This window comes from Urocitellus parryii, chromosome 15 (assembly GCF_045843805.1).
Source record: "Urocitellus parryii isolate mUroPar1 chromosome 15, mUroPar1.hap1, whole genome shotgun sequence".
Classification (NCBI taxonomy): domain Eukaryota; kingdom Metazoa; phylum Chordata; class Mammalia; order Rodentia; family Sciuridae; genus Urocitellus; species Urocitellus parryii.
In genome coordinates, this window is record NC_135545.1 from 16,743,675 (window position 1) to 16,858,627 (window position 114,953).

Here is a 114,953-nt window from a genome sequence, read left to right on the forward strand (position 1 = left end):
AGAAACTTCTTTCTGCTGAATCTAGGGTTTCTGTGTCTAAATTTGGGCTTACCCATGAAGCCAGGGCACCAAAAGCAGCCCCTGGGCATCTCTTGTCCTTGGTGTCGGTCTAGATCCCTGATTGCATTTGCTGGGGATGGCTCCTCTGCTATCCCCAGTTCCTCTTTGGTAATCATCTCCTGCCCTGCCACTTGAAATTCCTATGAATCCACCTTCTCTTTATCAGGTTGGGGTTCAGGATACCTGACTTGTCTGAGTCCATTTCTTCCTAGACCTCCATATTGCATATATCTTCCTTGAGATCTTGCAGCCTCTCTAGGCCTTATCTGAGATGAGGGAATATAGGTAGCATGTGAGGTCTCTGACATCCTTCTTCATGCAACACAGTCTGCAGAGAACTTTTTATGGGTATGCTGACTTTAATATCTCTCTACTTCTCCTCTTCTATGAATGAGGAACCAGTTACCTTTCCAGATTGGGAGAGAGGTCATCTTCATCAGCTAATCTGTAAAATCTATTTTGATTCCTTGAGGGCCTTCTGTTTTTTTTCTAAGCGTTTGACTTTTGGATCTCAAAGGCCAGAATAAGATTGTTTTCTTTTCCCTGCTTTGAGACACTAAAAACCTACCATCCCAGGTTGAATGGAAAAAGACTTAATGAGAATAAATATTTATTCACATTTCTAAATATCATCTTACTTTGGCAATATTATGACTGTTTTACAGACAAAAGAGCCAGGCCCAAGAAAAGTATTTTTTCCAAGTATATACAGTCTTTAAATGTCAGGGGGGTTATGAACTTCCATCTGCCCTATTTTCATGTCCCTGGACTTCACCATTAGGGCTTTCTGATTTTCACAGGGTCTAGGAAATACATACCCCAGCAAAACATAGATCTGGGACCCCGCAAACCCACACAAATACACATGAAGGTAGATCATTCCCTTTAATTTTATTGGTTTAAATAAAAATTTTTCTGTAAGCATATCCCAGAGTCAAGGAAGAAGATCTAGGACATGAAGTGTGGAGCCCTAAGGTGGATGAAGACAGCTCTGGAAGCCGGGTCTGCTTAAGTAGTACAGACAGGTGACCTAGATGTTGCCGGGCTGCTGGGATGCTTGGATGTTGAGTTCCTTGGCTGGTGGGTTTCTTGGCTAGGGGATGTCTCGGCTATTGATTTTCTTGCCTGATAGCTGTTCAGTCTCTTTGTGGGTTGGTCTGTTGGGGAGTAGACGTCGGGGGATGCTGCTCCTGGTCCTCATATATATAGAAAAAGTATATAAATGATGGCCAAACCACCGAGTATGGAGAACACAGATAGCCAACCAGTTTTGCGTGAGCTTTTGTAAGCCTGTTCCCATTCGCTGTTGCGGTTAGCCTGTATGATCTGTAAGGGCGACAGCATAGTGGTCAGTTTCTGAACCAAGAAACTCTGAGCTCAGAAACCTTTGGTAGAAGGGTTGAAACCCTCCCACCATCGAGGGAAAACCACCTCCCAGGTCTCAGGACTGGAGCAGATGTAGGGGTCAGGCAGAGGATAGGATGGCCATGTCTTTATTTTACCTTTTTTCTCTCCTTGAAAGCTAGAAGTCCCAAGGGAAGGCAAAGCAATATACCCAAAACGACCAAACATAGGTGGTTCGGAGCATAAAATGCCAGTTCTTCCGGCGACTGTGGTTTAGCTGGTGGTGGTGGGGGCTTAGGTTTGGGGACCATGATCTTTCCGCTCAGGTAAAGGCAGACGCTGAATTTCTTGGGAACAGACCTTGACCCACGCCAACTCCTCTGGCTTTACTGGGACTCCCAGGACCCAGACCGGTCACAGGCTAGTTCTTCACAATGGAGAAAGCAGCGCCTCAGATCCTGATTGGCTGTCCTCATGAGGAGGCGTGGTCTCACTGGGACTCCCAAGGCCTCCGCAGGAAGCTCTTCCCCTTTCAGGCATTGACCCCGCCCACTCGGGTAGGGATTGGTTGGAAGTTTGCCTCATGGCTCTTCCTCCCTCCTGCATCCCCTTTGTCTGCAGATGGAGCAAGTAGGCAGGAGCAGGAAGGCCTCCTGAGAGAAGCAGGAGAGAGCAGAGTAAATGAGCCCAGGCAGAAACAGGAGGGAAAGTGAATGATGTCAGTAATGGATGATGAAGTATTGAATTAAAATAAAATACTTTGTACTGTTTTGTCCAAACTGACAGGAAGAAAGAACAGAGAAAGAAGATGAAAAATGAGAAGGCCTTTCTTAAGAGGACCACCTAATAAATATACATGGGATGATAGAATAGGAAATCCGCACTGTGGTAGGTAGACTTCAGAGATGGCCTCGGAATTCCCTCCCTGATATAAACATGCCTTTCCCCCTATTATTTAATCCAGTACTGATCTGTTTGCTGTAGTGAAGGAATTTTGCAGATATGATTAAGGTCCCGATTCCGTTAACCTTAAATTAGAATATCCTCTGCTGCGCCCCTCCCCTGACTCAGGCAAAGGCAAGGCCCTGCTGAGATGAATGGCGCAAGGCGTCCATCCTCTGGAGGATCGCAGTATGTTTCTGAAAAAGGGCTGCTTTGTTTTTGTATTCCTTTAATAAGTATAGTTTCGACTTCTCATATGACCATTGAGTATGAAGGAAAAAACATGACTTTCCCAATTAATGCAACTACTTCTAAAGAATAAATCTGTTTGCTCTAAATGCAATGATTCAGCTGTGGAACGTAAATCGTTAACGTTTAATGAAAAACCCCCTGTAGGAAAAACAGTCAAGGAAGTTTTTGAGAAATTAAATTAAAATATAGAGAAGAAGAATTAATGTTAAGAAGACAGATTAGTGCTTAGTACTGGGTAACTTGTTCTTGTTCCTGTGCACAATGGTTTGTGCTCTTGCTCTTGTTTTGCTTTGATTAAAATTAGTAGCCTCTCTTTTCAAGTTAACCCCTTGCCATAACCATGGCGCCAATTCTAGTCAGTAAGTCAAGAAAGAATAGTCAAGGTATAGGCCAATAGTCTGGGACATTTCTAATTATTATTAAAAGCTAACTAAGCAGAAACAGCTCAAAGCAAAATGCGAACTGAAAGTAAAAATGCTTGCTTTTGCATAAGCCAAGATACATTCTTCTTATCTAATTGTAGCTACGTAATATTTTGTTTCTTTGAATAATGATTCCTGTTTTGTAACCACAAAGTACTGTGAGCCTGCCAAAATGCAAAGGATATATGATTAACTTCACAAGTAAAGATTGGGATTCAGCACCTTCACTTTTGTGTCTATATTGTTTCTCCGCCTTTCCCTGACTCCTCACCATCCGTTAGTCTCCTGAGACCCCCTGTTGTACCTGGACTCCGACAATCCTCAGTGGGTCTAACCTAATCAGGTGAGTTCTTAAAAGGGACTTAGTCTTACTGGAAAAAGAGGTTGAAGGTATGAGAGTATTGGAGTCTCTGTTTTTGACTTAAAAATGTTAAGGGATGGGCTGGGGATATGGCTCAGTTGGTAGAGTGCTTGCCTTCAGGCACAAGACCCTGGGTTCAATTCCCAGCAGGGTGGGGGGGAATCCCCAGGGGGTGGGGGGTGGGAGTAATCATCCCTGTGGAAAGGAATGCAGGCAGCCTTTAGCTGAGGGCAGTTTTCCAGCCAGCTAGGGAACAGGTCCAACAACAGTAAGGATCTGAATTCTGCGATACCCATCTGCATTTGAAACAGAACTCTGAGCTTTAGGTGAGAACCAGCCTAGCTGACACCTTAATTTTAGCCTTGTGAGGTCCTGAGCAGAGAAAAGGCCATTCAAAATTGTGAGTTAATACCTGTATCATTAGAAAATTAACTGCAATTTTCAAACACCACAGTAATTAATTATTCAGGTCAACCATCGATGGATGCTCATTTAGTACCACTGGGTTTTAGCTGGTGGAGTTAGGGAGTGGAGGGTGTGAGGTGCCAGTTTGCAGGGAGTTGCAAGTGGGTGGGAAGTGCCATGGTGAAGTTCACAAATGTAGACCCCAATATGGTTTATAAAGTGTTGTCACGGTTTGTATTTAAGCCCAGTCAAGGACCTAGAAACAGTAATAACAAGTGGCAATACACATATCCAGAAGTCAGGACATGCTTCGTGGAATGAATTGATTCAGAATATTTCAAGGGGCTAAGTGCGTATTCCAGAATAAAAAAATATGAGGCCTGTGGTGGGAGAGGACAGAAGTCAAGATTGAATGTGGATAGGTTTCTGGCAGTTCCCTTGGGTGGTGACAACCTTATAATAAAAGATTGTGTGTGGTAACTCTTGACTAGAGTCCCTTATTTGAGGTGGCTTTTGGATGGTAAATTATCTGGGCTCTGTGTTCCTGGGGTCATGTATCACTTTTCAGGTGAATTTCATGACTGGTGTGTTCCTTGGCTCAAGGGCTGCCTTGTTTATGAGAAACAATGTAGAAATTACATATACGTGCAGTGTCACAGCAGGCAAACTCAGGCGTAGCATTTGTCAAGAGTGACTCCTTGCTATGTCAGTACTTCTCAGTTGTCTTTCCTTAACTATTGGGAATAGAGTTAGAAGAAATGGCTTCATAGAGTGAATTGAAGGAATTAATTTCAGTTTTTACGAAGATTACAGAGCCAAGATATCTTCCACCTCAAATGCTCAATTCTGGGTAGAAGTAGATGCAGGGGTGGGTATGGATATGCTGGATGTCAGGAACTGAGCAGTAGAGACAGTGCCCAATCTTCATCATAGACAAGATTATCAAGGGGAAATTATGATGGCTATAGCTATAGGATGGATCGGATGAATGCCTTCAACTCTGCATTTCTTGCTTCCTGAACTTTGGCTTCTCCTACTTTCTGTTTTACTCCCTACCCCCACCTTTTGTCCTTCTTTCTCTGCGTAGTAGCTTTCTTGGCTTGGATAGTTGGGTTTTGATTTCCAGGAAGTAAAGGATTTGGCCAGTGTCTTTAAGCATAAAAGAACAAGGATGCCTCCTTCTGACTGATGGTCTGTGTATAAGTCTAATAGCATCACCAATTTTTTCATAATTGAGATAGTCAAACCCTGCAAAGACAGTTTCTCATCAAACATTGAACCTGCTGGTGCCTTGACCTTGACCTTCCCACCCTCCAGAACCATGAGAAATAAATTTCTATTATTTATAAGTTACTCAGTCTTAGGTATTTTGTTATAGTAGTGCTAAAGAAAAACTGGATAAACCAGCAAAACCCAAGCCAGAGAGAACTTGGTAGGGCAGGACTCCCAGGGTCTGGTGGGGGTCTAAGTGGGGGATATTAGCTTCTTAAGCTCTAGAGTCTGTCTCATCCAGGTGAGGATAACTGACTGGCCTGAGAGTGTTAGAGGCAACTCAGGGGTAAAAGCCTTCTTCCACAGCACTCCCAGAAATGATGTTAGCCTCTGAGTAAATCCAGAACTTTCCAGTCCAAACTAAAAAAGGGTTATGTTCTATGTGCTACTGAAAAATCAAAATTTAGTAAAAGAACAGTCTTAATAATCAAGTTCCAGAATGAGGGGGACACAGCTTTTTTTTCTTTTTATTAGTTGTTCAAAACATTACAAAGCTCTTGACATATAAGGGACACAGCTTTGAAAAGCACCATTTCAGCAGAAGATGCATGGGCTTGTGCAATAGAATGTTGTCAGAAAATATCAAAGGGATCCAACACACTGCAGCTGACCCTTCTGCTTCATCTTGATGCTGCTCTAAAGCCACAGTCAGGAAGCTTCTTGATCCAGCTCCTTTGGGACTGTCATAGTGCTCTGTGAGCATATCCAGGTGCCTGTCAAAGTCCTCCACTCTCTGCTTGTGGGTTTTGAAAGCTCTCTTTAGGATCCTTTTATTTGCTGCTTCTCTCTCTCTTTTTTTGTAAGGTGTTGGGGAAACTCAATATCCCATTTCTTCTTCTTTTTTTACCCCCCAGATTTGGAGTTGCTTTATTCCTTTTTTGTTTGTTTGATCTTAGATTCACATGACAGTAGGATGTATTTTGACATATTATACATACATGGGGTGCAAGCTGTTGCAATTTTGATCCCATTCTAATGGTTAAGCATGATGTGGCGTTACCCTGGTCATGTATTCATGACGAGTGTAGGAGCCTCGTGTCTGATTCATTCTGCTGATTTCCTATTCCACCCCCTTCCTTTGTTCCCTTTGTCGAATCCAGTGAACTTCTGTTCTCCCTGTCCCTCCCTTGTTCTGGGTCAGCATCCACACGTCAGGGAGAACCTCCTGCTTCCCTCCTGGCTGGGGTGGGCCAACCCAGGCAGTGCTGCTTCTCGTCCTTGTTTTGCGGGTTCCCATTGCTTTCAGGAGTTTCATCTTTTCTTTGTCTTTTCCTCCTTCTGCTTGGTCATGGCAAGCTCTGAGACACCTTTCAGCTGCAGCTTCCAGGGTCCCTCATGGACATGTTCACAGGCCTCCATGGTGCCCTCCTTCAGTTAGGTGGGTGGAGGGCCCTTCCCTTCCTTCCTGAGTGTTTTTGCTGGGCATGTAACTTTAGATTGGCAGTTAATTTAATTTTTTTTCAGACTTTGAATATATCATGTTGCCCTCTTCTGAGCTGCATTTTGTTGCTGTTTAGAAGTCAGCCATCAGTCTGCCACTCTATTGAAGGGGCTTCTTATAAGTATTTTTCTCTTTTTTTGTTTGTTTTTTGAAATTTCCTGTGTATTTATTGGCAGTGCCAAAGATCAAACCTTTGTCTTGCACAGGTGGGCCAGCCTTCTACCCCTGAGCTACATCCGGCCTCTAAAATATATTTAGAGTAAATTGTATGGATCCTATTTGAGCTTCACTGGGCTTCTTAAATTAGTTGGTGGATTAATCTCAGTCATCTGTTCTGGAAAATTCTTTGGCACTATTTTTCCAAATGCTTCCTCTACACCATTATTTTCTCTTTTGTTAGGAGTCTAGTCACACATGTGACAGAACTTCTTCCGTATTCTTTTTTTCCCCTTCTAGTCTGAAGTCTGTTTTATTTTTTTCTGACCCATCTTTCATTTACTATTTCTCTTTATCTCTAATTTCCTATGAATCCCATCTATTAGATTCTTATTATCATTTACTGGATTTCTCAGTTCTAGAATTTGTTTGGTTTCCTTTCAGCTGTTCTCATGCCAAATATCTAAGTTTACAGTGACACCAGGAATGATAGAATTAGAATATCTTCTAATTATTTATTTTATCCAAATTTATTCCAGCAGTCTCAGAATAACAATACCAATGCTACATTGGTCTTGTTACCACGTAATTTCAGGAAATTACATTTCCTGAAAACTTTAAAGATTTTTCTTGCTGTTCCTTTTCCTTTTACAACATACCTATTAGGGGGATGTATGGTTAAATTATAGTGTTTAATGTCTCTTGAAATAATCCTTTTCTGTCTGGTTATGCTAACAATAGATACCCAGTTAGGACCACTAATTTATTTTCAGTTTTAGGAATTCTCTTTTAATTTCCAGCTTAAAAAATAACTACTAAAATACTTAAATGGTTTCAAAGTAAAATCAACAGAAATTGAAGATACATTGTAGCTCTGGGTTTTCATTTTCCTACTATATTCCCATATTTTGGAGAAGTCTCCTTTTATTTTTGTTAACGATCTCATCTTCATCTGTTCTAAAATCCTGGAGTGCTGGCAAATCAACAGGCATTGGAAAAACACCACACAGTAGTTCAAACCTTTCTTTCTCTTCTGGATGCAGTGCTTAGTCTGGGAACTCTGCCAGAACTAGGACAATGTTTTCTCCCTGAAAACAAGTTATCATCTTCAAAGCACTAGAAAGTCAGAATCAATATGAACATGTTTCAACAAAAATGCTCATTTTTTGAATTGTTAAATTTGGTCCTTACAAATGTTAAAAAAGAAAAAAAAAGCCCTTGCAAACTCTTTGGAGGTCAGATTTTCTCATGCTACAAAAATTTCACATGCCATTCAGTCAATTGGGTGTTAATTATAGAAAAAACATTCAAATTCAAAGTTATTAAACATTTCAAATTCTTTTTTGGTTTTCTTTTTTTAATTTGTTCTAATCAATTATACATGATAGCAGAATACTCTTTGATACATTGTACACAAATGGAGCACGATTTTTCACTTCTCTGGTTGTATACGAAGTACACTATTTGTGCAATAAATAGTACATGTACCTAGGGTAATGATGTCCATCTCATTTCACCATCTTTCCTATCCTTATCCCCCTCCCCTCCATTCCCTCCCCTTTATCCATTCCAAAGTTCCTCTACTTATCCCCTCCCCCATTATGGATTAGCATCCACTTATCAGAGAAAACATTCAGCCTTTGGTTTATTTGGGATTGGCTTACTTCACTGAGCATGATATTCTCCAACTTCATCCATTTACCTGCAAATGCCATAATTTTATTCTGTTTTATTGCTGAGTAATATTTAATTGTGTGTATATACCATAATTTCTTTATCTATTCATCTATTGAAGGGCATCTAGGTTGGTTCCACAGTTTAGCTATTGTGAATTGTGCTGCTATAACATTGATGTGACTGCGTCACTGTTGTTTCTAAGTCCTTTGGGTATAAACTGAGGAGTGGGATAGCTGGGTCGACTGGTGGTTCCATTCCACATTTTCTAAGCAATCTCCACACTGCTTTCCAGATTGGTTGCACCAGTTTGCAATCCCACCAGCAGTGTTCGAGTGTGCCTTTCCCCCCACATCCTCACCAACACTTATTGTTGTTTGTATTCTTGTTGGCTGCCATTCTGACTGCAGTGAGATGAAATCTTAGAGTAGTTTTGATTTGCATTTCTCTAATTGCTAGAGATGTTGAACATTTCAAAAATTCTTTCAAATTCTTTGCAGCAAAACAAAACAAACTTGTGTATAAAATGGAATGTGAGTGCATTCCATACAGTTGCAATTCTGTGAAGGTAACAGAGGTTCCCAGTTCCTGATTTGTCTTGGGTCTGTGACCCATCTTCTCTAGGGGAGGTGACTTAGTCCTTTTTATGATGCTATAACAAAATACCTAAGGCTGGATATTTTATAAAGGAAAGAGTCTTATTTATCTCAAAGTTTTAGAGGTTGAAATCCAGAATAAACTTCCATTTCACTCTGGAAACTCACTACTGATGAGGGTCTCATGGCAGATGATATCATGGAGGCGATCATATGGAAAGACTGGGAAGCAAGAGAAATTTTAGGGTTCAGGTCTTCTCTTTTCATTACAATTTTCTCTAACCAGGTTCCTGTGAGAACTATATTAATCCTTTCCAAAAGTGATACCCCCACTTCCTTCCTAGATTGTCTCCACACTGCCACACTGGGAACCAAGCTTCTAGCACATAACCACGTTGGGGACATTCTCAACATCCAAACCACAGCTTCTTTTGTCCCTTCTACAGCTAGCCTGTTGAAAGAGGTATCTATCCCCTAAGCCCCTGGAATATGGTGTCATCACACTGCTGTCCTGTGACTGTCCAGAACAAGGCCATGAAAGTCCTCCTAATGTCACCATGAAAAAAAAAATCCAATCCAACAGGCACTGCTGATCAGGCCTTCTTACTTGAAGATATTCTCTTCTGAACTCTCCAGGTGTGTTGGTCCCACTGCTGGTGACTCACTTTTTCATTGTTCTTCCACCTGAACTGCCCCCTCCCCTACTTCTAGAGCATCACCCAATCTTGAGTCTACCCTGAAAGAATCAGCTGGGGTTCTGATATACTTTAAGGAAGGACACACTGAAGTCCTACCTCTTAGGGAACAACCAGTCACCCATGGGAAATGTGGATAGAGAGCTCCAGGAGACCATAAATTAGAAGATGGCATTCAAGGAAAGGGATGGGAGCCAGTCAGAATAATCATACTGGGAGGGCTGCTGGCACTGGAGCCAACCAGGAATCCATGAGGGAGGAGCTTGGTAGTCCTAGTCAGACCCACAATAAAAGTTGGAACCTAGGACTCTCCACTCTCCCTTGGTCATGCCTCAGCTCAGAGCACACCTGATGCCTACGTCGTATCACAGACCTCCTGGATTAAATCCTTCAAAATGCTCCCATAAGAGTCAGTCCAAGTCTTCACTCAGGGATGTGGACAGGCCGTCTCCTCTTCCCCTCTCCTACCTCCTGTTCCTCCTTTACCACATGCTGGCCCCATTTGCCCCTGTTCCTGTCTGTTTCATCCACACCAACCTCCTTCTCATTGTAGGACAGCGGAACTTGCTCTTTCCCTGCATAGAACCATTTCCACTCAATCTTTTCATGGTTGGATCCTTCTCAGCCTTCAGGGCTCAGCTTGGATGCCCTCTCATCCCTCCTCTCTGCCAATGTCCAGTTGGCTTCCTACATTTCTCTCTTCCACATCACATGATTTCTTTCTTTTTTTTTTTTTTAGAGAATTTTTAATATTTATTTTTTAGTTCTCGGCAGACACAACATCTTTGTTGGTATGTGGTGCTGAGGATCGAACCCGGGTCGCACGCATGCCAGGCGAGCGAGCTACCGCTTGAGCCACATCCCCAGCCCTCACATCACATGATTTCTTTCCTTCCAGAGAACTTGATATCATCTGAAAAATTATGCCATGTATTTTATTCATATGGATGTTTTATTTTCTGTCTGCTCCATGAATTGTGGACTCCACAAAATCCATGACTTTGTTCTTGGTCACCTCTTGGTTCCCAGAGGGCAGCACAAAACCAGGCACAAAATAGGTGCAAAATAAGGATAAATTGGATGAATAAGTAAATTCCACTGTTGACAAGTATGGGACCCATCTGGAGGTCACATTGGGAACTAACTAGCAGCCAGTTTCAGATGCCCACCCAGTTTGTATTCATGAGGATAATCTTGAGTTCAATTTGAGAAAGGAAAAGCAAATATCTGAATATTTACCTCCTTTACTCCCCAAGTCAATCAGAAGGTGGGGAGAGCCCAGGAAATACCCTCTACATTCTTTGAACCAATCAGAAGCACAGACCGAAAGAAAAACCTTGGAACTCCTCCCCCATATTATGAGGAACCATTTATAATGCTGATGGGAATGCCCCATCAACAGCAGAGTGGAAAGCCGGTGGGTGGCTCTCCAGGCCTGTAATCCCAGCAGCTCAGGAGGCTGAGACAGGAGGATCACAAGTTCAAGGCCAGCAAAGGTGAGACCCCCCTTGGCCCTCCATCCATCACCCTACAGTTTCTCAGAGGGGCACTCTCCATTTGTTTCCCCTTCCCTCCAGGGACCTCCCCAGCACCTCCCACAACTCACCATCATTTATCTTCCTTGGAACTCCATTTTTACGTCACTGTGCCCTTTGTCTCCATCTCCCAGAGGCACTCCTCCCTCCTTGCTCTCCTTTTCCTGGGTCCTGCTCCAATCCTTATCCCTACCCTGACCTTAGGTTTCTCCCCAGGGAGGCTCCTTATGCCTTCCCTTCAGCTCTACCCCAACCAAGGACCCCTCTCTGACCCCTCTCTATCCTCTTCCTTCCTGTGGATACTCCTACGAACTTGCCTCCCCATCCTGCAGACCTGGGATGCCGACAGCCATGGAGAAAGGAATTCCAACCTGACTTTGGCCATGGGCATCGTAAGTGTCGTCCTGGGATTGCTGATTATGTTCTTCATTTCCTCTATCCATGTTACCTGGTGACACATGCTTCCACACTTCTGAAGACCCTAACAACCACCTGGATTCCTCTCCCTCCGAGTGTTAGGGGTGGTGGGTCCTCCTTGTTCCCCTCAGGCCCTTGGGACTCCAGATGCTCGTGCTCTGACTCTGCCCCTGAGACAGACTCCTCTCCACTGGATTTCAGAGAGCAATAATCATAGAAGGAGATTTCTGCTTTCTGAGGGATCTTTTGTTTTCCACGTGTGAATTCCCCCAGGGCTCATTGATTCATTCAGTGAACATCTACGAACACCAAGACCAAGCCCAGTGGTCAGCGTGAAGCTCTTAGAGGGGCCTTGGTCCTTCCATCCTCTCTCGTTCATCCCTCTAGTCCAGTTGTTTTCAAATTTCATTTTGCACCAGGATATGTGAAGGGTTTATAAAATGTGATGGATGGGCATCACCACCAGAATTTCATATTCAGTAGGTCTGGGGTAGGGCCCTAGAATTTGTATTTCTAACAGATTCCTGGTCCAAAGACCATACTTAGAAAACCACTGTTGATGAGGATTCTTCCCCTGGGGGTCCTAGCTCATGGCTTTCTCTATCAAGTCTGGTCATTCCTCAGTGCCTTGCTAATGTCCTACCTCTGCATCTCTTCCATCCACAGATTGTTACGGATCAGAGCTGGAAGGTTGTAGGTCTTAGCCATGGCTCTTTCTCACGCAGTAGTCTCCCAGAGCCAATGTCATATGGACACAGACACCAGTGCTATCAAGAAGAACAAATGGGGGGCTGCGGTTGTGGGCTGTGGCAGAACGCTAGCCTAGCATATGTGAGGCACTGGGTTTGATTCTCAGCACCACATAAAAATAAATGGATCAAACAAAGGTCCTTCAACATCTAAAAAAATAATAAACAAACAAGTGGGCACAGTTGGGAGATTTTCAGTATGGGCCACTGGGCTGACTGTGTTTCAAATTGTGGTTGCTTCCCTCATCATTTTATGTATTTCCACCTTTTTTTTTTTTGCTTGTTGATCTGGCAAAACCAAGGAAACACTCTACCACGAAACTTCTTTTAGCCCGGAACCACCAGCAGAGAGAATCTTCAGCCATTTAATCTAATTCTTCAAGGAGATGAACGTGGACTCTTTGCTCACTTGTGCTGGGTCTCCTTCAGTCCCACACATGGGGTTAATGAAAAGGAGATATTGACATCATTCCAAATGAAAAAAATCTAAGGAAGACCTGATGGTTCGTAGGTCGTGTGTGTCTTTGTGTGCGGGGTGTGCTGGCGCAGTACCACTGCGACATCCAGCTACGACGCCTCGGTTTCTGTTCTGTTCTCACCAACCTCCTCTATCCCACCTCGACCTTTGCCCTCGCTATTCCCCATGCCTAGAACCCTCTCCCAGGATCTCCTGTTGGCGGGCTCCTCTTGTACTTCCAGTCTCAACTCAAATGTTCCTCTCTCCGAGGCCTTTCTTGCACATCCCACCCCACTCCCAGCCACTTGAGGTACTCTGGAGTCCTCCACAGCCCTCCTCATGTCCCCGCATTGCCCTTAGTTCATAATCAAATAATTGCATTTTTTTATATGTGAGTGTTTTTTCTCGTTCTTTCTGGGTTATGAATTCAGCAGAATCATGGTCCTGCTTGCCAGACCACGGGGCCTTCCGAGTACATCCCACCCCTAAAATACAATAAACTCCAAAGAAGAGAGCAATACATCTGCCCATTACCCTTAGTAGTCTGGAAGCGAGACCCACACACTACATATCGAACCAATCATCTGTTTAAACTGGGGACAATGACAACAAGAAGGGCAATTCACTGTCACCCAGTTCCCGGATTCACTGAATCAATCGCTGGGGCATCGAGAAAGACGTTAGACTGGGAAATGCCCCTTCTGTACACTGAACCAATCAGAAGCCATATTTAAGCACTGGAGGCACGCCCATCACACAGTAGCCAATCACAATGAAGTAGAGGTCAGTAGTGAGGCCACACCCTGGGACTCGACCCTCCGAGGCGCCTCCTGGACTGAGGAGCCAGGGAAGTCCCAGGGTCATTGGATAGGTTAGTGATGGGTTATCAGCGGAGCAGGAGAATTTGAGTGTGCGTCCGTCTCGGGTGGCAAAGTGCAGCAGTTAGAGGGTGGGCAGGGGGTCATGGGGTGAGGCAGGCACTCGTTAGGAGAGGCTAGAGGAAGGCTGTGGGGCTCACAAGGCTGTTTTATGGGAACTCAGAGGTGTGGTTGGCTGTGGCTTGGGACCCTGCCTTCTTGGCTTGGGGCAGTGTTTGTTTTTAGTACCTTACTAGCCTCAGGGGCTGATTGGGCAAGTCTTCATTTCTTGGGAAACTCCTCTCCTGACTTCATTACCCCTGTCTGCAGATTCCACTCATCCAACATCTCCTCAGACCGGGTCCATGGCCACTGTAACTAGACCCGGGGACCCCGAAGCCCAGATTATCTCGAAGAAGACCAGGCAGATAGAGCCACCCCAGCCATCCGTCATGTCATCTGTGCCTCCCCCACAAAATGATTATTTGTGTCTCTCTATCATATCCTTCTTTTTCTTCATCTTGCTGGCAGTCCCAGCCCTGTTTTTCTCCATTAAGGTGGGCACTACCCAGCGTCCATCAAATTTCTTTGTCCCCACACCGACATCCTCGTTCACCTCTTTCTTCACCCACCATGTTCCTAGGGACTTGTCCTTCCCTCTTCACCATGTGGGTGCCCTTACTGATCCCCAGGATGCTCCCAAGCTGCTCCAACTCCTGCCCAAATCCACTCTCTCCTCCTGCCCCCTTGACTACCTGCTTTTTTCTCCCCTGGGAGACTAAACCCCGCCCTTATCTCCCTCACATCACCATTCCTGATCTTGAACTTGCGCCCTATACCCAGGAATGCCATTCCCTCATCTCTTTTCCTCTTGGAAACACTCCCACCAGCTTGCCTTAACCCCTACAGACCCGGAATGCCAACCACCTTGGGAATCACAGAAAAGCAAAGAGAAATTCCAGACTGGCCTTGGGCTTCGGCATCTCAAGCATTGTGATGGGCACCACTTTGTTGATTTGCACTACTACAATTGAAGTTATGAAACGTAAAGTATGAGATCATCCTGAAAGTCTGCTGTCCATCAGTGAGGTGTAGGGACTGCTCCTCCTGGAGCCTTTGACCTTGGATGCTACCTGTGCTGAAGGAAATCTGTTCAGCAGCATTTTTAAGAGCAATAAAGTTTATGAGGAGGTTTCTGCTTTCCCACTCATTTGCTCTAGGTTTGCGCACACAAGTTCACGCAGCCCTGTAGATCCACTTTGCCAAGAACCACGGGGTTCACCCACGTATTCAATTCACACTTATTGGATAACTGTGCCAGGCACTGTTTTAAGTCTCAGTGGTTCAGTGCTGAGTCAGACAGGTGAGGTATTTGTCTCCTTGAAACTTATAGTCAGATCCATGAATAGAATTCCCATGGAATAGAATAGAAGACACTGAGCAAATCCACATAAATAGTTATCTGATACTGCCGTAGTCTGGCTGGGCTAAATAACCGAGAGGTGACAAGCAACTTGAAGGTTGAAGCGGGAACTACTTTATTGCGAGTGAACTCAGCAGGAACTGAGCGAGAACTCAAAAGTAGTGGGCACCTGAGATAGCAGGAGCCACTTTATTGTGGGACAGCAGAGGTATTATACCCAACTGATTACTCACAGCTTGACTCAGTTAACATCATCTAGATACAGCAGTCAGCCAATAAGGAACCCTCAGCATCTTAATGGCTCACTGGTGTTGCTTCACAAACCACTCCTCCTGGCAAGCTGCCAGGCGCCATCTTGACTTGTTTTGCATCCCCAACATGATACCACACAAAGGTGCCAAAAACATACATTGGAGAAAGGATAGTCTTTTAAACAAGTGACGCTGTGAAAACTGGATATCCAAATGGAGAAGAATGAAGGTGAACCCTTACCTCTCACCCTGCACCAAAGTCAAAGTGCATTAAAGACCTAGGAAATAGACTAGAGACTCTGTAACTATTTGAAGAAAATGTAGGCCTAACATTCCATCATTCTGACACAGGACCCCTTAACAAAACCCCTAAATCTCAAAAAATGAAACTAAAAACAACAGGGGGATGCCATCAAGCTAAAAAGCTTCTCCACAGCCAAGGAAATGAGTGTGAAGAGAAAGCCTACCGAACGGGAGAACGTCTTTGCCATCTGCTCCTGGGGCATTAACATCCAGAACATATAAAGAACTCAAAAAACTTAGCACCATAAAAGCAAATAACCCAATTCAAAAATAGGCAAAAGAACTAAACAGACACTTCTCAAAAGGAATACCATGGCCAACAGCTACATGAAAAAATGTTCTCAACACTTCTGGCAATTAGGGAAATGAAAATCAAAACCACATTGAGGTTTCATCTCATTCCAAACAGAATTCAGTAGATGAATGGATAAATTATTTTATGAATAAGTAGATATGCCCAATTATGTCACTTGCTGGGAAATGGATAGAACTGGGGACTATGATGCTAAGTGTAATAAGCCAGACTCAGAAGGTCACAGGCCGAATGTTTTCTGTGATATGTGGAAGCTAGTTTAAAGTTGGTGGGGGGGAGAGAGAAAGAGAAAATAAGTGGAGGTGGGGAGTCCATAAAAATAAAAGAAAGATCAGGGAAGTAGAAGAAGGGGGTTGAGGGGGAAGAAGGAGAGACGGGATGAGATGAAAACAGTGGAAGGAATCTGACCTAACTCTCCGATGCACATGTATGAATGTAATACAATGAATCTCACCATTACGTATATCCACAGAACACTTTTTTAAAAAAATAAGTAAATAAATAGATCAGTAGAATAGAGGAAAGGGAACAGGGAGAGGGAGGGTGAGGATAAGGGTAAGTACTGGGTACTTAATTGGAGCAAATTATACTTCACGTATTTATAACTGTCAAAATAAATCCTAGTGTTATGTATAGCTATTATAAATCAATAGAAAGAAACTTATGATATAAGGGCCAACAGCGACATGAAAAAATGTTCAACATTTTTTATGCTTAATGGTAGAATGCTTGCCTAGCATGCATACAGTCCTGGGTTCAATCCTCAGAAATGCAAAAAAAAAAAAAAAAAAAAAAAAAAAAAAAAAAAAAGCTCTCACATTATATTGAGAAGACACAGAAAAAAAGGAGTAAAATGGAAAGTCTTCGGAAGATAGTTCTAGATCCAACACTTACAGAATTTTCTTCAGCAATAAGACTGTTATTTCATCTGCTTTGTCTCACATGGTAGCTACTAGCCAAATGTGACTCTTGATGCTTGTAATGTGGCAACTGAAGAGCATAATATTTTATTTTATTTTATTGTAATTCAATTGAATTTGCCACAAGTGGTTAGTAGCTACCATACTGGGCAGCCCTGTTCTAGGTAGTGGTCAATGTCACGAAAGGAAAGAATGAACTTGGGAGAGTTGGAAGAAAGACTTAGGACCGAGTCACTGGGGACCTAATAGCTGGACTGTGACCTGAAGTGAAAAAAAAAACAGCCATAGAAAAATCTGAGAAGAGGAGAAAAGAGGAGGGGAGGGAAATTGGGGTGTGGTGAATGGGGACTGAAATCGAATTCCATGCATGTGTTATTTTGTCAAAATGAACCCAACTACTATGTGTAACTATAATGGTCTAATAAAAATCATCTGGGAGAAGAGAGAGTTCCAAACAGAAGAACAAGTTCAAAGAGGAACAGTGAGACTCCAAGGAAGGAATGAATCTGGGAAGAGAAAGAAAATTAGTGGACTGAAGCCGAACCAAGAATATTAACAAACAGCAGGCAGAAGAGGGATCACGAGAGCCCTGAAGGGCAAAGGAAAAAAGTTGAATTTTGAGCATGAAGGGATATTATCTGGGGCATCAAACAGAGAAAACACAAGTTCTGATTTTTCTTGAAAAAAAAAAAAAGAGAATTCCATGTTCTTTTTTCGGTGAGGGTTACTAGGAATTGAACCTAGTGATGCTTAACCATTGAGCCACATCCCCTGCCCTTTTTAACATTTTATTTTGAGACAGCATCTGGTTAAGTCGCTGAGGCTGGCTTTGAACTCAAAATCCTCCTGCCTTAGCCTCCAGAACTGCTGATATTGTAGGTGTGCACCTCTGTGCTCAGTGAATTCAAGATTCAAATTAGATGTAGTCTTTTTCTAAATAATGCTAGGGGGGAAAGATAAACTAAGGAATTCGTGTTGTTTAAAGACAAGAAAAAACTGTGGATGCAAGGAAATCCAAAGGAGTTAAATTCTAGGGAATAAATATCCAGGCCTAAGTGGAGAGGGGTGAGGCGAGAGCATATCTGCGGCTTCTGAGGAACAGCAGGGAGAAGAGTGTGGCTGGAATGAGAGGAACCAGGGGCAGTGGGCGGGGCTGAGCTCAGGGAGGTGATGCCCAGGGCCAGCTCACTGGGGCTTTGCGTGCCAGGTGAGGACTTCACTAGTAGCTGGAGTGAGGTGCAGGTGGCTGAGCCCAGAGGGCTCTGATCTGGGTTGGGGGTTCCCAGGCTCCTTCTGACTGTGGAGATAGGTGGAGGCTGCTGGGATGTGCAGGCGGTTGGGCAGAGGGAGAGGCTGCCAGGGTGGGCGCAGGGAACAAGGGAGAGAGAGAGAATTGGATTCTGGATATGACCTTAAGGTCCCAGAACAAAGAACCTGGCAATTTCCTGAGTGAGTAAAGGACTTGGCACCCAGGCTGGGGACAGTTGACTTTCCAATCTGGACAAAGGAGGGAGAAGGGAGAGGTGCAGAGGACCTGGCTGCCCCCACAGTCAGACGGGGACCCACAGCTTTCCCCAGGGCCTGGCCTGAAGATGGGGGAGAAGCAAGGTCCCTTCCTTCCCAGTCCCTAGCTCCACCTTCCTGGGGTCTGGAGGTAGAGGGAGGGTGACCTGCCCAGGAGGTGAAGGACATTGCAGAGTCCGCTATCTTATCAGGGAGACGCAAACATGTACCAAAAGTCACGGTCACAGTGAGGTCCTTTACTTGGCAAACAGTCCCTGGGGCCAGGCTGGGAAATGCATACAGTGGTGACTGGGGTATTCTGGATCCTAGCCTCATGGGGCCCAGAGCGGAGAAGAAAGAGCAGCAGATTGTGACAGCACAGGGCGGTCAGGGCTAGGATGGAGGAAAGTCAGACAGAGACGACAAGGCTGTGACAGGAAGCCAGGGAAGTGCTGGACCCATTCTGGTGCTTGGACCAAGATGGTTTCTTGGAGGAAGGAGCGTCTGGGCCTGACCCAAAAGATGAGCAGTTGAACATGGGAAAGAGGTGCAGGGTGGCTTCTAGCAGAGGAAACTGCCTGTGATCCTGAAATGATCGGTTTGAAAACAGAAGGTCTGAGCAGGCTGAGTCCTCAAGCCTGAAAAGAAAAATGGCTCCTGGGAAGAAGGAGGGACAGCAGGAGGGGGGTGTCTGAGCCCATCAGGCCCTGGGGGACACCGAGTCCTGGTCAGAGTGTACGGATGGGGTTCCAGGAAAGTCTTATTCAAATTCCCCTTAAAAAAACCACTTAATGATCCCCATCTGATTAATAATCCATCCTCTGACCCTTCTTTCTAAAGAAAAGAAAAAAAAATTTTTTTAAATTCCTACCATTACTTAATTCTCAAAAAAGTCTCCAATTGATCTCTGTACCCCAGGCTCAGAGAAATCTTGCACTGTTGAGCTACTTGGCTCATGTCTCCCTTGCCACATTCTTGTGACAAGTCTTTGCCCTGGGAGTTGCCCACCAGCCTGAAATGGCAGTGCTCAGTCCACCTGGGCTATGGTAAAGTCCATCAGGGTGCGAGGTTACCGGGACCATTCCCACATTCCACCTGGGGTGGAGCCTCTGTGCTGCCTCCCTGAGATGGGGATCAGTAATACCCGGACACAGGTTAGAAGAATAAAATGCACGAGCAAAATACCCCACCCCAAAGACGGAACTTAAGTCCCATCTGAAGGCAATCAGGGAAGCACTGGGAAGATTTAACCATTCTCATGGCTGGGAACTGCAGACAGAATGGACAAGGCCATGGCGCTAGTACAGGGTCAGACTGAGCCAGGCCTTGCCATTAGGTGGTTGGGTATGGGAAGGCCGGGTGCTGGGGGAGGTTGTGAGGGCTGGGGCAGTGGCTTGTGGAATCAGGCTCAGACAGTGGCTGTGTGGATTCAGACCCGGGAATCCAGATGTCTTCCTTGCTCTAGACGGTTTAAAGACTCAAAGATGAGGCACGTCCTGACACGATGCTCTCAGAAGGGTACAGATCATTTGTGTGTTCCTGCCCAAAGTGAACGACCTGAATGTCATCAGGAAAATCCATCAGCAAACTCAAACCGAAGGAAAAATCTACAAAATAACTAATAGGGTTCCAAAATGCCAAGGTCACGAAAGCAAGGAGCCTGAGGAAATGTCACAGAGCAGAGGAGACCAAGGGAACATGATCATTAAATACAAGCAGTGATCCTGGCTTGTATCCTGGGCTAGGAAAAGAACATTAATGGGAAAACTCAAATTCTCTCATCTAGTTAATAGTGTCTTATCAATGTTAGTTTCCTGAATTTGTTCATTAGAGTGTGATTATGTAAGAAGAATGTCCTTATTCACAGGAGACACATACACATGTATGGAGAAAACATCCTGTCTCTGTCTCACAAATTATTCAGCCCTCCCCCCAAAAAAACACCTTTAAATCTATCCATCTATCCATCTATCCATTCATCCATCTATCTGGCACAAATATAGCAATTCTTTAAATTTGGGTGAAGGGTCAGAATGTGTTTATTTACTATCTTTGTAACTTGTGGATTTAAATAAAGTAAAGAATTGAAATTTATAGTAACAAAAATTTTGTGAGAAAAAAACTTCTGTGAGAAAGGAGAGAAAACAGATGAAGCAAAGATCCCGAGGGACAGCCTGGGTTTGGCAGAAGCTGTCTGTGCCTAGTGATGGCTCCTCAGTCTCTCCAATTAGAACTTTGTGAGATTCCCCGATTTATGCAGATAGGATCTGTGCAGCTGCCCCAGGTCCTGGGAATTTTGGGGACAGCGGCTGGTAGGCCAACCATAGAGGGACCAGAGACAGTATGGAGCACCTGAGGAGTTCCCAAAGACTGAGAATTCCTGAGGACCTTCCCAGCACTGCAGATTGACTAGCGGATATTCCTAGGTATCATTGTTCAGCTCTGAACAATGTTTATTGAGCACCTACTGTATATCTGAGGGGGAAATGTTCTGGGACTGGGTATACAGCAATACAACCAAGTCATCGTCTTCTTTCTGGTGGGCCAGGCGAATGCCAAGCAAGTAAAAGTAAAATACAATAGAACAGGAGGTGTGGATAAGGTCAGGGTAAGGGATGGAAGGTGAAGGGGTGAAGGTGTTACAGGTGGACCCTTGGCCCAGGTGACACTTGCACGGAGGCCTGAAGGAGGTGGGAAAGAGCCTAGCAGATATCTCAGGAAGAAGGTACCCAGCAGGTGGAGCTGCGAGTGCCAAGGTCCCGAAGCAGGAACGTCCTTGGTCTGTCTGTACAAGGCACAGCAAAGAGGCTCCTGCCTGTGTGACTGTCGTGGAGACTGAGGCCGAGAACTGATGTGGAGTCAGATCTTGCGGGAATTGGGCTGGGGGTGGGGCTCAGTGGTAGAGCGCCTGCTTAGCATGTGTGAGGCCCTGGGTTTGATCCTGGCACCATACAACAACAAACAAACAAACAAGGAAATAATATAAAGTTATATAAAAGTTAAATCTTACAGGAATGATTGTGGATTTGACTCTGAGCAAGAAGGGACGCCGTTGAGGGTTGTAAGCAGAGGAGCGACACCAGCTGTTTGACACACATGGCTCAGAGATGAAGCTCAGGGCACCCATGGTCTCACCGCAGTGGCAGTTGGGGACTGCACCCCATGCTACTCCTCTCTTGGGGTTTTCTATAGCAGGCTGGGCATGAGCAGTGGGGTGGGTGTGGGGAGGAGCTCAGGCTGCCCAACAGCTTCGACTTTCCCAGGTGACCTGCTCCAGATGAGAAGGACATCGCCAAGGCAATTATCTAATCAGCTCCACTCTCACCTGCCCCAGGGACATGCCCACTCCCTGGGCCAAACATGACCATACAGAGACCCCAGCATTCTACCAGCCCAGCCCCTCACTGCTGCCCCCAGAGGTCCCTACCTGAGGGATTTGGACTTTTTGGTACCTGGAACTGGGCACCAAACCCTGAGTTTAAGCCAGGATGCTTGGACACATCCTCTCCCCATTTTTCACCTTGGTTCCTCCTTCTGGCAGAGTGGCGTGGAGACAGGGGAATGGTTAAGATCCCCGATTGCTATAGCTGGTGCTGTAGAGTGCCTCGGAGACCCTCTTTGAACCTCCTCAAGACTCAGTTTCCCCCTCTGCACAATGGGAATGATAGAGTCCCTTCGCAGGGGTTTGTTGTAAGAACCTGTGAGGTCACACGTGTGCAGAACCTAGCACATTCTTGGGGCTACCTGTGTGATGTTTGGTGTCTTGTTGGTGGTACCACGTAAGAGGCTCTGGGGTCAGAAGTGGGCTGGAATCCTTAGGCACGTCAACCTTATACAAAATCCTACCTGTCTAGGCCTCGGTTTCCTCATCTGTACAACAAGCTCATGAGAGAACAGAACTTTGCAGGGCTGTTGTGAGAAGCTAAGGAGACCATTTGAGTAAACCACACAGGGCAGGGCTAGCCCATAATAAGTCCTCAGTAAATAACAGCCTTTACAGAGACTATTATGGGCATCCTTCCTGCAGGTGACCAGGCCTACAAGAGGACACTCTGCACCTGACCTATCTGGTTCTGAGTCTTGACTTTATTATGCCTTCTCTTGGGGACTGTGGGCAAGTGGCTTGACCCCTCTGTGCTTCAGGGTGTCCCCCCTTAGAGTTGTTGGAAGGTTAAATGAGTCCTCACACAGTGCCTGTCACACGTCACTGCATGTTTGTTCTCTTTATTGTCATTGCTGTGGTTTTCCCGGTGATTCCTGATGGGTGTGAGGCTGCATTGGGATTTGGGCAGGTTGGGGCAGTCCACTGGGAAATGCCTGTACTGTCCAGGCCTGGAGGTCACCCCAAGGAGCCCTGTAATCAGCTGTAATCAGCCAGTTCTGCCCCACCCCCACCCTCCCTGGGTATATCAGAGCTGGTCTGGCCCCAGGCTCTGTGGAGGCCAAGGGAGGCCCAGCTCTAGGCACCATGGGGAAGGCAGTGAGTGGGGTCCTGGGCTGGGGGCTTGGGGTGGGGGCAGGGTCCCAATGACATCTAATGCCTCCCTTGTCCCACCTCATCTCCCAGGAGAATTATGAGCTCTACTCAGTGGAGCTGGGGCCTGGCCCTGGTGGGGACATGGCCGCCAAGATGAGCAAGAAGAAGGCCGGCGGTGGGGGAGGCAAGAGGAAAGAGAAACTGGAGAATATGAAGAAGGAGATGGAGATTGTGAGCATCGGGCCAGGCGGCTGCGGGGCTGGGGACGGGGCTGGGAACTAGGCAGTGGGCAGGGGTGGGCGCTGGCAGGAGCCAGACAGCAGTGCCCTGTCGCCCACCTCCCAGAACGATCATCAGCTGTCAGTGGCAGAGCTGGAACAGAAGTACAAGACCAGTGCCACCAAGGTGAGCCGGCGCTGCTGAGGGGAAGGCACCGCAAGGGCAAGAGGGGGACGGGGACAGGAGAGCGTTAGGGGTTAATCTCAGCGAGAGACAGACAGGGAGGGGCAGAGACAGGGAGAGAGGAGCAGAGAGAGACAACAGGAGGAGAGACAGAAAGATGAGAGACAGGAGGGAGGGAGGAAGGAGGGGGGTGGGGAGAGGAAGAGGAAGAGGGACAAGACAGAGAGATGGGGGAGAGGGGAAGGGGGAGGAGACGGAGGCAGAGGGTGCATGGTGACAGGAAGGCCCTGTGACCTCCACCACAGCCCACCCCTCTGTCCCCAGGGCCTGTCTGCCAGCCTGGCAGCTGAGCTGCTGCTGCGGGATGGGCCCAACGCACTGAGGCCACCGCGGGGCACACCAGAGTATGTCAAGTTTGCCCGGCAGCTGGCAGGAGGCCTGCAATGCCTCATGTGGGTGGCTGCTGCCATCTGCCTCATCGCCTTTGCCATCCAGGCCAGCGAGGGTGACCTCACCACTGACGACAATGTGAGTGGTGGGCCCTGCAGGCCAGACACAGGATACAGGGATCTTCGGGACAGAGGACATTGAGCCTGGGACTCAGGACAAGGGGAACGTAGGATGGGGATTCAGAGCATAGAGATGCCGTTCTGAGTCGTGGACCCTGAGGGGACACTGGGATGTGAGACCCACCCAGGAACACAGGTCACAGGGGCGTGGGGATGAGTCTTGGGTGAACCCATCTTGGTGGAACGTGAAGACATAGGAATGCAATATGTAAGAATATGGGACTTGGGAAACAGAAGATATAAGACAAACTAAGGCCACAGGACACAGGGACATTAGGACTTCATATGAGACACCAGGGACATAAGGGACATGAGCCATAGGACACAGCACATGGAGAGATATAAGACACCAGACATAGAAGCAGACAGAGGAAATGGAGATGCAGGACAAAGGGATGTTTGATACACAACAGGGTCAGAAAAAAGGTCATGGGGACTCGGGGACATTTATGACATTGGGCAGAGGTTTGAAAAGTCATAGGACAGGTGACGTGGGATGGGGACTAAGAGGTACATAGACATGGGGACTGAGAATTTAGCATAAGGTCTGTGATACACAAGCACACGGATATGGGGACATGGGGACACAGGGACTATTGGGTGTAGGAGATGCAGAAGGTGGCACACAGATTGTAGAAGAGACAGAAACATGAGGAGTTATAGGACATGAACATGGCCATAACAGACTTGGAAGACACAGGAAAAGGGAACACATATGACCAAGGAACACAGACACGGGGACAAGCCACAGGAGATAGGACCATGGGAAGACCCAGAATTCAGGAGCCCAAGGAGCCAGGGCAGGAGGGACTGGAATGCAGCATAGGTGAGCGTGACGTGCAGAATCTGCTGGTGGGTCTCAGACCAAGGGAACAGTACCGAGGTTTCCTATAGTGGGAGACCACAGAGGTGACCCAAGGATTCCAGGGGCCAGGGAATGGGGCGTGGTCTTGGGCAAGGAGCGACTAAGGCCTAACATGTAACCCCAGCCCCTTGACTCCCCCTGCAGCTCTACCTGGCCATCGCCCTCATTGCTGTGGTCGTGGTCACTGGTTGCTTCGGCTACTATCAGGAGTTCAAGAGCACCAACATCATCGCCAGCTTTAAGAACCTTGTGCCCCAGGTGGGTCCCCAGGCCCTGCCTCTTCAGATTCCAGAAGCTCCAGACCCACTCAGGCAGGATCCTCTTCCATCAGGCCCACCCTGCCCTTAACTCTGACCTCCATATCTCCCCTAGGGCCTCAACTGTCCCCATGGTCACCTCCCCACATCCCTTTACACTCAGCAACCTTCACCCCGACCCCTGCCTGTTCTATTCTGGTGCCCCTGCTCCACAGCAAGCCACTGTGATCCGAGATGGGGACAAGTTCCAGATCAACGCAGATCAGCTGGTGGTGGGTGACCTGGTGGAGATGAAAGGTGGGGACCGTGTGCCAGCTGACATTCGCATCCTGGCAGCCCAAGGTTGCAAGGTGGACAACTCCTCACTCACCGGAGAGTCTGAGCCACAGACCCGCTCACCAGAGTGTACCCACGAGAGCCCACTGGAGACCCGCAACATCGCCTTCTTCTCTACCATGTGTCTTGAGGGTCTGTGGAGCCCCTTCCCACCCGTTCAGTAGCCACACGGCCTCCATGCTTCCCTTACGGTCCCGCTGGCTCTTCTGCTGTGTTCTGTGGCATGTTCCTCCCACCCCACATGACTGCCACCTCTCCAGGGCACGCTGACTCTATCACCTGCTATAACTACCCCATTCCTGCTGCCTCTGTTGTCTCCACACTGCCCCACCCTCAGTGCCCGCTGTGAAGCCCACCCCCACTGCTGCCTACCCCACCCTGAGCCCCTCTTGGCCCACTGCAGGCACAGCGCAGGGCCTGGTGGTGAACACGGGTGACCGCACCATCATTGGGCGCATCGCATCCCTGGCCTCAGGAGTGGAAAACGAGAAGACGCCCATTGCTATCGAGATAGAACATTTTGTGGACATCATCGCAGGCCTCGCCATCCTCTTTGGCGCCACGTTTTTTGTGGTGGCCATGTGCATAGGCTACACCTTCCTGCGGGCCATGGTCTTCTTCATGGCCATTGTGGTGGCCTATGTGCCTGAGGGACTGCTGGCTACTGTCACAGTGAGTGAGGAGGCCAAGGGGGTACAGGGAGCTGAGAGTCTGTCCATCTGTTTATTTATTCATCCAGGCTTCCACCTCCCGCCTTCCTATCTGTCCATCCATCCATACACCTCCCCATCCACCCTCCACTTTCCCATCATCCATTCACTCAGCATTCGCCTGCTTCAGGCCATGTCCTGGGCCCCATATGAGGGCTCGGAGATGGACGGGATCCTAGACGGAGGAAGCTGAGGTCCCCTGTCGGCAGCTGCCCGGTAACCAGGCCTTACATAGTCACATGTAGTCCAAGAGTCACCCAGAGGAGGCTCAGGGGTTCATTTACTCATTTGATTGTGCTCATAATAGAACATGCAGAAGCTCAGCTGGGACAGCTTGGAGTGTATCTGGGTGATTGGGAAAGGCAACCCAAGTAGGAAGCCCAGATTGGACAAAAGCTTGGTTTTTGTTTTGTTTTGTGTTTGGCAGAAGAATCTCCCACTTGAAACTCTGTGGCTGGTGTGAAGAACTCCCCAGCGCTCTGAGTGGAGGAAAATGGGACTGCAAGCAGGAATTTGTCCCCGTGTCTGAGTTTTTCACCTCTCCCCAGGTCTGTCTGTCCCTGACAGCCAAACGGCTGGCCAGTAAGAACTGTGTAGTCAAAAACCTGGAAGCAGTGGAGACCCTGGGCTCTACATCGGTGATCTGCTCTGACAAGACCGGGACCCTCACTCAGAACCGCATGACTGTGTCGCACCTGTGGTTTGACAACCACATTCACACAGCTGACACCACGGAAGACCAGTCAGGTCTGAAGATGGGAGGGGACGAGTACTGGGACAGGATCCAGTGGATGGTGGAGACCTGAAGGGATCCCGGGAAGGCTTTGCCTTAATGGGAAGGGGGTGGGACTCAGCTCCAGGTTTGTGAAGGAGCGCTATGTCCCGTTCACAGAAGGCTGAATATTGGGTCTAGAGACAGGGCTCTGATCTAGGGTCCCACTAGGCCTGGGGAGGCACTCCAACCTGAACGCAGGGGGAGGGGCTCGGTTCTGGTCTGGGAGATTCTCTCCCTGGCGCTGCCAGCCCGGGTGTCTGGTCTTCAGGACAGACTTTTGACCAGTCCTCGGAGACGTGGCGGGCGTTGTGCCGCGTGCTCACCCTGTGCAACCGCGCTGCCTTCAAGTCCGGCCAGGACGCCGTGCCGGTGCCCAAGGTGAGATACTGGGGGACCCGGGGTCATGCTGGGAACTTGGTGAAGCCAGGTTCGATCCTGACGATCGGTCCCCGATCCCAGCGCATCGTGATTGGAGACGCGTCGGAGACTGCGCTGCTCAAGTTCTCCGAGCTGACGCTGGGCAACGCCATGGGCTACCGCGATCGCTTCCCCAAAGTCTGTGAGATCCCCTTCAACTCCACCAACAAGTTCCAGGTGTGCAGCCTGAGCGCCCCGCCCCGCCCCCGTCCTGGCCCGCCCACTTCAGGCCCCACCCACAGTTAGGGCGGGCCTACGCCGCTGTCAGTAGGGCTTTTCCGCAGGGTCCTAACCATCCCTCGCCCTGCCCACAGCCCCGACCCCCCTATGGTTAGGTCCCGCCTACATCTAAGCCTCCTCTCTGGTCCCTCGCAGCAGGGACATCCCCTCTCCGAGAGAATCTTGGTATCAGGTCACCCGCGAGTAGTAAGCCATCAAATCCTGTTTCCAGCCCAACTCCACATCCTAATTCGGCTCATTCCTTGTGCTCTGAGCCTGGCCCCGCCTAGCCCTCAGCCTCTACCTAAGACCGGCCCAGCATTCAAGGCCTTCACCTTCTCTCTCCCCAAGACCCTTCAGGCCGCGCCCCGCGCCCCCAGCTCCGCCCCCATCCTCCGTGGCCGCCCACAGCCCCGCCCCTTCCCTGCCCACAGCTGTCCATCCACACGCTGGAGGACCCGCGCGACCCGCGGCACTTGCTGGTGATGAAGGGCGCCCCCGAGCGCGTGCTGGAGCGCTGCAGTTCTATCCTTATCAAGGGCCAGGAGCTGCCGCTGGACGAGCAATGGCGGGAGGCTTTCCAGACTGCCTACCTCAGCCTGGGGGGCCTGGGCGAACGCGTGCTCGGTGAGACTCGCCCTGGGTGGGTTACCCGGTGTGCGAGGAGGAGCTAGCACAGACCCTGTCCAGCCTTCCCGGCCCAGCGCTGAGCCTGCCCTTTCTCATCTGATCTGCCCCAGTCCACCATTCACCTTTGACTTTCTCTGTCTCAGTCCTGACCTCTGTCTAGCTTCAATTTCTGACCCAGTCTCTCCACTCTGGTCCTCACCCTGACCATCCTCCTCCTTACCTAACCCGTGACCCCATGATTTTTTTTCAGCCTTTGCCCCGACTTCCACTTTCCAGGTCCCCCTATTGACCCTTTGACCTTCCCCAGGCCCTGTCTCAACTCAGGACTCTCCCATCCCAAATCCTTGTCCCGACCTTCAGCCTCCTTCAATTTTTGTCTTGACCCCTTATACTTCCCTAACCCCTGCCTTGACCCTGGAAGGTACAGACTTGTGGTCCAATTCTTTTCCTCCCTCCCTCCCTTCCTCTCTTCCTTCCTTCCTTCCTTCCTTCCTTCCTTCCTTCCTTCCTTCCTTCCTTCCTTCCTTCCTTCCTTTCTCTTTACTTGCTGTGTGACCTCTGGCAAGAAATCTTCCCTCTTGTTGGCAGCAGCTTGGCAGGCTAAGGCAGGATTGCAAGTTCAAAGTCAGCCTCAGCAATTTAGCTGATCTTGTCCCAAAATAAAATTTTAAAACAAAACAAAACAAACAAACAAAAACAAAAGGCTGGGGATGTGGCTCAGTGGTTAAGCCCCCCTGGGTTCAATCCATGGTATCAAAAAAAAAAAAAAAAAGTTTCCTTCCCCAACCCTCAGTTTCCTTATCTGCAAGATGAGGGTGTGCCTCACAGAGTGGTTGCAGGAATGGATTCAGATAACATGCTGGGCATCCACAGGGGCAAGGTGCCTGGTTATTTTGCTCATCTCCTGGGCTTGCTAGAGTAGGGTCTGCCCAGGACTCCTCTTTCACTTCCCTATTTTCTGGTAGGTTTCTGCCAGCTCTACTTGAATGAGAAGGACTACCCACCTGGCTATGCCTTCGACGTGGAGGCCATGAACTTTCCAAGTAGTGGCCTCTGTTTTGCGGGACTCGTATCCATGATTGACCCACCCCGGGCCACTGTTCCTGATGCTGTGCTCAAGTGCCGCACAGCAGGCATCCGGGTATGCCACTGGGGAGCGGACCAGGCAGTGATGAGGACAGAGGGTAACAGTATTTGGGAATGTGGAAACCCAGTGGCAGTACCCTCCTGAAACTGGCTTGAATAGGATATATTTGTTCATGATGCTGAAAGGTTCCTAGGAATGTATCTTCAGGTACAGCTGAATCCAGATGCTCCATATTATTAGGAATTTGCTCATGTCTCAGGTATATGTTTCTCTCTGCTGGCTTTATTCCCAAGAAGTTGCTCAATTTGGATGGGTAAAGATGACAACCTGCCTTCTCACCCCCAACAGCTTTAACAGGGAGTTCCTACCTGTCCTGCCAGATTGGGTCACATGTTCATTCCTGAACCAGTCATCATGGCTGGAGGATAGCATACCTGCCCAATCTAGAAACCTCATTTCAACTAATGGTCTGGGGGACAGAGATGGTTCCTCAATGACAAATCAAGGGTGGAAGAGCCATTGCTGAGCAAATCATGCCCAAGCCCTTCCTCAGGTCTCCAAGGCCTTATAAGCTCTGGGCCTTGCTCCTACTCTGGGCTCATTCCTTAGCCCTTTTCCCCCATTCACACCAGTTGTGCTGTTCTTGCTTTTCCTCCAACAGTTCAGGCATATTCTCACCTCCTGGCCTTGGATTTACTCTCTGCCAGAAATACTCTTCTTAAAGATTTTTCTCACCTCCTTCTGGTCTCTGCTCAGATGTTACCTACTCAGTGGGGACTTCCCTAGGCACAATTAACCTGAGCCACCACTTCCTTCACTGAGCTTATTTTCCTTCCTCCTTCTAAACATGCCATATCACTTATTTATTTTGCCTGTTTACTGTCTACCCCACCAGAATGTCAGCTCCACAAAGTACAGGAGTACTTTCCTCACACTTGGTTGAATAAATGAGTGTATCAGCAGATGCCTATGGGGAGGACAGGGAGACTGGGTTGATCGAAAGGTGTCAAGGATCCGCTGGTCCCCCCACAGGTGATCATGGTGACAGGTGACCATCCCATCACAGCCAAGGCCATCGCAGCTAGTGTGGGCATTATCTCGGAAGGCAGTGAGACAGTGGAGGACATTGCTGCCCGCCTCCGTGTGCCTGTGGACCAGGTTAATCGGAAGTAAGTCCCCCTCAGCCCTCGCCATGGTTCTCCCACAGGCTCCAGCTGAGAGCCTCCCACCCCCTCTCCAGGGATGCCCGTGCCTGTGTGATCAATGGCATGCAGCTGAAGGACATGGACCCATCAGAGCTGGTCGAGGCCCTGCGCACACACCCTGAGATGGTGTTTGCTCGCACCAGTCCCCAGCAGAAGCTGGTGATTGTGGAGAGTTGCCAGAGACTGGTGAGACCCTGCTGACGAGGCCGGGCAGATGGTGGGGCAGGCCCTGGGCTGGCGTCTCTCTGACTCTCCACCCACCTGTACCCATGGCTTGCAGGGAGCAATTGTGGCCGTAACAGGGGATGGTGTGAACGACTCCCCGGCCCTGAAGAAGGCAGACATTGGCGTAGCCATGGGCATTGCTGGCTCAGATGCTGCTAAAAATGCAGCCGACATGATCCTGCTGGATGACAACTTTGCCTCCATTGTGACGGGTGTGGAGCAAGGTCTGGTCTGGCTAGGGAAGGGAAGGCCGTGTAGGTGCAGGTGGCAGTGGGCTGCCAGGAAGCTGAGGTGCCTGCTGTACCCCCACAGGCCGACTGATCTTCGACAATCTGAAAAAGTCCATTGCCTACACCCTGACCAAGAACATCCCGGAACTGACCCCCTACCTCATTTACATCACTGTCAGTGTGCCGCTGCCCCTCGGGTGCATCACCATCCTGTTCATAGAGCTCTGCACCGACATTGTGAGTCTACAGTCCCAACGCCCCACCCTACCCATGGTGCCACCCATGGGTGGACACATGGGCCATGGTCATCACATACACTCTTGGACACAGAATGACAGGACGTAGGCACACATCAACAGGTGGCCAGGAGTGGACATGCAGGTGGGCAGGCCTGGTCAGACACACAGGTGGACACTCAGGAGGCATGCAGAGACCATGGACATAAGGGACTCTTGGAAATCTGGACAGAGATGTTAACAGATATCTGGCCAAACATGGATCACAGACAGACATCAAAATAGATACGGACAGACAAACCCCTTCAAATAGACCAGCCATAGATACAGCCCCAAATGCAGCCAGGTACATGGCCACGTTGACATGCTTATTAGTTTAGTCTCTAGTCTGGCCCTGCCCATGGTAATTTACTTAATGTTGTCCTTATGAGCACTCTGTGAGATTATTCTATTGTTCCCATTTTGCTGATGAGGTCATTGAGGCATAGACTGGGCTTGCCGCAGGTCACACAACTAGTAAGTGGCATATCCGGGATATGAGTCTGGGCAAGCAGGTGCCCCAGGCCTGTGCACTTGATCAGTATACTCTGCTGCAACTGTGTCACAGGACCGTCAGTGTGGGGGGGGGGCAGGAGACACAGGGACACTGAGGAACTGAAGAGATACAGAGTGACAAAATAGCATGGGAGCAGGGACACACAAGTAGGGAGACAATTATAGAGAAAGAGGCTAGAGACAAAGAAACAGATGAGGAGACAGGAAGTAAGAAAGAACTACAAGGAAGCAGAGAGGCCCAGAATGAAAGCCCCCAGAGACCAGAGAACAAACTAGATGACAGAGAAGGAAAAGGAGATGAGCGAGGAAGGGAGAGAAGGGGAGGGGAGAGAATGCATGTGACCAAAGGACAAAAGCGGGCATTCTTATGGAGATGGACTCCAGGAACATGTGGCCAGACATGCCAGAACTCCCATGGGGGCAGCTGGACCCTCGATGTCCAGGCAGGTGTGGTCATGTGGTCACCGCAGGTCCTGACGCCTAGCCTCAGTCTTGTTCTTTCCAAGGGGCTGTAGTGGGGCAACTCTAGAGTATGGGGGACAGGAGCCCAGGCAAATCCTCAGCCCTGTTTTCTTCTGCTCCTGGCTAGTTCCCATCTGTGTCCCTGGCATATGAGAAGGCTGAGAGTGACATCATGCATCTGCGACCACGGAACCCAAAGCGAGACCGACTGGTCAATGAGCCCCTGGCTGCCTACTCCTACTTCCAGATTGGTGAGTGCCCGTGGGGCCAGGACGGGGCTCCCCAACTTGCTCTGGCTTGCAGTGCTTGTTTTCTGTGTCTCTCTGGTCCCCTTCTCTCATGTCAGCTCTGTGGTGGGTTCTTTTGGTATATCTTTCTTTTCTCTGTTCCTGCCTCTCTGCGCCTCTGTCTCCTGTGTTCCTAATGATCTCTCTTGGGGTCTTTGCTCTTCCTGTGTCCCTGCCTCTGACTCCATGTCTGTGTTTGTCCGTATGGACTGTTTCAACGTCTCTGGCTGTGTGTTCTGGACCTTCTTTGTGTACCTGTCTCCATCTCTGTTCCTGTCCCTCCTTGTGTCTCCTTGCCTGTCTTCCAGGTGCCATCCAATCATTTGCTGGCTTCGCTGACTACTTCACAGCCATGGCCCAGGAGGGCTGGTTCCCTCTGCTGTGTGTGGGCCTGCGGCCACAGTGGGAGGACCATCACCTACAAGATCTGCAGGACAGCTATGGCCAGGAGTGGGTGAGCCCCTTTTCCATCCTATTCCATTGCTCCCTCTTTCCCAGTGACATCCACCTGTGTGGTCCATACTCACTGCTCACACAGAACTGAGTTCAGCCACAGCATCCCAGGCACCCAAACTCTCTTCCAATTCTGGGGGAAGGGGCCTTTCCCAAACCATCTGTGGTTCTACGCCCCGCTCCGGATGCCCACACCTGCAGAAGGGCCTCTCCCTTCCCTAATAGAAGCACAGCATCTTAGGTGTGGAAGTTCTTGTCATTTTCCTTGCAATGTCCTTCACACTCAGTACTGGTGTGAGTGGTCCATTTCAATGAAGGTCTGGAGCACAGTGAGGCTAGACGTGGCTACCAGATGTGTTTAGTTTGCTCTAAAGAATAACAGAATACATAGGGTTGCTGGGAGGATGGAATGAAAATGACACACAGGAACAGCGGCTGCCTGGAGCTCAGTAGCTGCTCCCTATACAATTAGCTGCTATTAAAATTAGCTGTGCTGAGGAAAGGGATTGCATGGTGGCTGTACTGGAAGTGGGGCATATGCCCTGTGTTCCCTAAAGGCCCTCCTGGCCACTTCCCTAATTTTGCCATCAGCCTGCCCCTGGAGTCAATGGACTTTGCAAATCCTGCCTCGAAGTTCCAATTTTCTTTTCCTCTTCTTTTGGTTGCCTGAGAAATCTGTCTTCTCGGTTCACTGTGAAGCAATCTAGCCTGGCCTACTGTGTCAAGTTGTCCAAGCTTTGCTAGATTCTCAAACCTCCAAGATGCTGCATCTTTCCCTTCCCCAAAGCCCAGTCCCTGATGTGAGGGGAAAGGTGCATTTAGGGCTCAGGACCTTGGTGCCCTGCGGAGGCTCTGTGCTGGGCTCAGGCTAATTTGTCTCCTTCTTGTCCAGACATTTGGACAGCGCCTGTACCAGCAGTACACCTGCTATACTGTGTTCTTCATCAGCATTGAGATGTGCCAGATCGCTGATGTCCTCATCCGCAAGACACGCCGCCTCTCTGCTTTTCAGCAGGGCTTTTTCAGGTGTCCCTAGCTGACCCCAGCCCCCATCCCATCCCCATCCCTGGTCACAACTCCCATCAGACCCTGATGAAGGCTCACTAAGCCAGCAAATGCCAGTACCACTGGATACCCAAACCTTCCTATCAGTTGACCAGTTGCTCTCCCATGTGCCTCTCAGCTGGCCCCTGAATACCCAAACCTTCCTATCAGTTGACCAGTTGCTCTCCCATGTGCCTCTCAGCTGGCCCTTCCGTGTTTCCTAAAGGGCTGATGCTGACAGGGCCAGCTCCCACTATTGGAGAGGCCTGGGCTGCTCCAGTGTCAGATGTGTAAACATCCCCTGTTGCCTCTGACAGTTGACCTGCCTTGACCCAGCACCCTGTTTTCCATCTGGTCCCTGAGTCCTGTTGGTCTATCTTCATCCCAAGTCTGCCAATCTGAGCCTGTTTCATTCTGCCCCACCTGCAGGAACAGGATCCTGGTGATTGCCATTGTGTTCCAGGTCTGCATTGGCTGCTTCCTGTGCTACTGCCCCGGAATGCCCAACATCTTCAACTTCATGCCCATTCGGTGAGGGGTGGTGAGGTGTAAGCAGAGGGATGGGGACACAGACCTTGGGATGGCCTTCACCTTGCCATCTTGCCTGTACTTTAGGTTTCAGTGGTGGCTGGTCCCCATGCCCTTTGGTCTCCTCATCTTTGTCTACGATGAGATCCGGAAACTTGGAGTTCGCTGTTGCCCTGGGAGTGAGTGTGGAACTGGGGGGATGAAGGAGGGGGCTGAAACATTCTCAGAGGTGCTGCCCTGACTTTGATCTTCGACACCTGACCTCCAAGCCCTCCGTATCAAATTGCAATTTCATAACCTCTGAGGCCATTGTTCCCTCTGACAGGCACCCCCAGCTCTGAGACTCCTTTCTCTCTCTCTCCCCCAGGCTGGTGGGACCAGGAGCTTTACTATTAGAGGGCAGGCTGCCTTCAGGCCATCCCTGCATCCAGCACAGGCCAGTGAGCATGGGGCTCACAGGACCTTCTGGAAGACGACCAAATCATCTGTATAATCAAGAGTCCCAGCCCTACCCATGTCTGCTTCTGAGCTATGGCACCCCAACCTTAAAGGGGCTCTATTCACTACTCTTCCCCACCCCAAGCTCCCTTCCTCCTGGGGAAGCAGTCCCTAGGCACTGGCTGCTCCTGGTGAGATGTGCTTGTCCTTGGGACACCAGGCTGGGCAAGAGGGCTGCCTGGGACTCTTCGTTAAAAACATATATTATATTTAATAGTAATAAAATAATCCCCACATTGGCTGTGCTTTTAATTGGTGCCAAGTGCTGTCTTAAGTGTTTTTCATCAGAGCCACTGACCTCTCACAGTACTACGGTACAGGGACTATTTATCAGGGTTGCAGTCTCCTGGGCCTAGGATACAGCCTGGCAGATAGTAGGCATTCAATAAACCTTCCTTGGAGGCCAGAGGTGGGGTAGCTCAGTGGAAGAGCACTTGCCTATCATGCACCAGGCCCTGGGTTCAATCACCATCACTGAAAAACGCAACATAGAAACCAAAACAGAAGAACCACCTCATCCCCCAAATCTTCCTTGGGAAAATCATTTCTAATTTCCTTGCCTAAGTTTGCAAAATTTATAGGTAAGTTGGGATGTGGCTGCAGGCGCCCTCTAGAGATGGCCTTTAGCCACTCCAGTACACTGTGTCTGGGCTTTCTGTTCCCAGCACCACTTCTCCCTCCTGGGAGCTCCTGATGAGAGGATCCAAATTTTCCCTGCATTAAGCACCACTGTCCCCTGCCCTTAACAGGGTTCTGCCCTCATTCTTCCTGCTCACTCTCTTTGCCCCTGCGAAGGTCAGTCCCCCAACCAGCTCCTCATCTGAAGTTAACACCTCCAACTGCTGGAAGCACCCGTCTCCACCTCCCCTGCTGGCCACTGCTCTTTGCTTATCTCTCTCCCCTTTTTATTATGAGTTTCTCTGCCTGGGTCCTGGGCTTCTTCCTCTTCACCACAGACCCTGATGACTTCAGTTCTGTCTCTGAAATGATGCCCACATACGGGGTAATGACCAGGGCCTGTTTCCCAAGCCTGTCTCCATTTACTGTTCAATCTCACTGGCAGCACCACTATCTCATCAGTGTGAATCCTCCCTGGGAGTGCTGGGAACCTCTGGGGGAACAAGTCCCAAACTTGTGCTATTCCAGACTCCTCTGTACCTTTCCTCATCTCTCATCTCCCCACTGTGTCCTCTACTGATAAGCAGAAACATGGCCCATTGGTCACCGCCATTTCTCTAGCTGGCTTCTAGCCTCAATCCTCCTGCCCTCACCAATTCTGTGCTGGTCCAACTCTGGCCTCCTGGCACGTATCTCCCTCCATACAACAACCAAGCACAGCTTCCTAAGCTAAATTTAACCCTGTCCTTCCCATTCCCAGAGCTCCCCATGGGTCCCCATTTCCCCATTCAATTCTCCAGTCAGCCTCCAGTGATCTGGTATCTGCCAACCTTTAGTGTCACAAGCCCCCCTGAACTTGTTCCAGCTAGTTCTTGGGTTCTCAGAACATCTACTCTGCCCTACCCACATCCTCTCCACAGAGTCCAGCCTACCTCCAGGGTGGGTCAGACAACTCCTCTTGGTCTCCAAAAACCCTGTTTTCCCTTCACAGCTCTCATCACTGCAGCCAGGCTCATGGCGATCTACTACTGCCCAGGCTTCTCCATCACATCTGACCTTTCCAGCCTGCGCTCCCCTGACCTCAGCCCTAACCACTCTACTCTCCTTCATCCTACATAAGAAGGGATTATTTCAGACAGCTGGTTATTTCTACAATCTTCACCTATTTCAGTTAGTGTAAAGGGCTGGACAGGTCATGAGAGGGAGGTGTGGGAGAAAGTAACACTACCACAAAAAAAGCTACCCAGATGGGCTGTGGGTGTACCCCATTTTCTTTCCTCATTAAAACTGAGGTGATCAATCACTCCCAGCCCCCAAGAAACCTGAGAACTATCTTAGGCCCTGAAGAAGGGTGGGGCTACAGGGTGGCTTCCTCATCTGAGGGTAAATGCACACTCTGAAAACACCAACTGCTATAGCAGGGCTGAACAGAGCCATCCTTTCCTAGGACTGAAGTCAAGTAACACGTAGGTGCTGTAGGCTTGGTGGAGGGTGAAGGCAACTGTCTCATCCCAGTGGGAACACTAGGGCTGGGGAATACTTTCCTGAGGGGGCAGGATTTGCATCAAGCTTGAGCTTGACATTCAAAGGTCCACTTCTGGTATATGTCCCTCAGGGAGGGCGAGGAGGTAGGGCAAAGAGCTGGTCCAGTGGACCAAGGCAGGGAGTGTTGGTGGTGGAGGGTGGCATCTAAGACAATGTCCAAGCTGGTGAGTTCCACTGCTGTGCTATTTTGCTGTTGCTAACCCTTCACTCCACCCTGAAGACTCAGGCTAGGATTTGACCTGAGGGGCACAGGACTGAGTCAAAGCACCAAGAAATCAAAATCAAACCCACTTATGCCCACCCATGGAGGGCCTCTTTTTTTTTTTTTTTTTTGATACTGGGGATTGAATGCAGGGGTGCTTAACCATTGAGCAACATCCCCAGCCCTTTCTATATTTTATTTAGAGACAGGGTCTTGCTAAGTTGCTGAGGCTGGCTTTGAACTTGCAATACTACTGCCTCAGCCTCCCAAGTTGCTAGGATTATAAGTGTGTGCCATGCGCCCACTTGGATTAAATGATGTTAAGAATTTGTAGAAATCAACCCAGGGAGAAACTCCAGAGAGATCAAAGGTCAAAACCAAAGGTCACTCTTTATGGCACAATGAGAAGCCACAAATTGTTGTAAGCAAGGAAGAGTGACCTAGCAAAACAGGTTACAGACTGAAACACCACCCCCCCTACAGGCTGTCACTTAGAGGATGGATTGGAGGATGAGACTGGGGCTGGGAACCTTAGAGGTAACTAGCCAGGGAAGAGTCCAGGTGGGAGAGGGACCAGTTGAAGGTGTGAGGAGAGGAAGAGGAGCCCTCAAGAGCCCTCTCTTGGATTCTAGCTCCCCTCTATCAACTGTTCCCAGGCCTCTGTGGCTATTCAAAGGTCATCTATTTTAAGCTCTTCATCTATACTTGAAAACCAGGAGTCTAGGAACTGTGAGGACAGAGGAAATGTCAGAGGACTGACTAGCATCCCAGCTTGTCTGCCTGGTTCCAAAGCCAGAATAAGGGTCTCTAGGACCTAGGCGGACATAGTATAGGGAGACAGTTCTTGAGAGAAACAGAGGCAGAAACAACTTTCCAAATACTGTTTACTTCACTAAAACAACCTGGAGAGAGGCAGGGAAAAGGTCACCAGTCCTAGGAGTGCACATTGACAACGGCGACATACAGGGCCAAAGTGCTGAGGGCTAGCAGCCCTGTTACCACTGCTCGGGCCAGCAGTGCTGTCCAGCTGCCCAGGGAGCAGAGGTGGACGAAGGTCCTGTGGGGAAACATCACAATGAGGAAAGGAGACCAGAAAACCCACCCTCATTTGGACCCAGCCTCAAAGCCCCCTGAGCTCACTCCATGACAAAGGCCTTGTAGACACTAAGGAACATCAGCAGGAGGACAGCTGGCCGGAAGGTATGGTACAGGTCATAACGTGTTATCATCCAGACTTGGGCAGAGGCAACGATGTAATGGACCTGACAGGAGGGAAGCAAGAAGTTGGGGCCAGGCCTTGGGGAGAGATATGGCCACCGAAAAAAGGTATATGTGGCACTGAGAGCAGGACTGCATACCAGACTGATGTTGGAGTCAATGCTCATCTGGATGTATTTCCAGTCAAACTCAATACCCCGGGCTCCAACCCAGAGGGGGATGCAGCTGAAGAAGGCAAAAGGAGGGATTTTCTGGTACCCAGACATCCTTGATACCCAGACTGAGGCCACCCCCTCCCCCAGCATCCCTGTCCACCCAAGTGTCCTTTCTTAGGATAGTATGGGGTCCAGGCTGCTACACACACCGGGACATAATGAGCTCGGCGGTGGCCCAGCCCAGGGCAGCAACCATGATCTTGTACTCCCCCTTGCCGGCATTCCGGGACATGACAAGGTTTAGGCCTATTAGGTCTGCCACATCCACGCTGGCCTTCATGAACTCCTGTGGGTCAGAGGTTGAGGCGTGAGTAAGGATAGGGCCAAGTAGCCCCGCTTGTGCACTTCCTGTCCCACCCTCACCCTACTCACCCCAATGAAGTCATAGATGCCACCTTCCCAGGTGGGGAAGAAAGTGGCCAAGAACAGCATCTGAGAACAGAAGGCAGAAAGGTCACCTCAAGGTGAGGGGGGAAAAAAAAACACCTATGTGTTTTGTGGGAAGTTAATGTTCCTGTGAAAAGCGGGACACTATAGATTCCAGGGGTCTTTCTGGGAGAGAGTGGCAAGATCACAGGGCTACGGGAGATAGAAGGTAGATGTCTGTGTCTGTGGGGGCTGGGAATTCACAGGGGGTATAAGGTCTAGAGGTGCTGGGGTGGCAACCCAGGAAGTGCTACCAGCCGCGTGTGACACGCGGCGGGGTTAGTTATCTCTCTTTACCATACCAAAAAACCTCTGTGCCAATCCTACAACCGAGGTTTTCTCAATTTTTACCGAAAAGTGCTAAGAAAAAGTTGCTTCAAGACCTCATCTCCGGTTCCACCCCTTCTGGGGTCCATACTCCAAGGGACCTATGCGGAGTCCTGAAAGCGATCCCACGGTGGGGTTTGGACAGCGGCAGAGCCGGGTCCCTGGGTCTGGAGAGCGTGGGGGCCAGACACGTGGGGTCCGGGCGGCCCTCACCTTGCATAGCTGCACAAAGAGGTAGGTGACCCCGGCCTGGACGCATTTCCAGAAGGCGTTGTACTCAGACCTGGAGAAGCGGGCGGTGAGGGGTCGGCCTGGGCCCCGCGCCCTCTCCGCCCCGCGCCCGCCCCGCACTCACAGGCCGCTGCACTTGTACGTGATGAAGTAGGGGAAATAGGCGAGGGCGAAGCAATTCCCGAAGTGGAACAAGGTCATGTCGCCGGCCGCCCGGTCCCGCCCGCGCGGGAGTCGCCAGGCGACCTATTCCGACGCGGGTCTCTCGCCTCCACCCGCGCTCTCGCCGGGGTAGGGGCCTGGCGCCCACCTGACTGGACTGGCCGCGGCCCGCGCGCGGCCTTCTGGGAGCAGTAGTCCGGACCCAGGCGTCGCGCGCCGTGACGTCAGAGCGCCCGCGTCCGGATCTCGCTTCCCAGGGTTCCAGAGTGGAACGCTGTTGAAACACCTTTTCGGCCACGCTGCGCGCGGGTCCCCGTTTCCCATAAGTGGAATCCGGCTCAGAGCCCAGAGGCAACCTTCGTCCGTGGGCGGACCTGAAACCCGGCCTAGAACCCGCCGTGACCCACGCAGAGAGAGGGGCGCAGCTATGAGCATTTTGGTTTTTATTTCACCGCTGACCGAGCAGCGCTAGGCCCTCAAGCCTCGCGCCGTCCTTCCTGGGGAGATTCCGACTTCCGAGCATGGCGCAGCAAAGGAGGGGCCTTCCTTTCATTGCTCTCGGCTGAACATGTAGCGGATCAGGTCCACCACCCGATGACTGTAGCCATATTCGTTGTCATACCTGCAGAGGAAAGGAAGAGGCGGTCAAGGGAGTTGCTCTCGACCACCCGTCAGCCTACCCCCCACTCCTTCCAGTACTCTGACCTCTTCCTCCTTACCAGGCAATGAGCTTCACGAAGTTGTCATTGAGGGATATGCCAGCGTTGGCGTCGAAGATGGACGAGTGGGAGTCTCCGATGAAATCGGTAGAGACGACCTGTGCGTCAGAATTTCAAAGATAAGGGTGGGTAATAGAGAAGGACTCAGAGCTCAGGCTCTTAGACACATTGCCCATCCATTCATCTAAGAGGGGACCATGAGCTTGTGTCTTGATTACCAAGATCTCGTCTACTTGGGCCCTCAGAACAGTGTCTTAAGTGGAAGGAACTGCAAGCGCATAGGCCTGAGCTTATAGTGGTGGAAGGCCACAGAAAGGTTTTTAACAGTGGGGGGTGCTTTGATGCCATTAAAACGAGAACCTGGTTTTTGTGTGAGGGTAACCTGCAGGATCTAAACCAGGCACAGCACCAAGTAAGGCCCAACACCAAGGCTGATGCATGGAAAAGGCATGTGACATCAACTAAAGAAAGGCATCTGGCATGACCTGGCTCTAAAGAAGTGTTGAAAAATGGGAGTAATAGTTGTCCTTGGTTCACTAAACATGTATTGTGCACAGGGATACATCTGGAGCTACAGAAGTGAAACGATAGTTCCTAAATTTCTGTTTTCTTGGAGTGTACATGCTATTGGTGCCAATAGTGACAATGAAATAAAATTTCTGGTGAGGAAAATAACCACAGAAAACATCCTGAGAGGGAGCCTTGCAGAGGAGGGGGATTGAAGTAGCGACCTGGAGGAAGTGAGGGCAGACCTGTAGCCAAACAGGGGAAGTGTGTTCCAGATCAAAGGAGCAACTACTGCAAAGATCCTGAGGCAGGGAAGTCTGTTTTCCCAGCCCTGCATTTCCTACCTTGGTACAATGAAAGCAGCTTTTGAGCAAGTGGAAATTACAACCCCTCCACAGAGGGTGCCTCCCAAGGTCTCCTCAGCCCCTGCCTACCTGATCCTCCGTGTAGGCAAGGATGCCAGACAAGGGCCCATTGGCTGCTGCTTTTACGGCTTCCTTGATGGCTGAGTAGGGGGCACCCAAGGCCAGGCGGCAAGTCAGATCCACAACAGATACGTTTGGGGTTGGCACTCTGAATGCCATTCCTGTTAGCTTCCTGGAGAATCCCACATTGGGGGTGGGAGTCAGAGCCCAAGCACTTCTGCCTCCATTGCCCATTGCCTTGAGGCATGGCCAGTCCCTGTTCTTCCCCCAAGAATTAGGGCTAGTTCAGTCCTCCCATGGTGTGTCCCCACCCCCTGGTTGCAGCATCCTGTCCTCATACCCTTTGAGCTCTGGGATGACTTTGCCCACAGCACTGGCAGCCCCAGTGGAGGCTGGGATGATGTTCTGGTGGGCACCCCGTCCATCTCGCCAGGCCTTCTTTGATGGTCCATCCACTGTCTTTTGGGTGGCCGTGTAGGAGTGGACTGTGGTCTTGGGGAAGAAAGGGCTGAGGTGAGGCCTTCCTACTCCTAAGCTCCCATGCCTCATTCTCTTAGGATTGGGGTGGAGGCCAGTGAGGCCCCCACTACAGACCACAGGAGAGGCATGTACAGGCCAGAGGACTAACATTGTTAAAGGGCTTCTCCATTGTTGGGCCTCTTTCTGAAACCACTCTCCCTGCTAATTCCATACATACTATAAGCAAGGTCTGGGAAGAAGAAGGGGGGCTTCCTTGTCGTCCCTCCCGTCTTAGCTCCAACTCACCCCTCAGCTCCAACTCACCATCAGTCCTTCCAAGATTCCAAATCGTTCATGGATGACCTTGGCAAGGGGGGCCAGGCAGTTGGTGGTGCAGGATGCATTGCTGCAATGACCCAGGTGTACAAGGGCACTGTAAGCTGACTTGCAGAGCCACCCCTTCATCCTGACCCTATTGGGTTTGCACCCAGGTCTGGTTTTGTGAAAACTCAGGATGGGGACAAGAGGGCTCAGTGGGGGTGCTGTCTGATTAAGGAGGCACCACTGGTGCTTAGGGGAAGCTCCCTAAGCATGTTTTCCAGAAGTTGTGCATTTCTAATAGGTAGTTTCAGGGTGACATTAACATTGTGGCTCGTGAGACTTAGGAATAAAGAAGCAGGAGTAGGTTGATGTGAAAGAAACACCAGGGATCAAAGGTGGGAGTGGGGGCAGGGAGTGTGAGTCCCTCCTCTTCACAGGCTGGCATGTCCTGCAGGCACTTGTCACACTTCAAAATGTTGCTGGCCCTGTTACCTGACAATGTTCATGGAGCCAGGGGCATAGTTCTTCTCATTCACACCCATGACGAATATTGGTGCATCCGGTGAGGGTGCAGTGATGACGACACGTTGGGCCCCTGATGTGATGTGTGCCTAGGGATTGAGCCCAGGGGTCAGGTGTTTTATGTGCAGTGGCCCCCAGCCAGCCCTGGGCACATGTCCCCCACTTACTGAAGCTGCGTCTAAGGACAGGTACACGCCTGTGGACTCCACCACGTAGGGGCTCCCGACAGAATTCCAGGGGATTTCTTTGGGTTCCTTGCTGCAGAGGGGTGGAAGGGCTATGAGTCAGTGTCCCCTGTGTGGCCTCTCCTTCAGAGTGTACACAGCTTTCACCATTTGAAAGGCCTCCTGCCTGGTCTGCAGTCACCTGTTGCCCTGTCCCATGCACACCTAGCTACCCCAAACGGATGCCATCTTGCTGGCCTTTTCATCACTGTCCCCTTGCAGACCACTTTTCCTTTCTTGCCTGCACCAACCCTGCTGTGCCTAGGTATAGGCTGCTACTTCCCCAACTCGGGCCTGACTTCCTTAGGGGGACCATACCTGGCTTTGCCCCGTGGGCTCAGACCTGCTCAGCATAATGCTGCCTGGACTGTGTACCTTGTGACAGGCCTACTCAGCTGCCTTCTGGTTCCCAGCCCTGACCTCCTCACCAGGAGCCCTCATAGCCCCTTTTGTCTTGGCCACCTAGCTCCTGCAATAGGGAGTCTGCTGCCAGAGACCAAGAAGTCCTTGAAGACAGACACCTGCATCCCGAGAGTGGCCCTGGAGCATTGTGGCCGAGACAGCCCTGTGATTAGCAGTGGCAAGTGGTTTATAGTAGAATAGTGAAGGAGGATTTCTGTTCCCTGTTATATAAATCTATATAACATGACATTTTGACAAATGTTTGTATCTTAAACATTGGACATCTACCATTACAATATTCTTCTTGGCTGTAGCAAGCAGTAAATGAATCAACTGTATGCTAGTCTCATCCTTTACATAAATAACAGGGATATTGGCTTCTATAATTGCATCTAGACCATTCTATAATTTGTCTTCTAGACCATTCCATAGCATAGGGCAGGATCTATTTCCTTTGCTGTTGAGCCTGCTTCTTGCCATAGGCCTTCAGTCAATCAATGTTGGTAGTGTAGTTTTGTTTTAGCCATTCTGCACACACTTACTTGAACGCCTGTCATATGCCTGTGTTCTGAGCTTTTACCTGCATTAAGCTCATTTAACCTTTAAGACCGAAGAGTAAGTACTATTGTAATTTTTTTTTTTTTTTTTTTTTTTTTTTTTTTTTTACAGGGGCCAGAGTCAGGTCAGAGAGGAAAGGAGTAAGTAGAAGAGCCAGTGGAGGGTGCAGGTCAGCACTTCTAGTTTTGCTGCCTGAATGAATGAATAAATAGCCTCTCCTCTTCTCCCTGGGCTATGGCACATGATTATTCTCTCCCTGCTCAGTCATCTGCTCTCTCAGTCCACACTTTTCATTATCTGGCCCAACTTGCTCTTCTCTGATGTCCCACATTTTCTACCTTCCAAGTTGGGGGCACTTAAACAATTTCTTCTATAGCAATTGCTGAACTGGCATGGGACAGAGTCAGCCAATATTTTTATTTTTATGTGTTGCTGAGGATTGAACCCAGTGCCTCACATGTGAGGCAGGCGCTCTACCAATGAGCTACAGCTCCTCCATTCATTCTTCAAGGAAGTAACAAGTGACCACATGGGCCAGGACCTGTACCTGCTAGTGCCAAAGCAACAACAGTAAGCGCAAACCAATAGGGCTCTCCCTGCAAGTAGGTGCAGACTTGTGGGAAAACACCCTTCCAAGTGTTTCACAAATGCCTGTTAACTCCACTGGAGCTCCCAGCTACTGCAGTGGAGGACATGATCATTATCCCCATCAGATACATGAGAGAACTGAGGCTTGGGCAAGTTTGATCCCTTGCCCAAGGTCACCCAACTGGAAAGGGTAGGGAGGGGCAGAATGCACGTGCAAACAGCTTGTGCTAAGTGCTGGAGAAGACCAGCAGGGCGTTGGAGAGGGGCGTGGAGGAGAACTAGGCTGAAGGCCTTGCAGGAGGCTGCTAGGGTTGATGGCGCCTGTGTGCGTGCTCACGTGTACACATGTAAGAGGCTGAAGCAACCACAGGATCAGCCGTGGCTCATTATATTAGAAAGTTAAGTAGGTGTAATATTTCCCATTTTATAAATTTTGACTCTTTTGATATTTGAGAATGTTTATATTTGAAGCATACTAAGGTAATGTTACTGCTTTTGCCTTATAGAACCTATCTTTTAAAGAAGAGTGAAATTTACTATGAGTAGGAACTGTGTAAAGTGGGAACTCGGAAGTTAGCATTGCTTGGGTGTAAGAGGTGCAGGCTCAGGATCCCAAGAGGTGGGTGGCTAGTATGGCCAAGGGGATGAAAAGGCTGCAGGTGGGGTGTGCAGTGTGTGAGGCCCATCAGGAGCTGGGACCTAATTCGTGGATGATGAAAAGCTACTGTGAGATTTACCAGGCTCGTTGGATGTTTTACAAAGGCCTCAGGCTCCTGAGTAGAACCCTAGTGGAAGGAAACAGCCATGCTCTTCAGAGAGAGTGGTCTGGGGGTTAAAGTTGAGTTGTAGACAAGGTGAGTTGATAGGCCTGTGGCAAGATGTGCAAATGTGTGTTAAATACAGTTCTGGAGCACAGTGGGGCATCTTAAAGATTAGTGTTTCTGAACCATTTCTGAGGTCAAGGACCTTTCTGAAACCCTTTCTCCAGACTAGTACCAGAAGCATACACACACAATTTGGGGAATTATGAACCCATGTGAGGCTAGAATCCTCTGCCTTACTGTGCCGCAGACATGTATCAGACCTGTTGCCCTTACCACTGGAAGACAGCAATCTCCTGGTTGTTCACAAACAGCTTTCCATTCTTGCATTCCACATTCCCCTTGTATCGGCCGTGAGTGGAGTCATACTTAAACATGTACACCTGCAGGAGACAGAATGGACTCTTGTCTTGGAGGGGCAAAGTGAACAGCCCTGGAGTGAACCTGGGTGAAGGTTCCACATTGGAGCAGGGAGTCTTCCATACTGGAACCCCCTCCCCACCCCAGTCCCACCCTTTCTGGCCCTCTCCTGTACCTGCTGCTTACCATGTATTCTGGGTCAATGAATGGGTCGTTCACTGCCACCACCTTAACTCCCTTTTCCACGCAAGCTCGCAACACCAGGCGACCAATGCGGCCAAATCTGTCCAGGAACAGGCAGAGGAGGGGGTGGGAAAGAAAAGGGTCATGGGGATGCTGTGGTTTCAGTATTCCCACCAAACTCAAGTTGAAATGTAATTCCACTATCAGGTACTAAGAGGTGGTGGTGGCTTTTGGAGGTGAGACTTTGGGAAGTAATTAAGGTTAGATGAAGTTGTGAAGGTGGGACCCCCATGATGGCATTAGTGGCTTTATAAGATGAGGAAGAAAGGTTGAAGCTAGCATGCTTCCTCTGTCTCATCATGTGAGCTCTTCCCTACCAGCAAGAAGGGTCCTTCTCTATGTGACACCTTGACCTTGGACTTTCCACCCTTAAGAACTGGAAAAAATAAATTTAGTTTTCTTTATAAATTACCCAGTTATAGCAACAGAAAACCAACTAAGGGGAGGGGGCCCACTCAAGGGAACTGGGCGACAGTACCCACTTTAGGGAAGAAGGCAGTCACCTCTTTGCAGGCCACAGTCATCTCTTGTGCATGTGAGCTCACCAGCTTTTTACCTGCATATTCTGCGTCCTCTCCCTCTCTGTACCCTGCCCTCTAATCTTAGCTGGGTGGATCTCTTAAAAATTCAAGTTAGATTTTGTCTCTTGGCCTGAGAACCTCCACAACTGTCTATCAGTAAAACCCCCGCTTGGTTTACCTTCTCCCTTCCCCTCCCGCTTGCTGGCTTTAAACCTGCTACATTGTGAGGCTGTCCTTAAACACACTGAGCCTGCCTCTTCCATCCCAGAGCCCTCTTCTGGAAAGACTTTTTCCCCAGCAAGGTACCCAGCTGGCTGCCTTTTTTTTAGTTGTAAATGGACACAATTATTTATTTATTTATTTATTTTTAGGTGGTGCCAGGGGTAGAACCCAGTGCCTCATGCATGCTAGGTGAGCCCTCTACCACCGAGCCACAACCCCAGCCCCCTGGCTGCTTTTTGTCACCAGGCCTCCCTTTCATGTCACCTTGGGTTGGCAGGCCAGAGACCTTCCCTGACTGCCCTCTCTGTCCTTACACCACTGAGGTCTGTATGTTGATAGAACACAGCAGTGAACTCTCCTGTTTCTTTGATTATTGTCTTCACCCAGAGTGTGGGCTCTCCCAGGCCCTGTTCTCCTCTACTCCCTGCTGTTTTTCTGGGCTGGCAGAATGAGCCGTGGTGGTGAGAAATGGGGAGATGCCCAGGCCTGTGACTTCTGCAATAGCTCAGGTGCCAGGGTGGACTCACCCATTGATAGCTACTTTCAACTCCTTAGGTGGAGGGTTCTTGGGGGGCGGGGGTGGTGGCGGTGGTGGTGGTGGAGGCGGAGGTGGAGGCGGGGGAGGTGGCTTTCCCTCTTCCTTCACTGGAGGCAGTGGTTTAGGCTCAGGTTCAGGCTCTGGTTCTGGCTCACATACGGGTGGTGGTGGTCTGGGCACTGTGGGGAAGGGGGACAGTAGGGGGGGAAGGTCATGAGCTTCGCACCTTGTAAAGGAGAATGAACCCTCTTTGCCACCCAGAACTGGTTGCTGGCTCCTGGCCCCTGGTGGCCACTTGTGTAGCCCATGTTTCCTGACCCATTTGACCCACAAAAATGAGCAAGAGGTGTGGTGGTTTTAAAATATCAACGGCAGGGCCCCTTCTCTGGAGATTCTGTATTTTTAGCGGTTGGTTGGAGATGTATTTCTGTGAAATGAAGGTAAAATAATACTTTCTTTCAGCCATCACTGTGAAGATTAAATGAGGTAATATGTGTAGTGTTGAGGAGACAGCCTAGAAAACATTTCACATGTTAGTATTTCAAAGATTGTTTCCTAAACTTGTAATTGATCTAGTCCACTTGTCCCCAAACTGTTCTGATGATAAAACTTACTGGGGGAGGCCTCTTCCTACAAAAATCTTAATTCAGAGGGTCTGTACTGAGGCCCAGGAATCCCATTTTTAATGGGATTACCCATTAAAAGAAGAACCTCCAGGAGTGCAAACATCCCCAGTGAGCAGAGGACCCCTGCTCCCCATAAGCACTGACTAGTTCCTTATGAAGCCGCACTGTTGCTGGAAACACCCAGAGTGCAGCCTCAGGCCACAGGTGTGTGGCAGCAGGGAGTGGAAGTGTAGGAGATAGAATGTATTATACAAACCAAGTGGAAACTCTTATTGGCTCCTACCTCCTCACTCCCACTCCTAGACTGAGCTTAAACACCTGTGCCTGGAGATGAGCATCCACCTGAGCTACAGGTAAGAAGAAGGAGGAAGAATTAAGGTGCATTCAGGGGACCTGGATGGTAGAGGGTTTCAAGCTGGAAATCAGACCTGGATGCCAGCTCTGGCTCAGTCACACCACTGTGTGGTCTTGGGCAAGTTAATATTTCCTGGGTGACACGTCCCACCCTCTGCAGGCTGCTGGGAGAGTTCAGTGAGATCAAGACCAAAGTAGCGCTGACTTTAATAGAGGAGGGCAGGAAGTCAGACTCTGAGGATTTGTGAAGGGAAAGAGAGGGGGCCGGAAAGGGGTGGAGGGTGTTGGTGGGAGCTGCTTTGGGCAATTGGAATCAAAAGTACCCCAGGCAGTGGTGGGACCGGAGCTGGGGGCCAGTGGGCTTATTTGTCCCCCTGACCTCTCCCTGCTGCCACAGACCTGTGGCCTGAGGCTGCACTCTGGGTGTTTCCAGCAACAGTGCGGTTTCATAAGGAACTAGTCAGTGCTTATGGGGAGCAGGGGTCCTCTGCTCACTGGGGATGTTTGTACTCCTGGAGGTTCTTCGGCTGTCATCAAAGGGGAGATGTGTCCTGGGTTAAAAGTGGTCATCTGTGCCCAACCAGCAAACTTTCAGAAGAAAACTTCCCCTGGTGCTGTGTCTCACTGGGGCTCCTGGATCCTGGAGCCCTGGGGAAACTTGGCTGCCCCAGCCCATCTACCCGGCCATGCTCTGGCTTCCCTCAGCCTCCACCTGGGGGAAGTGAGGAAGGGGAGGGAATGGGGTTATCTGGCTTGAGAGTGTGTGTGAGAATGCACTCATGTGTGCACACCTCTGGCTGGGTGAGGCAGGACTGCCTGGTGGCTGGTAGCAGGAGTCTGGAGTCCCCAGGCTCTGGGTGCAATACCAACATCTCTGCCTCTTGGTTAGAGATTGGGAAATGGTTTGCCCTCTCTTAACCTCTGTTGTCCTTCTGAAATGAGGACGGTGAGCACACTGGTCTGGGTGAAGGTGTGCCTGTAAAGTGATTCCTGCGGCCCCAGAGGGTTGAAATGTCGGTCCTTTGTGCAGGACAAGGAGAACAAATCCACCAGCGCTTGCAAAGGCCCCTTTCTGGCTGGTTGATGCAAGGGAGCATCAGTGTACTGTCAGAAGCCCACCCCCCCGGCCCTTCCCTCAACTGCCCCTCATACACCTACCCTCTTTTCATCACCTTTGTCCCTGTCCCTGCCCTTCCCACCCACTGCTCGTGGCGCAAAGTTCTGCCAACTCAGCGGGCGTAGAACCCTTCCCCTCCGCCATCACCGCAGGCCCGGAGGAAAGCGGCTCCTGGAGGAGGGGGACACGCGGGTGCGTGGCGGTTCCCCCCTCGCCGACCCCAGGAGGATGGGCCTCCAGCGCCCGTACGGGGGCGTACGGGGGTCGCCCCGCAGCTTCTCTCACCCTGACACGGCTGTCGCAGCAGCTGGACAACGGTGACATTGGTGAGGACGATGTCGCGTTTCGACATGGTGTCCTAGGCCTAGCCGCCCCGGGACCTGCGGTGATGTTACTGAGTTGCGGGGCACCGGGTCTAGAGCTTCTAAGCAAGACGTCACGGTGCCCAGTGACGTCACAGAGGAGGCAGTGCGCAGGCCTCAGGACTTGGGACTACCGCCGCCCCACCCGCGTGGAGCTGCGGGACGACCTCACTGTGCGCCACCATTCCAAGGGCACCCGTGGGATCTGGACTGGAACCCACCTTTTCACACGGGCACTCATAGCTCTTTTCTCCCTTGACCTGGTGGTCCCCTCTCCCCGACCTTTGGAGAGTTCCCTAGCGGTTTCCTTGAGCCTGGAGATGCCTGGAGAGCCCCACCCGGGTCCTTTCGTGGCTGCTCTAAGGCCTCCCGCAGATGCCGGTCTTCTGGCATGCCCCAGGCCCTTTGGGACTCCCCATCTAAAATGCCCTCTTTTCCCAGTGACTATCCGTCCCCACCCGACCGGCCTCAGTCTCCGCCCATCTTCCAGGAAGCCCTGTGTGTGACTCCCCATCCCGGCTAGGATGCTCTAATATGCAAAACTACCGTGGAGCTGGGCTGGTGGCGCAGCCTGATCTCCCCGCCACTCAGAGGCTGAGGTGGGAGACTCGCTGGAGCCCAGAGTCCAGACCAGCCTGGCAGCATACAAAAAGCCCTAAATACTTTAGAGCTGTGCTTTCTATAATTTTATTTCCCTCATGGCATATGGCTAAATATCATATTTTTATTCATTTATTTTCATGCCAATTTTCTCTGCCACTAGACTATAAACTCTAGAAGGGCAAGGGCCTTGTCATCTTTGTCACTTCTACAGCCTATTGACAAGAGTGTTGGGCACTTGAAAGGTGTTTGCTCAGCATAATTTAGGCCTACCTTGGTGATATTGTAGGTTCAGTTCCAGACCACTGCAATAAAGCAAATATAGCAATAAAGTGAGTCACAGATTTTTTGGTTTCCCAGTGTGTATAAAACTTCTGTGGGGCTGGAGTTGTGGCTCAGCAGTAGAGCACCTGCCTCACCTGTGTGGGTTCCATCCTCAGCACCACATAAAAATAAATAAAATAAAGGCATTGTGTCTGTATAAATATAAAAAAATAAAAAATTCTGTTACTGTTTTCAATTAGTGTGCAAGAGTATGATGTCTGAACAAAACAATGTATATATCCTAATTTTTGAGGTGCTGGGAATTGAACCCAGGTCCTCACACATGCCAAGCATATGCTGTTAGGATGGATCTATACTCCCAGCCCTGCATATCTTAACTTTAAAATATATTATTATTAAAAAATGCTGCCGGGCACAGTGGCACACACCTGTAGTCCCAACAGTTCCGGAGGCTGAAGCAGGAAGATCGAAAGTTCAAAGCCAGCCTTAGTAACTTAACAAGACCCTGTGTCAAATAAATAAATAAATAAGGCTGAGGATGTGGCTCTGAGGTTAAGTGCTCCTGGGCTCAATTCCTGGTATACATAAAAAAAAAAAAAAAGCTAATTTGTTGGAAAGTAGCACTGTTAGGCTTGCTCCATGCAGGTTCACCACAAACCTTTGATTTGTAAACATGTAATATCTCCAAAGTACAATAAAGTTAAGTACAAATAAAACAATGTAGGCCTGCACTTGAATGAATAAACAAATGTGGCCTTCAGGTTGCTTCTGATTCCCAGTCTTAAAGCAGCTTCTGAGTCATATCTTCTCGTAGCATCCAGGCTTTTCCTTGTAGGTTTTCCTGTAGTTCGTCACAGGGTACTGGTTCCATATCTTCCCCATTGGCTCTAAGCTCCCTGTGGGGAATATATTCTGATCTGTTTTGTTCACCATTGTGCCTCAGCACCTAGAACAGTGCCTGGAACAAAGCAGGTGTTCAATGAATGTTTTGGAGAAGAACAGGTAGACAAATGGCTTCTTCCCCAAAGCCCCAGGGGTGGGGGCTTGCTTGCACATCAGTGACTCAGAGGCAGGCACCTTCACCTGCAGGGCCAGTTGACATGCAGCTGTGATCAAGATTTAAGGGGTGTGAGGGTTTGTGTCAGTTAGGAGTCACCATCCCAGAAAAGGGGTGGGAGCAAAAAGTCACCGAATGACATAATCTTCTCCTTCCTCAATGTCCACAGGAACTCAGGTTGCCAGAGTGACCTCCATGTGTCAGGAACTGGTGAAGCTCTCTTGCTTGGATGGCCTAGGAGAAGTGGAACTCAAAATAAATTGGAGAAAAGATGAGGCAGTTTGAATGAGTGAAGGCCAAAATGCAGTTGGCTAATCAAACAAAGAGGATCAAACTTTTAATATGCATCATCCAGGAGGGGGAACAACCCAGCACAAACAGAACCAAGGCTGAAACGGGACTGATTTTTTGTGTGTGTGTGTGTGTACAACATCGTAGTAGTAGATTTGAAAATGTAGGTGCAATTGAAATTTTTCTTAGAAAATATAAAGGATCAAAACTGGTGGAAGAGGAGATGGCAAATCCAACTAGGCCAATAACATATATCCTCTCAAAGTCTGATGAAGATCCAGAAAATTTTTGAGCAGTTCTACCTAAACCTGAGGTTTTGTCATTCTGTACTAACTGTTGCAGAGCCTGAGTCCAGTGGCAGCCCCTGTGTGGAGAGGGTCTGGGTAGGGCACTAGCTGTGCCTGGGACGTTCCCTCACAGAGACTAGACGAGGGTGATAATCCACATCTGAGGTTTCCCGGGGATCTGCCTTTGTCCCTGCAGCATGAAATTAGGAAACAGAAGCTCAGGTTTGTACAGGTGGCTGGGTTAGTCGCCTCTGTTGGCAGAGCCTGGAAAAGGGCAGAAACTTCCGAGTCTCTGGCCTGGGATGCCTGGCTCTGGGTGGAGTCAAGGTCCAGGATCTGGGGTGGAACCCTAGGTCCTCTGAGGGGAGTGGGCCTTGTGCCCTGATTTGAACAAAGCTCGAAAACACGTGTGGATTCTCACCACACCTGGGCACCCACACACATACTCTGCCACCCGCACCTGCTCACGCCCTGCACATTCCTGTGTGCCTGGCCTTCCCACCAGCAATCCCACCCCTGCGCCCCCCTTCAGTGTCATCCTTGGCATCAAAACCCAAATATCTTACGCCCCTGCACCCAACTGTACCCACCCACTGGCTCTCGAGAGCACTCCCCTCAAACTAGCTCCGGGGTAGATAGGCGGCCGCAGACCCACCAGCCTCCGCCTGATCTGGCTTCCAGTGTTCTCTCCAGCCCTCAGCCCAACTCCCAGCTCTCTCCCTCTCCAACCTGAGCCCATATGTCAACACTCAGGGCTTAGGGTCAGGGCTTCAGAGGCCCCAGGGGAGGAGGGCAGGGAGGAAGAACTCCTGGCCCCCAGCCCACTTTCTGGCTGACAGCTCCTGCTGCCCAAGGTCTTCAGCCCCTCCCCATGGCTGCCTCAACCGGCTTTTCAGGAGACACTGCGTCCTGTCCTAGCTCAGCTCATGGCAATCAGACCCCTGCCCTGGCCTAAGGGCTGGGAGGTGAGAGGCCTGGGTTCCATGATGAGAATGTCATCCTGGCTTCAAATGCACAACCCTCCCCAGGGGACCCTATGTTGTCCTGGGGACCCAGGCAGGCACCCATCCTTCCAGCCCCCTGTGAGACTCAGGCTCAGGCTTGGATCCTCTTCCCTGGGCTTTTTCAAACCCACCCGTGTGTTCTATCTATGAATATTTACTGAACCCCAGACACTATCCTAGAAGACAGGGATATAGCGATGACCAACTCAGACGAGGGCCCTCTTTTCTGGAAGTTTACAATCTGGTAGGTGAGTCACTTGATAAAAAAATAAAGGTGATTTCAGATGGTGCGAAGTCCTTTAGGAACACAAGGGTGATTTTACGGGGTGTAATTGTAACCTCATGTTACTCTCAGGAGTGGGCAGGGATGGTCAGGAAGGTGACATTTGAGCCAAGTACAGAATGAGGAGGAGCTGGCCACCCGAGGCTCTGGGTTCTGCATTCTACGCAGAGAAAAGATCAAGTGCAAAGAAGAGAGGCCTCAGGACAGTGGTGTGCTTGAGGAGCTGGGACAAGGTCCTTGTGGCTGCAGAGGAGTAACTGCGAGTAGGAGCGGGGACAGCTCCAACTGTCCTGGAGTTCTCTCCGACCCCACCGCCCCCAATTGCAAACTCCATCTTTCCAGACTCTCACTGCTGGGGAAGCCAGGGGCTTAGATCCCTGAGAGGAGCCACTGTGCTGCAGATCACCCTGGCCCTGGGATGGAGGGCGATTGAAGGTGGGTTTGAGAGAGAGGAGGCCTGGACAGTGGGTGAGAAATGAAGAGGAAGGTGGTTGGCAGGGCAGACACCCTCCTTTGGGGTGGAGAGCCAGAGCCAGGTAAGGAGCAGATATGCCAGGTTCTTCTCCATGCGTGACTCACCTTGTTTCCTCCTCCTCTTGTTGCTCAATCCCAAATCTCCCTGGGAAATACCTTCTTGACTGGACCAAGTCAGTGCCTCGCAGGGGCAATTGACTCATGAGGGGTGGAGAAGAGGGCGGGAGCAGAGGATAAATAGCAGCCTTGCTTCCTGGGCTCCTCTCTGCATCCCCCCACCTCCCCAACACCATGCGCCTTGCCAGTCTTCTCAGCTCCTGCTGCCTCCTACTGCTCCTGGGGGCCCTGCCCGGATGGGCAGCCAATGATGACCCTATCGAGAAGGTCATTGAAGGGATCAACAGAGGGCTGAGTAATGCAGAGAGAGAGGTGGGCAAGGCCCTGGAAGGCATCAATAATGGAATCACTCAAGCTGGAAGGGAAGTGGAAAAAGTTTTTAATGGACTTAGCAGCATGGGGAGCCAGGCCGGCAAGGAGGTGGACAAGGGGATCAACCACGGCTTGGACAAGGTAGCCCATGGGATCAACAATGGCGCCGGACAAGCAGGAAAGGAAGCAGAGAAGTTTGCCCATGGGGTCAACAACGCTGCTGGACAGGTTGGGAAGGAGGCAGACAAAGTGATCCATCATGGGGTCCATCATGGGGTCAACCAGGCGGGAAGTGAAGCAGGGAGGTTTGGCCAGGGGGCCCACCACGCCATGGGGCAGGCTGGGGATGAGGCTGGGAGGTTTGGCCAGGGAGCCCACCATGCTTTTGGTCAGGCTGGGAAAGAGGCGGAGAAGTTCGGTCAAGGGGGTCACCATGCTTTTGGTCAGGCTGGGAAAGAGGCAGAGAAATTAGGTCAAGGGGGTCACCATGCTTTTGGTCAGGGTGCAAAAGAGGCAGAGAAGTTCGGTCAAGGGGGTCACCATGCTTTTGGTCAGGCTGGGAAAGAGGCGGAGAAGTTTGGCCAGGGGGCCCACCATGCTTTTGGTCAGGCTGGGAAAGAGGCAGAGAAGTTTGGTCAAGGGGGTCACCATGCTTTTGGTCAGGCTGGGAAAGAGGCGGAGAAGTTTGGCCAGGGGGCCCACCATGCTTTTGGTCAGGCTGGGAAAGAGGCAGAGAAGTTTGGTCAAGGGGGTCACCATGCTTTTGGTCAGGGTGCGAAAGAGGCAGAGAAGTTCGGTCAGGGAGCCCACCATGCTGCTGGTCAGGCTGGGAAGGAGGCAGAGAAGTTCGGTCAGGGGACTCAGAATGCTTTTGGTCAGCCTGGGAGGGAGGCAGAGAAGTTTGCTAAGGAGGGCAACCATGCTTTTGGTCAGCCTTCAAAGGAGGCAGAGAAGTTTGGTCAGGGGGCCCACCATGCTTTTGGTCAGGCTGGGAAGGAGGCAGAGAAGTTTGGTCAGGGGGCCCACCATGCTTTTGGTCAGGCTGGAAAGGAGGTGGAGAAGTTTGGTCAGGGGGCTCACCATGCTTTTGGTCAGGCTGGGAAGGAGGCAGAGAAGTTCAGTCAGGGAGTCCGCTACGCCGCTGGTCAGGCTGGAAATGAAGGAGAGAAGTTTGGTCAAGGGCTTCACAATACTGCGGGCCAGGCTGGGAAAGAGGCAGAGAAGTTAGGTCAGGGGGCCCACGATGCTTTTGGTCAGCCTGGGAGGGAGGCAGAGAAGTTTGCTAAGGAGGGCAACCATGCTTTTGGTCAGCCTTCGAAGGAGACAGAGGGGGCCCACCATGCTGCTGGTCAGGCTGGGAAGGAGGCAGAGAAGTTTGGTGAGGGGGCCCACCATGCTGCTGGTCAGGCTGGGAAGGAGGCAGAGAAAGTGATCCCAGCGTCCCAGCATGGACTTAGCCATGCAGCAGAGGAGGCGCTGCAGTTTGGCCAGGATCCTCATCCTGTTGCAGGGCAGGTTGGGAAAGAGGGAGGCAAAATAACCTATAGTGTCCATCCTGGTGTCAACCAGGCTGGGAAGGAGGTGGAGAAGTTTGGCCAGGGAGTTCACCATGCCGTTGAACAGGCCGGAAAGGAAGCAGACAAAGTGGTCCAAGGGGTCAACAATGGGGTCAACCAGGCCGGGAAGGAGGCAGAGAAATTTGGCCAAGGGGTCAACCATGCTGCTGGTCAGGCCGGAAAGGAAGCGGAGAAACTTGGCCAAGGTGCCCACCATGCTGCTGGCCAGGCCGGGAAGGAAGTGGACAGGTTGCAGCAGGATGTTCATAATGGGGTCAACCAAGCCAGCAAGGAGGCCAACCAGCTGCTGAATGTAGGTGAACAGGGGTGGGGAACCTGGGGAGAAGGGGGTTGTGGGAGGGAGAGGTTAAACCCGTGGGATATTTGGGGAGCCCGTATGTAGCCTTTGGTGAAAGATGCCTGGGGCCGCCATATAACCCTTCTTCCTCTGCATCTCCCTTACTAAGGAGCTGGTGGTCAGCTGGTCAGATGGATTAAGCCATTTTATCTGTAAAGTCCCACCTCAGATAATGTGGAAGGAGCCTAGTCCCATCTGAAGGGAGTTTCTCTCCTAGTTAAGGGGGCCTGCAGTGAGGGTCACGGGGCTTCTCGTGGAAACAGGAAACAGTTGTGAAATCAGATCTCTGAAGTGCAAAGAGAATGAGTGTTGAGAAAACTTAAGAGTGTTACAGAGAGGGTGAGGAACAGCTTTGGAGATGAGCTCTGTTCTGCTTCATCTTCATAACAACACTCTGAGGTAGTTAGGGTGAGGATGCTGACTCTCCGATGCTCAGATAAGGACAGGGAGGCCCAGAGAGGCTAAGGGCATTTGCCAAGGTCATGTGGCAAGTGCACAGCTTTGGCGACTGGCAGGTCAGGGCTCTCCTTCCTCTGCACTGCTGATCAGGGAAGGCCTCTGCCCACGTATGTAGAGGAAACACTTTGGAGGCCAGGTAAACAGTGACATGACAACAGAGCAGGTGACAAGGAGGGACCTTCTCCAACCTCCACCAACAGTCCTTGGAATCAGCAAGCTGGGAGACCATCTTGAGGATGGACCCAGGTCTCAAAGCTCAGAGTCACATCTGCTGTCAGGCAGGAAGCCAGGGGTTGAGGGGAGGGAGAAGGGGGGAGAAACAGGATAGAAAGGGAGGCAGAGAGGGTCTGGAGTCAGGCCGCCCAAGGAGAGCCAGGAGCGGGTGGTCTGTTGCAGGATTCTAGGTGGCCCTTGCTAGGGGGCGGGGTGTGGCTGAAGTACCACTGCTGAGTGACTGGGGATGGGGACAGGGATAGGGATCAGCCCGAGTTAGGGTCGAGGCTGAATTGTGTGTAGACGTGTTGATTTGGGGTCGAGGTCTGTGAAGGTCCCCGTATGTGCACGTGGGCTCTGGTTCTCCTCCCAGTGAAGCCCCTTCTCAGTGGCTGGGAGCCTTTTTTTTTAGCACCAAAGCCAAAGGGAGCCTGGGAAAGACCAGTCGGGAGACGACAGATCTCCTTCCTGGGCTTATTCCCATCTCCATGAAATCTTCATGGCAACATGGACTTTGGGTTTTCTCTCTGGACAGTGAGCGAGGAGGCCAGGGGTCAGACTGTGCCTCCCCCCCAGCCTGAGTCAACCTAGATGGGGGCAGGTCACTAGGGAACAGGAACTTAGGAAACCTTCAAGGATTGAGGGTGGTAGTGACCATCTGGGCTTGTCCACAGAGCAGTCATCAAGGAAGCGGGGCTACCGGCCAGCACGGAGGGGGCGCAACCACTACATTAGCATCTGGAGTAAGTCTTCTGGGCACTGCATGGACTTGGTGCGGGGAGCGGGGAGTCCTGGGGTTCCACCTAGGATGGGGTGGAGGCTGGGGACTAACTCTCTCATCCTTGAATTCCAGGCCTCGGTCAACAAGCCCTTCATCAACTTTCCAGCCCTGTGGAGGGTGAGTGTCTGTAGTTTCTACCTCCTGCCTTGCATCTGGAGAGAGAGCCTACACCCCTTTCCCATTGCCTGCTCGTGCATGGCTTTCCTGTGGGCAGACTCAGCCTCTGCGGAGGCCACCCGACCTGTTCTCCCAGCTCTGGTCTTCCCCTTTGTCGCCTGCTCTCATGCCTGTGCTCAGTTTTGGGTGCTTTCCATTCCCACAGAAGCTGGCAGAAGTAACTTCCAGAACGCTGGCACAGAGGCAGGGGGCAGTGGGGGTGCAGCTGCTGAGTCCAGCCTCTATGTGGCCACTGTGCTCCCCTCCCTCTCTCCCAGGGGCCAGCTGGCTCCCCTCCCGCCCCCGCCCCCCAGTGAGCCCCTCTGCTGCCCTGCTCTTGCTGCTTTGCCTCAGGGTGCTGGGTTGTGGGGACTTGGGGCTCTGTTCTCTGGTTGAGAGTGTGAAGGCTCCTGTGGGTCCTGGTCCTCTCTCTGGGCTAAGTCCGAGCATTTTCTTTATATTTAGTGCATAAGTTGCCTGAGACTGGGGTGCACAGCTGGGATGCCCCATCTAGGCACCTGGAGCTGGAAGACATACCCTTGTGGATCCCCTGGCCCTGTGGTTGACAGAGGATCCTCTGACATAAATGCACAGGGCTTTTCCATTCCTACAGAAGCCCCCAGCCATTAGGGAGGGCAGGCTCCCCGTCTTCCAAAAATCGAGATAACACCTTCCTTAAGATATTCCCAGAACATAAGCCATTCCCAGGCCATAGTAACCAGTCTTCCTCTCCGTGCCCGGGGAGGGTGGGGCAGGGCTCCTGCTCCTCTCAGCTAGAATCCTACACTCACTTCCTCTCTCCTCTTTTCTAGAGCGTCGCAAACATCATGCCCTAAACTGATGCCCTGGCCTTGCTGAGCAGATAAATGTTCCTCTTGTCACACCAGCTGAAATGACCGGAGGAGCTGGGGGTGGGCATAGGTTCTCGGAGTCCCTGAAGGGGGCTGTACTAAGATTTGTGAATAAAAGTGACACAATGTCCTCTTCTCATCATGGTCCCCTGTGCTCCCTAAAGAGGGATGGGCAGGGATGGGAGGGGGACTTGTAATTCTTCAACTTGTTCTTTGCTGAAGGAATTGGGGGACCACTGCTTAGGATGGGTTGCACTGGAGATCTCAGGCTGGTCGACTTGAAGAGGGCAGTTCACAGGGACAAACTATGCTTTGCTAGTGTGCTTGGCACTGGGAGGGCACCCATGCAGGGAAGCCACTGCCTGTGAACAGCGGGGACGGGAGCACCCGAGAGAGAATGGAGGAGCCTAGGTGGAGCCCAAGCGGGTAGCGTTCTCACCCAGGGGGGTGTGGCACCCAAGGAATAACAATAATAGCTTGTATTAATTGTGTAATAAAGAGCTTGGCATGAATGACATCACTGAATCCTCCCAAGCACCCAGTTAGGTAAGAGGTACTGCCACTGCCCCCAATTTATAAGGAGGCACGTGGAGGCTTGCACAGGTTGGGAAACACGACCAAGGTTACCTGGTCAGTAAGTGGAGGGAGAGCAGCCACCCAGCCACAGATGCTGTTCTCTTGGGCTTCGGTAGGGAGGGGACCCAGTGAGTAAGGGAAGAGGACAGAGAGGCACAGGGGAAGGTCTCATTGGGGAAGGAGAGGCTCAGGCAGGAGACACATTAATGATCTGAGGGAGGGACTCTACCAGTGACAAAAGGTGTCTGGAGGCAGCTCACTGTCCCCCTAGAGGCCACAGTTTCCTGCTGTATAAAGGGGAGTGAGGCTTCTGCAGGGGAGGACCAACATGTTGCTTCCAGCTCCCAGATTCCCTCAGTGGTGGGCGGCCCAAAATAAGATCCAGTGCTTTTGCCTTTGGGAAATTGGCCTTCCTGGAGATGCATAGACTATGAAAACAAACCCGAGACAGAGCACTAACTAAGTGACCCAAGAGGGAGGGGAGGGGCCTGCATTTGCACAATAAAGGTGATATTCCTGACACTTGAGATTCACTCTCCTTTTCCTTGTTGGCAAAATATCATTTTATTCCATCTGTTTCTTCTCTGGCCTGCAATATTTTATTTTGAAAATATTTCAAACATACCAAAAAGATGAAAGAATTTTACAGTGGACACTTGCTCTCGCCACTTACATTCTGCCATTAGCTTTTTATCATGTTTGCTTGACCACACATCTATGCATCTAACTGTGTTATTAATATATTTTTGATGCATTTCAAAGTAAATTGCAGACAGCTGTTGGCTGCGCTTTGATAAATAGAACCACTCATTCGTATGAAGCATGTATTGAGTGTCTCCTTTTACGGCACTGTTTCCTATGCACTGGGGAAGTCCTTCCTGGAGGCAGGGATTGTATTTTCAAAGACAATATTGAAGGGTACCATTCATTCTCTTATCAAGTAAAAGCTTCCATTGGCTGGATTTTGATGCTCACTTTCCAGCGGGCTCTGTTTAGAGGGGATTCCTGGAAGGACAAAGAGACACAAAACAAACTCTATGTGCTGATGATGGTCCCTGGAAAGCGAGAGTTCTGGGCTGATTTTGAAGAGTAAAGGAGACACACAGGGTCAAGGGTCTTCTCCTGCCTGGAGGCCTTTACTTCCGTCCCCTCTGTGGGGAATGTTCTCCATGCCTCTGGGTCTCCCAGGTTGGCTCCACCTCACCCTCAGGTCACCGCTGCCTTGGCCACCCATCCCAAACTTCTCCTGCCCTTGTCATTGTCTCTCCGGGTACCCTGATCTTGTCCTTCAAGTCACTTGCGACAATTTGTAATTGGATTACAAACATGACTTGTCTGACATCCACTCCCCACTAGACTAGGAGGTTCAGGAGGTGAGGTCAAGGCCGGCACAAATACCTGGCATTTGAACAACTGGGCCTGAGCAGACTTGGCAAAGGCCATGGAATAAGGGTGAGCAAGAACTGGGCTGCTTGGCCAAGAAGGGTGGGGGTAACAGAAAGGGCCAGTTTCTGCAGATGTTGAAGAACAGGGAGAGGAGTTCGGGAGAGGCTCTCGTAGCGTCTTTATTGGGTGCTTACTGGGTCTGCGCTAAGCACTTACAGACATGATTCATCCCTTCCCACAACCACCTTATGGGGCAGGCACCAGATCACCCCTTCCTGGATGATGGGAGATAGGCTCAGGGAAGGGACAGTGTTGCCTGAGGCCACTCAGCCAGTGGTGATGGCAGGGCTCCGATTCAAGAGTGCTTCCCTGCTAGTAAATGCTAGTGAGGTGGCCTGCTTCCCCGTGACCTTCAGCAAGGGAGAGGGGCTATTTCAAAATAAATCCTCTTTTAAATAAAAAGCATTTCTGCCTTTGGCCTGCTCAGGACACGTGTGCATATGTAAATGTCAAAATTAAACAATCACCAAGAAATTATCCAATAATACCAACACCCCAACAATCCCAAGAATACGTATTGAGCTCTTCTGTCTGCCAAACCCTTTTCTAAAATCTGTTACATGTGTTATTTCAGTTGATCCTCATGTTCACCCAGTTTGACAGACAAGGGATAAAGATGGATAAAGATCATGACTAATAAATCAAAACTACATTGAGGTTCTATCTCACCCCCGTCATAATAGCTGCTAAAGAGAGATCTGCATACCTGTGTTTATTGTGGCGCTATTCACAATAGCCAACTCATGGAATCAGCCTAGATGCCCATCAATGAATGAATGGATTAAAAAGATGGAGTGTATATACAATGGAATTTCATTCAGCCATAGAGAAGAATGAAATCATGTAATTTGCAGGAAAATGGATGGAACTAGAGACCATTATATTAAGTGATATAAGCCAGACAGAAAGATAAGTATCACATCTTTTCTCTCATTTGGGGAATGTAGGGAGGGTGGAGGACGACATGAAAGATGAAGGGCCGATTAGGGAAGAGGAAGGGGACTCAGGAGAGGGGAAAGGTGGGTTAGAGCGAGAAGTAGGAAGGGTGGGTACAATAATAGCATATTATATACATGTATGGAAAGGTCACAATGAATCCTATTAATTTCTATCATTAATATGTGTACTAATCATATTAATAGGAAGAAGAAAGATCAGAAAGTAAGAATAAACTCTAGAAAAAGAAAACAAAAACAAAAAGATCACGGCTAGTGAGTGATGCAGCTGGATGTGACCGTGAGGTTCAGGGCTGGCGCCCAGGAGGCAGCTAAGCTGCAGATGCCAGTGTGAGGCCCCGACCCGCAGAAGGGAGCAAGGCATCCCCCAGACCCAAGGCCTCATCTGCACACTATACTTGAGTCCAGCCTTCATTCTGTTCCTGACATCTCCTCCTGGTCTTATTCTACAAGTCTGTCCCCGCAAAGAACTGTTAGCACCTGTGTCAAAAGTCAAAGTCCTTATCTGAAGACAGTTTTAGATTACAACCATAGATCTATATGTGCATTTTTGGTCAAGTACTTGTGTTTATTGTGCACAAAGCTCATACTACATTTCATAACATCCAAGCTTTCTAGATGTCCTGAGATGACAGTGTATCATAAAAAGTAGAGCCAGTGAATTAGCCAACTTGTAAATTTTACATCTTTTTGTTATACCTGATGGAAAAGATGCATCCTGGACATGGAATTGTGATGCCCTGGGCAGTGAGTATCAGGACTGTCGATTAGGCTGCAGAAGAGGGGCAGAAGGAGCATGTAGGGAAAGGCCCAAGGATTTACATTTTGCTGTGACCACTGGTGTGTGCGTCTTCTGTACTGTAGGAGCACTTGCATTCACTGGGAACGTGCTTTTTAGCTAATATTTTGATAGTAGAAATCTCCAAATGAACCCTCTTAGAAACATGTTTGGAGTACTCTGTTGCTTTGTCTCATTGTAAATTGAGAATTAAGGGAATCATTATTTTAGTTGTAATTCTGCCAATATGTCTCTCTACAGGCTTGTTGCCATTTTGGTTTTCAGTTTTTGTCCCCCAAGAAAGGCAGGAACACAATTTTTCTAACAGGTTGAGTTGGTATAGTATATTCTTGGTTATTAAAGCTCCTCATGTGACTCTGGGATTTTGACTTGGTGATATTCATGGTGTATGTGTTGGATATGGAAAATGACAAACCCCCAAATAGTGGCCTGGGGAGAGGGGATGAGGGAGAAGGCAGTTGATCCTTTCCTTGATCCTTTCCCAATACATTCTTTCCCAGTGATAAGAGGCCAAAGCATTGATCCTTCCCCAAATAAATCCTTTTCCAGATACTGACCATTGACCCTAGACCCCCCACCATCTTGCCCAGTAAAACAGACCCCAAGTTCCTGAGTGCCCAAACCGACATGTTCGTTAATTAAGTCACCTCTCAGTGTAACTTGTGTAAGCACAGCTCCCCCTGGCCAGGGGCTCATTTTCCACCAGGAAAGTGGGTCCATCAGAGGTGTGACTCTGTTCCTGAGTAAAGGCTTTTGAAGATCCATGAAGTTTGCATCCGGTCTGATCCTTTTGTGCTAACAGTACGGAAAAGCACGATACACACTGTGATCTCAGTCACACAAAATGGGACCCTTGTGTGTGCACACTGGACGCATCTAACTAAGTTGCTTGTGGATGACTCTGTTCTTTGCTTGTGTTTTTCTGTTTCCTGTAATGCACACATTAACTTTCAAAAAAACAAAAGATCACCGTGGTCCCCCAAATCCCAGAATCTAGCCCTTTGATGTCTTTTGATCTCAACTCATCCCCACCCATTCATCTTGTGCTCCAGCCACAGTGGTCCTCAAATAGAGTAAGCAGACTCCAGTCTCAGGGCCTCTGCACTGCTTGGAATACTCTCATTTCTGAATATTCATGGTTTGTTCTCTCACTTCGTTCAGGTCTCAGCTCATTTGTTACATGAAGCAGCCCTTCTCTGACTACCTTATTTAAAATACTCCTCTGTCTTCTCTATTCCCTCCCCACCACTACATTTTTCTTTGCAGTGATCATTACAATCTGATAATCTTATTGTCCAGCTTAACCCACCACGAACTGGAGCTTCTCAAGGAGAAAGATGCTGATTTTGTTCCAGCTATATCCCCAGGGCCTAGAGTACGCACAGCACAGAGTGACTGCTTCATAAATCTTTGTTGAACCAATGAAGTAGTGAATGAGAGAGAAAAGCTGAAACCAGAGGTTTCTTAGACAAGACATGAGAGTGTCAGATTGGGTCATGGTTTGACCTCCTACATCTTCTCACATACGATCTTCTGTGTGGTGTTTAACCACTCTGGATCTCAGATAACCCATTTGTAAAATGGGAATGACATTGATTTGTGGAGGTTATAGTGAGGATTCAGTGACATCATGAGTGTGAAAACACCTAAAATTCCATTTGGTTCAAAACAGAATTGAATAAAAAGCCTTCAGACTGAGTTGAACAAACCAAAAACCAACCAACCAACCAACCAAACAAACAAACAAAATCCCTCAGGTCCAGGATGTCTAAGGGCAGTTTTTTTTCCAGAAGGAAGAATATGATGGTTTGGGAGAATTTAGGTGGTTTGTGAGTGTGAGTTTGAATAATTCTGAATCACACAGTAAGAAACTTTTTCTCAATCAGTTTTCAGGTTATGTTAATGAGGAAGACTCAATTTCTGCGCTGGCGTGCCTCTCCTACCTGTTGAACTTCCTGCTGTAGTGCAATACCATTGTTTGCATCTCTGTTTTTCTGGAATTTCTATCTGGGGAGAAGTGATTCTGACTTTCCACTTGCATAGCTGATGAAAGCATCCTCTTAAAATATCCTTAAGTGGGAAAGTAAGCTAAAGATCACTGGTATCAATATATTACTGATTAAGAATGGAGAAGGAAGGGGACATGGGTACAGCACTGTGAAGGTGGGGTCCACCGAGGGAGTCTGGGACAGTCAGTGTCCTCTGCCCTTGATCCTGATCTGTGGTCGAAGAAAGCAGTAAGCCCAGGGGCTGGGGCTTCCAGCACCAATCCTGGGGGGCCAGATTCCTTCCTGCATCTCATAAATTCAACTCCATTCAGAGGACAGCTGGAGGTGGGGTTTTGACAAGCAGGGGGGTGGCATAAGACACTGAAATGCCAGAAAAGGCTCTGGGGCTAGGGCTCAGGAGTGAGGCAGGTCTGGGCTGGCTCAGGGTGTCCTCTCTGAGTCCAGTGTCTATGTCCTTAAATGGGATAATAGTACGACCTATTTGTATGATTCTGAATGTGCTTAGTCTGGTGCTGGGCACATAGAAAGCCTTTGATAAACTGGAGTTGCAATTATTGTTATTTTTGTTATTATCACCATCACCACTATTATCACCATTACAGAGTCAGAGACAGAACAACAGGGAGGTGGGGGCTGAGGACAGGCAGGGAAGGTGTTTACATGCTAAGAAGTGTTGGGTGTTACAAGTTGGGTGCGGGTGTCAGGGTGGAGAAAGAGAGGAAGGGAGAGACTGACAGAGAGACATTGAGAAAGGCAGATGGAAACTGGCCCCTCCTAACCGGGTGATGAATCCCAGTGATATGAGACCGTGCCAAGTGGGAGGACCTGGGGCCCCTGGGAACAGAGGCAGCCATACTTGCCAAGCAGGGGTGAGGCCTGGGGAGGACTCCCTAGATCCTCATGCAGGCTGGACTGAGGATAAGGGCTCCTGACCTTGTGCTAACCCTGCTCCCTGACCAGCAGCGGCTCCTAGGGGAGGATGAGGGGTGGGTGCGGTGAGCTGATGCGGTCCCTCCCCTCCTGGGTGGCCATGAACTCACACAGGCACAGGGGTAAACAGGATGGAAGCCTGGGTCAGCTGCTCCCTCCCTTGGTCCTTCCCTCCCACTCTCCCCTGGGGGTGGCTGTCCCGCCCAGCTCCTCATCTCCACACCCAGCTCTCTCAGCTGAGAGCATCGTGGACACCAACTGAAATACCTTGAGGACCACTCTCAGGAGCCCGCCATTCCTTCTCGAACCTCAGAACCTCCAATTCGGCCCTATGGCTTCCGGTGTCTCTCCATGGGCTGGAAGGTGTAAGGCATCTTTAGGTGGCAGTAGGGGTGGGGGAGATGGGAGCAGTGAAGGCCAGCTGATACTGAGAAGGGCTGAGAAAGGGCACCTGCCTTTCCTCCTAGGCCTGCACGTGTCTAGGCCAGGGCCCTCCCAGGGGGCTTCCCCTCCTTGCTGGGGTCCTGCCTGGATTCCTGTCTCCCAAGTGCCCCCCACCCACCTCCAACGCCTCCAGGAGATACCAACACCTGCCTCCTTAGATGCCCCTGTCCCCACCCTGCGCCCCAAATTCCTGGGTTGGGCAACTGGAACACTCTTGTATCCGTCCCATTCCAGTTCTCCCTCCCTGTGCCCGGGCTCCCTCTCTGTTTCGACAGACTCTCAGACTCACAATTACGGCTCATTAGCCTATCGGTGGCTGGCCCCTGAGTCACCGGGGGAGGAACCCTGGCTGCCCAGCCCTGTCACCTTCTCCCAACCTACAGTATAAGGAGTAGTGACAGGGAGGAGGACTCTGGGAAGGCAGGGGAATCTGGGAAAGGAGAGAGAAGGCTGTGAACCTGGAGGGAGGGAGAACAGGAAGGCAGTGGAAGAGGAAGACAGAGGGCTCGGGCCAGAGGAGGGAAGGGGTGACAAGAAGCAGATTGGTGGGACAGAGACGCTCTGGAGAGAGAGAGAGGGAGCCGGACAGAGATGAAGTTACACGGGTCCTTGGCCTGCCTCCTGCTGGCCCTGTGCCTGGGCAGTGGGGCTGCTGGCCCACTGCAGGGTGGAGGGGAGAGCGCGGGGCAAGGGCTGGGAGACGCTATTAGCAATGGAGTTGGGGAGGCCATTGGCCAAGGAGCTAAGGAGGCAGCCAGCTCTGGAATCCAGGATGCCATTGGCCAAGGGGGTGGAGAAGTTGCCTCTAGAACCAGGGAGCTGGGGGACACTGTCAGCCACAGGCTTGGGGAAGCCGCCCGGACCCTGGAGAACACTGGGAACGAGGCCGGCAGACAGGTGGAGAACGCCATTCACCACGGAGTGGATGCGGCCCGCGGCTCTGAGGCTTGGGTGAGAGGCTGGGAGTGGGCAGCGGGCTGAGGTCCTGGGGTGACTGAGGGATGAATGGGGTTCTTATCTGTGGCTTCTGGGCAGTTTTTTGCACATTATGTACCCTTCCTCTGCGGCTATGCAGCCTCTCAACTTGGCCCCTGCTTTTTCTGGCTCCTGTCCATCTACGGCTGTTTGGTCCTCCCTCCCCCAATCAGAGTCAGAGACGGCCACACTGAGTGCAGATGTTCTGTCTTTGCAGGGAATATCTGGAGGCCATGGCATGTTAGGCCATAATCAGGGCAATTTTGGAGGCCCAGGGTCTCCCTGGGGCCAGGGACACCCCGGAGGCTCAGAAGGCAGCTTCGGAACCAACTCTCTGGGAGGGTCCTCAGGCCAGGGAGGCAGTGGAGGGTCACAAAGCTTTGGGATCGATGCTCAGGTAAAGTGACCACCCCGCCCTGCTGCCCACCCCCCCCTCCTCTGAGTCCACACTTTCCAACCTCCCTGGTTCTTCCGGATCCCACAGTCTCCCCTTCCCTGCAGGGAGCAGTGGCCCAGCCTGGCTATGGTTCAGTGAGAGGCAGCAGCCAAAATTCAGGGGTAAGAAGGAGAGTCTGGGGACAGAGCGGGCCTCTGGGTGCAAGTGACAGAAAGAGGGGGAGTGACAGAAAGGAAGGAGAGGGGGAAGGGAGGGCTGGGTGGCGGGAAGATTGACTGGGGAGAGGTGGGTACAGGAGGAGCTGGGGAGAGCAATGAGAGGGCGGAGAAGAAAGGAGGCCGAGCAGCAGGCAGCGGGTGGGGCCGGCTGGGAGAGGAGCGATGGGCACTTAGTCAGGTCGGCCCCTTCCTTCTGCAGTGCACCAACCCCCCACCCTCCGGCTCCGGTGGAAGCTCTAGCAACTCTGGGGTAAGAGGATGGGCCGCTGTGGAGGGAGGGGACACTCGGCTCCCCTTGTCCTGGCCGGAGGCAAGCAGAGGAGGAACAAATCATGGTCCCTGTCCCCACCCTCCATCCTGCCCCTCAGGGAAGCAGCAGCTCACAGTCAGGCGGTGGCGGCAGCAGCCACAGTGGCGGCAGCAGTGGTGGCAGCAGCCATGGTGGCAGCAGTGGTGGCAGCAGCCACGGTGGCAGCAGCAGTGGTGGCAGCAGCCATGGTGGCAGCAGTCACAGTGGCGGCAGCACTGGTGGCAGTAGTCACAGTGGCAGCAGCAGTGGTGGCAGCAGTCACAGTGGCAGCAGCAGTGGCAACAGTGGCAGTGGCAGCAGCTCTGGGTCCAGCCGGGTAAGTTCTGCCCCTTGTCTGAGGGCAGGGATGGGATGAGGTCCTGGTGGCGCCTGCGGAGGAGATGGGCTCTGGGTCCCCTGGAAGCCACCACAGCTCAGGGGTGGGTGGCATCACGGGCAGTCACCATCCTGGGGCTCCCCCACCTTCCCAGTCCAACCACAGGGCTCCTCACTCAGGCACGTCCGGTTTACCCAAAAGCTGCCCTGTCTACTCCTACCTACTCTACTTCCTTCCCTCCCACCCTACCACAGCAGGGAAGTCCTACCTCCTGTCTAACCTCTATTCCTTGCCCACTGGGCAAGTCTGAGTGGAGCTGGCAGTGGGGGAGGGAAGAAAAGAGGTGGTCACAGAAAAATACGATAGTTGTTTGGGAAGCTCTCAGAACACGTGAGGACGTGCACAGGGCTGTGGTGTAGACGGCACTAATAACTGTGGCCACAGGTGGGGCTCCCGCATGGTGCACGAGAGGCCAGGAGGGGTCTGCCTTAGATGAGGGGCCTGGAGACAGGGGGCAGCACAGGCTCCTTGGGGGTTTGGGAAGGGTGTCAGGCCAGAGAAGGTCAGAAATTACGACAAACCCAAATAGCGAGCTGCCTTAACTTGCTGCCCCTTATATCTCTCCCTCTCCCCTGGCTAGGAACGACAGCCAGAAAACTCCAGGGAACTGGATCAAAGCTTTTCAGTGTCCAAGGTAAGGACAAGTCCCATTTCCTTCCTGGGTTCCAAGGGGAAGGGCTGGGGCAGAAGGAGCCCACCTGCCCCCTGGTGGCTGGATGGCGGCTCCTGGTGGCTGGTGGGTGGGGGCGGGGCAACAGCTCAGACTCCCCAAATCATCTCCGGCTTCCAAATACACACCTGGTCTTCTCCGTGCTCAGAACAACTTCCCTCAGTGACCAACTGGCTAAAGACTGGGGAGAGATGGGTACCGGAGCCCATCTCTGCACCACAGCCCTGTCCACGTCCTCACGTGTTCTGAAGGAAGGGTGAAGTCTCACGGGAGGGTGTTTCTCAAAAATCCATAAAATGACTGGATCCCCCTGGTCCCTCTGCCAGGCCGAGTCAGCCAGCGTGTGACCCCTGCTTTTCCTTGCAGGGATCCGACTCTGGCCCTTCCTCAGGCAGCAGCAGTGGTGGCAGTGGTGGATACAAGCCCGAGGTCAGTGGCTGGGGAGTCACCTGGGCACAAATCTCCCTCAAACTGTGGGGAGAAAAACAAGAGCGGTCAGCCCTTGAGGGCTGAGGAGGGCCAGTTAAAAGCCCCATTTTGGGGCTGGTGGTTGGGAGGGGACAGAAAGTCTTCCCTTTCTCCCACAGTGTGACAACCCAGGGAATGAAGCCCGACAGGCCGGAGGATCCGGGAGTCAGGTGAGAGACAAACCTGTCACTATGCCAGCTCTCAGGCGTCCACTGGGCTCAGCCCTATTCCCTTCAACCTGTCTCGGGGGGACTGACAATTTAGGTGGAAGAGACTGAAGGCAGATTCTTAGTCATACCAAGAGCCTCCAGGGTCAGAGTTTGCGGTGACTCTTTTGTGATACACCTCACTGAACACCGCAGATGGGTCGTGGGGCACGCCATGTGAACCCGTGTTTGAGAAACAGAATCATTTCATTGTCCCATCCCCGGCCAGGGAGCAGAATGCAGTGAACTCTGGCAGGGAAGTTTCCTGGAGAACACACTTCCTCCTAGTTGTTCTGGGAATCTGGACATTAGGGACAGCAGAGTGTGAGGCATGCACACCTAGAGCCCTTGTGCAAAGGTGGGTCCTGACTCTACAGGTCCGGGTGGGGCTGAGCTTCTGCAGTTCTCACCAGCTCCTAGGGAGGCTGCCCTGTGGGGCCATGCATTGGTGGCAGCGAGGAACAAGGCCAGGAGGGAGAGGATGGGGTGGTTGGGCGGCCCTTAGATAAACTGGCTCTCTGAGAGCTCCTCAGGTATTAGGATGCTAGCAGCCCCCACCCTTTTTGGGGTACTAGAGATTAGATCAGGGGTGCTCTACATCCTACAAAAAGCTACAAAAGATAAGCCCTTTTTATCTTTTGACACACGGTCTCCCTAAGTTGCTCAGGCTGACCTTGAACTTGTGATCTTCCTGTCTCAGCCTCCTGAGGCTCTGGGATTACAGGTGTGCATGAATCTGCCCAGCAGGGTGCTAACCTTGCGTTGGTTTACAAGTTTAACATTTTTTTCACTCAGTTTGTAACTCTTTTTTCTAGTTTTTTATACCCCAATGTCTTAAGGACATCGAGAGTCAAAAATCTCCCTGTTTTCCTCTGTGGTTTCTGCCCTTGGTGTACAGCTTTACAGGCCAACTCTTTTCCAGTATCATCAATACTTATATGATTTCATTTTTCCCAGTGTAACTCTTTAGTCCCCCTGAACTTTACTTTGCCTCTAGTTGCTCTAGCCCCACCCTCAGCCCAGCCAGACAGGTTCGCTGATTGGAGCTGGGTGGTCCTTCTTGAGGGGCAAGCAAGCCGACAGCAGAAGGGAGGAAACGGATGAGTGTGACTGATGTTTCCACCACTAGCTACCTGATATTTCCAGCCTCAAGTGTCACATCATTTCCACTGCTGATTTCAGATGCCACTAATAAATACCTTCACTTTGGGGGGAGCTCCGGGGAGTTCTGATATGCTGAATAGATTCATCCGTCCTGGCGCGGGAAACCACACAGCTTTCCTTACAGTAGCTTATGGCCCGTGACTGTCTTTCAGCACCAGTCTCCTGCCACCACTGACCTTTTCCAGTGTTTTTTCTACCTGCTCCTAAACCTTTATCCTTCCAAATTAATTTTAAAATTATTTTGACAACTTCCCAAGGACTTTTAGAGGAATCACATTGTCAACACATATGTTTTTCAAGATGGCCCCAGGATCTGGAACAGGGCTCTGCATCTCACTGTCTTATCCTCTGGGGCTTCAGTGGAGTACAGGGAGGGCCCAGCCGTTCCAGGAACATCAGGGTAGAGAGGTGGCGGCCTTGAATGTAGCGGCTGAGTCCCTAGTAAACGGGGTGAATGAAGGTCAGCTCTCTGCAGCAATGTGAGCAGAGCCGGCCTTTCACAGCCGGGTTTACGTGTTAGCTCTGGGAACGAGGAAGTGACAATGGAGGAACCTACCTCTAATTTGGGAGGAGACTAAGGGCTCTGTTGGGCCACCTGGGCTCCCACTGGCTTGCCAGCTGGCATCCCCTTTCTTCCCAGTGCAGACATTAGCCCAGCTGGGGTCCTCCGGTTTGAGTCAATTCAGTCCAACAACCTGGCTTGTTCCTGCTTTGAAGCCAGGGGAGAAATGAGACCCTCCCTGTTGCATTCTGGGCAGCTTGCAGAAGCGAATAGGAACAGAGAGGGTGATGTTATCCATAAACACCATAAGTGAGCAGTGACTTGGTCCCTCATGGGAGGAGGCTGAACAGGATCTTCCAGGGAAGATGGAGTTCCATGGAGAGAAGGAGCTCGTTCTTGGGGTCCTGGGAAGTCTTCTGTCATGCTCGTGTCTTAGTCCCCTGATTCCTGAAATCTGTTACCTGCACCCTGCTGTTCTGCCTCTCCTCCCCACTGACTTCTCCACGTTCTGTCCCCCTAGGAAAGCAGAGAGAGCAGTCACCTCCTTGGGGAGTCAAATCATCAGGTGAGCCAGGGGGGCAGCCAGGGCTGGCTTTAGCAGAAGGAATGGTGGGGCATGGGACAGAATGCCAAGGACCTGGGGAAAGAAACAAAAATGTCAGTTTCTTCTTGTAAACTGCTTTGAAACTGTGTCGGTTGACCACTGGGAGACCAAAATGGCAGATTTTTTCTCCATCCCCCGCCTTCATTCACTCATCCCCTCCCTTCCTCCCAACTGGGATCAGAGCCTTCGTACTTTTGCAAGGAGAAAACATACATAAAGTAACAGAAGAATGGCCAAGGAGTCATTGTTTAAAATGATATTTAAGAGGTCAGTGTGAAGAAGTGGAAAGCTGTTGAACTTTGGGTTAGAAATGGGGGGTACACATGTCAACTCTGCATCCTCAGGCAAGCCAGTTAACCTCTCTGAGCTGAGGTTTCTTTGACTGAAAAGGGGATGGTGAAGTCTGACTCGCTCACCTCCCACAGTTTTTATAGAGCTTTCTGTATCATAAGCAGACCAAGGTAGTACAGAATCCAGACAGGGAGACAGATCCTGAGGCCAGCTGCTGGACACCTCTTGAATTTCAGTTTCCTCGTCTGCAAAATGGACTCAGCTTCTGCATAGGAATACGGCTGGATAAGGCACAGAGATTGGTGCATGCCGGGACCACACCTTAGCTGCTCTTGTTATGGGTGTGTTTTGGGATAGGAGAGTGTGGAGGCAAGAGTGTGAATCTGATTCCACGACCTGGGTAGGGCTATCTAGAATCATCCTAGGAGGGCTTTTTGAGGTGGGACTTTTAGGCACCATGTAATGAAGAAAAGCAGGTCAGTTTCCAGAGAGGAGCAGAGAAGTGTGAGCAATGGTGGAGACTGGGCCTGTGCAGGTGGGCAGATGCATGTCCAACAGAATGTGGGAGCCTTATACTGAGCAGTCCCTTTCTCCCACCCAGGGGCAAGGGTCCAGTGGGGACAGTGGAAGAGGTGATGCTGTCAGTGGTCTCAATACCGTGGTGAGGAGGCACTCCTTCGCCTTGGGCTTGGAACATGCTGTCAAGCACTCTTTGCCTCCCCTCTTGATACCCCATCTCCTGCCCCTGCCTCTTGTTCACAAAGTGACTTCTTGATCTCATCCCATTTCTCATTGGTTCCTTAGAACTCTCAGACATCTCCTGGGCTCTTCAATTTCGACACTTTCTGGAAGGTGAGTTCTGTAAGATCACTCTGCCCTGCCCCTTGGTCCTACAGTGTAAAATCCTCTTTCTATACCAACAGTCAACAGAAGTCCTTGACTTCTCCTGGTCTGAAGCCCTGAGCCCAGTACATCCTGACGTGATTTGGATATTCCTTTTGTTTTCTTTGCAGAATTTTAAATCCAAAATGGGTTTCATTAACTGGGATGCCATAGAAAAGGTAAGTTCTGGCGGGTCTTGCAGTCCTGATCTTAGTGGGAGGGGAATATAGGGAAGAAGCGAAACCTTTGCTTGTTGAGCCAGGGGAACAAAAATGATGGCCACTAAGAAGGTATTCAGGCAGGGCGAAAACCCAAACCCAACCCACCAACAAAACTTGGGGAGGGCCAGCAGAGACATGAAAAGACAGGGAGAATATGGACACTATGGAGTCGGGAAGAAGGCATGGAATGAGCCTCTTTAAGGCCTCAACATGTAGACCTGACCCAGTTCTGAACCTCAGGTTCCCCTCTAGAGCTGGAAGGAAGTTTAAGGAAAAGGAAGGTTAAGGAAAAGGAAGTAGGCCTGATCATAAGGCACAGATCGCATGGGAGTCAAGTAGCCCTAAAAGGCTCGTGGGACTGACACACCCACAGGAAAAAAGGCAAAGGAAATAAACAGCTGCCCAGTGCCTGATGGGTGACAGGCATTAGTCTGGATCCTGTGCGTATGTAACCTTAGAAGATAGTTGGCACCTAGATCCTCTCTCTCCTTCCTTCCTTCCCACCCCTCCCTCTTGGAGGCGAACCTCCTGGCCAGGCCGATTTGACACCAGAATAGCAGTGTGGGGGTGCTGGACGGGAAGAGAGGGGACGCAGGGGCAATGAACAATCCAGACACACTCCCCAGGCAGAAGCTGTGACTTGGTGGCCCATTGCTGTGATTTGTTTGAGCCACTCTTTTGGATTGTGTTAAAGAATGTGAATTAGAGAGCTAGGGATGAGGCTCAGTGGAAGAATGCTTGCCTGCCTTGCATAGGCCCTGGGTTGGATTCCCAGCTCCATTAAAAAAGAATGGCTGGGCTCAGTGGCTCACATGTGTAATTCCAGTGTCTTGGGAGCCTGAAGCAGGAGGATTGCAAGTTCAAAGCCAGCCTCAGCAACCTAGCGAGACCCTAAGCAACTTAGGGAGACCCTGTCTCACTAAAAAATAAAATAAGGGCTGGGGATGTGGCTCAGAGGTTAAGTGCTCCTGGGTTCAATCCCTGGTTCAAAATGAAAAAAAAAAAAAAAGAGTTAGTTTCCAACATTTAAAAGTTGAGACTTCATTTATTGATTTGGGTTTCTGTCCTCTCTTGAAAAATGTGGTAACCCGGGGCCTCCTTTTCCCTGGGGCAGTAAATGACAGGTGGGGGCTGAGGAGCAGCTACTTTTTGCCCTGGGCTCTTGATCTTCATGGGTGACACTACCCATTCCACTGACTGGCCTGGGAGCATGAGGTTCTGAGCCCTTGTGTAAAAGGGTAAAGCCTCGGACCCCTGCCTTCCCAGGACTTGTGGTTTTTCTGGGAGAAAGGGGTGGTGATAGATAGAATGACCCAAACCCGGGAAGGGTGACTCTGCTCTCTTGGGAATGAGGCGGAGTATGAGAGAGGAGAGGGCAAAAGGTCTCTGCTCCAGGAAATTTCTGGTTTGAATGAACAAAATAAATTCTCTAATTTATAGAGAACAGTTTCTTGTAGGGGAAAGACTCCTTGCTGTGGTGCTTAGGGGCTGATGGGAGAGCCAGGGGACACATCACACTTCTCACAGGACCAGGACAGACTGCCAAGCATTTTTGTCCATTTATGGGGCAGCGAGAACATGATCACAGTTAGGCAGGATGGCAAGGGCCAGTCTCCTGGAGAGGCAGGTCCTGCAGGAAGAGGGACAACAGGGCAGAGAAGGTGTGGAGCGTGGTCCTCCTTCACAGTGAGGACAGGGGAGCTGAGGATGTCCCCAGAGTGAGCAGTAAAAACAGAGGAGCCCCATGTAGTGCTCCAGGTGAGGCGTGAGGGTTCTCAGGCCAAGCTGCGCTATCTGGATTTGCCTATTTGACAGTGGCAGACTAAAAGGTCCCTAGAGATTTCTGGAACATGCTCCATGCTACCCTGCCTTGGCCCATGCCCCCTAATTCGTATTCCTCAAGCTCCCTCTTAGAACCTATTTCTTTGCCCAGGACCAGAGGAGCTTTCGCATCCCGTGACCTCCAGACAAGGAGCTACCAGCTGGATGGGAGCCCCCGCTCCCTTCCTAAACACCGCTCCCTCATCCCCAGTCTAGACCCTCACCCTTGAAATAAACCATAGCTGCCCCCCACTCTGGTCTCTGGTGCTTTCTTCCGTCTCCACTGTTGTCTGGGGCTGGGGAGGGGGGTGCACACCCACAGCTTTGGGAGATGCCAGGAGGTGGCACTGCAGGCAAGAAGGGGTTGTAGGGGCAGGTCCTGGTCCCGAGGTTCATCTACAATTATGTTGTACCCCAAACCTGGGAGGGGTGTGGGGAGAGAGACTAGAGGCTCTGTGTTAGGGGAGGGCAGGTGGGTTCATGGCTCAGAGATCTAACTTCTCTCTCCCTCCGTTTCCAAAACAGTTTCTGGTGTCCTTAGACTCCCAGAGTCCCCTCCAAATCTTAGTCACAGTGAGGTTCTGAAGGCTGAGAAGGGTCAGGAGCCCGAGTCAGGGCTTAGGTGAGCAGGATGGGGCACCCTGCTAACCTGCTCCCCACCTTTCATCCACAGGGCCGAGTCCCGTCCCCCAGCACCCGAGCCCTCCTCTACTTCCGCCGCCTCTGGGAGGTAGGAGAATTCCCACGTTCTGAAGAACTGGGGATCACGGTCATCATGCCCTTCCCCATGCCTCCCTCAAGGCAGTTACCCTCAGTTCCTGCCCACTTGTCCCCAAACTGCCTTTCTTTTCATTTTTGAGATGGGTCATCTCACCCAAATCTTGTCACCAATGCCATCTCAAAATGACCACCCACAATCTCCTACAAGCTTATCTTCACTAAGTTGCACCCAGCCTCTCCAGTCCATTCCAAGGCCACCTGGAAATCTGCCCATTTGCTGCCACTTCCCACCCTCTGGGTATTGCCCCCCACCCCACCCCAAGCCTCTCTCATGGCTCCTTCTCCCTCCAGAATTTCAAACAGAGAACTCCTTTCTTCAACTGGAAAGAAATTACCGAGGTAAGGGGGGCAGAAGTTCTCTTTTCAAGGTGAGGAAGCTCAGCTCTAGGGGACCTCAGGAGCTTGGGGCCTTTGGCAGGTGGCATGCTGATGTGGCTGTCCCAGTTTCTTCCCCTCCCTGCCGAGGGAGGGTGCCTCCTTCCTTCCCCACCCTCCTGAATTTATGCAACCTTGAGTGGGGGTGGGGTGGGAGAGAAGCCTTGCATCACTGAAGGAGCAGGGTGGGAGGGCCTCCCTGGGATAAAAGCCCAGGCTCCAAGGCTGAGGCCTCCAGAGGCACAGAATCATGAAGCTAGCCACTGTCTCTGTCCTGCTGCTGATCCTGCTGGGCTTGGCCTGGCTCAGAGGGAGCCACAGCTGGGTAGGTATTTCAGGGTGAGCAGGTGCAGGGAGACCATGAGGTGGGATCTGGGGCTGGGGTCAACTGTCGGTGCCAAAAAGTGGCACTGGGGAAGAAAGACTAGGGAAAACTGGAGGGAGAATGAGAGTACGGGGATCAGATCAGGTTCAAGTGTGTGCAGGTGCAGGATGTCTGAATATCTGAATCTTGGGGAGGATGAGCAGGACCTTTGGGGCCTGTAGAACTCCACACCTTGGTTCTGCATGGCCATTGGCCTTTGGGAATTAGAACCTTTGGGCCCCAAGGCAAAGGTCGTCCACCTGGGCCAGGCAGGTGAGACTCTACAGGTGGGTTAGGGCCCTCGGTTGAATGTTGTTATGCATGCAGGTAGGGCCACTGTTGCTATGTCATCTGATTTTTTGAGAAAATCTAGAAATATGATTTTTAATTGTTTGCAACTAGTCTTTTTTTTTTTTTTTTTTTTTTTTAATGAGCCCTAGCAAAAAATGTCTGAAAGCCTATGGACAACCAGTTTGTGACCTCAGTGTCACAGAGCAAAGAGTGGGGTTAAGAATTCAGGTCAGGTGTGAATGAGGCAGAATTAGGTTAGACAGGACTTCCTGGTATTGTTCCCCGCTTTTTTGACTAGGAGCTAACCTAATTGTTTAGCTTCAGTAATAATAACTGGTCCTTCCAAGGACCTTGCAGGGAAGAGCATTGGTGTGGGGATTAAAGGGCCTATAAGGGAGTAGCAGGGGTTGGTGTAGACAATTTTTTGGTAGGCTGTGGCTAAGGGATCTGGGTCTGCCCCAGAGGAGCCTGTGTGGACTCAATTCTTGCCATTCTAGTGCATTCTTGGGCCAGAGTTGCCAGTGCTCCCAGTGTGTGGGTGGGTGTGGTATTGCCCAACCTGACTCTCCACCATCACTCCCCAACCCTGAGTGTGGATATCTATGTCCTACATCTATCTGGGCCACTGGCTTAGGATGGAGGGGTGGGTTGGGTGAGATGGGGCTCCAAGAGGAGGGCAGGGCTTAGGCAGCAGGATGAGAGAGCCCTGGAAGCCCAGCAAGGCTGAAGGACCATGGAGATGCTACTGTGGCTTCTTTCTCCCTCCCAGGATGCAGACGTGTATACATTACAGAAGAGGGCTGGCGGTGCTGATCAGGTGGGTGTCTTTGTCCTCAGACTCCCCTGGAAGGCCCTTGGTCCCTCTCAGCCCTATTCCTGAGTCTGGCCCATCTGAAATTCTCTTTTACTCCCCCCACCCAATAGTTTCCTCAGCCTGGCTCAGGAAGGCAAGAGGTGCCAGCCGTAACTTCCAAGGCAAGACATCTGCCCCCTGATGGCTTGATTTAGACTCTACTTCTTCCATGGTCTCCGACCCTCACATCCCAAGTCACACATGAGGAGTTGGGAGAAGTACCAGGGAGGGAGGAGGCAGGCCCTTTGGGCTAGAGAGTGCAGTGGGGCAAGGGCTGGGCTCTGGCTGGCCGGAGCTGTCTATGAAACCTGTCACAGAGGGGAGAAAGCAGGCTTCAGGAAACATCCAGCCGGGGCAGGGCCTTGGGGGCTTCTTCCAGAGCAAAAAGTCTTCATCCTTCTCCTTCCCTCCCACACCCCACTCCTGTCCCCGCACGCTCTTGCTCCCACAGAACTACAATTACAACCAGCAAGCATATCCCACGGCCTACTACGGGCAGGTCAAGACCCCTGCTAAGGTGAGACTTGCCACTGCCCTGATTTCTCATGGTGGGGGTGTCTCTGCAGTGGGGAGAGGCAGGGGCATTCACTGTAGGGCCCACCCTGTTCACTTTGACAAACAGGCCTCCATGTCCCTTCATGAGGGAGACTCAGGTGCCCTGAGAGCAGTTTGGAAGTGGGGGGCAGAGGGAGTGGTCAGCATTCCTCACAGTTATGGTCTCAGAGGAGGTTCAAAGGGGGCAGTTAGAGCAACAGAGAAAACTGGGAAGGATCTGAAGATCCTTTCGGAGACAGAATGTGGCTCTAACAAATTATGTCCCTCCAGGACAAACACACAGGTGGCTTTTCTTTCTTTGTAGTGCTTGCTCTGTGTCAACTTCTTGTTTGAGTGTGTGTGTGTGTGTGTGTGTGTGTGTGTGTGTATTTGTGTGTGTGTGTATGAGCGGGTAGGAGAGCAGACTGGCACTTTGGGGTAGCTAGCCCAGGAGCTCTTGGTGGGAAACCAAATCCTCCATGCCTTGAAGGAAATAAAAGAAAAAAAAATACTTAAGAGGTTTTTTTTTGCTTAGCTGTAAGGAAAGCAATCTTACGACAGTAGGAAAAGAATATACTAGATACTAATTAGTCTGGCAAAGAAAAATAGGTCAGAGATTGTTCTCTCCATATCTCCAAACAATAAAGCCCTTGTCCCTCCTGTGGTCCTGGTGTCCTCAGGGGCCATATATGAATGGTGCTTTCCTAGTGTCCTCGGGACATCATGGCTCTGTATAGACTTAGGGTGATAAGTCCACTGTGGGAACAAAACCATAGACTCAATGTCCAGTCAGACTGAAGGTCCTTGGTGATAATCCTGGCTTGTGCCTGCCCCTGCCATTGGGCTCTTGGTGATTCCTGAGGACAAAGCAGTGTAGACGCCACTGTAGCCCCATGTCACCTCCTCTGATCTTCTCTTTCCAGGGAGGAGCCACGATTTATTCTTCGGTGAGTAGGGGGACAGAGAGAATCAGGGTCCAGACAGAAGGGGCCTGAGGCCAGAGAGAGTGGAGGGGACAGTGCAGTGTGCACTCAGCCGCTCTCCTCATCCTTCAGGCTTCCCGGGTGCGCCCTGGCCTGCTGCAGTGGGTGAAGTTTTGGTAGGTAAGTGTCGAGCACAAGGCGGCCTCCTCCGAGCTGAGGCAGGGTCACCTCTGGGGCAGGCTGGGGTCTTGACAGCTCCTGGAACCTCAGTCAGCTACCTGAAGTCAGGTTTCCTCTGGGTGGATGCTGTAAGGAGCTTCAGGAGATGCAGACGCCACTGTGGGGTGTGGAAAGAAAATCACTGAGGACACAGGAGAGTACCTGTGAGTGCCGAATGAGGGGCTGGAGAGAGCGGGCACAGCACAGCGAGGACAGGGAACAGGGTCACAACTGACCAGGGAACTGTGGGTAGAAGTTCCCAGGTGGGACAAAGTGAGGCTCCAGGGGGGAAGCTGTTATTGGTGGAGCCACAAAATTTGTTTTAGGTAGGAGCTAAACGTGAGGGAGCTGCAGGCGGAAGAGGCAGGGCAGCAATGAAGCCGTTGAGCCCGGAGCCAGAGGAAAGCATATCAGCCTCAACGGATTCAGGGGGATCACATTGGATCATTTGATCTTTTTTTCCCCCTAGAAAACCACTTTGAGTCACGACTGAGACCTATACACACCTGTCAGCAAGGAGTCTGACTGAGCTGCTCTCCAGCTGTCCCAGCCTGAGCCGCCCTGGCCTGGGTGCTGACCCCCGTCTTCTGGGCCGGACCTGGCTCACCTGTTCCTTGTTTCTTCCCACTCCACCATGGTGTCTCCGTCACCACCAGCCTCATGGGAGAAACCAGATGCTTTCTTCATTTGCTCCATTTGTGACATGAAATCACCGTGACAATTTTGCAGGGGGAATTTTCTACTCTTGGGTTTCTCTGTGAAAATAAACCACGAATCTGGTTTCCCTGAGACTTTCTCAAGTTGTATTCTTTACCACAACATCATGGCCTGAATCTAGGAGGATGGGAATGATTTAGGGTCAGATGATCTGCTTTCCTGCTTAGAGTAGTATCCAACATGGTGTGCTGAGAGATAAGACCTGGGTTTTAGTCCCGACTTGATACAAAGCAGCTAGCTGATTACATCATGCCTGTTTCCCCATCTATCAAAACAAAACAAAACAAAAAAACTTTGACCAACCTATATCTGAATACCATGCTTACTTTATTTGAAGCAGTCACAGGTGTTAATTGTGGAGCAGACTGAACAAATGTTAGCTGCAGGGTGGGCTGAACACTCGACCCTCTCTGTCTGGTTCCTTATCGCTTGTTTGCCTCAAGTCTGAACACTCAACCCCACTCAAGCCGGAACACTCAATCCTACCCGTTTGGTGCAGTGGAAGTCCACATCTAGCCCCTGCCCAGTCTGCCTGAAGGCAGAAGATGACACCCTAGCAACTACTGTGTGATCCAATCACTGTACACCAACAAGGCAGCTTGCAGACCCGGAGACCCTATTAGACTTAAGCAGCACAGCGAAAGGGATATAAGACCTTCTCCTGCCGGAACTCTCTCGAGCTTTCTCCCTTTCTCTTGCTTTGCTCCCCTCCACCTTTTTCTTCTCTCTCCCTGCTCTCTTTCTTTTTTCCCTTCCTTCCCTGTCGATCAGACACCACCACAATAAAGATCTCTTGGGGGGACTGGGGTTGGGGCTCAGCGGTAGAGTGCTTGCCTAGCACGTGTGAGGCCCTGGGTTTGATCCTCAGCACCACGTAAAAATAAAGGTATTGTGTCCAATTACAACTAAAAAAAAAAAAAATCTCTTGGTCACTCTGAGTGTCGTGGTCACTTTCCTTTCAATAGGAAGTAGGATGTTGTTCAAAACAAGAGGACCAGTTCTGAAGTGGCACCCCTTTTCTAAACTGAAAAATCTTAACTGGGCTTCTCTAGAAATCTCCACCATGGCTGATTTTAGGACTGTAAGCAAAAGAGTCTCTGCAAAAGAGTTCAATGTAGATAAACTTCCTATTTTCGTGTCACCCTGTTTACATGGCCATGGGCTGAGAAGATACCAGCACTCCAGATGCTGGACACCCCCTTACTAGTTTTCACAAACATATCCAGTATAGTACTTTGAAGAAATGTGCAAACAAGGCCTCTGGCCTTGAGATGGGGCTTCACAGAGATGTCTACATTTTTAAGATAAGTTACAAATGGGCTCCATGGTAACCGCTGGCAGGGGGAAGATAGAAAGAAGAGAAGAAGCTCTCCCCTTCTCAGGTGTTGTCCTTGAAGAGTTAACGTGCCCAGAACAGTGAAAGAAAAAGCTGCTTTTATGTGAACTTCTGCAGACTGTGAACTTCTGAGCCCCTCCCCTTACACGCTGGGTATAAAACTCTGAAACTCCCTGAACTCGGGGTTCAGGGGATTGATTGATTACAGCAAAGGCTGTACCCTCTGAACCTGGCTGCAGCCAAATAAAACTGTTTCCTGCTATCTTCGGCGCCTTGCCTCGTCTGTCCCTACAACAGTTCCACAAGGCGGGATATAAGAGCAAGGGCTGCCTGGGACTATGCCTGGGCCATGTGAATTCATAATGCAGAAGGACATGCAGTGGGGACAGGGTCAAAGTCATTATCTTATCATACAGCCACCGATTTTCCAGGATAGAGAGGGAGGGATGTAGAAAACTTCTACTCCATTACTGTACCAACGAAAGAGGCAGAAGTGCCTGGTGTGGGCTGAGGCCAGGCTTCTCACAAGCTGATTAGCCCTTGGGACAGGGCTGTAGAGTCTGCAGTTAAAAATCTGAGTCCCATTGGGCTGATACATCATGCCCCAATTAAGAAGTCCCCTCCACTGCATCCTCTGAGCATCCCTGCATTAAGCAGGGAGTAAAAGGAAGACAGGAACCCCGCTGCCAGCCTAAGTGATCCCTCCCAGATTGAAAGTTCTCTAAGGGCACAACACCTGTCTTCCTTCTGAGCTGCCCCAACCTAAGCACAGGGCCTCAAATAATTGATGAATAAATGAAAGAAACTCAAACTGACTCAGGGAAGGCAACCTGTTCAAATTCACCTGCCTGGGAGAAAAATCACAACTACTCCTTTGCTTTGTGCCCCTTTCATTTAAATTGTGGCCACTGGTTGGTAGTCATTTACTGTTCCATCCGGTAGGGAGGGCCTTGCAGTACCGGCTTCCAGCCACAGGGGGGAGAACGCCAGCCTGTCCCAGAGAGGAGACTCAATCCTCACCTAACAGCACCCTTTCTTGGGGGTGGGTTGGGGAACAGTCAGAACTCAGGTCTCTTCAAGCCAGTCTCTGAGACACTGAGGGAGAAGCAGAGGTGGCCAAGATGGTTCCAGACTCTTGGGATGTTCTTAGTCCAAGGGGCTGAAATTAGTTCTTTCAAATTCCAAGTAACATGTGAAGCAGGCTACTGTCCTCTGGGGGAAGGGACCCTCCAGTAAAAGGCAGTCTCCCCTTTCTCCTGCCAGGGCCTCTACAATAACCTTCTGAAGCCCCAGTTTTCTTTTGTGTCTTCATAATCCATTCTCCCATGACAGCCATAAACTTTTTCATTAGTCTTAGAACAAAATCCCAGCTGCTCACCCCAGCTGTCATTTGGCTCTGGCCTCCCTCTCCAAAGTCAACTGGTTCTTGCTGGGAAAGGCCCTCAGGGGACATTGTTGTTACCTGCCTCTGGATCCTAAGATATTCTGAAGGGCAGTGCTTCAACTAAATTCTGGGGTTTTTTTCCCCCTGAAATTTTATTTTTAATTTACTTTTTGTTTATTTTTTTCAGGTCTCAATTTAAATTTCCCTCCCAGGCATCATGTCACCCCGTTTTCTACACAGCACCTGTCATTCTCTGAAGTTGTTTGTTTATTTATTTTTAAATTAGATAGTGACCTGTCTTCTCCCCTGGAACATAAGCTGCACAGGGCAGATACCTTGTCCACATTGTCCATCCTAGCACCAAGAGCTCAAGTAGCCACTCAATATTTGTGGATTAATAAATGGGAGGCGAGATTGGAATCATGTGGGATCAATCCGGGAAGTCTTCGGGGAGAAGTTTAAACAAATGGCACACACGGTGGGTGGCAAAGGAAGAAACCAGACCTGCTGGGCAATGTGGCTTCTTTCTTGGGTGTGATGATAACGTTGGCAGAGGGAGGAAGAAGCAAAGGGACAGGGTTCCCTGGTTGTACCTCCTAGTACCCCACACCCTCTCTCAATACCCAGGCCCCAGCTCCCCTTCTCTTCAGGGATTCTAGGCTTTTTACCCACTTGTTCACTAAGGCCCCCGAGAACTCAAAATCCATCCCTTCAAAATCCCCTCCCAACACTCCGGAGGTTGGGCGTGTGACTGTGATGTAGCAATCAGGGCTGGGCTTCACCTCCTACCCACACTCAAGTTCTGGCAGATTAGGGGTGGGGTGGGGGGCAGGCCTGTGCGAAAACAGGAGTTTACTGGTATTCCCACAGAGGAAACGGGGAAATCAGCCATACCTGGAGATAATGTGTTATGGAACCAATCTGTATCTCTGCCCAACTCCATTACCCTGGGTAATGCATCCAAAGCAAAGCCAAATGCTGGGTGAATTCCCTTGCCACCTATTGCCCCAACTGCTGTGACCTTCCCCCATTGAGAACTCTCTACACCCCCCCCCCCAACTCGCTCAACCACTGGACATTGGGCACTTGGGGAAAAAAACAGACTGAGGCAATGTAGATGGGGGTGGGGTGGGGGGAATGGAATGTGGAAAAGGGACACTAGTTTCTAAGGTCAGCACTTGCATCTTGTAGAGACATTATGCTTGAAACTCTCAGGAAACTGCCAGATGGAAACAGTCACAAGTCCAACACAGAAGTTTAATTTTTTTTTCTTCCAGCACAGGAACAGAATTTCTTTGGTTAAGCACCTGAAATCTTTGGCTAGTGTTTACCAGTATCATGTCAAAAGCATCTATCTTTAAATACCAGGACCAGGAACTCTGTCTTGAAACACATACTTGGAGGAGCAAGATGCTCAGACCAGAAGAGGCATCTGGAAACGGAGGCAGTTGCAGGTTCATTATGGGTGCATGGTTGTTGGGTGCTATTAATCTCTTAGGTCTTTGTGCTCATTTGCTAAATGTGTATAGTTTAATCCATTGAATTAATGTACATATGCTTGGAACAGCCACCTGTGGCTGTGCAGGCTGCACAACACAAAGGACATCTGGCAGCTGGGGCTAATGAGGCTTAACTGCAGTCTCCCCCTTGCTCTTGGGGCATGCATAGACCCTTTGTAGGACACTCCCCACAGTATAGCAAAAGACCAATTCAAGCTCAGACTCTGGAATCCCTGAGTTCTGATGCCGGCCCTGCCACACACTGGCTGTGTGACCTTGGGTAAGTTATTTAACCTCGAATGTTGTGGTTCTCCCACCTACAGAATGTGGGTAATTACAGTACCCAGCTCATAGAATCTCTGTAATATTTCAATGAGCTCATGCATTTAGCACAAGGCCTACCACATAGCAAGCCTTCGGTAAATTGGCTAATATTATTATTAATGCCATTAAGTGGAAAGAAAAACAACGGGAGGTCAATATGTTGCAAAAGATCAGACTCTAGAGCCAAACAGATGATGGTGTTTGGAGCATCTGTGCTTTGGAGTATCCATGCCAGAACTAAAATTGGATTCTCCATTTGCATGTCTAAATGAACTTGATTTACATAATATCTGTTCTCCTTTGAGTGATTCTTCATTCCCTCCACTCCTGAAGTTGACCCTCTGCTGACAGAATGGTGGTTAATGAGCTTCTCCAGTCACTGTTTATTAGTAAGAGTTTCTTATACATAAAAACTTGTGTCCTCCAGAAAACTTTTTGAGAGGAACTCCACCCACCTCAATCATTCTTACTTGTCCCCTCCAGTAGCACCAGCTGTACATGACATCTACTGCCACACGGTCATCTATACTTAGTGAGACTCCCCAACCATTGTCTCCTCAGGCGGCTCTGGAAAGGGGGAGATACCACCATACAAACAGAGGAGGCTTCCTGAGGTTAAAGAGGGGCAGGATTCTAGGGCTGGCTATGGAGGCAGCGTGGGGACCGAGGTGCCTAGTCTCCGGAGTTCATGAAAATTGTTCATGATGACATGGAGCCCTTCTACCCCAGGCCTGCTGCTGATATGTATTGCATCAGGTTGGGGTAAAGAGACCCACCCTCAGATAAGGGCTTGCTTTGCCCTGACAGCAACGGCTTCTGTCCCAGAGCCTCCCTGTTACACCAGGAACTGGTTGGGCCACCTGAACCTCATTGTGGAGAAGGTTGCTTCATTAGGCTGTTTTGTCACTGTGAGGTGATCCAAATCCCAAGCGAGGGGTGGGGTGAGCTCAATGAGATGGATAAGCTCAATGAAATGGAGTAGGCACTCAGAGTTCAGGAGTTCTAGATGCCACCTCTAATCCGGCTCTCCAAGGCTTGTTTTTGCCTCCTTTGTGTTTCTCTGTCCCCCTTGCCTTTTGAGGTCAAGGCAGCCATCCCCTGAAGACCCAAGAGTAAAAGATGGATAGCTAAATCATGGGAGGGGTCCAGGCACAAGAGAGGGGAGCAGAGAGCTTGGTAGAAGGCTGCTTAAGAGTCAGTTCTAGCACCCTTAACACGCCTGAGTTCTGCTTAAGGCATGGTGCTAGGAGAATAGAATGGTGATTAAAATACAGTTTCTGACTTTGAGGCAGTTACATTCTAAGAAGGAAAAGAGACGAATATCATTTACTCCAGGTACAATACCGGAGAGATACAAATGAACTGACAGATATTTCAAGAGGGTGAAGGTGTGTGCGGGGCAACAGGGGATGGTGGGAGAAATCGAGGCGGCCTCAGCCAAGGGGAATGTTGCATTCTGAGAACTGGAGCTGAGGGAAGGGCATTTTAGGAATAAGGAACAGCACAGCCAGAGCCTGGAGGAGGAAAAAGGGATGTGTTTGGTAAGGAGTCCAGTGTACCAGTACATGGGGCACGGGGTCGAGAGGCAGATTGGACCTGAGCATTGCAGGCCCTCAGTGCCAGTCTAAGGACTTGAGAAAGATTTGGTAGGGTGGAAGAAGAGACTGAAATAATAGGGGAACAAGAATCAGAAAGAAAAGGGACAAAGACAGAAGGAGAGGTTGCTCGGATGGCATTGCCAATGCTTTGGAGGGACAGGTCCAACCTGTCTCCATCCCATCCTCATTCGCATGAAGAGACCCATTCCAAATGCCTGGGGCAGAATGTGAATTGAGAAATCAAAGGCAAATGGGGAACAGTCCATGCCACCCCCTCCTAGGCCCCAGGGGTGGGCGACATGATCTGGGGGTGAGTCAGTGGGGTGGGGACCCCACTTCAGCTCATATCCACCTTCTTGGGAATATAAAGGGCAAGCGGTGAGGCCCCGCCTCAGAACACCCAACTCGACATCATGAAGATCCCAGTTCTTCCAGCGGTGGCTCTTCTGGCTCTTCTGGCGCTCCACTCCACCCAGGGGGCTTCCCTGGGGAGTCCTGAGGTGAGCACATCACCAGCATCTGTTTTGTTCCTAACCCCGTTACCGACCTACCTCTCAGTTTCTTGACCTTCTATCCACAGCGGGATAAATGGCTCTTATTTTGGGGATACTATCAGGAGCTGAAAGGAAAGCTGGGGTGCTGATGAAGGAAGGAGAGGAAGAAGGGAAGAGAGCATTCCTGGGAAGACATTTAGGGAGACAGACACATTTCTGGAAGGGATGGTGCAGTGTGGGGTGGAGGCTAGCTTGCAGAATCGGGGAGCAGATGATCTGGGTTCAGCCTGATCTGTTTCCTTTGTAACCTTAGGAACAACTTCCAGGTGACAGCAGGCTCCCACCACTTTATGATCTAGTTACTTATGATCCAGACTCCTTATGACCCTGTGCCCATCCAGTGAGGAATTCTGGGGGCCCTTGACCCCTATCTTATCCCAAGGTGGGGGAAGGATATCCCTTCTGGATTTGAAAGTCTAAAGTAGGGGTCCCAGAGTAACTGCTAAGGATTCCAGCAGTGGGCAGTGAGCAGGGTTGATCAGAGTGATCAGAGCACTGTTGGGGTCTCAGAAGAAGGGAAGCAGACTTGCCCAATCTAAGGGGGGGGCAGTCTTGATTCCATCTGACAGCTGCTTGGTGGGAAATGTTTGGTCAGAGTTTTAAAAATTTCAGGAGAAACTGGAAATCTGGATTTATTTACAAATTCTTCCTTATTAAAAACATTTAATTCAAACTAAAAATAAACATGCCAAACCACTATGATGATATCAAAGCATCTGGATCTAGCCTGGGGGCTATGTGTTTGGGACCTCTGAGGTGGGGAGGAAGGAATGAAGAAGTTGACGAGACTGGATGCTCTGAAGACTGGGTACCAAATGAAGGAGGGAAATGGAGAATCTAGTATTGGTGGCAATAAAGCCACAAAGCAAACCAATCTCAATCAATTAAAGGCAGGTAGCTCATCTCAGTAGCTTGGCTCCCAACTGCATGCTAATCTTCCCCACCCAGATCTATGTGCTAAGCACGGGTGTTTCCAGAACACCCCAAATCAACTATTCTTGGAATTAAGTCAGCTGCAGAACAATCCAGGCTAGTTTTCTTGGAAGGACTCCTATTTTCTCCACCCTTTCCATCTGCTGTCTATCGGGACATACTTCCTTCTACCTGCCATTCTCCAGGGCCTCCTTCCTCACTTTGCACATCTGCCAGCCATGTGCACCACTGGAACATCACTGTCCAGTGGGTAAACACTCTGAGGCCCTGTGGTGGAGAATGGGTTGTAGGCCCTTGGGGAATGGCTGGTCAAGAGGGACATGGTAGAGACAGCTGCTATCATGTGATCATTTGCCTCTAATCCTAACCCTAACCCTTTCTTCTTCTAGGAAGAAACTACCATTGGTAATTATGCACTAGGACCAGAGGTAAACAATCTGTTTTCCCATACACCCCAACCATGAGGGTGTCCCCTACCTTTGTGCTCTCAGCAACTTTTTAAACCCCTTTTTTTTTTTTTTTGCCTAGGACATTAGCCCTCAGTTTCTGAACATCGACAAGTTGCGATCTGTAAGTAGGCCTCCCTCATTACTGCCTCCAGGAATACCCACACCATAGAGGGGATTAATAGCTTACAAAGTCTGCCTTTTTCAAAAGATGGGACAAGTTCTGGAACTCATCTGCTTCTGGCCTCTCTTTCTTGCAGGCTTTTAAGTCTGATGAATTCCTGAACTGGCACGCCATTATTGAGGTAAATGCTTGGCGCTCCCCCCTCCTTGTTTGCCAACTTTCCAGGGCAGTGGCACCCCCTTCTAATTTTAGCCCTTTGGGTTTGTCCTGAGTTCTAAGAGAAAGTAAATGCCATGCTTGGGTGCTGCCCAACACGTTGTCAACCAGTTTCCCCAGGAGGCTGCCTTGGTTACACTCTATTTTCCTAAGATGGTGATTGGGAGACAGAGCCACAGAGAGGTTCAAAAATCTTGACCCTAGTCAGGATTTTATTTGAATCCCCTCATCCTCTATGGAGAGTCAGTGACAGAGTTGGACCTAGAGCTTCATCTCATGAAGTTGACTTTCAATGTGACCTCATGCAAATGTCTTCAGTTCCCTGAGCCTCAGTTTCTTTCCTCTTCTGTGACAGGATGATATCAGTACTTACCTCAAAAAAAAAAATCCCCAAATGCGATCATGCCTGCAGAGCAGGTGGTACAAGGCAGACACAGACTAAGGCCTCTGGGGATACTGGCTCTAACTGTAATGGTAGAACAGAGCATCCAGGTCACTTCAGGAAGCTCATTCGTTGAGTGCTTACTGATCCCTGTATGTAGGACGTTATTCTTATTTTCTTTTCTTCATCTAGGCCTTCAAGAGGACATTCCCTTTCTTCAACTGGGATGCCTTTCCGAAGGTAAGAGGGTATCCATTAGGAGGAAAAGGAGGTTGGGGTGAGGGAGGAAGTAGAGGACCTGGGAGGGAGAGTGGGGGCAGTGAAGGGAAGATAAACCTTTTTCTCACCAAAGCTAAGGGAAATCTCAGCTGTTATATTCAGAGGAGAATGGAAACTTTGACTGGGCCAGAAATTCATTTCCATCAGTGCCCCATTCTATATTTGCTTCCTCACGGGGATTCCAGCACCCAAGGTCCTCAATCTGACTCTAGCTCTTCTCCTTCCAGTTGAAAGGACTGAGGAGTGTAATTCCTGATGCCCAGTGACCATTCTATTAAAGACTCAGGACTGATGAGCCCCGGCTGGAAGAGGGGATTGGAGTGGGATATGATTCCCAGGTGAAATAATCAGTGGTCTGCACATGCGTAATCCAAAAAAACTCCTTTCTGGCTCAGTAACTCCAATAAAAAGTATTCCATCCCAAGAGCTCCTGAATCTGTGTCTCTTTCCTTATTGGGCACTCTAGGACTCTCACTAGTATGCTTTAGACAGGAATTATGGCCAATAGGCAGAAATCTTGAATTCTGAGAGAATAATAAGTAGAGAGACAGGAAGAAACAGTAAGGGCATTCTGTTACTGAACCAGGTCCATTTTGCCTGCTGCATAGAAGTGACAAGTTTCACAAAAGAGAGGAACCAATTTTGCGGCAACAAGAGACAAGTCACAAATCCGCCTTGCTGAGAATAGGGTTTAGGGTGTTTATGGGAAAAAAACGGGTGGTTTGAGGCACAGGGAAAGGCAACTGAAGGTAAGGAAAGGTGAAGTAATCAGTGATCTGCACATGTGTAATTCAATTTCATGGCTCTTCATAGGACTCATTTTTAAAATGTCAGTGTTGGCATGGTCTGTGGGTGGAGCTTTTGGCTTTCCAATGTTAAAAGGTCACCCATTAGACACCTGTGTGGCCCAAGGGAAGGGGTAGGTGGCTTCAACTGGTTTGAGCTAGACTAAGCTATCTCCAGATCCCTAAAAAACAACTTAAACAATGGTCACCAAGGTGATCATACATCAGAGGTGTTATTTTCAATAAAGCTAGCAGGGTCTATAACTTTATTGTTTAGCTAAGGAACTCGTAAAATCAGTGATGAAAGTGAGTAACTAGAAGCAAGTGAAGCTGGAAGTTTATTTAAATCTTCTCTGGGTTTAAAAGAAAGAATGTGCTCTTTCATTTAAAAATTTTAAATGGAGGAAGGACAATGGCTTAAACCTTTTACAAGAGAACATTTTTCTTTTATTAATTTCATTATGGGGATTTGGGTACAGAACCAAGTTGGCCAGAGATACCCTTGCATCTTGGCTCCTTAGTATTGGCCAAAGCCTTGAGAAGAAGAAAACTGAGTTTCTTAGTAAGATGCCCAAGAAATCAAACCTCCTCCCTAACTGTAGGTACCAGAGCCTTCCTACCTTCTGAAAACTGGATTCATTTTATAATGGCCATTTTGCAGAATAGATCTGTCTGCAATTCAAGGTTCAGGACCCAGCTGAAATCATGTTAATCCCTATGAAATCCCATTTTTGGAATTAGGTAGATCATAAATAAAGAAAACTAGTGGTGTGACCTTGGGCCTTTCTAAGCCTCTATTTTCTTTACCTATGAAATGAATGAGGAAGTAAATGAAAAATAATAAAAACAGCCTTGTGGTGCCATTATGAAGGTCAAATGAGATAAGTGTGTAAAGCCTCCTGCCCAGGGTCAGGCTAGGAACTCAACAATTTCTCTTTTCCTCCACTCACCCAGTTTCAACTGGAGAGTTAGTTACCATAATGACCTAGATTCATTCACTCACTCACTCACGCATCCACCCATTCATTAATTGCAAAAAAGTCATGAAATAGATTCAGTTTTTTTTATTCCTGCAGATATATCTTGTATAATCTGCTCCCTGTACTTAGAATGTTGAATTAGTTGAGATTACCTCGAGTTTCTCTTGAAAAAAGGGAGAAACTGGAGAGCCCTGGGCCTGCAATTGACTTAAAGCCAAGTGATAGCTGCTCTCTTTGCAGAGGACATGGCTTCCATCTGGCAATTGTCACTTATTTACATTGCCTTTTGGCCTTTAGTAGCCACTGAATTTGCAAACTTGGCCTGCAGTTTAATTGAGGAAGTGGGTTTTCTCTTTTATACTATTGTATTAACCAGAAGGGATAATACAAGCAACATTTGTGTGTCTTGTTCATCTTTCAAGGAGCTTACAGACTAGCTAAACAAGACACAAAAATGTTGTTTATATTATTCCTTCTGGTTAATAACAATTATACAAAAAAGGAAACCCATAAATGGGATGACTAACACAAAATTAAAAACTGGAAATGTTCAAGTTAAAGAAAAATCAATTAAAATACTGAATAAAGACTGAACACTCACAAACTGGGTGACAGAAAATGGGGTAGAGGAAGACGGGGATGAGGTCTTTAACAGACATCATGAGTGATTGAGTTTTCAAGGGGAACTAATGGGTCCTAAAAGGATGTTGACCAATCTAAGTGCAGAAACTTAGAAGTAAAGAAGAACTTTATTTGGGGTCTTAGGAATGGCAATTTGGGAGACATGGGTTCAGATAGCTCTGAATCAGTGTCCTGAGGAAGGCAGAAAAAGTGAGAGAAGAAACAAGGGCTATGTGACCTGATAAAAGACAAAGAAATGAATGTAGAAAGAGAATGGAAATGTCTGTAAATCAAGAGTCCAATACCCTCTGACTATGCATCTGGAGCCACTGGATATAAAGGAATCTACCAGTTGCTTTGGTTGTTCCAGATGCCTTGCAGTCAAAGGATGGAGGTGACCAAGTTCACAGTCCCTGTAGGAGCTGAAATCCTGCAGGAGACCTGCTTCCAAAATGGCCTCCCAGCTCCATTTTGAGAAATGCTTCCAAAGAAATTCTCCTTTTGTCTTCATGAGGACTAAGAGTCATCATATACAAGTTAAATAGTATCACTGAGATAAAGCAGTAGTTCTCAAAATGTTTTCCCCGGATCAGCAGCATCAGCATCATCCAGGAACTTATAAAAAAAATGCAAATTCTTGAGGTCCACCCCCAGATCTACTAAATCAGAATTTAGGGGTGGGACCCAGCAATCTGTTTTAACAAGAGCACCAGGTGAGTCTGATACACTAAAGCTTGAGAACTACCAAACAAAGGACAGTTAGAGAATGATTTATCTAAAATTCAGGCTAGTAGTTATCTCTAAGGGAGAGAGATACTTATGTGATACAAGGGTGGCACAGGGGAACTGGAGGAGTGACAGGAGGTTTCCACCATATAATATTCCACTGCTTCCTTAAACACAGTCAGCCCTCTGTATCCATGAGTTCTGTATCTATGGATCCAACCAACCAGAGATTGAAAACATTTGAAAAAAAAATTCATCTGTAATAAACATTTACAGACTCTTTTTCTTGTCATTACTCCATAAATAATGTAACAACTACTTATATTACATTTACATTGCAATAGGTATTATAAACAATCAAGAGGTGATTTAAAGTGTATGGGAGGATATGTAGAGGTTATTTGTAAACACTACACCATGTGTACAAGGGACTTGAGCATTCAAGGATTTGGGTATCCTTAGGGAGCCCTGGAACCCTTATACCAGCAACTGAAGAACAACTGTATACACATTTTACACACACTTAAGCATGCTGTTTTTCATAATATATTATCAAAACAAGATAATGTCTGACTAACTTGTGAATGCTGAGGGAATCCAGAGTAAAGACATAATTGGAGTCTAGAGAGATTGGAATCTGAAATAAAAGAAAAATGTAGCTGCGTGCAGTGGCGCATGCCCAATATCCCAGCGGTTTGGGAGTTGAGGCAGGAGGATTGTGAGTTCAAAGCCAGCCTCAGCATCAGCAAGGCTGAGCAACTCAGTGAGACCCTGTCTCTAAATAAAATCAAAATAGGGCTGGGGATGTGGCTCAGTGGTTGGGTGCTGCTGAGTTCAATCCCTAGTACTCCCCCCACCCCAAGAAAAAGAGAGAAATGTAGACATGCTTGTGTAAATGAGTGATGGATGTGAATGGACAAAATGAAATGGACCAATATGTTGGCCAGGTTCAATGTAAGACAGGACACCTGTTCTCCCTGGGGAATGGCCTATATGGGATAAAGACGTCAGGAACTAGCTACTCTTCACTGTATGCTTTATAAAAACAACAACCGATGTAGATATTGTACCACATTATATTGGAATTAGAGATATATGTTAAGATATGGAACGGTGTGGAGAGCAGGCTGTGCCCTGCCCTGAGTTACTCCATTTTATAAAGCAGAAGTTCGCCATGCACCCTCCATTTTGAGGTGAATGCTAAGGAAGAATGACTTTGTAAATTTTCTGGCAAGTAAATAACCATCAGATGTTGGGCACACAGAATTTATTGAGAAGAACAACCCCCAGGGGGCTGGGGTTGTAGCTCAATGGTAGAATGCTTGCCTAGCATGTGTGAGACCCTGGATCAATCAGCAGCACTACATTAAAAAAACTATTTAAACAGAATAAAGGTACCATGTCTATCTACAACTTAAAAAAACAAAACAAAACAAAACAAAAAACAACTCCCAGCTGCACAGCAGAACCATAAGGAATGGACTGAAAAATAACTTATTCATGTAAATAAAAAATTACCACTTGTGAACTTATCAAATTAAATCAGGAGCACATAGATGCATGGACTGATCAAATGATATCAGAAAACCCAGGCACCCAAGCTTATCAAACATACCAGATGCAGCCTAAGACCCATAAAAGGAGAGGCAATGCAAATCGTGGCATGGAATGCTGACCCACCACCTTGTCATTTGTCACCAGCCTTGCCCAGGAAAATCACCAGAGATGAACTCCCAATTCTCTATCCCTGGCTTCTGCTGAGTATGAGTTTTCCTGCCTGTGATGATGCTCACTTTGAAACTGTTGTGGGACCTTTCTTTGGTGCCTTGACAGATCTGCCAGCTGGGTTCATTAATCCCTTATCTGATCACCTTCAGTAACTGCACTTGTATGACTCTGGTCTTTGATTCCTTGCATGATCTCTTTAAATTCTGTGGCTGCCTTAATCCTTTCTCAGCCTTTCTGTAACCTATATGTCATTGTGTGAAGTGTGATTGGAGTGTTATAGATATTATCAATTAAGATTATCAATTAAGGTTGTGAATGCCAACCATCAAGTGAAACCTCTGGGGAGTGATATACTTCTATTGTGCAACATTTTGAAGTAGATACTATACTTCTTACTGAATGAATAAAATAGATTTCTTGTGATAAATTTTTCTTTATGGTGTACACTTTACATTTCAAAAAACCAAATTAAAACTAAAACTCCATAAAGCAAACAAACATGCAAAAGATCTTTTGCATTTTAAGATACTAAGGCCTTGTCCATGGTCTGAGTAGATACTATACTTCTTACTGAATGAATAAAATATATTTCTTCATTTACCATACCCATTTGCTACTCAAAGTAAGATCTGTGATCCAGGAGCATCAGCATCATCTGGTGCTTGTCTGTGAGGCATTTGGAACCTCAGCTAACCCCAGAGATAATGAATCTGAATATGAATTTTAACAGGACCCCAGCTGATTCATATACAGATGAAGCTTGAGAAGCACTGCCCTAGTCATTATGCTGAGCGCTATGCAGTATGCCTTCAAGGAGATTATGGTCCAGAGAAAGATAAAACAAGGAGAAAGTGCCATCCACCTTAAAAAGATGTGTTTAAATCAAACAGAAAAGAGAAAAAATTTTGAATTAGGCTGAGAAAACTAAAGGAAGGATTTTTTTTTTCTTTTTTTGCAGTACCAGGGATGGAACCCAGGGTGCTCTACCACCGCGTTAGAAACCCAGCCCCCTTTATTTTGAGACAGGATTTTATTAAGTTACCCTGAGTTTGCAATTGAGAGACAGTAACTTTTGAGCTGGACATTCAAAAAGAGACTAAAAACCAAAAGCAAACCCCTTGATTACCATTTGAGACTGATCAGAACCAGATCATTTAAAAAGCTGAAAAATACAGGGAATAAATTAAGCATTTATTTCATCTTCCCTGTATTGATTGTACTTCAGGATAAACAGAGTCTTCTTTATGTAAGGATCTGAAGCTAATAAATGCAAAAGAACAGAATTATAATAATATCATTTTCAAAACTTAATAAAATGATGTATCTTTAGGGGGAGAAAAATATTTTCCTCTATCCTTTTGGGTCTACAGATGTGGCATCTAAGTTAAGATGACACAAGAGATTATCAAGAGAAAAGGTTTATTAAGCATGCACATGGATGGATGCTTCACAGAAAAGAAATGAAAACACAAAGAAGTAGTTAGGCTTGAGAGCTTACATACCATTTTAACAAAGGGCAATAAATTGTGGAAAAATGAAAAAAAACAAAGGAAAGGGGATTTAAACTTTTAGGAGGAGTAAACTGTTAGAAGGTAAGTATACAGGAGAAACTAATGGAAGATAAGATTTGTTTATGCAGACTCAAGTGTCTAGTGATGAGTCTTCCCTTCTTGATATAAGAGGTGGGGGCAACCTCACAAAGTTTCCTTTAAACCTGCTTTTAGGCAAGAAAGTGTGAGGGCAGAGTTCCTGTGGTGTCTCCTGTTTCTTCATTACCTTCAGCCCAAATAATTCTTTTATTATGGAGTGGTATTTGCTGATCCTCTTCACATTAATAACTGCTGATGGGGAAAATTATAATGGTGAATCAGGCTGACAACCCGTAAACCCATGGATCTATCCAACTCTGAAAGAGAGGTAAGGAAACATGCTTCTGCAAATTTGATGTAACTAAGAACGTCACCTACATAATATTCTTGCCAAAAGTCCACCTTAATCTGATTAAACCCCTAAAATCTAGATCTAAGTACTAGATTGCAGAAAAGAAGATAGAGCGGAACATCAGAAAAGATTCTGTGGTAGATATTTTAATAAAACCCCAGTGTTTGTGCTTTGAACTAAACAAACCAACTGGGGAAGAAAAAGATTTATGAGATGATGAAGAAAATCTGAACACAGTCTGGTATTAATAAATTATTAAGTTTTAGATATGAAAGTGTTAGTGTAGTTAGGTAAAAAACACTTTATCTTAGAGATATATGATATTGACTGATGACCTTTGGAACTTGCTTTGAAATAATTTAGATGGGTGAGTTGGGATGCATAGGAAACAAGGCCGGTAATTACTAGAGCTAAATTATAGATACATGAGGGTTCGTTACATTAACATTTTACTCTTGCATATTTTGAAAAATTCTATAATAAAATTCCAAAACTTTTTTTTAAAACTATGCTTTTGGAGCAGGGGGAGTGAAGAGGAGTTCCCCTTAGTGAGAAGAGAGCACACACAGAACTGGAATTGCAGGATAGTGAATTCAGAACACTGTAATTCAGCTTGGTTATGGTGTAGGTGTTGAAGGCTGAAAATGCAGGTCGGGTCAGATGATGGAGGATCATGGATGCAGGGCTGAGAAATTTCCACTTGATCCTGTGGTCAGTGAAGAGAGTCCTGAAGGTGGTGACTACTACATATATAACTGCAACAACAGTCACTCTTATTTAGTTCTTACCACAAGGCAGGCATTATGCCAAGTACTGCACATCTATTATCTCAATTGAACTGCACAATGATCTATAACACTGGACCATTATCTCCATCTTAGAAATGAAGAAACTGAATCTCAGAGAGATGAAGCAATCTGTTCACTCTTGCACAGCCAGTCCCTGGTGGGGCCAGGATTAACCTGTGCCTCTGGCATTACCCCTCTTTAACTGGAATAGTTCTGCCATTGTTTACTTTATAACTTGGTTTTACTTAAGACTTTGCTTGAAAAAATTGCTTCCATTCCTTGAAATAAGAGTCTGGAGACCACTGCTGAGGATGATGGGCAGCTGCTGAAGGAATTTGAAGTATTATAGCTTAGTGGTTAGAACATGAATTTTAAAATCAATCAGACTGGTTTTAAATACTATTCCCACAACTTTACTAGGGATGTGACCTCTGAATGGCCATTCTGTTAGGGCCTCTGTTTCCTCATTTGCAAAATGGGAGTAATACTAATACTTCATAGCGATGAATAAACCCTTAATAAATGTTAGCCTAGTTTTATTCATAGTAATAAATGGTAGCTGTTTTTATTACATGCTATATAACTCCAGTCAGATCATGACCCCAATAGGTTCATACTTAGGGAACTAATAATTTTCCCTTTTCTAACAGATGAAGAAGCTAAGGATGGTGAAGGGTGAATTGGCTTTCTCAAGGGACACTCAGAGAGGTGCCAGTAGAGCCAGGTTTAAACACAGCTTCTGTTGAACTTCAGAACCCAGGAATTTCAATTTTAATTTCCTGTCCCATAGGCATAGGAAAAAACTCTCCCAGGTACTGAGCATCTACAATGTGTAAGATATTATATTAAGTACTTGACATTCATTATTTCACTTAATTTTTGTGACTTTATAAAGTAGATACTATTACCATGTTTATTTTACAGAAAGGAAAACAAAACTCAAAGGAGCAAAAGCATGGCTGAGTTTAACCTGTCACTTAAGTTTCTCATCGGATTCCTGAACTATAAAACCAAGACTGAAGTATAAAACTGTGGATAAGTGTACCCCAGCAACTACCATCTCTACCCACTAGAGAGAAACTTTTGCACATGTATGGGCAAAGAGGCAGGCGCAGCAGCAATTCTTGTAATAGCTCAAAGCTGGAAACCAGCTACATGACCATCAATAAAAGAAAGGATAAATAAAATAGGGTGTGTTCATACCAGTATCCAGCAACAAAAATGAGAATGTTAACATATCAACTCAGTTTAGTCTGAAAAACAAAATGCTAAATAAAAACTCAAGTTGCAAAATGATACCTGCAGTGTGAAACTTTATGTAAAGTTTTATGAAAATTTATGTAAAGATTAAAAACATGCAAAACATTACTATATGCCTATAGGTACTATTTTTGCAATAAAAGTGTAAAAACATGGATGGGAAGAATCTTCACTTACTTGAGGATTGTGCTACCTCTGGGAGGGGGCAGAAATGGAATCAAGAAAAGTGCAACCAGGGTTTCCACTTTATCTGAAATGTTTTATTTTTAAAATTTTTTGGAGGGGGAGCAGTACTGGGGATTGAACCCAGGGTGCTCAATCACTGAGCTACATCCCCAGAACTTTTTATTTTGATAAGACAGGGTCTTGCTAAATTGTTTATGGCCTTGCTAAATTGCTGAGGCTGCTTTTGAACTTGTGATCCTCCTATCTCGGCCTACAGATGAAATGTTTCATTCCTTTAAAACAAGCCTGAAGCAAATTAACCAAAATTCTAAGAAGAATTAAGCCAGGTGTGGTGGAGGATTATGCACACTTGTAATCCTAGCTGCTCGGGATTACATGATCCTCCTCCCAGGATCCTGAGTTCAAAGCCAGCTTCAGGAACTTGGTGAGGCCCTAAGCAACTTAGTGAGACCCTGTCTCTAAATAAAATATAACAAGGGCTAGAGATGTGGCTCAGTGGTAAAGTGCCCCTGGGTTCAATCCCTAGTACCAAAAAAAAAAAAAAAAAAAAAAAAAAAAGGATTAAGGCTGGGGAATGTGTTCATGAGACTTTGTTAGTATGGTTTCTCATGTTTTTCCATGTGTTTGAAATATTTCATAACATTTTATAAAGCAACAATAATAAAGACTGCTGAAGTTCAAACTGCTCAAAGCCATTCAGCTGTAAGGACCAGGCTGAAGATTCTGGTGGCTGACATGATGCTCTTCAGTCCACTGCCTAAAAACCAGGCCTCCAGAGGGCCTGGTTTGCCTAACTATAAACCCCATCAATGGAAGTGTGGGCAACCCAAGAACTGTGAGAGGGTGAAAAGTCCTCAGATTGCCTGAGAAGTGAAAAGAACATCCTACCTTGCATGACTAATCTCCCATGGTATTTCCCACAGATAAACCCTCCCCCACTATAAGGTACCTCATTCCCCACACATATCATCCCTCATTACTCACCCCCACTATCAGGGATTGACCTGGATGTCTCTCTAGCATTATGGTCTATCAAGAACATCACTCAGGAGAACTTCCAATGATCACATATCTCCCTATCAGTATATTCTTAGGATAGCCCTGTTCGCTAATTCCTAATGGAATATTTGGAGAGCCTCATCCATGGGAGAAGGAGCTAAGATAAATTTTCACTCCTCAAGTTATCTTGAAATGAGATCGTTCAGGGGTCACAGAGGCAGGCTAACTGGATTGAGACTGAGGTCCCAATCACTGTACCACTTAAAAATTGTGTCCTTTTACCAGATTACCTTATCATTTCTTATAAATGGAACAGACTGCACAGCCACCTTGTCCTGGGTATGTTTTTGTCTGGTTGATTCAGTGTCAACATTTATAAGAACTGCAAAATTCTTGTAACAAAATCTGCTTCCCCATCTATTCATTTCTCCACAAACATCAATGAAACCTCCCAAGGCCTCACTCATGCGTGTCCAGCCCCTCCCCACAAAGACCCTGACCAAGAATTCATTCTCCTCCCCTTCAAGGCCGACATACAGTTCTTGCTGCTCCCAGAGGAGAAGTCTACTTGGCTCCCAACTGCAATGCTGACGTCCCTTGGCTTGAGGACCTGTGACAGACGATGGGCTTCACCACCCGAGTCCATACCCTTCCACTCATCAGGCGCACCTCAACTCTGGAGAGTCGTGCTCGGCACTTCCGGTCTTTGCTCGGGCACTTCCTGTCTCACATGCGCATTGACTCTGGGCCACCATCTCTCTCCTATCTACTTCCGGTTAATACCTTCCTGGCTTGACCCCGCTTGCACACGGCTGGCTCCTGATCTCACCTGTTTGGGTTGAGCTCATACACACAGGTGGGCACCCTGAATCCTCCCTGAGGGACTGCCCTGCCTTCTTTCAGACCCTGAAGGGTGCATGCATACTGAGACTGGTACAGAAAAGGCGGGAAAGGGGAGACACAGTGTTTGGGGCTTTGAGGTTCAGTCCTGAAGTGGGAGCCTGCAAATTCCCAAACTTTGAGGCAGGCCTTCCAGAGAACTCACATTTTACACAGAACGTACAATAGCTCTTTATCAATCATGTGCTGAGATAAAGATGACAATGCTCTGAACATGTTGGTTTTTTTTTTTTTTTACGTCTTTTAATGTGGCTATTAGATAAATTTTTTAAAATGTCTTACATTTTATTTCTGTTGGAGAGTGCTGGGGTTCAAAAAGTTGCAAAGCTCCTATCCCGGTGACTAACTTATAATAAATGTCTGATGCATTCTCTAACGTACTTTCACAGATGGCCTCCCCATGAAAAGCTTTCTGCCCTGGGGAGTTCAGTTCTATTTGCAAAGACACACACAATACAGTGAACATAGAAGGGACATGCAGATTATGATAAATAAGTGCTGTAAAGAACATAAAACAGGGGCAGCAGGAATTGGTAATGTCTCTCTTTAATCAAGTTGTCAGGGAGGGCCTCACTGAGCTTGTTACTTTGGAGCTAAAACCAGAATGATTGACAGAAGGTGCTGGCTCTGGACAGCCTGGGACAGGGGTTCAGGTCAAGGGAACAGCCCCTGCAAAAGCCCTGAGGCAGGAATAAAGTGATTATGATTGCAGAAAGAAAGAGTTCCTTGCTTAGGAGAAGGGTAGTAGGAAATGAGCCTGCAGAAGTGGAGGTGTGGTGGACAGCAGGTCACAAGGGACTTGTAGGCTGTGGTCACTGGTATTGACGTGTGACCAGTAACTTTTGCAACTGTCTCCACCCAGTCCTTGGAAGAATTCTAGGACTCTAAGGCATTCATTGCATGTAATGAATGAGGTTATCTCTTATTGTATTAGAGACTGGTGCTAGCAAGTATCATCCTTGGGAAAATTGAGGAGGTCACTCAGCATTCCCTGAGGGGTGTAATTCTCTAAAGGCTGCACCGGAAAGTATTTAATAAGAGATTTGAAGATCACTTTGACTGCAGAGAGTGTATAATGTGGGGGCTAAGAGCTAGGAGTGGAGGCAGGAAGGTCAGCGAGGAGTCTTTCTTAGTGGCACAGATGAGAGATGCCGGGGGCTTCCACTGTAGTGGTAGTAGCTGGAGAGTAAGTGAATATGCACTTTGGAACCAACAGAAACCAATGGATCAGACACAGGAAGGACATAGAAAGAGAGGAAGGAATCAAAGATAACTACTGAGTTTTTGGTCTGAGCAATTGGGGGGATGCCAGTGCTTTGTTTTGGTGATTCGGGTTCTATTCTCTGTTGTGCTTGGTGACCCTGGGCAAATAAGTGACTTCCTCTCTGTTGAATCTCCATTTTTTCTTCTGTAAAATGGACCCAGCTATAGCTATTTGATGAGATCTAGGAAAAGCACAGGTCTCGTACATTGTAAATACTTAAAGTACTGCTGTCATGATTGTAATTTTCTCTGTCCCATCCCCCACCAGCATAATGAAGTAGATAAAAACATGCACTCAGAGACCAGTCAAACCTGAATTGAGTCCCAGAAGATGTGGCTCTGGGGAGGTTCATTCATATCCCCGAGCCTCACATTTCTCCTTAGTGAAGGGGATTATCATAACATCCTCCCTCCAGACACAGTTGTGAGAATTCAGTGAAGTCTTGGATGTGAAGTGCTTAGCACTCAGTATAATACACAGTAATTGCTCAATAAACAGGGCCTAAATGCTAGAGTAATTTGAGTTTCTGTATTTCAACTGAAAATAAGTCTTTTAAAATATTTTTTATGAAACAATCTATGCTCATTGGAAAAATATAAATAGTACAGGATTATGTAAAGTAGAAAATGAAAGTTGACCTTCCCCCCCCTCCCCGAAATCCCTAAACAATTGCTTTTGACTGTTACACAGCCTTTCAGATGTGCAAACACACATCTGAAAGACTATGTAAAGGCTATGTAACACACGCACATTCATGATGTGCACACCTATTAATGTTCTCTTTGAGGAGGATGAGAATTCGACTCCAGAATCATAAATATCCAGGTTCTAGTCCTTCCCCTGCCAATATTTGCTGTGAGATAGTGGGAAAGTCTTAACTTCCCTTTCTGAGCAGAGAAGTCATAGCAATACCCATCTCATCATCCTTTGGGAGGAAGTCACTGAAAGGTGTGTGCAGAAGGATCAGCTCTGTGCTTACACATAACAAGATCTCAGACTCTCAGCTGCTATTATTAAATATACTTATTTTAAGACTACAGAGAGTACTGTTTTCTGTAGGCTGTTCTGCAGCTGTTTTTGGAGCTTATTAAGATATCTTTAACCTCTTTCTATGCCAAATGTTAGTTGGCTTTCCATTTTTTTTTGTAACAAAATATCTGAGATTATCAACTTAAAAAGAGGAAAGGTTTATTTTGGCTCACAGTTTTGGAAGTTTCAGTCCAGGATTGGTTGGCCCTGTTGTTTTGGGGCCTATGGTGAGTCAGCACATTATGGATGGAACAACAACCTGCTCACATTGTGGCTGGAAGCAAAAAGATAGAGATAGAGATTGGGGGGAGGGAGGGAGGGAGAGGGGAAGGGGAGGGGGAGAGGGAGAGGGAGAAAAGGGAAGGAGCAGGAAAAGAGACAGAAGTCCTAATATCCTCTTCAAGAATCTGCTCCCAATGATCTAACTTTCTCCCAGTAGGCGTCACCTCTTAAAGGTTCCAAAACTTCCCAGTAGTGCCAGAGGCTGGCATATAAGCCCTAAGGACATGGACCTTTGGGGCACACTTATCCACACCAAGACTCCTCTTGATTTGATATAGGATTAAAAACTGATCCCTTTTCAACTCTGTATCACTAGGTTTCTGCATCTGAGCAATCCCCTGCCTGGATTTGAATAACAGAGGCCCCCCATCCTGTGTGGTACCTCAGCCTCCCAGGCTTTGGAGGCAGGTAATAGCCTATCTGTCCAGGAGGTGGCAGACAGAATCCAAGGGAGGTCAGCAAATAGCACAAATAAAATATGGGTCTTTTCCAGCCCCTTTATCTCTGAGGCCTGTGTCCTTGGGACCTGGTGTGACATCTAGAGGCACATCTTGTTTCCTTCAAGGGGACAATGTGCTCTACTTTCACTTTCCACTGGGGGCCCAAGGCAGAGTTCAGGCTGTCTGGACACCAAGCTAGCTGGATCCTGAGAGCGTGATGCTACTGTTTTATAGACCCTTCTGTCTAGAATGTCTTTAATTGGCTCTATGGTTACATTATAGGGTTATTTTCATTTTTTTTCTTAAAAAGGGAATTTACTAGTTATGATAAATGGTTATTTTGATCCCACCTCTCTCCACACCATACACATACCGACTGCTCTTTTAGATCTCTCTTGATGTTTGAGGCCTCAAAAATCACCATGCTCATTCCTGAGTTTTTATTCCAGGACACCTAACATTTGTCCGGGTCCTCCCAGAACCCCCTCTGCAGATGGGACTTTAGGGCTTAGTCTGCTCTCAAATAGTCCTCGGGAATCCAGGATCAGCTTTTTCATCAAGAGAGAAGCAAGTGCAGATAGGAGGGCTTTGAGCAGAGAGGACATTTGAGTTTTATGACAAGATTGGAGCAAAGAAAAGCAGGAACGTGAAATGCTGAATCAGTAGAGCATAGAGAAAGGGTTGACATGGGATAAGGGAGGGAGGTTTGATACTGGAAAGAGAGGAAGTAAGTCCCAGAACTAAAAGAGGCCGTTTCCCATCTGGCCCATGGGTTGTTGTCAGGATCAAGTGACATCTTTCTGAAACCACTTTGTAACATGTAAAGCACGTTTAAACTAGTTAGTATCATTGGTTAGCAAAATCACCCATGCCTCACCCATGCTACGGTGGTAAGGGCACTGCATGGCTGGTCAAAAGACCTAGGTCAACTACCAACTTTTAGATAGTGAGCATCGAGTTTGCTGCAGCAAATTGATCTGTTCATTTTGTTTAATGCCTACTGTGTGTCATGTGTGGTTCTGGGCTCTGGGGATGCATAAGTAAGCAAAATAGACAGGTTATCCTAGACCCTAAATTCAAGAGGGGAAGACAATAAATAGTAAAAACAAAATAGTACTATAAAGAGGAAGTACTTAGGTCAATGGTAGTGGGATGTATATATAAATCTTTTTCTGCCTCCTAGGACCACACTATAATGTCAGTAAAGATCTAGTTCATAGAGGAGTACCCATAAATTTAGGGAGAATATAAGAGGATGAAATACCACCAAAATTTTGGAAGCTGGAGAAAAGACAAATGACTTAACAGACCATTGAAAGTTGGACGAAAACCAGTGTTTGGAGAAAACCAAACATCAACCAAGTTTCTATTGTAGAATCCACATCAGGCCCATGAGGTGGTGACAACTAGTTATCTCTGGAAAAGGGGGCAAAGGGCAAATTAACACAAGGAACATGGGTTGGATGCTTGTTTGAAAATATCCCCCAATATTTTCCCCAATTCTGTGATGTTAAGTAACTACCCCTCACTCAGGAAAAATTCGGAGTTTTATTCTCTGGAGAGGATAGCACAGAGGGTTTGTGGATGTGGGACATCAGACACAGTTGGAAAACGGAGAAATATAAATAGGAGATTAAGGGGATGAGATTCCTGGCCTTCTCCATTTGGCTCCTAAATTGCTGGCAGTCCAACTTTCACCCTCTAGCAGATTAGAGGAGTCTCCTCCGGGGAATTTGATCAATCCAAACACTGACTCTGCAGTTCTCCAGCTAAATGGTCCAGTTGAATCACGCTACAGTGTAGCCTGATTCTTGTGCTCACAGCCTCCATCAGCAGGTAGAACCTGTGGATAGGTTACTGTGGAAGGCAGGGTGTAAGATGGCCCTGGAGATCCTGCCTCCTTCTGTTCACATCCTTTTATATCCCTCTTCCTTTGAGAGTGGGATGAGCAAGAAACAATGGAAAGTCAGTTGAAAGATTATGTTTATGAAGAGCCTGTGCCTTCTGTCCTGCCCTCTCTTACTTCCTCACTTGCTTGCTTCATGGAATCCATGAAGCAAAAGTTGTGAACTGGCCTGTGGAGAGGCCCAGGTAGCAAGGCAATGAGAGGAGCCTTTAGCCCAAGGCAGTGAGCACCTGGGGCCTCAGCCCAACAGCCCTCAGGAAACTGAATGCCATCAACAATCATGTTTTTATTGTGACTATTAATAACCATGATCAAAAGTAGAGGGGATAGTGTGATAGAACCAATTTATCCATCACCCAGATTCAACACCAAATTTTTTGCCATGTTTGCTTCTTCCATTCCATTTCTCCTTTTCAGCAATTAAAGAAAAGTCTAGGGCTGGGGATATAGTTCTTTGGTAGAGTGCTTGCCTAGCAGTGCACTGGGTTCAATCCCCAGTACCACCAAAAAAAAAAAAAAAAAAAAAAAAAAGAAAGAAAGAAAGAAAAAGAGAAAGAAAAAGAAAAGTCTAGACATCAGGTCATATTACCTTCATATACTTTTTATGTACCTAAAAAAAAATATGAGCACCCTTCCTTCTCTTCAATATGAGCAGAAAACCAAAGATTACCAGCTATCTGATGACATTTCCTAACATAAAGGACAGAAACCAACACCAAATAAAGCAACTCAGATCAAGAAGAAGAAAATTCTCCAATGAGTTCAGAGTGGATATTACAACCACAAAATAAGATCAAAATGCCATAAAAAGGTAATTAGGCCTTAAAAATGATAGCAAAAATAATTAAATAGAAAAGCTGGAAGATAAACTCAAGGAAATCTCACAGAAAGCAAATAGTTGCAGCAATATACAATGGGAGAGAAGGGAAAATTAGAAGCTAGGTTAGGGGTTCACACACGTCCAAATAATTGGAATTCCTGAGGGAGAGAAGAGAAATGAAGGCAAAGAAATTACAGCATTTCAAGAGAATCTCTTAAAACCAAAGGATATTATTTTGCAGATTGAAAGAGTACCTGATACAATAAATACGATTTTAGGATACTTGTGAAGAAGGAAAGGATCCTACAAGCTTCCAGAGAGAAAACAACAAGCCACATACCAAAGAAAGGCATCTGAATGTCTTGGAAACTTTCCACAAGACTAGGAGCTGGAAGACCACGTGACAATGCCTTTCTAATCTCAAGGAAAATGATCACCAGTCAGGATTCCATTGAGAACCCAAATATCTATAAAGCACCAAGGTAGGATTAGGGCATATTCTGACATGCAAAGTCTCCAAATATTTGTTTTCCAAAGAACTTACTAGAGAATGTAAACCAAAGAAGAGAAAGACAAGGGCAGAAAATCAAAGAGGCTTTTGATATTCAGGGGCCAGCTGTACCCTTGGCATCAACCACCTCCAGGTCAGACTGGAGCAGGTCAGGAAGTTGTGGTTGAGATTTCCTTAGGAAAATGAAATCTGAGTCCTAGGAATACCTCTGAAGGTCTTGAGAGGAGATTAGATCGTGGGCATCACTTTTTGCTCATCGCACTCTCACAGGGAGATGGGTTATAAAAGGATGTGAGCAGCAGGATCTCTGGGGCCATCTCACACACAATTTGGTGTCAAAATTAATGCTAAATGTATAAAAAACTAAGTGAATGATTAAAAAAAACAAGACACGTATTAATTCTAAGGAATGGAGGAAAAATATGTGCAGGATAGAAAAAGTAATTGTATATCATGGTAGAGTTCCACTGTAAGTGACATTTACGTAGTCACAGTAATGTGACCGTTGAATACTGTTCTAACATAATTGCAATATAAGTTTATTAGGAAGATGCAGGGTAGAAGGATGCATGCATACTATATGTATTAGGGATGAGAACGAAATCTCCTTAGCCACAGGGAAAGTGAACAGATAAAATATGAGATCGAAAAATGAAGAGATAAAATAAAATAAGCAAGTTCCTTAAAGAAAGGAAGGAATAAATATTTCGTTGAAAAGAGGTGGAAACTGTGGCCTCCAGGAAGTGGTTAAGGATGATGGTAGAGGGAGAGGCTAAAGGATGCTATCTTTTACAGCAAACCCTTTGACTCATTAAACTATGTGCACGTATAACTTTTCCAGAAACATCAAGCAACACGATTGTCGGCTAGGGATGCAGGCAGTGATAACGTGAGTGTGGCCGAGGGAGGCAGCTTTGGAGTGGGTTGAGGGGAAAGTCCTATGAGCAAGTGGAGTTTGAGTCAGAGGCAGCTTGAGAGATGAAGATGGCCCTGCGGAATCTGGGGGAAATAGGGCCCTAGGAAAAGGGACATCAAGTGCAAGATTTGAGGCAAGAATGAGCTTGCAAGGTGTAGCTCTAGGGTTCTACAGACATTGTTCAAGTACTTTGTAGGAGCGCTATTAGACTCTTTTAATCCTCCTAATGACGTAATGATGTAGATGCTGTTGGCTCCATTTTTGTTGTTCTTGTTCAGTGAGAAAACGAAAGCACAGCCAGGTGAGGTGGTGCACACCTGTAATCCCAGCTGCTTGGGAGGCGGAGGCAGGAGGATCACGAGTTCAAAGCAGCCTCAGCAACTTAGTGAGGCCCTAAGCAACTCAGTGAGACCCTGTCTCTAAATAAAATATAAAAAGGGGCTGGGGATGTGGCTCAGTGGTTAAGCACTCCTGGGTTCAATCCCTGGTACCCAAAGAAAACCCTGCTGCCTCCCTGGAGACATCTCTGCCTGGCCCGATGAGGAGCAAGACTAGACAGAGTGATTCCAACCTCGCCTGCTCATGGGCACCTAGAGACCTTTAGAAAAGCAAATGCCCAATGCACTGATGATTTTAGAATCTCCCCTGGTGACCGTGAAATGCAACCATTGTTGAGACTGGAGACGAGGATTCCCCTGAGCTCCGCCATTCACCCTTCTGTCCTCAAGCTGTCCCCTCTGTTGCAGGCCATGGGGCCTTGGAGCAGGATGAGGTGGCTTTCAGTTACTCCTTGGTCCCCCAAACCTTTCTCTGAGTCCAGGCATCCCGCCTGTCCCCAGTCGGGACAGCCTCGTTTTTTGTCCTGGTCTCCACTCTGCCGTCAGCATCTTGTTCCACCTCTGTCACCTTTGCTTTCTCAGAACCTCCACCATCAGCCTCCATCTCTGTCCCCCACTTTCTATACCCAAAAAACCGCACGCTGTGGCGTGAGTCATGCTTCCTGCCCTCCTTTCCCTCCCTAGCGAGGTAAACAGGTTGAGAGGGAGAAAGAAAGAGTGGGCGTGTTGGGGAGGGAGTCGGGAGCCAGGGGCAGAAGCCCATCTTCCCTAAGACTCCTGTCACTTCCCATCTCTGAGCCTCAGCTTTTCTTCTTGTGAATCGAGGTGATGGTATCTACTGTGCTTCTTCTCCTAAAGTTTGATCTGACAGTTTTTCCAGCGGTTCCTAAGCTCCAGCCTCCATCCTGGGTCTTTTCCTTGGCACATGCTCAGTTTTTTGAGGCCTTGCATTGGCCTTAAACCCGTGGCTTGGAGCTTTCTCCCCACCCCCCAGTTCTTGGCATTTACAATTCCTTCCTATCCTTCTAGTCACAGTTCAAATGTGACTTTAGACTGGCCTTCCCAAGCCCCTGGTTTAGAAGTAGCCACTCACTTTCGTCTCCAAAATCATTCTCTACCTGTGACTTACTGTCTCCACAGCACTCAGTGTCCCCTCCCAGTGTCTTCTTTACTGGTCTGTCTGTCCGTTTGTCTGCTGGAATGCCGGCCACGTGAGAGCAGGGGTCGGACCTGGCACTGACTAAGCCTCAGGCAGTGTCTGTGGATCAATGAACACCCACAGCTGTGGAAATTCAAACTGTCTCATGTTTGCTGTGGCACTTTACAAACTTGAGACTGTCCTACACACGGATGGCTTTTCATGTAAAACTTCTACATTTGGGAGCGGTGTATTTACTTTTCTAACTCTGCTTCCTTGAGCCGGTCACAGCTCAGGCTGACAGATGGCAGGGGATGGTGGGTTTCTGACCCTGGTCTGGGTCTGCGTCTGCGTCTGCAGAATCGGCTCCCACCCCTGAGGCTTGACCTCACATACTCTACCTCAGCAGATGTTCCAAACTTTGCCAAGTGGGTTACTGGACTACGGTTTCGAAGGGCTTAGAGATCTTTGGCCTAATTTCCTGGTTGGGTGTGCAATTTGTAGATGAGAAATGTCCTCATTTCCTGTAACCAGAGGAAAATAATGAAAAGAAGAAAATTGGGGCAAAAGTGTTTAACCACAGGAGATAAAGCGGGGTGAAAACAGGGGCGCTCACGGAGACCTGGAGCTCCAGGCAGGGAGGTTCAAGGGAGAAAAGTTGGAGTCTTGGTAGTAGGTTTTCTTCTAGACCCTCCTCATGGCTCCTGCTTCTCTGACTTCAGTGATTATCACAAAACCACATGACTTATGAATTCTGGCTGTGGTCAGGTGAGAAGTTCAGAAGCAGGGGCACAAATGCATCTTTTCCAGAAAGGGGAAGTGAAATAGTCAATGCCACCTTCCTTATTCCTGTCGTCTGGGCCCCCAGGTCCAGCCGAGCCAGCTCTCTCTCCACCTCTGTTTCCTGGTAGCAGCTCTAGGCTGCTGTCCGAGTTATTCATTAACCAGAGACTAATATTCCTGTTTACCCATCTGGCATCCTGCTTCAGGGCAGGGGATTCAGACGAGCCCCACAAACACACAGCTACCCGGATGCTCTTGGATCAAGCCCAGCCAGCCGCATTTAGACAGTGTTAATTGTGTCAGGAGCCTGGGGCAAGAACCTTGCTCTATCTGTAGCCAGGGAAAGATAAAGCCTCCCCCAGGAGGATGCGATCAGCCTGCTCTTTGAGCATATGCTCAGGGATGTGTTCCAGCCGGCTTAGAGGAGCTGATTAGTAGCATCGCTTGCCAAACCCATGTTTAGTATCCTCACGTTGGTAGAAATTAACCCCGAGGGACATGTAGATTGCACAGAAATTGGCAAGGGCTATAAATCAGGGCCTTCTTTCTCCTCCACCCTCCCACTTCTCCATCCTATTCCCCCTTACTACCAAGAGCTATTTTTCAGTGCATCACCGGAAACATCCATCTATTATGCATCTACCGGGTAGATGCATGAGAACTTGTTAAGCTGCCTCCTATCTCTTGGATCCTTGTAGGGCTGATTCCAAGGAAGGAGGAAACAGCCCCCCACACCACTCTTCCAGGGAGCTGCTAGCCTGATGAAACTTCTGCATGTTTGCATAATGCTCCATGTTTCCTAACGCTCTCATGCATATCATCCTCAGAGGTAGGCACAGTTCCATGTTTCCTAACTCTCTCATGCATATCATCCTCTCGATCTTCCTTTCAGAGGTAGGCACAGCTCTTCTAGTGACCTTCTTAAAACGGAAATCAAAGCTGGGGATACAGCTCAATGGTAGAGCACTTGCCTAGCATGCACAAGGCTCTGAGTTCAAATCACAACACTGGAAAAAAAATCAGATCATTCTCCTCTCTTGCTTGAATGACTTTCAGAAGTTCTTAGAATACATTCAAACTCCTTTCTCTGACCTAAAGCCTTTGGATCATCACCATTGGCCTTCTGAACTCCATATTCTATCACACTCTCTCTATTTCACAGGATTCCAGCCCAATGATTCTCTAAATGCTGTCCCCAGACCTGGGAACTTATTAGAAATTCAGCCCAGACCTGTTCAGATGGTTGTTTTTTACATGTCAGCTTGACTGAACCATGGGGTGTCTAAATATTTGGCTAAACAGTATTTCTAGGTGTATCTATCAGGGAGTTCTGGATGAGATTAACATTTGAGTCGGTAGACTAATAAATCAGATTGCCCTCTCCGATGTGAGTGGACATTATCCAATTCATAGAGGGTTTGAGAAAAATAGGCAGAAGAAGAAAGAATTTGCTCCCTCTGCCTAATTGCTTGAACTGTGGTACTGGACACCTATCATCAGTCTAAAACTTATACCATCAATTCTCCCGGTTCTCAGACCTCTGGACTCAAACTGGGATTACACCATCAGCTTTCCTGGGTCTCCATCTTGCAGATGGCACATGAGATTATACACATGTCTCATCTTTTCCTGGGCAAGGGCTATGCAGTATGATCCTCTCTTGCATATGCATACATATCATATGACATTGGTTCTGTTTCTCAGGAGAACCCTGAGCGATACACCTACTAATTCTGAAGTGCTGGGGGAGGGAGGATGGTGATCCATGGTTCAGCAACCACCCCTGCCTTCCGAATTAATTCTAACACATGCTTAAGTTCAAAACGACTCTTCTAGCCCCTCTGGCCTTGAGATGCTAAGGTTTTCTCTCTCTTAGGATCTTTGCATCCATTAGCAGTTCTGGTTTCTGGACTGTTCTTCTATGGGCCTTTGTATGGCAACCCCTCTTTAATACTCTATGGTTTCTTAACTCTCTCAGGCACAATATACCTGGCCAATATGCTTATTGAACATCATGGGCATCAGGTGAGCATCCCTGGCTCAGGGGAATCTTCCAAACCTCCTCAAATCTCCATGTGCTTTCTCCCATAATCTTGTCTTGTCCCTTTGAAACCAGTTTCCATTTGCCACAGTCTGAAAGGACCTGAGGGTGCATTTGTTTACTTGTTTCTTAACTGTTTCCTGCTACGTGAATGGAAGCCCCCATGACAGGACACCTACCTTGTCCCTTGTACATTTGCAAACTCTGATCCCCAGAAAAGTGTCTGACCTCTATAGATGGTCCCTGACCTATGAAGGTTCGACTTAGGACATTTCAACTTGGAAATGGTGGGAAATTCAAGTGCCCTTGGTAGACACCATCCTGCATACTGTGAATTTTTATCTTTTCCTGGGAGAGTGACATGCAGTATGGGACTCTCTTATGAGGCTGGGCTATGGCACTGAGTGGTAGCTCCCAGTCACAAAGGGAGACAACTGTTCGTCTGTAGAGCACTATGCTGCCAAGAGGTGATGTTCAGTAGGTTAGGTCACTTAAATGCATTTTTTTATTTATAGCATTTTAAAATTATGATGGGATTATTGGGAAAGAACCCCATCATAAATCAAGGAGTATCTGCAGTAGATAATCCATCTCAACTTGTTGACCAAATGGATGACTAATTTCCCGGTAAAAATGGGCTGATGTATGAAGTCACTTAATCAAGACTAGGTTCTAGTGAATAGCTAAAGCCTCACCCTGAAAGTCTCAAACCAACTCTAATGATTTTCTTATTACTCCACTAAGAACAAAGTGACTTCATTTTCTACTTTCCTGGTTAGCAAAAGTAGCTGCGTCTCTAAGGAACCTGAGAATCTTGGAGTTCAAAGGGGTTTAGCAGTTAACTGGTTCAGTCCTTATCATACGTGTATTTCCTCACTGTCCTGAGATAGGTGGTTGCTATCTGTTCCTTGAGTATTCCTGGAAATTGGGGAGTGACTACCATGCTGGGGGAGTCAGTTTTATTTAAACAGCACAAGCTGTTTGAAATTATCTCCCTGTCATGATCTTTGCCCTTCCCTGTGGGGCTACAGAAAATGCGTCTTCTGAAAAATGGAACTTATCATGTCCTGGCCACATAGCCACACAGCCATTGTTCTCTTGCTTCTTTCTCCCATGTCAATGAAAAAAGCAGGCATTTCGGAGTCAGAAGACCTGGATCCAAACCCTCTTTCACCTATTAATCTTGGAAAATCGGCTTCACCCTCTCTGGGTTTTTTCCTGTGTTACTGTCTGCCATTTAACATGCTCTATTGACGACGACAACAACAACAACTACTACCACTACCACTACTATAGAGTTTTAAGTCTCCAAAACATTTTGGCTAATTTTTGAGGGCTCAATTCTCTGAGTTAGTGTCCTTCTTGCAAATGTGTCATTTGTTGCTGAGTGCACGACTGATTACACCTAAGTGGAGAGATGTTGTTATCAATCTTTATTTAATTATTCAATCTTTATTTATTTTAATGCCACCTAAATCAAATTAGCTTTTTTGGAAACTGTCATATATCATAGACTCATAACAGCTGGAAAATTCCATATATTTTTTTCACATATCCTTGCCAAACTATCCTACAGTTGGCTACATAATATATTATTTCCAGTATTTTAAAAATTTTAACGTATATTTCTTTTAAGTGAGAGTACATCTGTGCTTCACATGGATGGATGTCTTAGATTTAAATAATACTCCACAATTTCTCAGCAATTTTACCTCCACAATCACATTTTTAAAAATCTGCAACCAAATATGTATGTACATTTGTATTAAACACATAAATAATATACACATATACAATGTATCTATAAAGTTGTTTGGTGCTTAAGATTAAACCAGGGCCTCTTGAATGCTGAGGATGCATTCTCCTGCAGAGCTACGCCTCCGGCTGCAATCACATTTGAGGCCTCAGAATAAGCCCAGAAAGTATGCATTATCCTTCTTATTACGATAGGGCAAAGGCGGTTGGAGGCTGTGACTTACTCCCTGTCCCCCAGCTAGTAAGATGCACCATCACTGGAATCTGGACTCTTACATCAACAGTCCAGCCTTCTTTTGAGAAAAGAAACCAGAAAATGATCTTACAGTTGGGTGGGGGATAATCAGGAAAAGCTTTCTGGAGAAACTGAACGTTGACTGGGGTCTCATTAAGAGGAGACAAGTGAGGGATCAGAAAATGGGAGAAGGTGGGTGGAGGTGAGGGGGGACATATATGCAGGGAAGGTCTCCCTGAAGAATAATTTCTTGGATGAGTTGGCTCCTGAGCCATGACAGCCGTTCCCGACTTAGTCATGCTCTGAAGCTCACCTGCTGGGGCCCACCCCTAGAGCTTCTCTCAGTAGGGGTGACTGGCTCTCTCTATTATTTTCAGATCTCCACCTGTAATTCTAATATATGGCCTGAGTCAAAAAGGACGAGGCTGGGGGCTGAAGATTAATTCATTCAATTAGAGAGAACAGTTAGGGTTTTTAATTAATTGATTAATATTTTAGTACTGTGGATTAAACCAAGGGGTGCTTAACCCTTGAGCCACATCTCCAGCCCTTTTTATTTAAAGATAGGGTCTCACTAAGTTGCTTAGGGCCTCGATAAATTGTTGAGGCTGGCTTTGAACTTGCAATCCTCCTGCCTAAGCCTCCCGAGCTGCTGGAATTACAGGTGTGCATCACAGTGCCAGACCAGGGGGTCCTTATTGCAGAGAAATGAGTTATGCTGGTAGATTTGGGAAGGGAGAGGAGGCACAAGGCAGGCAAAGGGATGGATAGAAAATGAGTTCCTTGGAGGACAAATTTTGATGATAAGGAACAGCAGATTTCAGAGCAGGAGGCACCCGGTTTGAAGCCCCTGTGATAAACAGATATCTTTGAATCAAGACTCAGCTGCATCCTCTAATCTATCCATCTAAACAGAATTCCATCAGTGTCCTTACTTGCATCACCCTCTTGACATGTTCATCTTAAAAGTTTTCTGTGGTTTCTACAGCATCACCTCCGTCTAAGGCCTCTGGTTCTTTACCCTGCATCAAAAACTTGTGAACACTCACTTCAGGGTTTTACGGCCTTTATTTTCAATCTGCCAGACCAGATTGCTTTTTCCTGTGCTAATCAGTGTCAATCTCAGGTGGATGGGCACCAAGCCACATCCTGGCCTGCGTGGGGTACCATGGAGAAGGAAGATGAGAACCAGGCCTCACACAGCCCCCAGTTTAAAGTGGGGAGACAAGATAACATGTCAAATGAATGGAGCACATTTACAAAGCAACAGGTCAAACTGACACAGTGAAACCCAGATCATTAGAGATCTAAGCCCCTGCTCCTCCCTTGGAGTCCCCTTGCTTCGAACCTTTTGGGGACTTTTTTGCTCTCAATTAGTTATTTCTCTCCCATCTCTTTCCTATTGGCTTTTTTTTCTAGCACCAACAACTAGACCAGTATCTAAATGTGGTTT

At 48.4% G+C, this 114,953-nt stretch overlaps 6 protein-coding genes across 9 annotated transcripts; 3 read left to right on the forward strand and 3 right to left on the reverse strand.

Moving 5' to 3' along the window:
* Positions 1-1,257: 1,257 nt before the first annotated feature.
* Pmis2 (PMIS2 transmembrane protein) lies at positions 1,258-1,715 on the reverse strand. Its single transcript, XM_077792815.1, has 2 exons — positions 1,563-1,715; positions 1,258-1,431 (listed from the first exon to the last, which is right to left on the reverse strand). Exons 1-2 carry the CDS (start codon positions 1,713-1,715, stop codon positions 1,258-1,260), a joined length of 327 nt encoding a protein of 108 aa, XP_077648941.1.
* Positions 1,716-22,816: 21,101 nt separating this feature from the next.
* On the forward strand, positions 22,817-34,713 carry Atp4a (ATPase H+/K+ transporting subunit alpha). 2 transcript variants are annotated; one of them, XM_026391210.2, is made up of 22 exons: positions 22,817-22,828; positions 22,916-23,056; positions 23,171-23,230; positions 23,552-23,755; positions 24,806-24,919; positions 25,134-25,386; positions 25,658-25,926; positions 26,513-26,711; positions 27,008-27,117; positions 27,199-27,333; positions 27,810-28,002; positions 28,971-29,146; positions 30,125-30,261; positions 30,333-30,483; positions 30,578-30,746; positions 30,835-30,989; positions 32,133-32,256; positions 32,601-32,746; positions 33,638-33,771; positions 34,219-34,320; positions 34,405-34,496; positions 34,685-34,713. In XM_026391210.2, the coding sequence occupies exons 1-22, from the start codon at positions 22,817-22,819 to the stop codon at positions 34,711-34,713; spliced, it is 3,105 nt and encodes a 1,034-aa protein (XP_026246995.1). The 2 variants fall into 2 exon arrangements, with proteins under 2 accessions (XP_026246995.1, XP_026246996.1); XM_026391211.2 differs by having other exon boundaries at positions 30,333-30,456.
* Positions 34,714-38,050: 3,337 nt separating this feature from the next.
* Tmem147 (transmembrane protein 147) lies at positions 38,051-39,949 on the reverse strand. Of its 2 annotated transcripts, XM_077793151.1 has the most exons (7): positions 39,722-39,949; positions 39,580-39,649; positions 38,986-39,045; positions 38,763-38,899; positions 38,539-38,623; positions 38,321-38,442; positions 38,051-38,237 (listed from the first exon to the last, which is right to left on the reverse strand). In XM_077793151.1, the coding sequence occupies exons 1-7, from the start codon at positions 39,796-39,798 to the stop codon at positions 38,114-38,116; spliced, it is 675 nt and encodes a 224-aa protein (XP_077649277.1). In that variant the 5' UTR covers positions 39,799-39,949; the 3' UTR covers positions 38,051-38,113. The 2 variants fall into 2 exon arrangements, with proteins under 2 accessions (XP_077649277.1, XP_077649278.1); XM_077793152.1 differs by lacking the exon at positions 39,580-39,649 and having other exon boundaries at positions 39,722-39,799.
* A 359-nt stretch (positions 39,950-40,308) lies between these two features.
* Gapdhs (glyceraldehyde-3-phosphate dehydrogenase, spermatogenic) lies at positions 40,309-49,638 on the reverse strand. Its single transcript, XM_026391289.2, has 11 exons — positions 49,572-49,638; positions 47,179-47,368; positions 45,852-45,948; positions 45,582-45,688; positions 42,880-42,970; positions 42,683-42,801; positions 42,194-42,275; positions 41,751-41,902; positions 41,420-41,582; positions 40,479-40,576; positions 40,309-40,381 (listed from the first exon to the last, which is right to left on the reverse strand). Exons 1-11 carry the CDS (start codon positions 49,636-49,638, stop codon positions 40,309-40,311), a joined length of 1,239 nt encoding a protein of 412 aa, XP_026247074.2.
* Positions 49,639-54,220: 4,582 nt separating this feature from the next.
* Positions 54,221-58,717, forward strand: Sbsn (suprabasin). Its single transcript, XM_077793378.1, has 6 exons — positions 54,221-55,195; positions 55,304-55,453; positions 55,712-56,227; positions 57,619-57,687; positions 57,798-57,842; positions 58,694-58,717. The coding sequence occupies exons 1-6, from the start codon at positions 54,221-54,223 to the stop codon at positions 58,715-58,717; spliced, it is 1,779 nt and encodes a 592-aa protein (XP_077649504.1).
* A 7,604-nt stretch (positions 58,718-66,321) lies between these two features.
* On the forward strand, positions 66,322-80,079 carry Dmkn (dermokine). 2 transcript variants are annotated; one of them, XM_077793153.1, is made up of 19 exons: positions 66,322-66,843; positions 67,085-67,264; positions 67,369-67,425; positions 67,682-67,732; positions 67,851-68,108; positions 68,749-68,802; positions 69,205-69,267; positions 69,426-69,476; positions 71,699-71,743; positions 72,675-72,734; positions 72,878-72,925; positions 73,087-73,134; positions 75,671-75,727; positions 76,069-76,116; positions 77,577-77,624; positions 78,112-78,177; positions 79,118-79,141; positions 79,250-79,297; positions 79,806-80,079. In XM_077793153.1, the coding sequence occupies exons 1-18, from the start codon at positions 66,484-66,486 to the stop codon at positions 79,295-79,297; spliced, it is 1,566 nt and encodes a 521-aa protein (XP_077649279.1). In that variant the 5' UTR covers positions 66,322-66,483; the 3' UTR covers positions 79,806-80,079. The 2 variants fall into 2 exon arrangements, with proteins under 2 accessions (XP_077649279.1, XP_077649280.1); XM_077793154.1 differs by lacking the exons at positions 75,671-75,727; positions 76,069-76,116; positions 77,577-77,624; ... (2 more) ...; positions 79,250-79,297; positions 79,806-80,079 and adding an exon at positions 75,110-75,207.
* The last annotated feature ends 34,874 nt before the right edge of the window (positions 80,080-114,953 follow it).

Bases quoted from the DNA above. Each gene is read 5' to 3' on its own strand.
- Sbsn (XM_077793378.1), top strand. From the start codon at position 54,221: ATGCGCCTTGCCAGTCTTCTCAGCTCCTGCTGCCTCCTACTGCTCCTG. The intron at 56,228-57,618 runs GTAGGTGAACAG...GCTTGTCCACAG, and splicing joins AGGCCAACCAGCTGCTGAAT to AGCAGTCATCAAGGAAGCGG. The intron at 57,688-57,797 runs GTAAGTCTTCTG...CTTGAATTCCAG, and splicing joins CCACTACATTAGCATCTGGA to GCCTCGGTCAACAAGCCCTT.
- Pmis2 (XM_077792815.1), bottom strand. From the start codon at position 1,715: ATGGTCCCCAAACCTAAGCCCCCACCACCACCAGCTAAACCACAGTCG. The intron at 1,432-1,562 runs GTAAAATAAAGA...TTCTGAGCTCAG, and splicing joins CTTTCAAGGAGAGAAAAAAG to AGTTTCTTGGTTCAGAAACT.
- Dmkn (XM_077793153.1), top strand. From the start codon at position 66,484: ATGAAGTTACACGGGTCCTTGGCCTGCCTCCTGCTGGCCCTGTGCCTG. The intron at 67,733-67,850 runs GTAAGAGGATGG...CCTGCCCCTCAG, and splicing joins GAAGCTCTAGCAACTCTGGG to GGAAGCAGCAGCTCACAGTC. The intron at 75,728-76,068 runs GTAGGAGAATTC...TTCTCCCTCCAG, and splicing joins ACTTCCGCCGCCTCTGGGAG to AATTTCAAACAGAGAACTCC.
- Atp4a (XM_026391210.2), top strand. The intron at 24,920-25,133 runs GTGGGTCCCCAG...CCTGCTCCACAG, and splicing joins TTAAGAACCTTGTGCCCCAG to CAAGCCACTGTGATCCGAGA. The intron at 32,257-32,600 runs GTGAGTGCCCGT...CCTGTCTTCCAG, and splicing joins CTACTCCTACTTCCAGATTG to GTGCCATCCAATCATTTGCT.
- Gapdhs (XM_026391289.2), bottom strand. From the start codon at position 49,638: ATGTCGAAACGCGACATCGTCCTCACCAATGTCACCGTTGTCCAGCTG. The intron at 42,802-42,879 runs GTAAGTGGGGGA...CTCAATCCCTAG, and splicing joins TGTCCTTAGACGCAGCTTCA to GCACACATCACATCAGGGGC. The intron at 42,276-42,682 runs GTAACAGGGCCA...GGGTCATTGCAG, and splicing joins GGCTCCATGAACATTGTCAG to CAATGCATCCTGCACCACCA.
- Tmem147 (XM_077793151.1), bottom strand. From the start codon at position 39,798: ATGACCTTGTTCCACTTCGGGAATTGCTTCGCCCTCGCCTATTTCCCC. The intron at 39,650-39,721 runs GTGAGTGCGGGG...CCGCTTCTCCAG, and splicing joins ACGTACAAGTGCAGCGGCCT to GTCTGAGTACAACGCCTTCT. The intron at 39,046-39,579 runs GTGAGGGCCGCC...TTCTGTTCTCAG, and splicing joins TCTTTGTGCAGCTATGCAAG to ATGCTGTTCTTGGCCACTTT.